This window comes from Artemia franciscana, chromosome 6, assembly GCF_032884065.1.
Source record: "Artemia franciscana chromosome 6, ASM3288406v1, whole genome shotgun sequence".
Taxonomy (NCBI): Eukaryota; Metazoa; Arthropoda; class Branchiopoda; order Anostraca; family Artemiidae; genus Artemia; species Artemia franciscana.
The window spans coordinates 38,318,141-38,423,696 of record NC_088868.1 but is presented as its reverse complement, the minus strand read 5'-3'; the positions used below and the strand labels follow the sequence as shown (position 1 = coordinate 38,423,696).

General features: G+C 34.4%; 2 protein-coding genes across 3 annotated transcripts; both read left to right on the top strand.

Annotated features, from left to right (window-relative positions):
- The first annotated feature begins 28,349 nt into the window (after positions 1 to 28,349).
- On the top strand, positions 28,350 to 81,830 carry LOC136028396 (galactosylceramide sulfotransferase-like). Of its 2 annotated transcripts, XM_065706211.1 has the most exons (4): positions 28,350 to 28,548; positions 41,666 to 41,779; positions 63,400 to 64,195; positions 75,687 to 81,830. In XM_065706211.1, exons 3-4 carry the CDS (start codon positions 63,690 to 63,692, stop codon positions 75,817 to 75,819), a joined length of 639 nt encoding a protein of 212 aa, XP_065562283.1. In that variant the 5' UTR covers positions 28,350 to 28,548; positions 41,666 to 41,779; positions 63,400 to 63,689; the 3' UTR covers positions 75,820 to 81,830. The 2 variants fall into 2 exon arrangements, with proteins under 2 accessions (XP_065562283.1, XP_065562284.1); XM_065706212.1 differs by lacking the exon at positions 63,400 to 64,195.
- Positions 81,831 to 88,140: 6,310 nt separating this feature from the next.
- On the top strand, positions 88,141 to 99,797 carry LOC136028395 (nucleolar protein 58-like). Its single transcript, XM_065706210.1, has 2 exons — positions 88,141 to 88,263; positions 99,055 to 99,797. Exons 1-2 carry the CDS (start codon positions 88,255 to 88,257, stop codon positions 99,703 to 99,705), a joined length of 660 nt encoding a protein of 219 aa, XP_065562282.1. The 5' UTR covers positions 88,141 to 88,254; the 3' UTR covers positions 99,706 to 99,797.
- The last annotated feature ends 5,759 nt before the right edge of the window (positions 99,798 to 105,556 follow it).

The following is a 105,556-nucleotide window of genomic DNA, read 5'->3' as shown; positions in this document are numbered from 1 at the left end:
GAGGGGGGGTTACGTGGTAGGATATTTCCATGGAGAAACTTGTCTTTGGGGAAGAGAATTTCAATGAAGGGGGTGCATGATTTTCTAGTGTTATTTGAAAAAACAATGAACAAATAAATATGAAAAGTTTTTTCTACTGAAAGTAAGGAGCAGCATTAAAACTTAAAACGAAAAAAATTATTATGCCTATGAGGGGCTTACCTCCTCGTTATACCTCACTCTTTACGCTAAAGTATTTTTAGTAATTTTAACTATTTATTCTACGGCCTTTGTGATTCAGAGCTCATTCTTAAGGAATTGGGACAAAATTTAAGCTTTAGGGTAAAGAGAAAGGTATCGACGAGGGTTGAATCCCCTCATACACGCAATAAAAGCATACGAATATAGAAGTTCGTTACGTAAATTAATTCGTAAATTACGTATATTTTTTACCAACGAAAACGTTTATAAAAAATTAAAAGTTCTAGTTGCTTTTTTAACTAATCAAAAAATTGGAGGGCAACTAGGTCTCCTCCCTCGCTCCTTTTTTCTCAAAATCTTCCGATTAAATGCAATTAATTAATATACAAATCTCGTTTTAGTTATTTATGTGCGGAGAACCAAGATCAAAACATGCATTAATTCAAAAACATCAAGAAATTAAATAAAAAAACAAGTTTTTTAAATGAAAGTAAAGAGCAACATTAAAACTTAAAACAAACAGAAATTACTCCGTATATGATAGGGGCTTTTCCTCCTCAACACCCCGCTCCTTACGCTAAAGTTTCTTACTGTTTTAAAAATAGAGTTAAGAGAAAGAGTCCAACTTTCAAACAGTTCGTGGTAACGAACTGTAGTAAGGAGCGACCCGGCTCAATAGTAAACGAAACTCTAAAAAATGGAACGAACTTAAAACGAACAAATTACTCCGTATATGAAATGGGTTGTCCCCTCCACAATCCCTCGCTCTTTACGCTAGAATATGACTCTTTGCCACAGTTCGACTTTTTAAAACAACTAAAAACTTTAGCGTAAAGAGCGAGGGATTTTTGAGGGGACAACCCATTTCATATACGGAGTAGTTTCTGTTCGTTTTAAGTTTTAATGTCGCTCCTTACTTTCAGTTAAAAAAACTTATTTTTTTATTTAATTTCTGAACGTTTTTGAATTAATGCATTTTTGATTTTGGCTCTCCGCACATAAATTATTAAAATGAAATTTTCATATTAATTCTTTTTTTGGCTAAATGGCTTTCTCTTAGTTTTGATCTGACGATTTTCAGAAATAAGGGGTGGGGAAGGAGGCCTAGTTGCCCTCCAATTTTTCGGTTACTTAAAAATGAAACTAGAACTTTAAATTTTTAACGAACGTTTTTATTAGTACTAGTTTTATTATTTATTAGTTTTATTAATTTTATTAGTTAAATAAAAAAAAACAAAGCGGCGTTTTCAAGCACTCCTTGGTGCAAAAAAATTCAAGCCAAAAAAGGCCAAAAGGATATTGTTTGATAATTCTGAGATGGTCAATTGATTTTGAATTACCGCAGAAATATACGTATTGAACCTCCTGTTTCAGAGGCAGTAATTGTGTACAGTGACTTATTGGTTCCTAAATGTGAAGGCAGTCCTACAATATAACAGTTAACATATACATTTAACTTAATGATTCATCTGAGTAGATGGTTAAAGCTTAAAAAATTGTGTACGATTATACGTAATAAAGCTTCTTCTATTATGGAGAAAGGCCGATTGCTCTTTGTGTGGGTTGAAGGAGGAGTTCACCCTATGCATTAAAAGAATGTTATGGGCTCGCTGGAATTGCTCGCTACTGGGTGGGTCAGCCCCATAATGTCACGGTTGGAATTGCTCGCTCTGGGGTAGGTCAGCTATCGAGTGTCACAGGCTGGGATTAGAGAGAAAAGAATACCAAGAAAAAATGTACAAAATATAGAATTAAGTCAAATGTCCTGTCCCCATTTTCCTATATTTTGAGCCAACTTAGATCGTTCTCTAAAAAACATCTCTAAGCATTCTCTAAGAAAAAGCATTTTCCAATGTTTTGAACAAGTTTATGTCATTCTCTAAGATAACATATCTAGAAAATCTTGGGAACTTTTATCTAAGAAGTGAAGAATCGCCTTTTCTTGGTTTTTAATACCCTTCTAAAGTATTATTTAGCAAGTAGATGCGCTTTAAGTGAAACCAAACTCTAGTGATCAATTTTTTTCTCTGCATATCATTTATTGTAGTCATAGAAATCATGTAATCAATAGTTCAATCATTCTAGTAAGCGAGACTTGGGGATTCTCTGAGTGTGAAATTTTTTATTTTAGTAGAATCTATTTTCTGAATCATAATATTCGAAACAGATCGCTGGTCCAGCTGTCCAGGGTACATTTCCATTGCATGGAAATGGCCCTTTTGAATCCTAATGGGGACAAAAATAATTATCAAATGAAGTTTCCCTGAGATAAAAACACCATGAAAGAATAGAAAACACGTAAAAAATATATATCTTAAAGTTTTATGTACAACGATGTTTGTACCTTGATTACGTAACATCCTAGTTTTGTATCCCTTTCCTCATTTACGACCAAGGGCTTTCACTTGACTAGCGTACTCTAACAAGTTCTATTACGTAGCAGTCATAAGTAAACAAAACCCATTATTTAATAAGTTCCTGCTGGGTAATATTGGTCATTAGCCCCCCCGTGGTTAAGTTAGGGTGTCGGGAAATTTGGCTTCCATGGCTCTCTGTTGGAATTGGATATTGGGACCCCCAGTAAAATTAGATGCTAGGGTCCCTTGTTGGAATTGGATGATACGGCCCCCTATTAAATCAGATGCTAGGGTCTCTGGTGGTTAGGTTAGGAGGCCTGATGAAATTGGATGCTAAGGCCCGGATGAAATTGTATGCTAGGGCCCCCAGTTGTCTTTTGGGAGAAAACTATGCCGACTTCCCAGTGCACTCAAAATCAGCTGGGACCGAGGAGACGTGGTGTCGTCTAGACTGCAGTTGAAGTCTCCACCTGTAACGCATTCTAGTCTGAAAAACATAGTAGCCTTGTGGCACTTTGCAAGAGCTCCCACTGCTTTCCAAAAACATTTATCAATTCTTTGTTGCTGTAGTTTGTAGGAAAGTAGATATTGACAATCATAAGGATTCTGACCCTTATAGCCATAGAGTTTTCAGCAGCATGAAAACTCTCGGATTCGACAACAGAATTAAATAAGATCGCTAGTCCACCAAAAATCCTCACGTAATGACGAAACTTAGCAGGTACAAAATTAAATGTATGAATGTCTGAAAAATTAAGTAGACTGACGCTATCATTTGTCAGCAAATTTTCTAGAATGCACAGAATATCATTACGCCGGCATAGTTTTTCAATTATGGGGATTCTGTGACAAAAATCTCCATTCATATTCCAAGACACAATCCTAGTATTCTGTTCATTCATCGGACCGCTTTTGTAATCCGATTTGCTTTTTTGTCTCAAGGCAATGGAATTACTGATAGGTATAATTTTTCGTTTTACATGCTCCACATCCAATTGGTTTCGTCCAAGGGGCAATAACATCCGACATAGGGCATTGGAGCAGAGCACACCACTAAAACGTGTCAAAATTTCTGGCAGTTATTGCATCGTTTTGCGAGGTACTCAATTTCTTCAATCGAAAAACGTTCAAAATCTAGGTATGGTGGGCTTTTCATAGCCAGATCTAGCTGATAAAGGGAGGAACAGTACAATTTATATGTTCGACTGGCGCCACACTACTTGCCCTTTTACAACCTGAAACGCAGGCTTTCACCGTTTCGGCATTATATGTGAATGGAATGTTTTGATTAGGCCTATAAGGATTGGGGATTACAACTTAGCTTCTACCCCATTTTTTATTTCTGTTTGATAAAATAAGCAATTCTGTCTGCCTTGTCCTTCTTTTTGGCAGCAAGCCGCCTTTCAGATCGGTTTCTTTCCAATTCAACGTAATCAACCGATAGGTCTTCTCTGTATATGCCCGTAAGAAGTTGTTATGGCTCTTCTGGCGTGTTTGTAAGGGGGAGGCAGGCTCTTCAGAATCACCGAATAGGGTTGTAGAGAATGTATATTTATTTATATTTTTATTTAACTTGGGTTTAATGCTCGAGAAAACCTGAGAACTGCCATTGCATTTCATTCACCGATGATATAAAAAATTCACTTATTTCTGCTACACTGGCTGGTACTTCTTGGGGATGAAATACAACTTGGAGGGAAATATTTTTTATTAAAAATTCCCTAACAAATAAATCTGCTGATTTATTCTAGTTCTTTGTTTTCAAAAATACGACTGAAAAACGAATGAGCTTTTCCTTTTTTGTTGTCTGAAAAAACCACAAACATAATCTATATATATATAAAAATAAGTTGTCTGTGTATGTGTGGGTCTATCTGTCGGGTGACGTCATGTTTGTGTGTCGACTGTCGTCATGTTTTCAACTGACGAAATTACAGACCGGGACATCGGGACACAAATGACGACCGGGACACCGGCAAATAGGGAATATAAATGACGACACTCAAAGAGAAAACGACCGGGACAAAAGGAATGTTCGATTAGCAATCACCATCAACAAAGCACCGGGACGCAAATGATGACCGGGACACAGGGAGTATAAATGACGACCAGGACACAAGTAAAAAAAACTAAAAAAACTAAAAAAAGGTAAAAAATACAAAAAAATTAAAAAGGAAAAAAAACTAAAAACTAATAAAAAAACTAAAAAAGCTAAAAAACTAAAAAAACTAAAAAAGAAAAAACTAATAAAGGAAAAAAAATGAAAAATAAAGGAGAAAAACAAAACTAAGAAAACGAATGTATATACAGACCGGGACACCGGGATACAAATGACGACCGGGACACAGGGAATATAAATGACGACCGGGACACAGGGACACAACCATAGCGGGGACGCCGGGGGGCACAGGGGGATATAAATGACGACCAGGACACAAGGAATATAAATGACGCCCGGGACACTCAAAGAGAAATCACAGACTGGGACACCGGGACACAAATGACGACCGGGACACAGGGAATATAAATGATGACCGGGACACAGGGACACAACTAAAAAGGGGGCGATGGGGGGCACAGGGGGATATATAAATGACGACGGCGACACAGGGAATGGTCGATTAGCAATCACCATCAACAAAGCTCAAGGGCAATCATTAGAATCATAAGGTATAGATCTGAATACGGATTGTTTTCCCATGGACCATTATATGTTGCATGTTCAAGAGTCGGTAAACCTGACAATCTTTTTATATGCACAGACAATGATACAGCAAAGAATGTTGTATATTCGCAAGTTTTACTTAGATAAAAACATATATATATATATATATATATATATATATATATATATATATATATATATATATATATATATATATATATATATATATATACATATCTATCTATATTCACAGGTGGGACATAGGGACACAACTACAATGGTGCGTAACTAATATGGCGCGTAACGACTTACGCGCGCAGGGGGGCTTGGGGGGCGCGAAGCACCCCCACCAACTAGGTGTTGGGGTGGCACGAAGCGCCACCCCAACAGCTAGTGTGATATATAAAGAAACATAGATATACATACGTTAATAAATGATCAAAGGAAAAACAAAATAATTTGAAGTTGGTAAGGGAGTTTTACACTAATAATGCGTTTTTACTAACCATCTGTGCATGGATAAAAAGGAAAACTTATGCTATTTTTATTTTGAGATTAAGTTTGAACGACCTATAAATGGACTCTAGTTTGATGATTCAGTAAATAAAGACTATTAATTAATTTTTATTAATTTTTGAATATCATTTTTTGAATATTTTTTAAATAATGAATATTAATTTTTTCTTTATTTTAATTTATTTTAAAATTTGAAAATTTTAAAATTTAATTTATTTTAAAAATTTATTTTAATTTTATTTATTATATTTACATGCTGTCTTCAATAGTTGTCAATAAAATTTTTGTATTATTACCTCTTTTTTCAGGTATGCTTTGACCAGTAACTTAAATTTAGTTCTCCCTTCAGAAAAACGGAAATACGTTGGAAGTCCAGAATTGTTCTCACAAGAATTAGTTGATAATACACCATGGCATCATTTAGGCTATGATATGATGGCCATTCATACGAGATGGGATCATAAGGCAATAAAAGAAGCCTTAGGTGGAGACCCTGCTTTTGTTACAATTGTCCGAGATCCAATAGAGCAGTTCAAATCCATCTATGGCTATTACAATTTTTTTAAATTTTTGGGAAATTTGTCTTTTTCTCAGTTTTTAGATAATTTAAAAGATTTTGGGTTAGTAAGAATAAAAAATGTAATAGGACGAAATCAGATGCTCTTCGATCTTGGATTTCCGGTATCAGATTTTGATAATGAAGATAAGGTAAAGCGTTTCGTTGAGAAAGCAAGAAAAATTTTTGATCTTGTAATGGTTATGGAAAAATTTGAAGAGTCTATTGTTCTTTTGAAACACTTATTATGCTGGGATTATGAAGATTTTGTGTTTTTGAAACTAAACTCTATGAAAGAAGGTACCAAGCTAAAATTGTCTGCCGACCAGGAAGACAAATTAAGTCTGTGGTTAAAAGCAGATAAATTTCTCTATGCAAGGTTAAAAGAGGTTTTTGAAAAAAAGATTGAGGAATTTGGACATAAAAGGATGGAAGAAGAAAAGTTGAAACTTTCATCGATTAGAAACCAAGTCATGGAGAGATGTTTGTCAGGGAAACAAAATATTACCGAGGATGCTCTTATTAAGGAAATGAGGTAGGTATGTTTTAATAAGTATGCTGACAAAAAAAATATAAAAACTTCACACAGAAATTATTGTTAGTCAGAAACAAATTTTATATTACGTATCATATTCGAATGTACGATTGCGATTTACAAGTTTTGTTAATACTTACAAAAAAAGTATTTTGGATTAAAAACCTAAAACATTCAGTTAACCTATAAAGGATATACAAAAAATATTATTTATCCTTTGGACTAATCTCATGCCCATCCATGGTTGAATTTTAAGATTATAAAAAAATCATTCGTTTTTATTCGAAATATTGAAGTTTGTTACTTTTGACAATTGCAAGAGACCTTTTGTCACTTATGGCCTTTTGTCCATAAAATTCAAACATTACAAAAGAGTTAACTCCCAAGGATAATTATCTCCTTCAAAAGAGTTGTTTTAGTTTTTTCGTCTTTATCAGTTTTTTTATGGTTTTTCATCCATATTTCTTTTTTTTAAATGGTCATGTGCTACCATCAAAAACTGCACATCTGCATATTAGGGTCTCTATCTATAAAATTGAATTTCTAAATTTTTCTGACTTATCAAAATTTGACTAATAAATAATGATTCGACTTATAAATAATTGTCACCAAGATTAAAAATTTCATTTTATTGGGCAATTGAATAAAAAAAACAAGTTTTTTTAAATGAAAATAAGGACTAACATTAAAACTTAAAACGAACAGAAATTAATCCGTATATGAAAGGGGCTTTTCCTCCTCAGCGCCCCGCTCTTTACGCTAAAGTTTGACTCTTTCTCTTAACACTATTTTGAAAACAGTAAGAAACTTTAGCGTAAATAGCAGGGCGTTGAGGAGGAAAAGCCCCTTTCATATACGGATTAATTTCTGTTCGTTTTAAGTTTTAATGTTGCTCCTTACTTTCATTTAAAAAAACTTGTTTTTTTATTTAATTTCTGGACGTTTTTGAATTAATGCATGTTTTGATCTTGGCTCTCCGCACATATATAACTAAAACGAAATTTGCATATTAATCAATTGCAATTAATCGGAAGATTTTGAGAAAAAAGGAGCGAGGGAGGAAGCATAGTCACCCTCCAAGTTTTTGATTACTTAAAAAAGCAACTAGAACTTTTAATTTTTTACACACTTTTTCATTGGTAAAAAATATACGTAACTTACGAATTAATCTACGTAACGAACTTCTATATTTGTATGTTTTTATTGCGTGTATGAGGGGGTACAACCCTCGACGATAGCTCGCTCTTTAGCTTAAAGCTTAAATTTTGTCCCAATTCCTTAAGAATGAGCTCTGAATCACAAAGGCCGTAGAATAAATAGTTGAAATTACTAAAAATACTTTAGCGTAAAGAGTGATGTATAACGAGGAGGTAAGCCCCTCATATGCGTAATAATGTTTGTTCGTTTTAAGTTTTAATGCTACTCCTTACTTTCAGTAGAAAGAACTTTTCATATTTATTTTTCATTGTTTTTTTCAAATAATGCTAGAAAATCGTGCGCCCTCTTCATTGAAATTCTCTTCCGCCATGACAAGTTTATCCATGGAAATATCCTCCCACGTAAACCCCCTCAAATCTCCCCCTAAACAAAAAAAATCCCCCTGAAAATGTCTTTACCCTTCCCAGTAACCATTACTATATGTAATTAGATAAAAAAAACAATTTTTTTTAGCTGAAAGTAAGAAGCGACATTAAAACGTAAAACGAACAGAAATTACTTCGTATATGAAAGGGGCTGCTTCCTCATCAACTCCCCGCTCTTTACACTAAAGTTCGACTCTATCTCTCAACTCTGCTTTTTAAAATAGTAAAGCTGCTTTCTCATCAACACCCCGCTCTTTACGCTGAAGTTTGACTCTTTCTCTCAACTCTTCTTTTTAAAAAAGGAAAAAAATTAGCGTAAAGAGCGGGGCGTTGATGAGGAAGCAGTCCCTTTCGTATACGAAGTAATTTCTGTTCGTTTTAAGTTTTAATGTCGCTCCTCACTTTTAGCTAAAAAACTTGTTTCTTTTATCTAATTTCTAAACGTTTTTGGATCAATGCATGTTTTGATTTTGGCTCTCCCCAGAGCAATAATTAACACGAAATTTGCAAGTTTCTTTTTTTGGCTAAATGGCTTTCCCGTATTTTTGATCGAATGATTTTAAGAATAAAAGGAATGGTGGAGGAAGCCTAGTTGCCCTGTGACTTTTTGGTTACTTAAAAAGGCAACTAGAACTTTCAATTTTTTGCGAATGTTTTTATTAGTAAAAGATAAACGTAACTTATAAATTAGCTTACGTAACGAGATTTTGTAATCTCATGTTTTTATTACATATATGAGGGGATCACCCCCACGTCAGTACTCGCTCTTTACACTAAAGATTAAATTTTGTCCCAAATCATTAAGAATGACCCCTGAATCACAAAAGCCGTAGAATAAATAGTTGAAATCACTAAAAATACTTTAGCATAAAGAGCGAGGTATTAGGAGGAGGTGAGCCCCTCATATGCGTAATAATTTCTGTTCGTTTTAAGTTTTAATGCTGCTCCTTACTTGCAGTTGAAAAAAACTTTTCATATTCATTTTTTGATTTTTTTTTTTTTAAATAATGCGAGAAAATCCTGCGCTACCTTCATGAAAATTTTCTTCCCTTATGACAAATTCCTCGATGGAAAGTTCCCCCAACAATTTCCCCTCTTGTCAAACCTCCCCCCCCCCCAACCAAAAATCCCCCTGAAAACGTCTGTACACTTCCCAATAAGCATTACTAAATTTAAGCACTGGTCAAAGTTTGTAACTTGTAGCCCCTCCCACGGGGACTGTGGGGGAGTAAGTCGTCCCCAAAGACATAGTTATAAGGTTTTTCTACTACGCTGAATAAAATGGCTATCTCAGAATTTGATCCGTTGACCTCTCACGGGGACTGCGGGGGAGTAAGTTGTCCCCAAAGACATAGATATTAGGTTTTTTGACTATGGTGAATAAAATGACTATCTCAGAATCCAGTGATCCGGTGACTTTTGGGAAAAAATGAGCGTGGGAGGGGGCCTAGGTGCCCTCCAGTTTTTTTGGTCACTTAGAAAGGGAACTAGAACTTTTGATTTCCGTTAGAATGAGTCCTCTCGCGACACTCTAGGACCACTCAGTCGATACGATCACCCCTGGGGAAAAAAAAAACAAATAAAAACAAATAAACACGCATCCGTGATTCGTCTTCGGGCAAAAAATTCAAAATACCACATTTTTGTAGATAGGAACTTGAAACTTCTACAATAAGGTTCTCTGATATGCTGAATCTAATGGTGTGATTTTCGTTAAGATTGTATGACTTTTAGGGGGTGTTTCCCCCTATTTTCTAAAATTAAGCAAATATTCTCAGACTCGTAACTTTTGATGGGTAAGACTAAACTTGATGAAACTTATATATTTAAATCATTAAAATGCGATTCTTTTGATGTAACTATTGGTATCAAAATTCTATTACTTGGGATACAAAATTTGACTGTGAATTCTCTTGTTAAGGAAATATGGTAGGTGCGTCTGACTATCTATTTTGGAAAAAAATAATAGTTCAAAAGGAAATACTTGCTATTCGGAAACAAATGTTAAAATGTGTATTATATTCAAACGTGACATTTGAATGTATAGCGTTTTAGTATACTTATCATGAAAATTGTCAACTTAAGAATAGTTGCAAAACAGTGTTTAGGACCAGAAACATAAAATATTCAATTTAACAGAAGAACATACAAAAATTAAGCTTTTCGGCCCTCAGAACCCGTCACTTGGCTGTCCGTGGCCTTATAACTAATATTAAAAATGAATGGTTGTATCAAATTTATGAAGTTTGATACATTTGACAAACTTTTCATCGATAAAACTTAATTTTTTTGTCGATAAAATGATAATGAATTTTTGGATCCCAGAGGCAACTACTCTGTCAAAGATGAGCGTTTTTAAACTGTTTTTTGCCATGTGTTCCTTGCTTAGCTATTTTTATAGCTTTATTTTGTTTGATTTTTCATCCACCTACCTTTGCTTTTAGTTTGGTGTCTGCTACTACTAAAGCTGCACATCGAGTTTTTTTTCAAAAAATTGAATTGTTTTGAACGGAATGAAATTTAATTGCGTCGAAATTTAAGTCTAAATTAGGTTGACGGACATTTTCTTTTGAAAACATGGCTAAAAATATCATATTTTGTCGTTGAAAACATAACTTTGAAATCTTCAAAGACGAGTTACACGTTCTTAAACTATTTGTGCTTTGTGTTTCAACCCTTTTCGCTGATTTTTTCATCAATGTTTTTTTTTTCTTTATCTTTGACTGCTACGATTAGAAACTACTCAGCTAATTTTAGGGGTTTTTTTTCATAAAAGAAAAATCGAATTTTCCCTCTAATTTTCTTAAGTCTCATTCAGGGTCGGTACTTTCATGTGTTTGTGGACCGTACACCAACAAAAAATGACAAAACTAAACAATGAAAATATTTAAGAACTTGACTAATTGCCATCGTACCAAAAACTAAATCTATTTCTATTATGTACTATATGTTCAATTCTGTTTATGTCAAAAGGACATAAGAAAAGTATTGTTCACTCCCTGGACCCATCTTTACCTATTCATGCCTAATATCTATTTCTTTCTTAAATCCCTTGTCGGCTGTCTTAAAAAGGTGACGTCAAAATCGTTTGATGCTTTGTTATAGCTTACATTTGCTGATTAAAAACTTTTTCCTAATTTTTTAATTTAATGCCCGCTGCTACTCAAAACAGCATATGGGGTCTTTTTCAATATGACCTTAATTCCTGATCCTTTCTAATATGTCAAGACATAAGTGGCTGTGAAAGTTTTCACAAGAAATTCAAACTAGATTGAATTTAGGTGTCCTCGGTACTTTTAAGTCCCACTGATCAACAAATTTTGGCTGTATTTGTACAATTTAAGCTAAAAAAACGAAAGCAGGAAGAAAACAAAGGCTAAAAAACTAAATATTACAGAACACCATTTATCCCCAAGCTTTCCCTTATTTTTATAATCATAAATATGCTACAAGGGCAGAAAATGCTACAGACAAGAAAATGATTTGAAAACCCTGCTTCAGCTTAAATTTGGTCCCGAGGATTGTATCCTCTGTTGCTTCAGGAAGTCAGTCATATAGAGCCCGTTTTTATAATGAAGATCCGAGATGCACATTTTGTGGAAATGAGGAAACCGTAGAACATCTTTTATTCGATTGTGAAGGAACAGAAGACAGGAGGAAGGATATTAGACAATTTATTAGGGAAAACAGAATTCGACAGAATAGAGACATACTAAGCGGAGCAGGCTTGAACAGTGATTGTGCTGATGGACTTAAGTTGATATGCAAGTTTTTAAAGGATATTAATCGGATAAATCTTATATGAACCAAGTGGTATAGTGATCATAGTATAAGAAGTCTCCTGAGTCCTTGCAGGAAGAGAGGAGGAATCATCCAATTCAATTCCTCTGTTGCTTTATTTTCTGTCGGATCCATCATACGGATTGGAACCAATCTATCCAAAGCCCTTACCTTTTCTAATAAAAAAAAAGTAATTAAATATGTGTTCTGTCGATCAGTAGCGTGTGTTAAACATGAAAGTTTAACAGGGCTAAACTAGCCGAATAACGAATAAGATAGGCTTGTCTTGTTGTCTTGTGTAAATTTGGCCTTATCCAAAAGTGTGAGATTATAGTGGCTTGGTAATAATTCATATAAAAAAAATTATAAATAATTTCATACAGGCCCTGACAGGGGATGATAAATACCCATACATAAGATTACTATGACTGAACAAATGGAACCTAAAATCAACATCAATCAGAATTCATTATCTCATTAAGTATAAGATAAGTACCTCCACTATTTTTGGTCACTTGAAAGGGAACAAGAACTGTTGATTTCCAACAAAATGAACCCTCTTCGGATGCTTGATGATAATTGATTTGACATGATTGTCCCCGGGAAGAAACAACAACAAATAAACACGCATCCATGCCTCTGGCAAAAATTCCAAAATTCCACATTTTTGTAAATGAGACCTTGAAACATCTACAGTAGCTTATAAGGTATTGCGCCAAAAATTCAACAGTAGGGTTCTCTGATATGCCTAGTCCAATGGTCTGATTTTCATTAGGATCACTCGATATTTTGGGGGTATTTTCGCCTTTTTCAAAAGCTGGGTAAATTTTCTGAGGCTCTTAACTTTTAAGGAGTAACATTGAACTTGACGAATTCTATCAATTTTTTATAAGCATCAAAATTTGATTGTTTTTATGTATCCATTGTTATCAAGACGTTTTTTTAAAGTTTCGTTTAATATTTAGCTGTACCGCTCCTTAAGTGCAGTTTTGTTATCCCAAAATGTTTGATTTCATCAATATTTTCCCTTGTTTCTTCAGATTTCAACAGAGTAGATATTGAAATAAGTAACTAAATAGCACAATTCAAGCGGTGGAATGCATTGAAGAGCTTAAACATTTGTATTTCCAGAATTAATCTCTGTTTAAACAAGCCTAAAAGAGATAAAAAAAAAGGTTCTTGGGACCAGTCCTTCCAATAGAATCTTGATATTTCCACGGTGCTCTCATTTCCTTATTTACCTTGCTTTTACCTTTTTTCTTACTCAAAATCCGCCCTATCTAGCCCCTTGTGAAATTCAGTGAAGGAGTCATATCTTTTTACTTCTTGGAATGTATCTGGATGCCAGCTGAAAAACACTTTACCATTTCAATATTAGAATTTTATTTGATAAGTGAAAGAATCTCAAATGTTAAATAAAAAAGAAACCAATTTTTACCACAATTCTCTTTCACAGGAAGCATGCCGGTTGCAGACTTTACGCATTAGGGGAATACCAGTTTTTAGACGTTGTCAAATCAGCCCAGTCGAAGCGAGCTGACATTGCTGCATTAAAGTTACTTGGACTAGCAGATTGATTTAGCTTCATGTGCTGTTTCAAGCTTGAAATTACTTCTCTCAGTGAAAAGAACTGTAGTGGCAATGGGCCTTATGCGTTATTACGAGCATTTGTGCTACCGCATTTAAAAGATGGCTTAAGAAAAGAAGTTTATGTTTTATTTCCTCACTAGACAGCTAGGATTGCTTGGAATATCGTGGTGATCCATACATCCTAAGGAACTAGTAAATTCCTTATTACCAGAATTCTGTATATTAATAAAATAGTTTGTGAATCATAATCTAAGGATTTGAGTGTAGCTGTTGATACTCTCAAAGGCTAGGGTGCAACCAATGAGTGAAGACTAGCATAAAGACGAATCTGCCAACCCAAAAATAAATCAGAAACGAATAAAAATCCTGAAGAAACCCTTACGATTTAATCTTACGATTAACCTTACAATTACTTACAATAAACTTACAATTACCTTTCGATTACCTACAGATTACTCTTACAAAATACTTAAAAATTACTTACAAACTACTTATAAATTACTAAGACAAATTACTGTGATAAAAACGAACAACAACTTTGGCTGTAAACTTTCTGGTAGCTGGAAGCACTGTCACAACAAATTGTAAGTAAACCTAGCTTGTAGAACTTTGATGTGGAGGAAAACGCAAACACTTTAATGCGAGAATTAAATAAGGCTAAGAAATGGTAAATGCCTCTTAAAAACCTTCTGCTCTGTTCGCTTCGTCCAAAACATTTGTGCTAAAAGTCTCAATCAGATTTGGGACCATACATGGGAAAATTCTCCTGGAACAATCGCTTTTCTCATGTCAGATTGGCCCATAGTTCTTCTTTTGTGAATGCAAGCCAACCTGTCAAAAGAGAAAAAATCCGTCTACATCTGCGAAGAAACTAATGATTGGAATTGGTCTTGAAGAATCCAAGGGTCAATTGGTGCTTCCTATTATATAGGTGACAGTTCTTGCAGTGAAAAGGGAGGTGTCTTCGTGAACCTATAGACACCTTTTATGCCTTAAATCCTATAAATTGAAATTCTTTGTGTGATTGCCTTTCAAAATGGTCTGCATGTCTAACCTTCTGCTAAGAAGTATGCGTTAAACGGTGGATCGGGATTATTGAAGGGCGTTGTCTTTGAATCCCTCGATATGAAATGGGAACTATCTTGTGATTTTTCGTAAAACAATGCGCAACCGACTCATCGCTGGAGATGCACTGGCTTGTTCTTCTCTTTAACTTTGTCTATCTAATGGACTTTATTAAAAATGTCTCTTTCTTCCTTGATTATAGAGCGTACTTCTGTTACATAAAAACTGGCCAGAAGAGTCTATTGAGGAGGAGGGGGCTGTTCCACCACTTTAGACAAAAAGGAACATTTTTTTTAAGTTTTTTTTTAAGTTTGAACATTGAAAATCATTGCGAATTTTAGTTTTAAACAAAAACAATGAGAGAGAAAAATCTTGAGATGGGAAAAAAACGGAACTATGGCCAGTAGAAGAAAAAAAAAACTAAAACGACACGAATATTTTGCATGCATAAGATAAGGCGTCTTCAATCGCTAATAAACGAGATAAAATCTAAAGCCACCTAAAATTAAATAATATATGTAACCAAAAAGTAGAAAGATACCTATATATGTAATCATTGCTAGTGTAATTGAGTACCATAGAAGTCAAATAGATTTCCTTCAATGAGAATACTGTAGTGACTTTAGTGTCAACTTATGCTCGTATCAAAAAAATACTTGTGCACCATTACCAATATTTTGTCTTCATTGTACTTCACACTGAAAAGAAGAAAAAAATGTTCAAAATGAGCTTAGACCTGATTTTCTGTTTCTTTTGCAAAATCAAGCTGGAGGCGTGAGAGAGTTACACTCTCCATCACAGATTCTCTAGGACTCTCCCGTCCTAATATTCTGGTAAAATTTCAGTATACCATTTTTTTTATAACCCAGATCTTGCAGTCACTTTTTATGACAAGAGAGCCTAAGTGGGTCAGTAACGCCATTCTCACGACTCCTATCTTACTGCTGACACTATAACATAAATGCAAGCATGTTACAACTTGTTTAAAGTGGAGCTTTGCAAAGATTTCGGTCTTAAAAATTAAGTTATTCCCCTTATCGCCCAGACGTATTTTTAGGGGAGGCACAGAAGGGGCACTTCCCCCGATAATAGAAATTTTAGAGGCGTATAATGTCAAATAAGTATTCTAACAGTTATAATAATTCTGTATTCTTATAAATTTTAGGGTGCGCTTGATAGATGAAAATTATTGATAAATTAAAAAAATGATAAGAAAAACTTATCATTTTTTTTTTAATTTAACTGCTTAACTGCATATAGTTAAAAACTTAACATGCACAATCTTCTGGTAAAAAGTTAGCAGTAGGATTTGAGTTAAGTGGAAGAGGGTGTTGTTGGCCAACTTTGGTTCTTTAATTATACAATCTGAAAGTCCTTACTTGATTCAGGATCGAATAAAGTAATGTACTAAACTTTCATCATTACAAATTATGTTGCAAAAATTTTCTTTTGTACTTATTGTCACATTAAGAATAAAAATAAAAATTACAGTAAAATAAAATCTTGAACTGATGAGCTTTCAGGTTTTAAAATCATTGTGTATCAAATGTTGTTCAATTTTATTAGTTCTTTCCAAGACTGTTTAAGACGAGTATAGTTTTCAGTAAGGCGCCAATGATACAGTAGGCTCTAGACTTTACAGTTTTGAAAGGAAGCGGTATCCAACTCTTGGTGGTAATGCTTTTGTTCGTGTTAAGCTTGATTCGCATATTAGATCAAATTTTCAATCAGAATTTCCTAATTGCCATTTCTTCAAAATAGGCCAGCCCCCCCCCCCCGCCGTGAGCCATGGGACAAGGGTTATTGCTTACGGTCCGGGGGCGTATAAGATTTTTATAGAAGAGGTGATCATTAAAACTTCGGAAGACGTTCATATGACTGAAATTTTGAAGTTTTGTTCTCTTTCTAAGAGTCAAAGGGGATCAGAGGGCAGCTAACTCTCCCCAACGTCTTCGTTCTCCCAAATGCATCCATTCGATATTTTGAGATTGATATTTTTTCAAAATAGTTCCAAGATCATATAAAAACACCTCTGGGTTGATGCTGCTCCCTGAGCTCCCACGCAAGTATTGTAAGCTATGCCCCGGGAGTATAAAATATTTTATGGAAGGGGTGTGAATATAAAATTTGGAGAAAGCTCATTTGATTTATAATATAAATTTCTAACTCCCTTTTTAAGAGTCAGATGTAACAGTCAGTTACAAGAAGACCCAGTGACTTCTTCTGACTCTTAAAAAGGGAGCCACCTCCTCTATAAGAATCTTATACGCATACGAACAACGAGTTATAATCCTTGTCCCCAGGCTCACGAGAGGGGGGATGGGCTTTGCCCGACCCGGAGCCTTTATTAAATTGTTGTTGTAATATTTTGAACAAATGGCAACTTGAAAATTTTGATCTGATGTATTTAGAGAAACAAGGATATGGGAGTGGGCTAATTGTACTCCAATCGCTTCTAACTATTAAAAAAAGAACTAGAACTTTCAATTTTCAATAAAACACTTGCCCCCGGACTCTGGAGGATTTTATGAACCCCAGAGTTTTATTTTATCTGATAGTCGAATTATTTGGAACAAAATCGCTATCTAAAAATTTCGATCGGATGCACGTACGAAAAAGACGAAATGGGATGACTATTGGTCCTCCGATCACTATTTACCTTTAAAAAAAGTACTAGAACTTCAGATTTCCAATCGAATTATCCCCTTCCCAAACGTATATAACTACACCTTTTTTATCAATTACCTCTGAAGAAAAAAAAGAATAAATAATAATGAAAGGCAAAAGTCGTATGGCCTTTAATATAGTCAACTCTATAGCGTAGCCTCTGAACTCAGTTAATTGAAGGATTTTATTTTTAATTTTTGTCTAAAATAAAACTTACAACCAAAAATGAAGATATTTTTTAGTAAAGTGTGAATAAAGTTTTGATCCATAGCCACAAAGCATAGGGAATTCAATGTACATCTTTACTTTTCTTTGGAAAACTAATTTTGGGTGGAAAGTTTAATAAAATCAAATACCATTTCTTTATAATTGGCATAGTTCTTTCACTGGTTAATAAAAAAAAAAGTTCAACCTTTAATTTATCTTCCTCGTTAAGAATCGAGATTTTGATTCGCTCTCTATTTTAGACCTAAAACTGCAACAAATTTTTTTTTAACATTCGTATTATGCAACCTTGCATGGATGGGGAGGTTGAATATTACTTAAATACATTACATAAAAATATACATAATCGTTGGGATTATAATGTGTTGAGGCCATTTCGACGGCCATCTTGTCATAACTCTAGATATAGACAAATGTTAATCGACTATCCTAATCAGGTAGTCCTAAAAGTTTCAACATCATTATTCTTGCTTTTCTGAAATGTTCTAAATTCTTCTTTCTAACCATCTAAATGACAATACTGTCTTTTGATTCAGCTCAACATCCCCCTCAGCTTGCCCTGAAAGTTTCAACTAAGTACAATTAGTTATTCCTAAGATATGGAACACACCCTTCAACTTGCCCTGAAAGTTTCAAGTATTTTTAACAGAAAGACTATCCCAAAATTTGTAATGAATATTTTTGGAGGAAGGACATAAAAGGGAAGTGGGAGACGGTCTGGTTCTCCTCAATTCACTTTTGTCCTCAAGTCATTGGCAGAGCCATAGCACTGCCATAGTGAAGAGTGAAGTGGACAAAATGTTTTATTTATTTTGTTTTTTCCTGTCTTTTTTTTTGGATCAAGGCACTTCGTATGGAAGAAGGTATCGTAAAAATTATCAAAGAAGCTCATTCAACAGGGAATTGAAAGTTCTAGGAAACTTTTTAAGAGCCCGTTATTCTAGTTTCCCATTGTTAACAGATAAGGTTGTTATGGAAGGGGTGCTCGTGTGAACTTTGAAGGGGCTAATTCGTTTGGAAATTAAAAGTTTTAGTGTCCTTTTTAAGACTGAAACGTGACTAGAGGGCAACCAGTCCCTTTTTCACCCTTTCCCCCCAAATGTATACAATGAAAATTTTGAATGGGGATAGGCTAACTATTTCTCCTCCCCATGCCATCTTTTTCCCAAATGTAACTGAGTGAAATTTAGAGATAACTATTTTGTTCAAAATAGTACAAAAATCATATAGCAGTGTCTCCATGGTTGGATGCATCTTATGATCGAAAGTTTGAGATAGCTATTTTGTTCTAAATATTTTAAAGATCATGTAGCAATGTCTCCAGGGGTGATACGACCCCCAGAGTCTAGGAACAAAGGCTTTTATGCCCCTGGAATGTCTAACGGTTTTATGGAAGGTGTGGTTGTATAAACATTGGAAGAGGCTCATTTGATTGGAAATAGGAAATTTTAGAAAGATAAGTGACAAAAGTATTTATAGGGTCACTAGCCCCTTCCACACCCTCTTTTTTCTCAAATGCATCCTATCGAAATTTTGAGATAGGCATTTTGTTAAAACAAACTCAAAATATCATATAACAAACGGTTTCTTTAGCATATTTGAACAGCCCAGTAACCAGTAATTAATATCTCTTGGGATATTCGGTACGTCAACCGCTCACAATTATACAAGGGGCTTATTACTTTTTAACACTAATAAAACAATGCTATTTTAAAAATAAAACAAAAAGAACTTCGTGGATGCCTCTAAATAACCGAGTCAAGCTCGAAACTAGAAGAAATTAATATGAGCGGTACTGACAATCCCCATTAATTCTGAACACCAGAATATAACTTGCACCTTACTGAACAAAAAGCAAATGAATGTTGATTGACAGTTTTATATACATGTGCCAAAATTTATTCCTTGTAATTGTTTTGATATATCAAATTTTAAAAAGTGAAAATATTTAAAATTTTTCATGTCGACACAAAACAAACAAAATATGTTGCAAATCATTTCATTCGTTCTTGCCATCTATATTTTTAAGAATGTGTGCTTTAATACACACACAAGAATTTATATTTGCATATAAATATGCAATGTGCACACGTAAAATCGTACCAGGTGCTAAGAAAACACTTGTCGTTCCAAAAATGTCAGTCTTGCAGTATTTCGCCACTTTTGATGATAGGAGAAGAAAATAGATTATGATCGAGGTGAAAATAATTAGTTTTTCTATTCTTACCAGACGTATTTTCCAAATTAACATTTCAATTCATATATAAATATTCATTTTCGCATATAATATGCAGAACAACATTGCTGCCTTGATAAAAAGCACTAAAGCTTCAATATATTATTTTTGTTTATTCCCAGGCCGAGACTTGTTGTAGAGATGTTTGTGAGGGCTCATTTGAATGTAAATTTAAAGTTCTAGGTTCGTTCTAAAATTCCTTCAGAGTTTCACCTTGATATCATTAATCTTAGAAGTAGTACTCATATTTGCATTAGTAGTAGCGGTAGTGATAGTTGTTACATACACATAGCGTCTTTTAGTTCATTCAAAATTCTTTTCAAATTGACCTAACAGCTTCATTTTATTGTAAAAAATCTTCTTGAAAACCAAGGATTACCCTATAATATAAATATTCTAAAAATCTTTTACCATAAAAAAAGTTTTTCGAACAAAACGTTTTATTAAACAAAATGACCAGAAAAAAAGTAAAAATTTTTTCCAAACGCAAAACTACCACATATCACAATAAATAATTATATGAAACCAAGAACGAACTGAAATTACAGTAAATAATTGAATATAGCTTAAAACTAGCAGAAACTAACATGAGTAGGTCAGAAAACTCCCATGCTTTTTGAGGAGTAGAAGGAATTTGGCACTTTACTGAGAACACAACAAAGCGTAAATGTTTTCACTTTTTAAACTTTAATATATCAATATTCTTAAGACTTAAAGGAATAAATTTCAGTGTATGTATATTAAACTGTCAATCAACATTCATTTGTTTTATTTTCAGTAAAGTGCAAGTTATATTCTGGTCTTCAGAAGGAATTTGGATTTTCAGTTCCCACTTATGTTAATTTCTGCTCGTTTTGAGTTTGACTCGGTCACATAGAGGCATCCAAGCAGTTCTTTTGGTTTTTATCAAAGCAGCATTGTTTTATTAGTCTTAAAGCATAATGAACAAACTGCATAATTGTGGGGGGTTGACATGGTCAATATCCCTGGAGATACAGTTACTGGGTCGTTCAAATATGCTAAAGAAACTACTTATCTCCAAATTTTGATGGGATTTGTTTTGAAAATTCAATGGGTTTGGAAGGAGGGATGCTTAGCCTACCTTCCAATCTTTTTGTTACTCTTAAAAAGGTACAAAAAATTTTAATTTCCGATCGAATTAGCTCCTTTAAAAGTTTTTACAACATTACTATCTATGATAGGCATTACACTACCTCTAATATTGCTTATATTTCCTTTTGAAAACCTGGATGTATATGTTTTTTTTCGTTTAATTGAACCTCCCCGTAAACGTTTCTAGAAGTTTCATTTCAATACCCTTAGTGTCATTAGTTACAACAGTTGTATAATTAGTATTAATAGTATACTCACAGTGCCTCCTGGCTAATTGAAAAATTCATCAAAACTTATTCTGAAAGGTCCAACTTAATAATGCAAGTAGTTCTTGAGGTGTTGCTGTGTCGCCTTTTTCACAATCAACATGCTCATGGTTTGTTTTGATTTAGTTCAATGTCCATCTAAGTATTTCTTAAAAGGTTTTTTAATACTCTTAGCTTGCGTAGTAGCATTAGTTGTAGTAGCAGCACGGATTTAGCACCTCTGGTTTTGTTCAAAATTCCCCTTAGCACACTCTAAAAGTTTTAACTTAACACCATAAGCCATTCCTGAACCATTGTTTATAGGTCCTCTAGACCAGGGCTTCTTAAACTTTTTTATATAGCGACCCCCTTCAAGGCTAGGAAATTTTAAACGACCCCCTCCTCCATGTAATGAAAAATATATTAATAGTAAATGTAGATGTAATATCGCACTATTTTACAATGTAAATAAAATAAGGATTAAAGAATACGTACCCATTCATTTCACATATATATATACATAATTGGAAACGTTGACGGGATATCGGTCGTAATAAAACATAAATAGAATGACATAAAACTATATATTATACATATTTATTCAATAGAAAAAATAAACTTTTGTAACAATTTTTTATAAGAAAACATAAAACTATGTCTGTATATTCAATAGAAAAAATAAACTTTTGTAACAATTTTTTAATAAAAACACATTATTAACATCAAACAATATTAATATGACGAATGTGATTGTTTATTTTTACACAAATAATTAAATCTAGACTCAATTTGAGTTAGTGCAGATCGTAATAAATTTTCAGCGTTTATTAAAGTTGAACGGTATTTTGATTTTATGTAAGTTAATGTGGAAAAGGCTGATTCACATAAATATGTTGTACAAAATGGCAGTAATTTGTTCATTGCCATTTCCGATAGTAGGGGATATTCTGATTTGATTTCTATCCAAAATTCACGCACAGGCACTTGAGAAAATCTGAGTCGCAAGGTAGTATCACTTGTTAATTCGGCAAATTCTTCTTGTGCTTTTAAGTTTAAAAAATTAGTTTCTTCCATTTCAATTAAAAATGGATTGCAAATCCATTGTTGTGCATCGATATCATTGGGAAAATACCTATTCATGTAAACTTCCATATCCTTCAAATGATTAACTATAATTTTTGTTATAGGAGTATCTTTTTTTGAAATATTGTTACTAATTATATACTCGTCAGTAAATGGAAACATTTCGAGCGATCCACTTTCCACTCTGTTCTTCCATATAAGAATTTTTATAACAAAGCCCTCAAGTTTATTTTTTAACATAAACATATTAACGCAGACTCCCTACATTGATAAATTCATATCATTGATTTTATCAAAAATATCTGCCAAATAGCATAGCTTGAGAAGCCATAAATTATCGTGAAAATAATCGGCCAAATTAGAATTCTGCTTTGTTAGAAATATAAGACCTCTTCAACCTCTTGATACCCACCTAACTTCAGCATGTAGCACTAAGCTTGTATAATCCGAATCCATATCAATGCACAAATTTTTAAACAATCGACTATTAAGTGCTCGACTTTTAATAAAGTTAACGATTTTGGCTGCATCAAAAAACACAGTGTTTATTTCTGGTGCAATTTTTTTTAACAACAAGTGCCTCTCGGTGAATCATACAATGTGTAAATGTAATATGATCATTTCCAGCTTTAACAAATGCTGTAAAACCAAGATCTTGTCCGGTCATTGCTGCAGCACCGTCCGTGCACACACCAACAGAATTTCTCCAATTTAATCCTTCTTTTTAAAAAAAAACTCATTTACTTTTTTATATATATCTTTTCCACGAGTATGACCTTCCAGAGGACGACAAAACAGTATATCTTCATGATATCCCTCATAAATATATCTTACAAAAAGTAACAACTGTGCCATTTTTGAAATGTCTCTCGACTCGTCCAGTTGTATTGAAATTCTTTTGTCTGAAATTCTTTTGGACACAGTGTCATTTGATAATGGAATTTTACTAATTTCAGCAGCATACAGTTTTCCATGAATAATATCAGACATTCTTATAGCTGCAGGTAGTAAAAGTTGCTCTCCAGTAGTAAAAGGCTTTTTCGTTTTTGCTATCAAATACGAAACTTCATACGATGCCAATAGATATTTATCATTCAAGGTTACATGCTTCTCCAAAGTGTTCTTTTCTTTATTTGATGTTTGCAAAAGACGCTGAAAATATTCTATTGGCTTTTTTGACACCGTTGCATGTTTAGTATTCAAATGTCGTTGCAGTTTTGACGGTTTCTGCAGCCAAAACTTCTTTGCAAATTAAGCACACTGGTTGTTGTTCATTGTTGTGAGAAGAGCATGTGAAGCCATACTGCACATATGATTCGTCATATTTTCTTTTTTTTTGTTTTGCTAGAAGTCGGATTTGAAGCACTGCAACTTCGTTGTGACGGCGTGGCAGACTTATTAGTTGGAATTTTAATTAGCCATTTATTCATGATGGTTAAATAATAATAAATAATTAAACAAAATGTAGTTGAACTTTAACGTAATAATTAAAAACACCAACTAAAAATTACACAGTAAATACACACATGTCACTACGAAGACAAAGCTGAGTCCAAACTGAAGTACAAACAGTATGTGTAAGCTGTAAGGCGACGCGGCGTCTGGGTACTTATAATCACTAAGTTATCTTGCAAACACTGACGCCGGCGGCCAGATATCAATGTCGAACGTTCAGTTGAAAATCGAGGAGCGCGTTGTATTTATTATTTTAAATGCTACTTCCATATTTTCATTTATAGCCCCTACATGACAGTTTTGCATTGCCACTTTAAAAAAAAAGAGTTATAATAAAACTACAATAGTATTTTGTATGATTTTATTGGTATTTATATTTGTACGTAGTGTGTATACTAATTTTAAAATTTAATTTGTAATGGTTGAAAAGTATAAGATCTTTGCGACCCCCTTTCAGTAGTCTCGCGACCCTCCTGGGGGTTGCGACCAACAGTTTAAGAAGCCCTGCTCTAGACAACCTCAATGCGTATATCATATTTCAATTTTTTCAATACCGTTTCAGCATTACCCGAGAGTTCTGCCTTACTAATACCCTTAGGTTTAGTACCAATGGTAAAAATACCGGTAGCAGTAATAGTTGTAGTATAGCCTTAGCTTTATTAGCACTAGTAGTACCAGTAGTAGAAGTGGAATCAGTAGTAGTAATAGTAGTAGTAATATAGATAGAAGCAGTAATATTAGGATACATATTGTCTTTTTAGTTCAAAAATCCCCCCCCCCAATAAGCCCTATAAGATCCAATATAAGACTCAAACCATTCCTAAGATATTACTGATGCGTCCTTACGACAACCTGCATACCGTCAGTGTATTATGATTCAGTACTCTTCTCCTCTACAATATTTAAAAAAAAAAATCACCTTTTTACCCTAAGGTGTAATTGTAATAGCAGTCACAGTAGTAGTATTTGTACTAGTAGTACTAGTTGTAAGACTTTTAATAGCATTAAAAGTAATAGCACTAGTTTTGGCAGCGGCAGTAATAATAACATATTGTCGTTTAGTCAGTTGAACATCCCCTTTTCCTGTCCTGTAAGTTTTAACTTAATTCAATTGACCGTTGCTATGACACTACCAATATGCCATTTGGACAACCTCTATATTCATTTACATATTGAAATTTTTAGCTTAATGATCTTAACCTTACAAGTAGCTGCAGTAAAAGTAGTATTTGGAGTAGTAGAAGCAATAGCAGTAGTAGCATTTGTAGTAGTAGTGGGAAAAGTAGGAGAGGTAGTAGTATTAGTAGCAGTGTGCACTTATTCCATTTTTCACAAATGTATCTTCCCCCTTAAAGCTTTCTCCGAAAGATCCAATTTAATACCCAAAATTCCCTCTTGAGGTACGCCCTTTTGAAAATATGCATACATATAGTGTGTTTTATTTTAGTTCAAATTTACCTTCATTATTCTCTCAAATTTTCACCTTAGCAGTTCTAGTACCACAGTAAAAGTGGTAGTAGTAGGAGGAAAATTTAAGGGAATGGGAACTTTATGTGAGGGTGAAAAAAAGGAGGCTTTGAATAGATTAGAATAGAGGAGGAGTGTGTGTAGCTGTTTTGGCCTCAGGCGGTCTGGTGCTACGGTAAATCGTTCATAGTAGTAGTATACCTAAAACAGACAGAAAGTTCTGCAAAAAGGGCTCTAGCTAATTACTCCTATGCCTTGTAACGACCAAATTTCATTTATACTGAAAACACACCACATTTGACAGGTTCTTATGGCACTTGGTGTTTACCAAGTACAAATAGCGATCGCAATTCCTGTCTGTTTGTCTGTATGTCTGTAGGTCCCAGCTTTGCTAGTTTGGGCACTTCCAGATAAGCTAGAACTATGAAATTTGGCAGGCGTATCAGAGAATAGACTAGATTAAATGAGAAATAGTTGTTTCCACGATTCGACCATCTGGGGAGGAGTAGAAGACCGTTAATTCGGAAAAATTAGAAAAAACGAGGTATTTTTAACTTACCAGCGGGTGATCAAACTTAAATGAAATTTTATATTTAGAAGGGTATTTTATCTCAGAACTTTTATTTTGAATCCTGACCGGATCTGTGACATTTGATGGAGCTGGAAGGCGAAACCTAAAATCTTTGAAAACGCTTAGAGTGGAGATATCCGGATTTTACTAGGTGGAATAACTAGCAAAAGTCCTAGATACATGATTAACATAACTGGAACGGATCGGTTCTCTTCGGGGGGAGTTGGGTGGAGGTGTTAATTTGGTTAATTCGAAAAATTAGAAAAAATGAGGTGTTTTTAACTTACAAACGAAACAACGGATCCTAACGAAATTTGATATTTCAGAGAACCTCGTAACTCTGACCTCTTATTTAAAATCCCGACCAGATTTGGTGTTATTGAGGGGAGTTGGGGGGACCGGAAATCTTGGAAAACGCTTGAGCGGAGAGATCGGGATGAAAATTATTGGCAAGAATGAGCACAAGTGCTAGATACGTGATTGACAGAACGGAATGCATCTGCTCTCTTTGGGGAGGTGGGGGGATATAACACGGTAATTCGAAAAAAATTAGAAAAAAGAGGTATTTTTAACTTACGAACTGGTGATTGGATCCTAAGGAAATGTGATGTTTTGAAGGACCTTGTGTCTCAAAGCTCTTATTTTAAGGCCTGACAGGATCTGGTGACACCAGGGGGAGCTGGAGGAGGAAACCGGAAATCTTTGAAAACACTTAAAGTGGAGAGATCGTGATGGCACTCAGTGGGAAAAATAAACACAAGTGCTAGATACGTTATTGACCTAATCAGACCAGATTCGCTTTCTTTGGGAAGTTGGGGAGGGGGTAGGGGATAATACAGAAAACTTAGTAAAAATGAGGTATTTTTAACTTACGAACGGATGATCAGGTCTTAATGAAATTTAATAATTATAAGGACGTCGTGTTATGGAGCTCTTATTTTAAATTCCGACCGGATTCAGCGACATTGGAGGGAGCTCGAGGGGAAAATCGGAAATCTTGGAAAACGCTTAGAGTGTGGAGATCGGATGAAACTGTGTGGGAAGAATAAACATATGTTCTGGATACGCTATTGACATAAATTTAACAAATCCACTCTCTTTGGGGGAGCTGGGATGAGATAATTTGGAAAAGTTAGAAAAAATTATATATTTTTAACTTACGGACTGGTGATCGGATCTTAATGAAATTTGTTATTTAGAATGAACTCCTGTCTCAGAGCTCTTATTTTAAATCCCAAGCAGATACGGTTAGATTGGGGGGGAGGGCAAGTCTTAGATACGTGATTGACATATCCGGACTGGATTTAATCTCAATGGGGGATTTTGAAGGGGGTGGGGTTAATTGGGAAAATTAGAAAAATAAGGTATTTTTAACTTACCAACGGGTCATTGGATGTTAATGAAGTTTGATATTTAGAAGAACATCATGTCTCAAAACTTATATTTTGAATCCCGTTCAAATCCAGTGACATTGAGGGAGTTGGAAACTGGAAAACTTGGAAAACGCTTAGAGTAGAGGGATTACGATTAAACTTCGTGGGAAGGATAAGCACAAGTCCTAGATAAGTAATTGACACAACTCTGGACGTGCTAGGACTATGAAATTGGTAGGCGTGTCAGGATCCTGCACAGATTGAATGGTAACATTCGTTTCCCCGATTCCATTTGGGGGCCTGGATGGAGGGGATACCATAAATGGTGGTATGTTTATCTTACGAATGGGTGATCGGATCTTAAAGAAACTTGATATATAGAAAGATATCAAATCTCAGACGCTCCATTCTCAAACCGGGCATAGGGATTGGAGGAAAGAAACGGAAATTCTTGGAAATAAAAAATCTTGGAAAACCCTTGGTGTGGAGAGATTGCGGGGAGCTGGAGGGGGAAACTTGAAATCTTGGAAAACACTTAGAGTGAAGAGATCGGGATGAAACTTGATATGAAGAATAAGCACAAGTTCTTGATACGTGATTAACAAAAGCTGACCGGATTCACTCTCTTTGGGGGAGTTGAGGGGATTTCTAATACTATGGCGAGTTCGAGAATAAATACAAGTTATGGATACGTGATTGACATAAGCGGACCGGATCTGATCTTTTCGGGGGTTTAGAGGGATTTCTAGTGATTTAGCGAGTTTGGTGCTTCTTGATGTGCTAAGACAATGAAATCGATAGCTTTAGTACCAAATCTAATTGTAAGTTCCAATCTCGTCACATGTGCTATATGAGCTCTTGGCTCTTGTTTTCTTTTATAATTTATATAAATATGAAATTGTTAAGACTACCAAGATTAAGTAAAATATATATTAAAACTATTCAAAGAATTACTTAATTACATCATTTGTTTTTTTTTTGATATTATGACATGTAAGAGCTCATGGCTAAAATTAAAAATTACGCAATAATGATGAAGTTATAGTACGGGAGCGCTTTTCTTCATATATTTCAGGTTTTTAAAGCCGTGACCATTGAATAGTTTAGCTGTATCATGTTCTTCCAAATTATAAAAATGTTGCACGAATACAGAGGAATGTTAGTTTGAAGATTCTGTGAATCATGGAAAGGAAAATAAATTATTTTATTTTACTTTCAACAGGTGCTATAGGCCTCTTTGCTGTAATTCAATGGAAAACTAATGCTTCCATATATGATACTGGAAGGTTAGATTCTTTTAATTTGTTTTAGCAAAAACTTGGAAAACCCTATTTAACTCGAGTCTCAGCAAGATAATTGGTAAAAATCTAGATTAGAGGCTATTCAAAAGGAAACATGAAACAAAAAATTCTATCTTCATAATACATTGAATAATTATAGCTAATAGGCTACCTTTGCAAGCAGCTCTACTCTACTTTACCCTCAATTATCATATTGTTCAAATCTTAAACCCACATTCAGGGTGGTCACCAGACCAAATAATCTTGTAATGTCCAAACTCTTACAAACGTATCTCTTCGGTAACTTTTGTCAAGAAAATCTCTTTTCAAGGCAGGGTTAATAGGGAATTCCTTTAATTCCCTATTAAGAGTGGCGCTTAGAAGAGGGGTAGCTGTTGCCTGTATATTTTGAAAAATATCTTTTGATGTAATCTTAATAAAAAAATCCCTCTGTCAAATTTTAAGAGAACACCCTTTTGCATCTTGATTAAAAAATTTGACACCCCCCCCTTGTTTCTAAATTTTAATGAATTGAAATCCTTTTTTGTTATTGCAGCTTAAACAGCCATGCACTTAGAAAAATCGAGTCGATCCGAGTACAATTTGGACTTTTATCTCATTTTATTATTATCTTATTTTATTATTTTATTTTATAAGATAAGATTTTTATCTTATTTTATTATTTTAATGTCGAATGACACTTGGTTCTCACGGAGTAAAAATAAAAATACGCCAATAAATAGATCTTAAATCTCGATAGATTTAAAATATTTTTTTGTTTAATGACCCATTCGAATGGAAATTATATTCGTCAGAGACATTTTTGTTTTACATTTTCTTTTATCATTTCGGAAAAAATTCAATCAAGTTATTTGAATTCGTAAGTTCATTGTTTCTTTTGGTTCCCATAGTCTTCAAAGCAAGGGTTTCATATATAACCTAGTATTTGTTATTGGGAAATATTCGCACATTTTATCGGTAGGGATTTTTGAAGGGGGAATTTTCCACGAGAAGAGGTTTCCATGGGAGAGAAAGTTTCTGTGCGAGTTTTTCAGGAGAACATTTACCAGGGGAGGGGTGGGGGGGTGGGGATTCCCTAGCATTAGTTGAAAGCCGTTACAAATTAAACACAAAAATAAAGTGAACTGTAAGTAAGGAATATCATTGAAACTTAGTAGGAACAGATATCATTTTGTATATGAAGGGGGGGGGCTTCTTCCCAGTAAAAAAATGTCATGACAGTGATTGTTCTACATTAAATTTAAATTGAAGACGGGCGAAGATTAATTTATAAAAACAAAGTTTTCTAATGGAAGTAAAAAGTGAAGTTGAAACTTAAAACAAACAAAAATTATTGCATTACAGTCTATTTAAGATACATCGGTAAAACCAGTGTAAACAAACCAACTGATAATATTTCCATTTGCTTGTATGATTACAGAAAAATAGCGCTTTTTGTTTAACGTAGTTGAAAGGTGAAGGAATTATGTCTCTAGGGATGACAACCTACCAAAGCCCTCGGGGAAAGGGCTGTAACTAATTCAACGAACCCATTGTTTATCTGTATTATTTGTTATTGGGAAAGAGGCCATGTTTGGCGTATAGTCAAACAGTTATATTATGCTGATTCCATTATTATGCTGATTCCAAATATATTAGTGTCATTAAGTTTAGTCTAATCAATCAAAGACTACAAGCCTGGAAAAATTTGCCCAATTCTCGACAAAAGGGGATAACAACCCCTAGAAGTAAAAGAATCTTAATGCATATCACATCATCAACTTAAGAGTATCAGAGAACCCTATTGCAGAGGTTTTTAATGCCTATTTGCAAAAATATAGAATTTTCTTTGTTTTTTTTTGCCAGAATAAAGATCAGGGATTTGTCTTTTTTCTCTAAGGGCAATCGTAGCAACCCAGTAGTCTTAGAATATTGGGAAGGCTATTTGAACAGAAAATAAAAGTTTTAGTACCCTTCTTAAATGATCAAAAGATTGTAGGGCAACTAGACCTCCTCCTACCCCCATTATTTCTCAAAATCGTCGGATCAAAATTTTGAGATAGCCATTTTATTAAGAATAGTTGAGATTTTGCACACCTATGCCTTTGGTCCCTGTAGCCCTAGGGGAAAAGTTATTAAGTTTGAAATTTGCCCATTGTTTAAGTATAGTATTTTTAATTGGGAATTATCCATATATTTTCAGGGTGAGGGGCGAATTCTTTTGTGGGGGATTGTCCAGAGGAAGAACTTTTTATGAGGAGGGAAGTTTCCGGGGGTGAATTTTTCACGGGAAAGTTTGGACTTGGGAAATGAATTTGTTCAATTTTGCGCGTTGAGATCTTAAAAGCAATTTTCTGGGGTAAAACTTCACCAGGGTTGAACTGTCCAGTGGGTGTATCCGTGTGGAAGGGGAATTTTTAAGTGGAAGCGGAGCCAGATTTCGTGAGACTATGTGAAAAACGATCAAAAATTAAATAAAACATTTTTTTTCAAATGAAAATAAGAAGCAACATTTAAACTTAAAACTAACATAAATTATTACAAATATGAGGGAGTTGCCATCTCCTCAACACATCACTTTTCATGCTAAAGCTTGAATTTTTTCCAAATTCCTTAAGAATGACTCCTGAAGTAAATATTAGGTTTAAATGGAACAATGTAAAGCTTTTTCAAAAATACTAAGAACTTTAGCGTGACGCGCAAGTTGTTAAGAAGGGAACAACCCCGTCATATACTTAATAATTTATGCTAGTTTTCAGTTTTCATGTTACTTCTTACTTTCAGTAGATTTAGATAACTTCGTAGACCACACTGCATTTCCATGAAGAAAGTATAACAGTTCAAAATAGGGATGAAATCTTTTAATCGAAAGTAAGCAGATATACAGTTTTTACCTGGGTATTTCGAATACATATACAGTGTTCATCATCAGCAGTAAAACTAAAAAATATCAATAAAAACAAAAAAAAAATTATACCCAATAAACTAATTACATATAACTTATTGCTCACATTTTTTTCAATGCAACAGTAGCAACAAGTCTCCTTGACCTTTTTGGTTCCGTTTCATTGGATTTATCTGACATATCAGGTGGACAGAGGCCATAGCTCAATCCAAATTCACCTGTATCTCTGTTTATGGGCGATAAATAAAATTACAATAGATGAGTTAATTGTAAATCAAAATAGGATAAAAAGAGTAAATTTATTTCATTACCTTGGGATTATTCTCGATGAGCTTTCATCTTTCGGTAAGTATTCTGATTATTTGAGATTGAAGCTTGCCCATCGCTTAGGTTGTCCTTATAGATTGAAACAGATGTTTTCTTTTTCCATCCTTGAAATTTTATACAATTCTCTAATTGAATCATATCTTAATTATTGACCCATGGTTTATCTCAACACATTCATGGTCCATTTGCAACCTCTTCAGATAATTCAAAATAAAGCAATTATAATTCCGTGTACTTTTGTTCATCGCCCTACGAGACTTAAAAATCTGTCAGAAACCCAAACTTTATATATTTTTCTCAATATACTTAATCTCAAACAACTGAAGGACGTGCAAACAGTAAAGTGGTATTATGATATCCAATCCTCAGAAATTATTTCCATGATTTGGGTATAATTTGGACTTCCACTTCTCCTGCCCACTGCATCCGCTCCGCTCCAAGAAGTATCGCCTTCCGGCAATCAAATCAGAAAGAGCTAGATTCTCAATCAGATACTAGATTCCTCATATTGTAAATAAACCTAACTTAGTAGAAATGTCCCGAAGTTTCACGAGTAGATTTTCTTTGAAAAACATATTTCAAAAATAGTTCTTTGTCTGGATGTCAGGATTGATTAAAAATAGATTATACCATGTAGTTTGTTGTGGCGTTCTTACGCTGGGGTGGCCTCATCTGTTATCTCCGACCTTGTATGTTGTTTTTTTTTTGGTGTTATTTTTTTCCTTCTTGGAATTATTAGTATGACAAAACGTTTTTTTCTATGCATTTGTACTGCCTCAGTCTTACGAACTCTTCTCTCTGTTGGGGCATAATATTGTTTTTGTAGTTTTTATTTGAATTAGTAAATATTGATTGATATGGAATTATTCTTGAATATATATTTTTCTTTATTTCGATTGTTTTCCTAAAAATTTGCTTTAAACTTCGGACCCTAGAAATCAAAGAAACATGTTCAAACAAAATAAAATGATTTGGACAATTATAAATATGTTCCGATAGAGCCAATGTGAAATATTCGCATTTGGAATTTTGCTTTAAAGACGATGAAATAGAATTATGATGTTGTAGTAATCTCATTTTTAAATTCTGGTTAGTACGTCCCATATAAGAGCTTCCACAAGTACATGGGATTTAATAAAACCACAAATTCATGCTCTACGGCAGTTCAATCCTTTCCAGAATAAAAAAATAGCCAAAATATTACTACCTCTTAAAGCTACCTTTATACCATTTTGTAAAATTCTTTTGTAAAATTCTTTCAAGTTTTCCGCTCAGCCCTGGAACATATGGTAAAGAACAAAAAACATCTTTCTTGTCTTTTGCTTCCAGAGTATCGTTAGAACATTCAAGCAATTTTTTCCTTCTTTTTGAAAAAGTCTGGTCAATTAACCAACCATGATAATGGTTACTTATTAAAATTTCTTTTGACAACAATAATTCCTCCTCAGTGAATTTAGGAGAACAAATTATAAAAATGCGGTCAGTAAAGGATACGATTAAACCAATTTTACATGGTGAGCATGACTGGAGAAGAACGGCAAAAATCTATTATTGTTAGTAGGTTTTCTATTACGACGTTAAAAAATAACTATCGCATCGACATTTTGACTACCAAATTTAGACGGTTTGAACTGGATTTATTAGGAGTTTCAGAAACTCATATCCCAGGGGTAGGAAGCATGAAATTAGGTGACATAGGATTTGTTTACTCAGGCAGGAAGGATAGGGTACGTAGTCAGGTAGTAGGGCTCATGATGAATCAGGAAGCTGCTAAGTCTTGCTTAGGCTGGGAAGGTATTCATAATAGAATACTAATTGCTCATTTTATGACTAAAAAGTTCAGGGTTTCAGTTATAGTAGTGTATACCCCTGTTGAACCAACTGGTGGAGATACTAGTGACTCAGATGAATTTTACTTACAGTTACAGGAGCAAATATACAGGGTACCAGGTAGAAATATGGTGCTTTTGCTAGGACAGTTTAATGCCCGGGTTTGTAGAAATAGGGATAGATTGAATCCTAGCCTAGGTGAATTGGGTGTAGGAAAATAAAACAGTAATGGCTATAGACCTTTGCGATTTTGTAGGTATAACAACCTAGTTATAACCAATGCAGTGTTCGGTCACAAAATGGCCCATAAGTTTACATGGAATTCACGTGACGGTAAGACAACAAACTTTATTGTTTATGTTATTGTAAACAGAAGACAAACAGGATCAATACAAGATACTAGGGTGTATAGGAGTGCTGTTATTGATGTTAAAAGTAAAGATCACCATCTAGTAGTGTCTAAGGTTAATTTAAAGCTGAAACTTTGGAAGGGTAACTACCTCCCGGAAAGTTATGATGTTGGTAGGCTCCAGGATGAAAATTTGAGAAAAAACTTCCAGGAACAGTTGAATACTAAACTTGAGAGTTTAAAATTTGACAATTTGGAAGATGGATGGAATAATTTCAGAAAAACAATTTGTGAAGTTGCAGATGGTGTCTTAGGAAAGCGTGCTAATACTGCAACTAGGAATATTAGTGAAAAAGCTTTAAGTTTAATAGTAGTAGTAGTAGTAGAGCAATTTTATTAGAAAAAAACATTTCTTAATCAATAGCACAACATAAGCGAAGCTTGCGAGGCTGTGCTAAATTCAAAGAAAAACAGGAGACAATATGGAGAATAAGAAGTTATGGAGAATGAGACCATATACCGAGATCAACAAAAAACAAAAAAACACAAACAATACACTCCCTTGCGTGACCCCAAGACAACAGAAAAAAAACAAAAAAAAAATACATAAATATTACAAATGAATAAGCTATGTAAAATTTATATTAGTTAATCAGTTTCAAAAGCATACCTACCGAGCAACTCCACACGTAAATCAGACTTAAACTGGTCAAGGCTACCTATTTCCTTGATATCTATACTCAGTTTATTCCAAAGTTTGCAAGCTCTGTAAATAAGTGAAAAAGAAGACCTACTTGAAACTAATCGAGGAACCTCAGTATTACCTCGTATCCGAGTATTGTGGTGGTGAACATCAGACCTCTCACAAAATATTCCTGTAAACAATCGGGAAGGCTACCTCTGTAATACCTAAATATAAAAATCAACGTATAAAAATCACGTAATCCAGCTGCAGGCATTATATTTAAATCACTATACACAGACCGCAAAGACTCCTGATTCCCAACACCACAAAAAACTCGGACAGCATTATTCTGGATCACATGGATTGGATGAACTATCGAAGGGAAAGTACCAAGCCAAATCGACGAGCAATACAAAATGTACGGGTGAATCAGGGAAAAATATAACAATCGTAGAACATTTGGGGGGAAAATATGTTTTAATTTGCACATCATACCTAAGTTACGTGACAATATTTTCGAAACTGACTTCACATGATCTTTAAATGATAGGGTTTCATCAACATTGATTCCGAGGTATTTGGTGAATCTTGTTCGTTTAATAATTCCCCGCTCCGAAATTATTTCCGTAAGCCAAGGGTAAAAATTCGGAGATCGAGAGAAAATAACAAAATCTGACTTATCTATATTCAGGTCAAGGTGGTTTATTTTAAGCCATGTACATATCCTGCTCATTGCTGCATTTATCGTTAACATGAGCAGTTCTTCTGTAGGGGCAACACACACCAAGGTTGTATCATCAGCAAATAAGGGCATAGTAAGCTGGGTCTTACTCGTACCATTGTCAACAAAGTCGTCAATTCTGGGCAGAGCTTTCACAACATGCGGTAGATCATTAATAAAAATTAAAAACAGAGTCGGACCGAGTTCGGATCCTTGGGGAACCCCCCAATTAACAACATTTTTACTAGACAAAAATCCTTGTAAATTGACATACTGCTGTCTATTTTGAAGATAACTCCACAGCAAACCCAATGTAGCACCCCTTAATCCATAAAATTCACATTTTTTTAATAATATTCGATGGTCAACTGTGTCAAACGCTTTAATTAAGTCCAAAGAAACACCAGCTACCCTAAGCTTTTTATCAAGAGCATCATTAATTATAGTAGTAATAAATGAAATCGCCATTTCTGTTGTTCTGCCCTGAAACCAAATTGATTGGTATGTAGAAGTTTATGACGCTCCAAATGCTCATAAATTCTAATATTAATACATTTTTCTAAAACCCGTGAAACAACAGGTAATAATGAAATTGGTCTATAATTCCCCAGATCATTCTTATTACCACCCTTAAACACAGGCGTTATTCTTGAAATTTTAAGACAATTGGGTAACTTCCCTTGCTTAAAGCAAGCATTAATAAGGGACGTTAATATATGTGAAATGCTTGGAAACACGGCTTTTAAAACAAGAAGGTTAATGGAATCACTCCCAGCCGAAGAACTTTTCATCTCAAAGATAATTTTACGAACTTCATCATGAGTGACAGGTCTCAGATACATTGATACATCGACAGAAGTACCCATAAAAGTCTCAAGCGGAGGATCATTGTCAGAAGCTACTGTAGCACGAGAAAATCGAGCCCCAACAGTTGCAAAATGTTCCGAAAGGGCATTAAAGATTACAGCAGGCTCATTCGATTTTAACCCATCACTTGCAGTAACTTCGTCAGGCAGAACCGGACCTATTGAAGATTAACAATTTTAATAATTTTCCAAGTTTTAGCTGGGTTACCACTAGCATCTTTAAATTTACACTCAAAATATTTTTTCTTCGCGTTTCTCAAAAGTTTATTAAGAGCATTTCTATAATCTTTATAAATTCTTGTGCAAACTGGATCATTTTCATTCCTTATTGAATCCCTATATAACTGGTCTTTCTTATTTATAAACCGCAGAAGACTAGGTGACACCCACGGCTTTTTGGGCATCTTTTTCCTTGACCTTGTCCGATTCACTACACAAGTTTTACTCAAAATAGAGATAAATGTATCATAAAATCTTTGAAAACTTATATTTATATCATCTAGATTTTCAACTTTATTATTCCAATCAACATTAGAAATCTCTTGTTTAAACTTTTCTAAGTTACCCCGGTTGAGCACAGGTAACATACTCATTTTCAGTCTAGAACCTTGCAGCCTCGGAAAACAAACTTTAAAACTTGCCGAAATCCCAAAATGGTCAGAAACATCAGTAACAATAACCCCTGGATCTAAAAATTTAGAATTAGAAAGAATATTATCAAGTAGCTTTGCCGTTAAAGTGGTAACACGCGTACAAATATTGATAGTGGGAAATAAACTATATGACATGCAAAGCTGTAGGAAATCTATAGGAGTATTCGAATTCATATCATTAAAGTCAATATTAAAGTCCCCAAGCATGAAGAATGGGTGCGAACCAGTAGGTAGTTTATCCAACTGTTCCTCCAAAATATCAAAAAAGGCCGGTATAGACCCAGATGGTGGTCTATATAGTACAACAACATAAACATCTTTTGGCTTAAGCCTGAGCTGAAGGATAAGTGGCTCAAATAACATCTCGTGAAACAGCACTAGATCACTTCTTACCAAAACCTCGATTTCGCTCCGTATATAAGCTCCAATACCTCCATGTTGACGAAATTGACGATTCCTATGATAAAATCTATACCCTGGAATATCCAAGAGAGCAGAGGTATGCTCATTTAGCCATGTTTCTGTGAGACCAATAACCTGAAAAATGGAAAGTTCACATATCTCGCTTATAAAATTAAAAGATGAGTTCAAACCCTGGCAGTTAAGATGGAAAACTCTGAGATCTTCAGAATCACCACCACCATTCACGGACCTCAAACCATCCTTAAATAAGTACTTTGAATTACAAGAAACATATTGACCAGCAATCCCAATATCATAATTCCGGTGGAGCTGCTCCGTAAACATACTACCAAAATCCACAAATGAAGCTTCCAAAATTTTAAGACGGCTGTTGCCCGGGGTGCCACAATCATCATCAACCATATTTATACAGTTTTACAACAAAGAAATTTGGCCTCATCTCCACAACAAAACAAAAAAGAAAAGAAAAAGAACAACAATAGAAAGTAGAAAGGGTTTGTACAAGAATTATCTGAGTGATAGGTCGTATGAAAACAAAAGGAATGTAAAGAAAGTGGAGAAAGCATTGAAATATGAACTAAGGAGATGTGAAGTGGAGGATACGGATAAAATTGCTGAGGATCTAGAAGATGCGGCTAGACGGCATAATAGTAAAACATTATACTGGCATGTTAATAAATTGAAAGGGAGTAGCCAATCCGGACTAGTCCCAGTTAAAGATAGGAATGGGGCCACAATTAGTGATAAGGAAAAAGTTTAAGAAAGATGGGTGGATTATTTTGAGAATGTGCTAAACCGAGATACAGTTGCAGGAAAAGATATAGATGAAAATGAAGAAGTTTGTGATGCCTTGGATGTGAAGGAAGATTTGTTTAGTGAGGAAGACCTAGCGACAGTACTAAAAGGATTAAAAAATAATAAGGCTCCAGGTGCTGATAGTGTGATTAATGAGTTTCTTAAATATGGTGGTTCTGAGGTTAGGAATAAGCTACTGAAGATTATGAGTATGATTTTTGAAAAAGGGGAAGTACCCAATGATTTTAGGAAAACCTTTATTAAACCACTGTACAAGAAAGGTGAAAAGAGTGAGTGTCGTAATTATCGAGGCATTAGTCTGGTCTCTGTAGTTAGAAAATTACAGAGTAATATGATAGATACTGAGAGATACTGTAGACTGAGAGAGACTGAGAGATACTGTAGAAAAAGCGTTAAGGGAAGAACAACGCGGTTTTAGAAAAGGTTGAGGATGTGTAGACCAGGTTTTCACTCTTAGGTTAATAAGTGAGAAGTCCCTTCGTTGTCAAACACCTTTGGTTTTCAGTTTTATCGATTATGAGCAAGCTTTCGATTCTGTTGATAGAAGAGCGTTAGCAAAGGTCTTATCCTTATATGGTATACCAGAAAAATACATTAAAGTGATATGTACTATGTACGAGAATAATACTGCTGCGGTTAAGGTAGGAAATGAGTGTGAGCAAAATGAATGAATTTTTAAAGGTTCTGGGTGATAAAATGGGCGAGTTCAGGGTGATAAAATAGGCTTGAAAATTAATGTTAAGACGACTAAGTTACTAAGGCTAGGAATAAGTGAAGATGAAAAGGTGATATTGGGTAACGAAACGATTGATCAGGCTGGGAGCTTCACTTACCTTGGTAGTATTATTAGTAAAGATGGTGGGAGCAGTGAAGATGTTAAAAGCAGAATAGCTAAGGCTCAGGGTGTTTTTTCACAGTTAAAAAAGTTTGGAAGAATAGAAAAATAAGTCTGCAAACCAAGATTAGAATAGTGGAAGCTACAGTGGTCAAATATGGCTCTGAAGCATGGGTGCTCCGAAAAGCAGATGAAAATTTACTAGACGTTTTCCAGAGAAATTACCTACAGATTGTTCTGGGTACCCGGCTGACTGACCGGATTTCAAACATTACGTTGTACGAAAAATGTCGTTCAATCTCGATTTCTAGGGCTATAATGAAAGAAAGGTTGAGATGGCTAGGCCACGTTCTGCGGATGAAGGATGAAAAATTGCCGAAGATTGTCCTTTTTGGCCAACCGTCTGGGGCTACACGAAATGCAGGTCATCCTTGTCTGGGTTGGGAGGATGTCATAAATAAAGATTTAAAGGAAAGGGGAACTTCCTGGGAGGGTGTAAAGAGGGAGGCCGTGAATAGATTAGGTTGAAAGAGGAGCGTGCGTAGCTGTGTTGGCCTCAGGCGGCTTAGTGTTGAAGTGAGTTATTAGTAGTAGTAGTAGTAGTACTATTTTATATTGTTGCTGTGCGAAAAGTAGAAGTGCGTGAAGTTAGTAGTGAGGGCTAGGACAGCTAGGATTGCTTGGAATATCGAGGTGATCCATACATCCTAAGGAACTAGTAGATTCCTTATTACCAGAATTCTGTATATTGATAAAATAGTTTGTGAATCATAACCTAAGGATTTGAGTGTTGCTGTTGATACTCTCAAAGGCTGGGGTGCAACTGATGAGTGAAGACTAGCATCAAGACGAATCTGCCAACCCAAAAATAAATCAGAAACAAATAAAAATCCTGAAGAAACCTTTACGATTTAACCTTACGATTAACCTTACAATTACTTACAATAAACTTACAATTACCTTTCGATTACATAAAGATTACTCTTACAAAATACTTAAAAATTACTTACAAACTACTTATAAATTACTAAGACAAATTATTGTGATAAAAACGAACAAAAACTTTGGCTGTAAACTTTCTGATAGCTGGAAGCACTGTCACAACAAATTGTAAGTAAACCTAGCTAGTAGAACTTTGATGTGGAGGAAAATGCAAACACTTTAATGCGAGAATTAAATAAGGCTAAGAAATGGTAAATGCCTCTTAAAATCTTCTGCTCTGTTCGCTTCGTCCAAAACGTTTGTGCTATAAGTCTCAATCAGAATTTTCAGTAAACCACATATTTTCTTTGTTTTGGTCAAAATTGTACTCCGGTGCCATAATAGCGGAGAAAATGTCGCTTTTCTGTGGTTCAATCTTCTTGGCTAGTTGCCAAGGACACTAGAACTTCTAATCTCTGTTTTAAGTACCTGTCTCTTAATTCTCTAGGAGAATTGGTTCGATACGGTAACATGTAGAACAAACAAGAAATAAATAAACACATATCCTTGATCTTGCTTCTCTAAAGAAAAATACAAATTCCAAATCTTTGTAAATGAAAGCTTGAAACTGCTTCAACAGGAGCTCTGATTTACTGAATTGATGGTGCACTTTTTTTTTTTATCAAGATCACTCCCCTATTTAGGGCTTTCGTCCCCTTTCATAAAACCAGAAACATTTCCTTGGGCTTGTTCTTTTTGTTGAAAAACTTCACTGCTGAGTAGGTTCGTTGAGTAAGTATTTGATTGATATTGTTATCAAAACTTCCTTTTTTAAGATTTCAGTTACTTTTAGCCAAGGTCATTCATTACCTACAGTCTATGATCACGAACTTTTAGATTCTTGTAGGGCCAAATTTTTGCCTGTATTAGGTTTCATACGACGCTTTACTTTTTTTTAATCGTTTCTTTTTTGGTTTTTATGTAATTAATCCTATTCAGACATAATCTTCATTTTAGTATCTATTGTAGCTATATATGTAGGATTTTGTATAATCAAACAAATCATTTTGATTGATTTGATAAATTTGATATTTTATTTGAGGCCACATTTGGGATTAAAAAAAGCAAAACAAAACGAAGAGTGTAAAACGATTATTGATACATTGTTATTTTGCTTCCTTATGGCATGTTTCAAAAGGAAAGTTTTACATTTTTATCGTTTAATTTATCCCTTTTTCTTTTTAATGGTTTAAAGATGACTTAAAGAAAAATCAGAACCGAAAAATCTACTCTGTTTCTTTTTTTTTTTGCGAAATATCATGACTCTTTGATCAGCTTTTGAAAAAAAATACTATACTTGTTTGGTTTTGTCTTTTTCTTGCCATTTTGCTTTTTTCTTCTTGATTTTTTTTTGTTTTTAACATTCTATGTAGTCTGTTTAATCAAAGAATACATTCGGATCAAAAAATATCCTTCGTGACTTACTTTGCTGAGGTATAAGACCCTTGTGTTTAGAAATAGCGAAGCATCTTCAAACAGCAAGAAAAAAGTTTGGTTGAGTATATTCTTCGTCAAACTAACAATTTCACACGGTTAAAAAACCCAAATTAGTAGCTTTTTAGACCTTTTTTATATTTCTTATTAGTCCTTTGGACAAGTTTTAAAAACCTTGGACCAAAGTGTAAATGTATTCGGAAGAGCAATTTGAGATTCACAAAAAGAAAAAAACAAAAAAGAACAAGTTGGTCTCCAAATTAAGAGGCTTAATTAATTGGTTTATTTTTATTTCTAGAAAAGCTAAAGATAATTATTATTCTTCTGTGAAAACCTGTGAGGCAAGAAGAAAAATAGGATTTTTAAAAATGCACAAATGCGCAAGTATGACTCTTCAAAACATTTTTCTAAGGTAAGTTTGAATTAATTGTATTTAATTTTCTCAATTAATCAATTGACCAGTTTAGTTAATAGAATTACAAAATAGTAGGTTTTCTCGCCCGATTGGCAGTCTCATTATCATATTACAGGTTTGTATTATTAGAAGTTGAACCGAGCCATAGATACACACATTATTATTATTAGCAGTCTTATTATCTTATTATAGGTTTTTATTATTAGAAGGACAGACGAGCCTTAGAAAAATATATATTACTAACACAACCCTATGACGATTGCCTTTGCTAGTTCATGGGCAAGCAAGGAAATTTAGTTGAACGACATTTGATTTTCGTTGAAACTAAACTCAAACTTGTATAAGGATTACCTATTTCGATTAGCATTCTTATTGTATTAATGTAGGTTTTTGTTATTAGAAAAACAGCAAAAACAATAGATAAATATATATTACCAGCACAACCCCATGACAACTTGTCTTTGCAAGTTCATGGGATGACTAGGAAATTTAGTTGAACGATTGTTGTTTTTCGTTCAAACTAAACTCAAATCTAATCAGTTTAGTAAAAAGAATTGTATGAGGATTATCTCTTCCGATTAGCAATATTATTGTCTTATTATAGATTTTTATTATTAGAAGAACAGCCCAGCCGTAGATAAATATATATTACTAGCACAATCCCATGACAACTTGTCTTTGCAAGTTCATGGGATGACTAGAAAATTTAGTTGAACGACTGTTGTTTTTCGTTCAAATTAAACTCAAATCTAATCAGTTTAGTTAAGAGAATTGTATGAGGATTATCTCTTCCGATTAGCAATATTATTGTCTTATTATAGATTTTTATTATTAGAAGAACAGCCCAGCCGTAGATAAATATATATTACTAGCAAAACCCCATGACAACTTGTCTTTGCAAGTTCATGGGATGACTAGGAAATTTAGTTGAACGACTGTTGTTTTTCGTTCAAACTAAACTCAAATCTAATCAGTTTAGTTAAGAGAATTGTATGAGGATTATCTCTTCCGATTAGCAATATTATTGTCTTATTATAGATTTTTATTATTAGAAGAACAGCCCAGCCATAGATAAATATATATTACCAGCACAACCCCATGACAACTTGTCTTTGCAAGTTCATGGGATGACTAGGAAATTTAGATGAACGACTGTTGTTTTTCGTTCAAACTAAACTCAAATCTAATCAGTTTTGTAAAAAGAATTGTATGAGGATTATCTCTTCCGATTAGCAATATTATTGTCTTATTATAGATTTTTATTATTAGAAGAACAGCCCAGCCGTAGATAAATATATATTACTAGCACAATCCCATGACAACTTGTCTTTGCAAGTTCATGGGATGACTAGGAAATTTAGTTGAACGACTTTTGTTTTTCATTTAAACTATACTTAAACTTAATCAGTTTAGTTAATAGAATTATGAAAGGATTATCTTTTGCGATTAGCAGTCTGATTTTCACATCGTAGGTTTTCATTATTAGAAGAACCGAGGAGCCGTAGATAAATATATTTTGCTAGCACAACCCCATGACAACTTGCCTTTGCAAGTTCATGGGCAGACTAGGAAATTTAGTTGAACGACTTTTTTTTCGTTCAAACTAAACTCAAATTTGATCAATTTAGCTAATAGAATTGTATAAGGACAATCTCTTCCGATTAGCATTCTTATTGTCTTATGATAGGTTTTTATTACTAGAAAAACAGCCGAGCCGTAGATAAATGTATATTCCTAGCACAACCCCATGAAAACTTGTCTTTGTAAGTTCATGGGAAGACTAGGAAATTTAGTTGAACGACTTTTGTTTTTCGTTCAAACTAAACTCAAATATAATCAGTTTAGTTAATATAATTATGAAAGGATTATCTTGTGCGATAAGCAATCTGATTATCATATCGTAGGTTTTCATTATTAGAAGAACAGAGGAGCTGTAGATAAATATACATTACTAATGCAACCCATGACAACTTGACGTTGCAGGTTCATGGGCAGACTAAGAAATTTAGTTGAATGGGTTTTGTTTTTGGTTCAAACTAAACTCAAATTCAATCAGTTCAGTTAAAGGAATTGTATAAGTATTATCTCTTCGATTAGTATTCTTATTGTCTTATTATAGGTTTTTTTTTATTTGAAGAACAGACAAGCCGAAGATAAATATATATTACTAGCACAACCCCATCACAACCTGCCTTTGCAAGTTCATGAGCAGACTAGGAAATTTAGTTGAACGACTTTTGTTTTTCATCCAAACTAAACTTAAACTTAATCAGTTTAGTTAATAGAATTACGAAAGGATTATCTGTCCGATTAGTAGTCTCATTATCATATCGTCGGTTTTCATTATTAGAAGAACAGAGGAGCCATAGATAGATATATATTACTAGCACAACCCCATGACAACTTGCCGTTGAAAGTTCATGGGCAGACTTGGCAATTTAGTTGAACGACTTTTGCTTTTCATTGAAACTAAACTGAAACTTAATCAGTTCAGTTAATAGAACTATGAAAGGATTATATCGTCTGATTAGAAGTCTGATTATGATATTGTAGGTTTTCATTATTAGAAGAACAGAGGAGCCATAGATAAATATATATTACTAGCACAACTCCATGTCAACTTGCCGTTGCAAGTTCGTGGGCAGACTAGGAAATTTAGGTGAACGAATTTTGCTTTTCATTCAAACTAAACTGAAATTTAATCGGTTTAGTTAATAGAATTATATAACTATTATCTCTTCCGATTAGCATTCTTAGTGTCCTGTTATAAGTTTTTATTATTAGAAGAACAGCCGAGCCGTAGATAAATAAATGCTACTAGCAGAACCCATGACAACTTGCCATTACAAGTTCATGGGCAGGCTAGGATATTTAGTTGAACAACTTTTGTTTTCTTTTCAAACTAAACTTAAATTTAATAAGTTTGTTTAATAGAATAATAAAAGGCTTATCTTTTCGGATTAGCATTCTGATGTTTCCTCTTTCAAACTAAACATTTATTTTTCTTTCAAACTAAACTTAAACTCAATCAGTTTAATTACTAGAATCATACAATAGTAAGTTTTCTCTTTTGATGAATAGCCTCATCTCAAATTATAAGTTTTTCCTTATTAGAAGTGCTAGACATGTGTTTCTGACACGCCCTTAGGACAATTTGCCTTTGCAAGTTCATGGGAAGGCTATGATATTTAGTTGATAGACATTTATTTTTCTCTCAAGTTAAACTTAAACTTAATAATTTTAATTAATATAATTACAAAATAGTAGGTTTTCTCTTCTGATATACAATTTACTTACCACATTTCCCATAAAGATAGACCGACATTTTTCATGTAACTTCTCATTACCTTTCTTAAAAAGAGGCGATGCTACCAAAGTGTCCCAAGAGCGACACCAACTACAAACGAAGAGATTGCGGCCAAAATAAGTTTTAAAGTTATCCTTCCTAGCCTCAGGGCCTTTGTAGATGTAGCATCTGTTCCTGGACATGAACTGCCATTCATTTTTTTCAAGTGATCCCAAATTTCTTGGTGAGATACAGGCCTAACTAAAACGTAATCGTTCTGTCTTAGAAGATATGTTACCGTCACTGGCCCTAACTTTCTATCCTCTGAATCATTTGACTCATTTGCCCTGACATGATCTGACTCCTTATTTTCAAAATTCTCTCGTCACGTCTCAACAAGCGATCTTTTCTTATTCCAAGGCCCTGGATTGAACATTTAACTACCGACCAAACTTTTTAGTCGGAAAACTTTCTAGGGTTATTCATACCATAAGCTCTCTTTAGTTCCTCGTTAGTCTTCATCTTCCTATCTCTCTTTTTAACTCTTTTAACCATATTAAAACCTGACCTTAATTTCCTTATTCAGCTAGCCTACACCAATTTTTTTCTTGATCTAATGGATCTATTGCTTTAAGTAGCCTGAAAACCCTAATAAACTCTTCATTTTCTGCCTACGTTCCTCATCGAACAAACCCTTATCTTTAATGGCTGGATGATTCCTATCCTGAGGTAAAGGCTCGAAGATAAATTCTATCTAAAAATACCGAAACGGCTTGATCCAATTCAGCTGGTTCTGAAAAAGTCAAAATCGAATTACAATCATTCTAAAATTTCCCACTTCCTAGTTCCATCTTAACCAATTCTTCTTTCTCCTTTGCTATCCAAAGAGGTTTACGGATTCTTTCCTCACACGTAGATCTTTCATCTACCCAATAAATATGCTGACCTGTTTCATTTACATGGGGCTCACCAATCTTCAACTCATTCTCTGCAATACTATATGCATTGAAGTCCCCTTGAAAAACAAATTTGCGACAACAGTATATTCTTTATACATGTGTGCTTCTTGTGCTATTTATTTTCATGTATATGTTCGAAGGCAAATATATAACACACACCACAAGGTGAACATTTTTGACTGACAATAATAACCAAAATAAATTTTTAGACTCACTTTTTAGCCTACGAAATAAATTAAATACACCCTTCCTTACAAGCATAAAAACTCTTACATAATATCTACCGTTTCCAGAAACTTTTCCCCTACACTCAAAAAAACATTAAAATCTTCGCATGACGAAAAATAATCTAGAGAATTATACATTGCAACAAGGCAAAAAACATCCCTACTTTCACAACTGGCTCATTTACTTCACTCTGATAGTTTTTCTAACTTTTCCCTAATATAACCTTGCAAATTCCAAACAACAGAACATAAACGCGGTTCATTATGACCCTGTATTCCCTATCCTGGGAATTTTAACTGGTTCTCAGAGTCTAATTTGAACCCCCCCCCCCAAATAGTATTCTCCTGAGAAAAAAACTGGGGCTTTCACTATCTGGTGAGGGGCAAATGATTTGTAATCTTGATTTGCCTCTCTTGCTTGAGCATTTTTTTCGCGCCTTTATCCTGCTCTAAAAGGCTAATATTTTTACTATTTCTTTTGCCCCTTCTCACGCCCTGCTGAGCTAAATACACCTCAGGCTATTTTCTAACGAGGGTATTATACTGCACACCAGCAAGAGAAGTCAGGCTTCCATCTTTCAAACTAAATACAGAAGCAGCTCTTCCGAAACTCTGACCACTAGCAGCAGAATTTACCGATCAGCTTCTCTCTCGTGAAATAATCTGATCACTGATTTGCACAATTGTGAGGTGTCCCAGGTCTACTATGGGGACTAGCCATTTCATCACACGTTCGTTTTACTGTCTGATCTTCAGTAACTGTCCCATGGGTGACTTATCTTAATCCTTATTTACTGAGTAAACTTGCATTGTCCATTACTTCATTGTCCCTGTAAATATCAAGATTTAAGTTTACACTCTAGTGAGTATGGGTTCTCATTTTCTATCCTTATGTAATCTTTCGTTGCTCTCGATCAATTTTTTTTTAATGTTACCCAATTCACTTATAAAGTTGGAGACCCCTCGGACCACTGACATTAGTGACCAATTTCGATTTTACCTTTCCCAGACACCAAAAACAAGAAGAACAATAGGGAATTTCTCGAGACAGTGGGAAACAAATTAGTATGACTATTTCGGCCCTATGTCCAAGGGCTGTCCTCAGCAATACCATGATATATAATATAAAATAACTTACAAGAGGATAAAATCAATAAAACTAAAATGAACAGTTTTTCAAAACAGTCCCAGCATCTTTGCCTCAGTGAAATTCAACCAGGACTGTGAACTTGGACTGAAAAAGAGTTTTATGATCGAAAAATATTTAGAAGGATTGACATTACTCGATAATATATAATATGTCAAGTTTAAGCCATCTGACAGAGGATACGGGACTAAGAAAACTTGCTCCACTTACTAAAAAAGTCTAAACACTTCTACAACTATTTTCTTTAATTCTGGAATTGAAATCAGTTTCTATTTTGTCTTACCTAACAATCCGCCACTCTTTTCCTATGCATTCAATCCCTTTAGTTACTTTGTTGCTTTAAATCTCTTAGAAAAAAAATGTCAGAGAAAGTTTGTTAATTCTGAAGAAAATTCCGTATTTCCTTCGTCAGCTGTTAAGCATGGAAAATTTTCTTTCTGAAGTGGCAGTGGTATAGTCAATTCTGCAAGAATAGCAAACAAAAAAGAAATAAAAAAGAGAGCTCAGCCACAGTCATGATTGTGAGTTCAATATGGCTCCAAAATTTAAATAAAGTCGCATTCCCTGCTAACCAAAAAGAGAAGCTGTTCATGATACAAATTCAACAATTACCCTCAAGTTCTGGCAATTTTTTATACCTTAACTTTCCTTTTGTGTCTAACTGATTCATGATGCCATCCTGCTTTTTCTCCGAAACAGAATTATGACGTATGCGGATAATTACAAACATTGTGGAACTGTATTTTTGGTGACTTTTGTAACATTCAGTTGGGACCCTTACACTGTCTGAAGTGTAAAGGTTGCCTAGTTAACCAGGCAACTAGGGAACGATGTCTAGCTGCTTCAATGCAAAAAGAGAAAATCTGCAAAAAGTGTCGTCAATTGATGAAGACAGCCATCTGAAATTAGACAGTGAATCCAAATGCCAACTTTCTTTGATCAGATGATTGAAAAGTTTAGGACATATCTTGAGTCTAAGGTTTGGCAGCAGATGAAGCCTTGACACTGCAACAAGTGAGGATGATTAGTTTTAAAAGTGACTGATATTCCTGAAAAAATAGACTTTGAGGGAGTGTGCTTTGAAGTTACTGTTCGAGAACAGAGTGGACGTATTAGACTCAAAAGCGTTTGCAACCCTTGTAGTATCTTGCAACTCCAAAGAGGTAGATGACTCGCTAATGTTGGAATTGGGAAATCCCATCCTTGTTTGCTTAATGCAAAAAAAAATCACAATTGCCCTTATTTTTTAAATAGCTGAATATTTCACAAAGTAATAAAATAAACTCAGTGAACTGCCAATCCAATCGTGTACCTTTTTGCTACTGAGAATGAACTTGAAGCTGAACCTCAGTATTAGTTCTATAGCACATAAACTATATAATGCAATTGTCTTTTTTACATGCTTTTTTAAGACAAATTTTCTGGTTGAAGAAATATCTTGAGGGTTAAGGGCCTACACCAGCTAACCTGTCGCCCCCTAATTACCAGTAACACAAATGAATTAGCCAGATAATAGCTAAACTGTAGGACTCTTGTGCAGCTCCGAATTTTCTATATCTTGTGCCTCTTTAGCCTACTTTCTCGGCAATGGAAACAAAACAACGCCGGTAAAACTATTGCTGGAATGAAAAATATCGGTTCGCTCTCCTAACATGGGAATGTAATCCTTGGGCAACTAAAGGATACGTCATAACTTACCCAAAAATTTCATGTGTGAAATTTTTGCACTTATCTTATTATTTTATTTTATTATTTAATTATTTAATTTTATTGTTTTTGATTCATTGGTCATTTTCTCTATTATGAGAATAATGCCGGGGGATCAAGCTTTGGTGTGTGACGCGAGCTTAGGCAAAAAGTGTCTGGCGTAATTAACTCCATTGAAAATTTACCCCTCCATCTGTGGGACTTCAATTCCCCCATACCCTGATTTTCACAAGAAAAAGCCTTTACTTTTTTTTATTATTTTTTTTGTCAATACTTTTTTTAATATTTAATTGTGTAGCATTCATGAAAAGTTCAGTGGCCAAAAGACCTTATTCTATTTCTGCGTTATTTACAAAAAAAACAACACAAAAATAGAATAAAAACCAAACAAGAATTCCTATACCAAACAGTTCGTGGTAACGAACTGTAGTAAGGAGCGACCCGGCTCAATAGTAACCGAAATTCTACAAAACAGAAATTTGATACCAGTAATATTACATCAAAACAACCGCACTTTAATGTTGATTTTAAATATATAAGTTTCAGCAATTTTAGTCTTACCCATCAAAAGTTACGAGCCTGAGAAAATTTATATTATTTCAGAAAATAGGGGAAATTGCTCCCTAAGAGTCATAGAATCTTAACGAAAATCACACTATCAGATTCAACGTATCAGAAAACCCAACTGTAGAAGTTTCAAGCTCCTATCTACAAAAATGTGACTTTTGTATTTTTTGCCAGAAGACATGTCATGCATGCGTGTCTATTTGTTTGTTTGTTGTTTTTTTCCCAGGGTTGATCGTATCGACCCAGTGGTCTTAGAATGTCAAGAGAGGGCTCATTCTAATGGAAATTATAAGTTCTATGGATCAAAATTTTGAGACGGCCATTTTGTTCAATATTGTAAAAAAACCTAACAAATATGTCTTTGGAGACGACTTAATCCCCCACAGTCCCCGGGGGAGGGGCTGTACGTTACAAACTTTGACCATTATTTACATATAGTAATTGTTATTGGGAAGTGTACAGACGTTTTCAGGGATAGTTTTTTGGTATGGGGGGATTTGTTGGGGGAGGGGGTTGCATGGGAGGGTCTTTCCATGGAGGAATTTACCATGAGGGAAGATAATTTCTATGAAAGGGTGCAGGAGTTTCTAGTATTATTTAAAACAAAAAACAATATGAAAATAAATAAAAAAGTTGGAGTAAGTAAGGATCGGCAATAAAATTTAAAAACAAATAGCAAAAATTACGTATATAAGGGGGTTTGTCTCCTCAAAAATACTTTTCTCTTTACGCTAAAGTATTTTTAGTAATTTCAACTATTTATTCTATGTTCTTTGGGATTCGGGAGTCATTCTTAAAAAAAATGGGACGAAATTTCAAGCTTCAGTGTAAAGAGCGAGGTATTGACGAGGGGGCGAACCCCTCCCTCTCCATATACTTGAAAAAAAATACACAAATACAGAACTTCGCTAAGTAAGTTAATTCGTAAATTACTTATTTTATCAAACAGTTCGTGGTAACGAACTGTAGTAAGGAGCAACCCGGCTCAATAGTAACCGAAACTCTAAAAAATGGAATTTTGATATCAATAGTTACATCAAAAGAATTGCATTTTAATGCTGATTTTAAATATATAAGTTTCATTAAGATCAGTTATACCTATCAAAAGTTACGAGCCTGAGAAAATTTGCCTCATTTTAGAAAATAGGGAAAACACCCTCTAAAAGTCATACAATCTAGTCTTAATGAAAATCAAACCATCAGATTCAGCGTATCAGAGAACCTTATTGTAGAAGTTTCAAACTCCTATCTACAAAAACGTGGAATTTCGCGTTTTTTGCCTGAAGACAGATCACGGATGCGTGTTTATTTGTTTTTTTGTTTGTTTTTTTTTCCCAGGGGTGATCGTATCGACTGAGTAGTCCTAGAATGTCAAAAGAGGGCTCATTCTAACAGAAATTAAAAGTTTTATTGCCCTTTTTAAGTGACCAAAAAATTGGAGGGCACCTAGGCCCCCTCTTACGCTCATTTTTTGCCAAAAGTCAGCGGATCAAAATTCTGAGATAGCCATGTTATTCACGATAGTCAAAAAACCTAATAACTATATCTTTGGGGATGACTTACTTCCCCACAGTCCCTGGGGGAGGGGCTGCAAGTTACAAACTTTGTTACAAATCATTGTTTACATACAGTAATGGTTACTGGGAAGTGTACAGACGTTTTCAGGGGAATTTTTTTTGGGGAAAAAAAGTTTTTTTTCCATTGAAGGTAAGGAGCATTAAAAATTAAAACGAAAACAGATTATTACGCATATGAGGGGTTTACCTCCTCGTTATACTTCACTCTTTACGCTAAAGTATTTTTAGTAATTTCAACTATTTATTTTACGGCCTTTGTGATTCAGAGGTCATTCTTAAGGAATTGGGACAACATCTAGGCTTTAGTGCAAAGAGCTAGGCATCGACGAGGGTTGAGCCCTCGTTACGTAAGTTAATTCGTAAGTTACGTATATTTTATACCAGTGAAAACGTTTGTAAAAAATTAAAAGTTCTAGTTGCTTTTTTAAGTAATCAAAAACTTGGAGGGCAACTACGCCTCTTCCCTCGCTCTTTTTTTCTCAAAATCTTCCGATTAATTGCAATTAATTAATATGCAAATTTTGTTTTAATTATTATGTGCGGAGAGCCAAGATCAAAACATGCATTAATTCAAAAACGTCCAGAATTAAATAAAAAAAACAAGTTTTTTTTAAATGAAAGTAAGGAGCAACATTAAAACTTAAAACGAACAGAAATTACTCCGTTTATGAAAGGGGCTTTGCCTTCTCAACGCCCCGCTTTTTACGCTAAAATTTCTTACTGTTTTAAAAATAAAGTTAAGAGAAAGAGTCAAACTTTAGCGTAAAGAGCGAGGCGTTGAGGAGGAAAAGCCCCTTTCATATAGGGAGTAATTTCTATTCGTATTAAGTTTTAATGTTGCTCCTTACTTTCATTGAAGAAAACTTGTTTTTTTTTATTTAATTTACTTATAAAAACGTTCGTAAAAAAATAAAAAGTTCTAGTTGCATTTTAAAGTAACCAAAAATTGGAGGGTGACTAGGCTCCCTCCCCCACCTCTTTGTTTTATCGATTATGAGCAAGCTTTCGATTCTGTTGATAGAACAGCGTTAACAAAGGTCTTATCGTTATATGGTATACCAGAAAAATACATTAAAGTGATTTGCGCTATGTACGAGAATAATACTGCTGCGGTTAAGGTAGGAAATGAGGTTAGCAACTGGTTTTGTAATAAATCAGGAGTTAAGCAGGGTTGTGTTCTATCCCCCTTTATATGGATCATTTTGATGGACTTCGTCTTAAGGAGCACAGGAAAGGCAATTGGAGACCATGGAATCAAATGGGGAGGAAGAACGCTCCTGGACTTAGATTATGCTGATGATTTAAGCATATTAGATGAAAGTGTGAGCAAAATGAATGAATTTTTAGAGGTTTTACGAGTTCAGGGTGCTAAAATAGGCTTGAAAATTAATGTTAAGAAGACTAAGTCACTAAGGTTAGGAATAAGTGAAGATGAACAGGTGACCTTAGGTAACGAAAAGATTGATCAGGTTGGGAGCTTCAGTTACCTTGGTAGTATTATTAGTAAAGATGGTGGGAGCAGTGAAGATGTTAAAAGTAGAATAGCTAAAGCTCAGGGTGTTTTTTCACAGTTAAAAAAAGTTTGGAAGAATAGAAAGATAAGCCTACAAACCAAGATTAGAATATTGGAAGCTACAGTGATGACAGTGGTCAAATAAGGCTCTGAAGCGTGGACACTCCGAAAAGCAGATGAAAATTTACTAGATGTTTTCCAGAGAAATTGCCTACGGATTGTTCTGGGTACCCGGCTGACTGACCGTATTTCAAACAGTAGGTTGTACGAAAAGTGTGGTTCAATCCCGCTTTCTGGGGCTATAATGAAAGAAAGGTTGAGATGGCTAGGCCACGTTCTACGGATGAAGGATGACAGATTACCGAAGATTGTCCTTTTTGGCCAACCGTCTGGGGCTACACGGAAAGCAGGTCGTCCTTGTCTGGGTTGGGAGGATGTCATAAATAAGGATTTAAAGGAAATGGGAACTTCCTGGGAGGGTGTAAAGAGGGAGGCTTTAAATAGATTAGGTTGGAGGAGGAGCGTGCGTAGCTGTGTTGGCCTCAGGCGGCTTGGTGCTGCAGTGAGTTATTAGTAGTAGTAGTAGTAGTTTTCCCATTTCCTAAAAAAACTACGAGAAAGCCATTTAGCCAAAAAAATTAATATATTTATTTCGTTTTAATTATTTATGTGCGGTGAGCCAAAATCAAAACAGATATTAACTCAAAAACGGTCAGAAATTGAATAAAACAAAAGTTTTTATTAACTGAAAATAAGGAGCGACATTAAAACTTAAAACGAACAGAAATTATTCCGGATATGAATGGGGTTGTCCCCTCCACAACGCCTCGGTCTTTACGCTAAAGTTTTTTTAATTGTTTTAAAAAGTAGAGTAGTGACAAAGAGTCACAACGGGGAGTTGAGGAGGAGACAACCCCTCTCATATATGGAATAATTTCTGTTTGTTTCAAGTTTTAAAGTCACTCCTTATTTTCAAAAACTTTTTAAAAAACTTTTTTTTATTTATTCTGTAGAAAGACCAATGCTAGAATAAAAAATTCAAAGATATGTTATACAATAGATTATTTTCGATACAAAAACGTAATTTAAGCATTAACCACTTATATTCTGCTTTGCTAGGTTTGTCAGTAAAAAAATGACTTATCAATCGTTTATCGAGCACCGTTTTATGTTTGAATTAAATAAAAAAACAAGTTTTTTAACGGAAAGTAAGAAATGACATTAAAACTTAAAACGAACAGAAATTAATTCGTAAATGAAAGGATATGCTTCCTCATCAACCTGACTCTAGTTCGGTATTACATAAAAAAACTAGTTTTTTTAACGGAAAGTAAGGAGCGACATTAAAACTTAAAACGAACAGAAATTACTTCGTATATGAAAGGAGATACTTCCTCATCAACCTGACTCTAGTTCGGTATTACATAAAAAAACTAGTTTTTTTAACGGAAAGTAAGGAGCGACATTAAAACTTAAAACGAACAGAAACTACTTCGTATATGAAAGGAGATGCTTCCTCATCAACCTGACTCTAGTTCGGTATTGTGGAGTGACATGCATGCGCGGAGAGGTGTAGCATAAATGGGAGACAACGTAACAACGGCAATCAAAGGGGTAAAATTAACCTTGACTTGATGCCCACTTAATTGGACAATCTGTCTTGGCTTTTTCTACAATTGGCCATGACTCTGACTTTTTCCCACAACTATTCCCTTTTTTTAATTCAAAAATCAACGGACTCGGTCGAGGCCTTCGGCCTCTTTACGCTAAAGCTTGACTCTTTTTCTTAACTCTACTTTTTAAAACAGTAAAAAACTTTAGCGTAAAGAGCGGGGCGTTGATGAGGAAGCGTCTCCTTTCATATACGAAGTAATTTCTGTTCGTTTTAAGTTTTAATGTCGCTCCTTACTTTCCGTTAAAAAAAACTTGTTTTTTTTATATTTAATTTCTGAACGTTTTTTCAATCAATGCATGTTTTGATTTTGGCTCTCCGCAGATGAATAATTAAAACGAAATTTGCATATTTTTTTTTTTAGCTAAATGGCTATCTCATAGTTTTGATTGAAAGATTTTGGGAAAAAACGAGTGGAGGAGGAGGCCTAGTTGCCCTCAGATTTTTGGTTACTTAAAAAGGCAACTAGAACTTTTAATTTTTTTACGAATGTTTTTATTAGTAAAAGATATACGTAACTTAAAAATTAGCTTACGTAGCGAACTTCTGTATTCTCATGTTTTTATTACGTATACGAAGGGGTTCAACCCCCGTCAAAACCTCGCTCTTTTCACTAAAGCTTAAATTTTGTTCCAATTTCTTTAGAATGACCCATGAATCACAAAAGCCGTAGAATAAATAGTTGAAATTACTAAAAATACTTTAGCTTTAAAAAAAGCGAGGTATTAGGAGGAGGTGAGCCCATCATATGCGTGATAATTTCTGTTCGTTTTAAATTTTAATGCTTCTCCTTACTTTCAGTTGAAGAAACTTTTTCATATCTATTTTTTCATTGTATTTTTTAAATAATGCTAGATAGTCCTGCCGTCCCTTCATGAAAATTTTCTTCCCCCATGACAGATTCCTCCAAGGAAAGTTCAACCAACATATCCCCCTCTTCTCAAACCCCCCAAACTAAAAATCCCCCTGAAAACGTCTGTACACTTCCAAATAACCATTACTATATGTAAGCACTGGTCAAAGTTTGTAACTTGAGGCCCCTCCCACGGGGACTACGGGGGAGTAAGTCGAAAATAGCGACGAATACCACACTGCCTTTCCATAACAAACAAACACAAAGTAGAGACAATAGGGAAAATCTTTTCAAGACAGTGGAAATCAGTTCTGTGGATATTTCGGCCCTATGTCCAAGGGCCGTGTTCAGCACAATACAAGAACAAGAGAGAAACTATATATCTATATAAATATATAAAAATAAGTTGTCTGTGTGTCAAGTGACGTCATGTTTGTGTGTCGAATGACGTCATGTTTGTCGACTGACGAAATTACAGACCGGGAAATCGGGACATAAATGACGATCGGGACACCGAGACATCTATATATATAAAAATAAGTTGTCTGTGTGTCTGTCGAGTGGCGTCATGTTTGTGTGTCGACTGACGTCATATTTGTCGACTGACGAAATTACAGACCGGGACATCGGGACAAAAATGACGACCGGGACACCGAGACATAGGGAATATAAATGACGACCGGGACACTCAAAGAGAAAGCGACCGGGACACAAGGAATGTTCGATTAGCAATCACCATCAACAAAGCATCGGGACACAAATGACGACCGGGACACAGGGAATATAAATGACGACCAGGATACTCAAAGAGAAAATACAGACCGGGACACCGGAACACAAATGACGACCGGGACAAAAATGACGGCTGGGACACCGGTACACAGGGAATATAAATGACGACCGCGACACTCAAAGAGTAATTACAGACTGGGACACCGGGACACAAATGACGACCGGGACACAGGGAAACAACAACAACGGGGACGCCAGGGGACACAGGGGGATATATAAATGACGACGGGGACACAGGGAATGTTCGATTAGTAATCACCATCAACAAAGCTCAAGGGCAATCATTAAAATAATGAGGTATAGATCTGAATACAGATTGTTTTTCCCATGGACAATTATATGTTGCATGTTCAAGAGTCGGTAAACCTGACAATCTATTTATATGCACAAACAATGGGACAGCCAAGAATGTTGTATATTCGCAAGTTTTACGTAGTTAAAAATAAATATATATATATATATCTATATATATTCACAGGTGGGACACAGGGACACAACTACAATGGCGTGTAACGACTTACGCGCGCGGGGGGGCTTGGGGGGCGTGAAGCGCCACCCCAACAGCTAGTATATATATATATATATATATATATATATATATATATATATATATATATATATATATATATATATTTTTATATATATATATATATATATATATATATATATATATATATATATATATATATATATATATATATATATATATATATATATATATATATATATATATATAAATGAACTTATATCAAATTGTGAGAATTAAACTAAATAATAATTATTTAGTTTATTTTTAAACTTTTAATTTTTTTAAACAGCCCTAGCATCCTTACTTCAACAAAGTTCAACCATGACTGGCGAAAATAATGAAATCAGAACATAAACTCATTCAAACTAAAGAGAACAAAATGATTAGATGCAATTACTTATAGCCAAACTTGCTTGTTTAGCAGCCTGTCTCAAAGGCCTTTTCGTAGTTGGTTCAGTACTATTATAAATCGGTTTAGTAAAATATTTTGTTAGATCATTTTTAATTAAATTTGAGTATAAAGAATTTAGTGAGTATTCTTCTAAGTCCTTGTTCAAAGAAATATTATTATTTATTTTGAGATTAATTTCGATTGATTCTCGAACCACCTGTTTTATCCCAAAATCATTACTGGTGAGTGAAGAGTTTTTAAAAGTATCGTGCGGGACGGATTATTAAATATATGCCAACCTAAAGCAGAATCAAAGGAGTTGCTGGAACTATTTGAAATTAAGGCCTTGTCTATGTCATTTTGATGCTGTTGTGACCGTTTTTCTAGATTCTGATGGGTCCTGCCGACATAGTAATTTCCGCAATCACAGGGTATTTGATAGACTCCTCTTTGGCGGGTAACTAGGGTCATATCTTTACCGGAATTTAAAAAATTCATGATTTTAAAATTATTAGTAAAAACTACGTACAGATTATTTTTTGTGCATATATTTTTTAATTTTGTTGTGATCTTTGGGATATACGGAAGATAGACAATATTTGAAAGCTTATCAGTAGTCTCACATTGTGAAGTATCTTCTTCGATTTTACAAGAATGTCTTTTTATTCTACGGTTAATTATTTTATTGACAAAAGGAATGGGGTATCCATTGCCTAAAAGAATATCTCTGATAATGGTTATTTCTGCATTTATATACGAATCGGAGCAAATATTCAGGGCACGATCAATGAGGGAAGTTACAACTGCTCTTTTAACTTGTGGGAGGGGGGGGTGATTTTAATTAAAGTGAAGATATCTATTGTTTTGTGTTGGCTTTCGATAGATAGTAAAATCCAGTTTATCAGCATTACGAATAATTAATACGAAGCATTACGAATAAGCAGCATTACTCTTTATCAGCATAAAGAATAATAATTAATTAAAAAAAAAAAACATCTAAAAACGGTAGTTTATTTTCAAATTCTAGGGTGAACTGCAAATTTCGGTCATAAGTGTTAAGATGATCCAAGTAGCCCCGAAGTTCAGCTTCCCCATAATTCCAAAGTGAAATTACGTCATCCATACAACGACCCCAATAGACGTTTTTAAAAAAATAATAATTCAATGCCCAATTCTAAAGATTCTTGACATAAATATTTGCTAGTAGCCCGGATAAATTTGCCCCCATGGGTAAATCATTTTTTTTGTTGATAAAAACAATTGCGAAATTGAAAATACATAGAAAACTTATTACAAATTTTAACAAGAGTCATTAAAACTTCACAATCAATTCCTGTCGCTGAAGCCTCGATTAAGTGGTAAGTTTCTTCTATTTTATTTTGAATAATTCCTCAGAAATAGTCACATCTATATTTGTATACATGGAAACAATGTCAAAACTACTAACTATTGTGTTTTCTGAAATACGTGTGTTGCTAAGTTTTTTTAACCAAATCTGCCGAATTACGAATATATAAATTTTGAGAATACAGTAAAGGTTTGAAAGCTGTGCAAAGCCATTTCCCAATATTGGCAGCGGGGGCTTTAGTACAAGCTACGATAGGTCTTAAGGGAATACCCTGTTTATGTATTTTTGGTAAACCGTAGAGTTTAGGACAGACACTACCACGGGGGAAAACCTTATTGTATAGGTGTGGGGTGATTTTACCATTTTGTTTCAGCTATTTTAATTCATTTATAATATTATTAGCAAACTGATCAGTAGGATCATGAGCAATTGTTTTATATGTAATTATGTAATTTAAATGTGAAAGAATTTTGTTGTCATAGTCTTGTCGTATTCATGACAACAAGTGAATTGCTTTTGTCTGCTATGGTTATTATAAAAGAAGGATTTTTTCGGAGATTAGATAGTATTTTTATGTCATGCAAATTTTTCGGTGTGGAATTGGTAGGAGGCTTAAACTTTTTTTGGCTGTTATAAAGGATATTTATAAGACCAGATCTAACTTCATCCGGGTTAGAGACAGAAGGATAGTGTTTATGCAAAGCGGACTCTAGAGAGGAAACTATATCTGCCATAGGAACCTGTTTCGGTAGAAAAGACAATTTTGAACCTTTTTCTAGTGTTTCGATTTCCTGGGGTTCCAATGTTTTAGAAGAGAGGTTAAAGATTGGGGGAAAAATGAGCGTGGGAGGGGGCCTAGGTGCCCTCCAATTTTTTTTTGGTCTTTTAAAAAGGGCACTAGAACTTTTCCTTTCCGTTAGAATGAGCCCTCTTGCCAGATTCTAGGACCACTGGACCGATACGATCACCCCTGGAAAAAAAACAAAACAAACAAAAACAAATAAACAAATAAACAAGCATCCGTGATCTGCCTTCTGGCAAAAAATACAAAATTCCACATTTTTAGATAGGAGCTTGAAACTTCTAATTCTCTGATACGCTGAATCTGATGGTGTGATTTTCGTTAAGATTCTATGACTTTCAGGGGTTGTTTTCCCCTATTTTCTAAAATAAGGCAAATTTTCTCAGGCTCGTAACTTTTGATGGGTAAGACTAAACTTAATTAAACTTATATATTTAAAATCAGTATTAAAATGCAATTCTTTTGATGTAGCTATTGATATCAAAATTCAACTTTTTAGAGTATTGGTTACTATTGAGCCGGGTCGCTCCTTACTACAGTTCGTTACCACGAACTGTTTGATCTGATTTTATCATGTTTTATTTCTGCTCGTCTTAGCTTTTAATATGACTGTTTAGTCAAACAGTTCGTGGTAATGTGGCAAGGAGTGACCCGGCTCAATAGTAACCGAAACTCTAAAAAATAGAGTTTTGATACCAATAGTTACATCAAAAGAATTGTATTTTAATGCTGATTTTAAATATATAAGTTTCATCAAGATTAATCTTAACCATCAAAAGCCCCTATCTACAAAATGTGGAATTTCGCATTTTTTTGCCAGAAGACAAATCACGGATGCTTCTTTATTTGTGTTTTTGTTTGTTTTTTTTCGTTTTTTTCCAGGGGTGATTGTATCGACTCAGTGGTCCTAGAATGTCGCGAAAGGCTCATTCTAAAGGAAATTAAAAGTTCTAGTGCCCTTTTTAAGTAACCAAAAAGATGGGAGGGCACCTAGGCCCCCTCCCACGCTCATTTTTCCCCAAAGTCACCAGACCAAAATTCTGATATAGCCGTTTTATTCACCATAGTCAAAGAACCTAATAACTATGTCTTTGGGGACAACTTACTCCCCCGCAATCCCCGTGAGAGGGGCTGTAAGTTACAAACTTTGACCTGTGTTTACATATAGTAATGGTTACTGGGAAGTGTGGAGACGTTTTCAGGGAGATTTTTTTGGTTTGGAAGGAGGAGAGTTGAGGGGAAGGGGGTTACGTGGGGGGATCTTTCCATGGGGGAATGAACTTTGAATGGAGGGGGTGTAGGATTTTGCGAGTTTTTCAAAAAACAATGAAAAAAATAAATATGAAAAATTTTTTCTACTGAAAGTGAAGAGCAGCATTAAAACTTAAAACGAACAGAAATTATTACGCATATGAGGGGTTTACCTCCTCGTAATACCTCGCTCTTTATGCTAAAGTATTTTTACTAATCTCAACTATTTATTCCACGCCCTTTGCGATTCAGGGGTCATTCTTAAGGAATTGGACAAAATTTAAGCTTTAGTGTAAAGAGCGATGTATCGACGGGGAATGAGCCCCCTCATATACGCAATAAAAGTTCACTACGTAAAATATAGAATAGAATATAATAAAATATAGAAATATAGAAGTTCGCTACGTAAGTTAATTCGCAAGTTATGTATATTTTTTACTCATAAAAACGTTCGTAAAAAATCAAAAGTTCTAGTTGCATTTTTAAGTAATCAAACAATCGGAGGGCAACTTAGGCCTCCTCCCTCGCTCCTTTTTTCTCAAAATATTCCGATTAATTGCAATTAATTAATATGTAAATTTCATTTTAATTATTTATGTGCCGAGAGCCAAGATAAAAACATGCATTAATTCAAAAACGTCCAGAAATTAAATAAAAAAAACAAGCTTTTTTTAAAATGAAAGTAAAGGTCAACATTTAAACTTAAAACGAGCAAAAATTACTCGGTATATGAAAGGGGCTTTTCCTCCTCAACGCTCCGCTATTTACGCTAAAGTTTCTTACTCTTTTAAAAAGTAGAGTTAAGAGAAAGAGTCAAACTGTAGCGTAAAGAGCGGGGCATTGAGGAGGAATAGCCCCTTTCATATACTGAGTAATTTCTATTCATTTTAAGATTTAATGTTGCTCCTTACTTTCATTTAAAAAACTTGTTTTTTTGTTTTATTTTCTTTAAGAATCATAAGTTTGGTAAGTTGTTTTAATATTGATATTGTAAAAAGACAGGGTATACCGTTTTTTTCTCACAATTGTAGTTGTGGCATTCAAGGATAAAATATAATTTTTTATAGATTTGAAAAGTCACTTCAATGTGAAACGAAAAGAATAAAAAACTCACCTCAAACACAAAAACAGGGTAAACAAAAAAAATAACACCATACGTTCTCTTTTCCCCAAATGCATAAGATAGATATTTTAAAATAGCTATTTTATTCAAAATAGTCCGAAAATTTTGTAATCAGGCTTTCAGGTTGACACCATCCCCCCACAGCCTGGAGGTGAATACTGTATGTTGTGCGCCGGGTATATAAATTGTTTTTATAGACGTGGTGGTCGCATGAACTTCAGAGGAGGCTCAGTTGATTGGAAATTAAAGGTTTTAGTTCTCTTTTAAGAGTCAAAAGTGATTGGAGAGCACACAGCTCCCCTTCCCCCGTCACCTTCATTTCCCTAAACGTATCTGATCAAAATTCTGATAATGCCATTTAGTAAAAAGCAGTCCAAAGAACATATAATAATGCCTTCAGGATTGTCCCATCTCCCAGAGCTGAAAAAAAGGTAAGAAGCCCTTATACCTTCTTAAGACCAGAACATTATTTGTACGTTAAAGAAAACAGATACAATCTCAATTTTTTCAGTTTTTTACTTTAACAAATCAAAACTATTGATTTAAAGACTTTAAGACTAAAAGACTTTAAGCAATAAGTATCGGTTGTTTCATATATATATATATATATATATATATATATATATATATATATATATATATATATATATATATATATATATATATATATATATATATATATATATATATATATATATATATATATATATATATATATATATATATATATATATATATATATATATATATATATATATATATATATATATATGAAATTTGTAATTAAGTACAAATTAGGTCCTGATTTTGAGAAGGTATGGGGGTTGTCAGCCTTACTCATGTTTGTTTCTGCTCGTTTTGAGTTTGACTCAGTTATTTATTGTAATTTCTGTTCGTTTCGGGTTTTATTTATTCATTGATGGTGAATTGAGATATTTCCACTCTTGGAAGATAATTTTACTTTACTTATGCTCAGTCTTGGTTCCTTGCATCTATTTACTTTTCTTTGAAAAACTTGTCTCGTGGAAAAAGTTTTTTTTTAATTTATAAAATAAAGCGTCTATGATACAGTATGAAATAGCTTATCTTATTTAGAAAAATAATAATTTCTGGAACGATTGCTTAGTCCCATATTAACATGGCTTGGCAATGAGAAATATCAGCTTTTTAAACGTAATCTAAGTTTCAATCACTGTAAGATCTAATTTCATCTTGTTTAAAGTTTCAATATGTTACTTTATTGTTTTTTGAAAATTGTGTTTTCAATCGTTTTTACTAATGTCGTCAAAGACGATAGATAGGATATTTTGTTCGGTATAGTTGCACAGTTGATACAAAAAAGAGCTTATTGCCTATTCAATTCATAAATTGATTAACCAACCTAATTGTCTGTTCAATTCAGAAACTGGTGTCCCACAATTGTACAAAAGAAGAACCAACTTAGATATTTCTTTAGAAATATAAGTTGTGCCTTTATCATAATATCAATTTCCTTATCCTTCTCTCTGTTTCCTTTTCTCTTTTCCTATCCCTCTTTCTTTTTTTTCCTTCTCTCTCTTTCTCTATAAGCAAATAAATTCATTACAATTCAAAATACAAAAAAATTATAAATCCAAATAAAACTGTTTTTGGGTTGGCAATTTATGCCTAAAAAAATAAAATGTAGACTAAAAATGATATTACAATATTCTCCCCGCTCCTCAAATTCTTATAAAAATCTATCTTTTTTCTGGTAATTGAAAGAATTTTGAGCTACTGAAGATAAAATTTAATTGTTTAGAAGAGAAAGCCATTTCCAGAATGGTACGCTAAACTTCACTTTCGTAATTAAACTTCGTTTTCCGTGAATGTACTTCAAAAACTTTTGTTGTAGGTATGCATACATAAATGACTTAAATGTCATTCTTCCATTAAAGTGGCGGAACTACAATGGTCGCTATAATGGTACTCTAGAGTTTTTCTCAACAAAGTGGTTTGAAGACGCACCATGGCACCATCTAGGGTATGATGTAATGACCATTCACACAAGATGGAAATCATACAGCAATAAAACAAGCCCTAGGTGGGAACCCGACTTGTATTACCATTATTCGAGAGCCAGCAGATCACTTTGAATCTATTTATGGCTATTATGATTTTTTTAATTTTTTTGGAAATTTGACAATGCCCGAGTTTTTAGATAATCTGAAAGATTTGGAATTAGTGAGAATAAACAATGTAGCTGGACGAAATCAAATGCTCTTCGATCTTGGATTTCTGGTACCAGATTTTGATAATGAGGATAAGGTAAAAAAATTTACAGACGAAGTCGAAAAGAACTTTGACCTTGTAATGGTTGTTGAAAAATTCGAAGAGTCAATGGTCTTGCTAAAACACTTATTATGCTGGGATTATAAAGATTTTGTGTTTTTCAAACTAAACGCCAGGAAAGAAGAAAGTAAACTGAAATTGTCTGCTGATCAGGCTGACAAGTTAAGGAGGTGGCTAAAAGCAGATAATTTTCTCTATACAAGGTTAAGAAAGGTTTTTGAAAAAAAAGTTAAGGAATTTGGATATGAGAGGATGGAAAAAGAAAAGAAGAAATTATCATCGGCAAGAAATCAGGTCATTGAGCGATGTTTGTCAGGGAAAAAGAACCTGACTGGCGACAGTCTTATTGAGGAAATGAGGTACGTTTATTTTACTATTTGAGTTAAAAAAAAATTGTAGCTATTCATGTACAAGCAGTTTTTACTTTAGTAAGAAATCGTGAGAATATTTCTGTGTCTATTTACTAAAAGGCGATGAACAGCGAGGGCCTTATAATACGTTTTTCCGATAATGACTATTTCAGCCTCTTCTAAGCCAAAACAGGTCATTGTATTATCAATTACAAAAATAAAAGTCATTAAAATAAGAAAATCACCCATTTTAAGGGCAACGTTAGAATATGCCGCTGGATTTGCCCCTCTTAAAGCATGTACAATTTTATATACAGCCTATTTGTCTGTATGGCAACAGCGTAATTGACTCTCAAATCTCTAAGCGGTATTCTGGCGAGTCCTAATGGTTTTTTTCATGACTTCTGGGCTAGAGAGAGTGAGATTAAGGAGCTTCTGTCAAGAACTCAATCCATGTAAGAAAAGATATAAGCTTTTTTGTAAAAATCAGCTGAGAAACATTTGAAACCAAAATACGCTTGAAATACCACTTAGTCACGGGATCTGTGCACGAGCGCGTCGTTGATGCTTTAATAGAATTCAAGTCACTGAAAATTTGGAATTGGAAAATTTCTATTAAACTGGCCAACCAATGGGATTCCTGCTTTTTGTTGTTACTTGTAGTTTTCGCCTTAAGTACATCTTACCAAACTTTTCTAGCTGAATAAAATTTGAAGATGAAAAGGAAGGGGCTGTATTCTACTATTGAATTTTCTTCAAAATTCAGTTTTTTAATAAGTTTCACACGTAAAACTTAACATGAGTAAATATATTTCTTGCCTAAGGCTCAATTTAATTAGCACCAGATCACCCATAAACATTAATAATAATAATAATAATAATAATAATAATAATAATAATAATAATAATAATAATAATAATAATAATATTAATAATAAATAATAATAAAAAATTTATTACCCGTATTTTTCACATGGAACAAAACGGAGTACAATCAAAAAAAAAAAATAAAAGAAAAAAAGAGAAGAAAAACGGAGAGAAATTTAAAACACAGCATGGAAAAATACACAATCAAGAACTATAGAAGCCAGGGGTAGTTCCATTTTGCCTGAAAATTAGAAATCAACCGGTTTACCGCGATACTGGGCTGCAATCCTGTGTTTATCAATCATATAAGTATTTCTGAAATAAAGGGACCGGAGCTTATGTTTTTGGGTGTCAGTTAATAAATTCAAAAATGGCGCAACATATAGAATATGCGGCAGTGCGACAGCGTTGTACATATTCGCGAGATACTTTCGGCATAAGAGGAGTCTGCTGGCGACTATAGACCCATACGCGGTGCGGAGTTTTTCTCGATGTGTTTGACGAGCAGTAGACGAGTTTCGTTAAGGTTACGGCCTATGGGTAGACCCGAATACACGACGTGAGATGAAACGGTAATTGACTCGCTACCCAGCAGGAGGTGTTCAGGCTGAGAAGAGCTATCGTTGAAAAAAAAGAACTGCAGATTTAGAAGCATTGAAAGCCAGGCCGATTTTTCGGTATTCATCACGTAGAATCAAGAAATTCGATTGCAGACCCCTAATAGACCGACTTAGATTTAACAGATCGTCTGCGTATGTAAGTAGCGACACATTTATATTCCTGGAGATAAAAAAAAACATTGACACATGCCTGGGCATTTAAAACACTGTTATTGTACAAACTTGGGGATAATAATGAGCCCTGGCGTAATCCCCATTGCACTTCCCGGCTGAAGGGCCAAGAAACGGAGATCAGCACCGCCGGTACGGACTTTAAAAGTCTAATGCCGTATCCTTTACCTTTTTTTTACCTGGCGGACACCTTTCTTTACTGGAAGAACCACTGATGTGATGCGGTTACCTATCTTTATGCACGCTTTTAAACGGCAATGCATATCGTACAGTATGCTAGTGACACGAAGATTTACACCTTGCTGGTAAGCGGCTAAAAGGGCCTGAGCGTGAATCAATGAATCAAACGCTCTACTCACATCAAAAGCAACAATCACTATAAGGTCACCAGATTCGTGAGAATCTGCTAGAATAGCGGCAGGACTGAAGAGAGCGTGAGCACAACCCAGACCGGGTCGGAAACCGAACTGGTGGTCAGGCATTCGGCACGAATATTGAATTTCTTTTGAGACTAAGATCTCTAGAACTTAACAGAGCACTGGAGCAACAGTGATTGGCCTGTACGAAGAGCATTGGTCTTGTGGTTTCCTTTTTTTAAGGATTGGCGAGAGCAAACCGATATAAAAAGAGTCAGGTACAATACCAGTGGTGAAAATAATCTGGAATAGCAGCGTCAGATATTCAATAAGCATAGTGGTACCGTGTAGCAGATTTAGTGCGCACAGTTCGTCTACACCACGGGAATGTTTCTTCTTCAGCTTTAAAATAGCTTCATGTACGCTCCCGTAAGTAATGACAAAATCAGGGACACATTGGTTGGATAATACCGATTCTAGCCGGTTTGCGAAGGGATTAAACGTATTTGGGTCGGGGGCACTGAATTCGTTGGAAAAGTACGATTCCTATTTTTTTTCGCTAATCGAATCATGTGGTTTTCCGGCGGCTGGTTCGCTCAACCGGGCTTTCCAGATTAGTTTTGGGTCACTTACGATTCTGGAGGAGTACTCTTCTTTTAATTTGGTACGATGAGCTTTCAGTTGCTTGTCAAATTTTCATTTCGTCCATAAACGGACCGAGTTAACAGGACCGGATTTGGTCCTATCATAATCTTGCCAGATTCTAAACCCAAAACTTAGAATCGTTGCAACACTTAACTAGGGACGGATTTTGCAAGAATTTGTGAATTTCTGTTTTCATTCTAACCTTTCTAGTAGGAACGGCTATTTTCTCAGCTAAGAGGATCGAGTGAGTAATTTCGGCACAGAATATATTGATGAGTACTCTCACATCTGCGGGATCAAAATTCGAATTCACTTGGAGTAAATGGAAGAGGATTCGTATCTTTACAAGAAGTGAGTTCAGCACCTGATGACACAAAGTAGTATTAATTTTATCCCATTCACTTACTACTTTCCACTTGTCATTTTTGGGTTGACGCAGAGCTGGTTTTATGCTTAGAGATGCTAGTAGGGGTAAGTGATCAGTGAAGACAGCGTCTTTTAGAACAGTTAAACTTCCATTAATATTCTTAGAGCAGGCCGTGTGGTCAATGTTTGAAACGGACCCAGAATTATGAACGAAGGAGTAATCACTGTATTTTGGGAGGATAATAAGTTTGTCATCAAAGATGCCGTTTAGAAGCTGACTACGGGCACACGTGCTGTAAAGCAGGTTGCAGTTGAAGTCCCCCGTGATTGCGCATTGCAAATCTCTCTGGGTCACTGACTTCAGGCACCTCGCTAGTTCACGAACTGCGTTCATAAACTTTCGCTCCAATATATCATCATGGTAGTTTGTAGGAAGATATACGTTGAAGAATGCGATACTGCCGGAAAATATATCCAAGAAATGATCATGCGTAAATAACACCTTACTTTCAATATATGGGTGGCAAACAATCGCCAAGCCACCGGAGGGGCGTACGAAAGACCGAATTTTTGCCAACTCGAAGTAAAAAGTAAATTCGTGCGAGAACTTTAGGAGAGAAATATTGTGAGGAGAGACCGTATGTTCTTGTATAAACATAATGTCACAGTCTGTACAATATTTTTGAATTATGGCAAGTTTGTCGGGGACTCCTCCGTTCATGTTCCATGACGTAATTTTGACACAGGCAGGACTATTAGACATTGGGCTGCTTCAGTTCACTGATGATTTTTATTATTGTGGGGCAGTTGAAGGAATGTCAAGTGTGGCGTTTTGATTTGCAGAGGGTGCATGCTATAAGGTTTCCACAGAACTGGTTGGGGCTAGAGACATGACCTCCTTCTCCGCGTCGAGAGCAAATTTGCTGGCTAGAACAGGTAGCAGAAATATGACCAAAATTCTGGCAGTTACAGCAGCGCTTTGGAAGAAAGATAAATTCCTCGAAGGGGTACCACTCCAAGTCAATCTTAGGAGGGTTTTTCATGGCGTGGTTCAGATGCTGGCGGGATTAGAATTATAATTTGAAGGATCTGGTTTTGCCACATTCATCAGCTTTTTCACAATTCGGTATAATTCTCTTAAGCGCGTCACCATTAATATGAGCTGGGACAAACGTGACCATACCAATGAAAGTGGGAGTTTTAACGCTTGCCAGTGTTTCAAGCGATTTTTTGTTAATAGATGGTGCTAGTACCGCTGCTTTAGATTTGTTCTTAGTTACGAGGCGGCATTCGTACTTCTCTCGATGGAGTTCAAAATCATCATCATTCAAAGCATCACCACAAATATTCGACAAGAAGTTTTTCCTTTCTTCTGCGGTAACAACGGTAGGAGGAGGCTTTTTCAAGACTACTGAGTAAGACGGAGGAGAAGGAGTAGACTCATTAGCTTGAGCAGCTACAGAGTTGCCTTCAGACCACTGTAATGATTTCTGGTTCAAAAGGTCAAGCAGGACATTGAACTTGCGATTCATCTCGTTGACAGTGGACACTACACAAGCAGCGATCCCTTCATTGCAGGCGGGAACTTCTTGGGGCTCAAAAATAACGAATTCAGGAAGCTGTCTCTTTTCTTTGGCACAGCGAGCGAACATCTTCGCAATGTCCATCAAGTTGCTCTCGTCCTTACGTGTTTTATTACACGTTCCCCTAATTCCGACTTGCGATAGATAATTTCTTTTGCTTCTAAAATCGCTTCACGGCTGAAAAACTCGAGTCCTCACCTAGTAAAAACATTTGTTTTCACACCTACTATCATAGCTCTTGAGATAAAATTAAGTACTGCATTTTGTACTAGGTTATCACCCATTTTACTGGTGGTTTCCTTACGAGAAAAGTAAGGGAAGTATAGAGGGTTGGCTACCTTGTCCCCGCAATTTAAGGGGCACGCCCGGTGGGTACCACGGCTTTTGCTACCAACTCACTCAACTCACTCACCCCCTTCTGCTTACTTTTCTCTCGCCACCTTTATCGCAGCGTGATTGCCTATAACTATCGGAATTCCTAATTATATTCACTGCTTGATGGCTAAATGAAGTGTCTAATTTTTTGCTACTAACTAGTCAAACAGGTTTCGTAAGAGATCTTCGTTTGTCGAGAGATTGCAAATAAAAACTTGCCAGACAGCTTTGTTTAAAACCCAGAAAAAGGTTATTATTTAGTTGTTCACGAAAAGAAATCTATTTAAAGATTTGACAGAGTTTTTACATTTAGCTAAGTCTTGGAGATTTGCCAGGACTGGTGCATTCGTGCTTGAAAAATGTCTTTTGCTGTCCGAGCTAAACAATGGGTTCTTCCGTTTCTTCAGTCAAAATCCAAGAATTAAAAAGGGCCAGACAATTTCTAGATCACTAATTTTGTAGAACATTCAACTTTCTACCTAGTCCATCCAAATTTAAATACACCTTATGTAAGTATATTTTTAAGAGAGATCTCGATTCTCCCCATAATCCTACGTTACCTTTTTTGTCCATTTTTGACGATAAAAATAGAACTCTTAAAGATACAACCGTTTGGTAAAAAGAATATTGAATTCTATTTAAATTTTTTCAATGTGACCTAGAGCACTGAGCAACAAAAAAATCTTTTGAAAACTGTCCAGGGTCTTCCAGATGAAATAGACTAATTTTGATGCTCTGAGTCTAAAAATGATCTTGGTTTTGCGAAATCAGGTCACGATTTCTAGAAAATCTGTTTTGCGTAAAAACCAACAAGCTGCGGATCCTCAGTTGAGAAACCTCTGACGATTTCTTCCATTTTCCTAAAGAAATAGCAGTCAACGTATCCAAATTCAATTTTTATTTACTTCATTAAATTTGATAAGCATAAGTCATAATATTTGCAAAAGAGGAAGGCGAACTGGCTCCTGTTGTGGAGTACACACTTAAAAGTGTGCTTGTTGTTGTCAATGAATAGTCACCAATCTCACAGATTGTAATGCGAAGTTTCAAGTTTACCCAAAAGACCGGCGACATATAGGCACCATATGAGGCTTTTTCCTGGTGGAAGTAGCCAATTTTGTCCTCATACCTTCTACAAAAGAAAGTGATACGCACTTCTTCACCAAGTAGTTTTTTCTCTTTAACTCTGGGGGCCAATAGCTTGGAGGTAGTCTTCGACAGGCTGATATACAGAACCAGATCATTAAGCTTGCTTTGCGAAAAGAGCCTCAGACCATTGTGTGCTTTACACTCCTCTTCTGTATGTCCTCCCTCGTCTGTATTGGTGGCCTTGTCTCGGTGTCGGGAAGCTCTATGAACACTGGTGCAGGATTTTCTTCGCAGCGAGCAGCTAGACAGCAGGCAGAAGGAAGTTCGGGTACTTGAGGCTGAGTCGATTCATCCAGTTGATGCCAGTAGCGTTTATGCCACAGAAGTAAAAATACGACGAAAGGTCCAACGGCTCCCTCCAAACCATCGAAGTCCCAGCCTTCAGTGAAGTTTTTGCATCCTTTGTCAACAGTCCGAGGTATCACACGTACATCTTGTGCACTGTCTGCGGTGCGCAAGACTAATCTTGGTTTACCGAGTTTGACTTCAAAGTAAGCCTTGTAGACGTGCTTTACAAATCCTATGATGATCCTACTGTTCACTGAGAGCGTGTAATCTCTAAAGGTATAAAACATCACAATTGCAGAAAACGTAATCATTGCATTACATGATCATTCCATGATCCTAGCAGAAAACATCATGATCATTGCTGCATCACCTTCGTGCCAAAGACATATTAATCAAGTGAAATAAATAGAAGAATGCAGGTTAATATCAGACAATGAAATTTAGAATCGATTCGATTGACTAAGGGTTATTGAAATAAACTACCAATCATTCATACACATATGCAGCCATTTTAACGAAATAACATAATGTTTTCGTTCATCATTTCCTCAAAGAATAATATAATTTAACTCAAAACCTCTGATTTTAGCATATGTACAGCTCGTCAGGTAGGCCTATGGCTGTATTTCAAAATATTGACCTGATAGAGCAAAATTAATGCGATATTCAGACTCCAAAATGAGTCTAAATCGCTTGAGAAACCCCTGGCGAGTTTGGCTGTTACCTAGTGTGATTAAGCAATTTTAGGGGAGTTTGAAATTCTTTTTATTTGCAAAAAATTTGGTCGGTTAGGATAGAAATTGGGGAATTTGAATCAGTAGATGTGTGGCATTTAATTTGTCTATTTTATTTGTATGGATCATAAAAAAATATTTTTGATATTAGATAATCCTTTGATCCGAGCTTGGCACTCTCTTGGCTTTACTTGAAGACTCTTTCTTTGTCTATATTTCGTTTCAAATAAAAAATCTTGAATCTTATATAATTAGAATCAGTAAAATAAGCCATTTTGTCACGTGTCTGTTAATATCACAATTATGTTTTTAAAAGTTCTGGTTAATATTCAGTCGCTGGCTTAATGCATATTTGGTACCACGAACTGTTTGAAAAAGTAACTTGCCTGCTGAAATGGTTCTGTCTTGCTTGCTAAATTGAGGATACGCTACGGAAATTTTCTAGGTTAGTTCTCTTCATTTTTCACTGTCACAAACCAACTACAAAACAATGATTCTAGGTGGTGTAACCAAATAGTTACCCGGCTCAATTCGTGGTAAGTTACCAGTTCGTGGTAACAAAATTTAAGCAAAGAGTGACCCGGCTCAATTTTAACCGAAACGCTAAAAAAAGGAATTTTGATATCAATAGATACATCGAAAGAATTTGATTTTTATGCTGATTTTAAATATGGAAGTTCCATCAAGTTTAGCCTTAATAGTCAACAATTATGAGCCGGAGAAAATTTACCTTATTTTTGAAAAAAGTGGAAAAAACCCTGAAAATCATATAATCTAAAAAATCACACCCTCAATTTTCAAATCAACGAACCCTATTGTAGAGGCTTCAAGCTCCAATCTGCAAAATGTGGAATTCTGAACTTTTTGCTAGAGAAAGATCCAAGATGCGCATTTATTTGTTTTTTTTTCCCATGGGTGATCGTATCGACCCAGTGGTCCTAGAATGTTGCAAAAGGGTTCATTGGGAAAGAAAATTAAAAAGTCTAGTGCCTTTTGTAATAGACCAAAAAATGGAGAGTAAATAAGCCCCCTCCGGCCCTTTGTTTTCCCAATGTCACCGGATCCTTATTTGAAATAGCCATTTTGTTCAGCATAGTAAAAAATCTAATAAATAACTCTTTGAGGACGACTTAATCCCCAACAGTCCCCGGGGGAAGGGCTGTTATTTATAAACTGGGCCCATTGTTTATATATAATTTTGGTTATTAAGAGTTTACAGACGTTTCAGGGTTTTTTTATGGTGGGTTGAGGGGGGGGGGGGCTTAGGGGGAGGTGGTTATGTAAGAGGACCTTACCGTGGAGGAAATTTCAATGGGAGAAGAGGATTTTCATGGCGGGGCACCAGTTTTCCCAGCATTATTTAAAAACCGATCTGAAATTAAATAAAAAAGCATGTTTTTACAACTGCAAGTAAGGCGCAACACTAAAACGTAAAATATTACGTATATGAGGGGTTCGCCCGTCAAAAGAGTTTTTTATTCTAACCAAATTGTATTTGTGATTCAGAGATTATTGTTGTAGAATTGGAATAAAATTCGAATTTAAAGCGTGATGATCGAGATATTGACGAGGTGGCAAACTCCCTCATATGCTTAATAATTTCTGTTTGTTTTGACTTTTAATGTTACACTATACTTTCAGTTAAAAAAATTGTTTTTATTTATGTAATATCAGTTAGGGGCATAGAGAAGTTTTATTAGCAACACAAGAAAGCTGGCGAAATAATGTTTCTAAGACTAACAATTATAAATGAGGTACACGAAATGGTTTTTCATGGCTGTAAGACTGTAATTATAATTAAAAAAAATATACAGGAAATAATGATATACTCTTGTTGTTGTTGTCAATAGTAAACAAGTTTTTCAAATGATCTTACGGGTGTTAAATATTTCAGAAAACGTCGTTACGGCAAATTACAGAACTGGGAAATGATTTTATTTAACAATTTTGTAAATAAATCCACTGCTCAAGGTAAAATCGAAAATATTAGAATATTAGATAGCTGTGTTTGAGAATGTAAAAAAATGTATTATTCAGGATACACTTGAACAGCTCCTAAGACCACACTGGCTATGTATTAGAAATTAAAAACAACGGGGGAGAAGAAAGTGTTTGGATAGTCAGATACTGAGAAACGCAATCTGCAAAAACAGACAATGCAACAAACCTGGATGACTAGTAGGCTATGCTAAAGAAATATATTGATCGCGTAATCTCCCCCTTCCCCTATTCTCTGCTTTATGAGCTGAAACGCACAGTGGCGATAATAGAGGTGGTGGACTTTTTGCTACCCTAATTTGTTTTGCTCACCCCATAAATCTTTGCAAATACCTTAAATGGACCTTGTTTGAACTGTTTTTTTATATGCCGAGTCCCCCTCCCCAGTTCCTGGATAAAAAATAGTATCTCCTTCAAATTTTCGTGAACTTTTACAGTTCATCAGTTTAAATATAGCTTTATTTTCAAAATACACTCTGTAAGAAAACTCCGATTAACACTATTAGGGAGCAACAGCTTTAGGGAATAAAATGTCATCGAACATCATATATAAATGGAAAAATGCAAATATTAAGCTCTCAAGGTCCGAAGAAATCTCTTAGTATTATTTAGTTCACGTTCAACCTATCTAAGTTTCCTGGTAACATAGTTAACCCTATCCAACCTCTCCAAATTGGGTTCTGGTCGGAAAATGAAAGTGCTATTTTTGTTAAACAGAATTTGCACTAAGAAGGCTATTATAACTGAGCAGTATTTATATTCAGGCTTAATCCAAATGTAGGGAGCCCAGGGATTAATTTGTACTTCTTACCTTCCCAGGCCATCTTTTATATTTACCTGAACGTTAACAAAAAGAACTATAGTTTTTTGTTGAACTAATGAACTATGTTTGCCACAACCTCAATGTAAAACATGGTTTCTGGTATATTAGGCACTTATTCCCTTGCCACTATGTAGCAAATCGCTGATGCTTCGCCATAACTGTGATGCAGAATCTACCCCAAATATTTCCATTTTTGCTGAAAATCCTTCCCCCTGAGAATTCTGTCTGAAAATCTTCCTCTTAACATAGTTTCATTAGAAAGAGACTTGTTTTTTATTTTCATTATTTGATCTCTGATCATTTTTCAGTTCATGGTGGATATTTTTTCTATGGAGAAAATCATTCCTAGAGCTTCGCGACCCAAAAAAGATATTTGCTTCCCTACAAAAATTTAGCATGGAAAATTTCTCCAGTGGGTAGTCACCCCCTCACAAAAAAATTCCCCAAATAATTCCTGCCTCACTGAAAACTTTTCCCAGACAACATATAAAATGTAGTAGCTAGGGAGAAAGTAAGACATTTGAGATGAATTTTGAATATTAATTCTGAGATATATATATATATATATATATATATATATATATATATATATAATATATATATAATATATATACATATATATATATATATATATATATATATATATATATATATATATATATATATATATATATATATATATAATATATATAATCCCAAAAATTACATGAATTCCCTTAATGACACCGAAAAAAAATTTTATTAGTAAAAATTAATCGTGATGGAAAATCTTTCCAAACTAATTATGGTTATTTATCAGTCTAGCTTAAACTTCACTAAAGCAATTCCTATGTTTTACCAAAGTTGATTATTTACAAAACTGATTCCTACCCGTGAAGTAAATCAAATTGTTATCTTATTTAAATGAGAAAAAAGTATTTACCAAATAAATAATGAAATCCCAAATTATAAATCAAATTCAAATAATGAAACAATAAAGAAAAATTATAAATTCTATTCGATTAGAATAATTGATAAGGGACATCTTAATTCTGTTTAATAATTAGTACAATTTTGATAATTCTACTTTTGTAACAAAGATTTAGTCGAAGACGAACTTTAGATCTATGGTCTTTAAGTATGAAGAGGAGTGGGTCTGAGATTGCAATTTATTATTGAAAAAAAAAGAGATACCCCCCCCACCCCTACCTCCTACTTGTAATACTCTGAGAACATTTTTTTAAGACACTGAAGCGTAAGACACTAAAAGTTAAATTAAGGGATTTAAGAAGAAAACCCAAGTAAATCACCCACCAGTCGGATTTCAGACCAAAGTTTAATAGTGGCCTTACTTCTTGATGGTCTGTTATAAAGGGTAAAGTTCCAAAAATATATTTAACTTAAAGTAAGTTTAGAAAAGTTGGACTTGTGAATGAATTAGTAAAAGGGAAGTTTCCAAGTAGCTGTTGAAAAGTAAGTCCCAAATTAGTTTTTAAATGGAAAAGACATTTGTCTTAAGCACATTTTTTTCTTTTTTTTTTTACAGGAAGCGCCCAGGATGTCGACTCTATACAATTGGTGGATACACTTTTATGGATTCTGTTAAATTGGATCAATGGAAAAAAGCTGACACGGCAGCCTTAAAGTCTCTGACGAAAAAATGTAATAGCCTAAAATGAACTATGTGCACCGTTTGAATATTTAAATTAGTTTCTCCTAGTGGCTAAGGTTGTAGCCTTGTGGAAAGGGGGCATTATGAAGAAGAATAAAATATTCAATGCAAAAACGTATAAAAAGCTATGGTTTGACTCTGAGTTTCTTGCTGGATAGTCAGGATTGTTGGAACCTCTTTAAATTATATAGATTTTTAATCATTATTGATATCGCAATAGTGCTGGCTAAGTAAATAACAATGTTGGCACATTGTATTATTTATTTATTTATTGTTTCTTTGGTTATAGACAAGTCTGCTTGTTATAGTAGGAAATTTCATAAAACGGCTCTTTGAGTTGGAAACTGAGATGGCCATAGTTTGTTTAGATCATGGAAAGTGATTGGAGAGATCCTTCCTTACGACCATCATTTCCCCAAACACATCCAATAAAAATTTTGAGATAGTCATTTTGTTCAGCAGAGTTAAAAAGTATTTAAATTATGTCTTTGAGGATGATAAACCTCCCCCCCCCCAAAAAAAAAACTCAGAACAAGGGCTTTAAGTTATGCCCTTGGAGCAAATAAGGTTCTTATAGAGAGGATGGTCATAAGAACATAGGAGGGGATCTCATTGGATTGGTAATTTTCGGTTAGTTCTGCTTCCCTTTTTTAGAGCCTAAATTTTGAGATTACTATTTTGTTCAAAATAGTCCAAAAATCCTATAACACTGCTTCTGGGGTTAATACAAATCACCAGAGCATGGGGGCAAAGGTTGTAAGTTATGCTCAGGGGGCATTTAAGGCTTTTATGAAAGGGATGGTTGTATAATACAACTACAGAAGAGATAATAATGAGGACTTTTTTCCCAAGACATTGAACCAACAAAACCTATTTTAATATTTCGGCCCTATATCTAAGGGCCGTCTTCAGCAAAGAAAATAATATACAATTAAACACTTACAATAAAAGTTTTCGGTTAAAAATCCATTCTTTTTTTATAAATAGCCTTGGCATCATTACTTCTTAACGAAAAGTTCAGCCAAGACTGTGTGATAAAAGGTAACATCTTACAAGCTAAAAAGGTTCATTCATTTCACTAACTGTATTTATTAAAAATTGGAATAATTTCTTATTGCGATATTAGCCTTCTCTACAGCTAATCTTGTAGTTCTTTTGGGATTGGGCTTGTTTTTATTCGTTCCTATTTTTGTTTTATTTTGAATTAGATTATTGTCTGTAATTAATTTTGTGTGCATAGGGTTGAGTGTGTATTCACCCAAGTCTCTAATTAGGGAGGTATTACTATTTAAGTTTCGTTTGATTTCGATTGCCTCGCGGACAGTTTGTTTGATTGCTAGGTCATTGCTAATTAGAATTGTTTCGTCAAACAGAACATAATGGTGTTATAAACTTTAGAGAGAGTATTTTTAACCATAATTCGGTTAAAAATGGAATGTTTAGTTCCCTTTTAAGAGTCAAAAGTGATTGAGATCAACTAGCTCCCCTCCCCCTCCAACTACATCTGTTTTTCATCAATTATATCTTATTGATTTTGTAAGATAGGCATTTTGTTCAGAACAGTCCAAAAAACAACGCTTTTAGGGTTGACTCAAGCCCCCAGAGCCCTGGGGTAAGGGTTTTAAGCTATACTCTTAGAGTATATAAAGTAATTATGGAATGAATGTTTATATAAACTTCGGGTGCTGCCCATTTGATTTAAAATCAGAAACTATAGTCCCTTTTTTCAATGGTCAAAATTGATTTAAGAGGAACGTCACTTCTTCTGTGCTGGGGGGGGGGGGGGGTCAGCACATACGTCAATTTGTAAAAATGGCGTATCCGGTACTGTTTCTGGATGATCAGGTCTGGGTCTATTTAAGAATCCCCCCTCCCGTACGCCCATCATTTCCCAAAACAAACATGCAAACAAAGTTTTAGACACTTTTTTTCAGCATTGTTGAAAGGTTCAGCATATACGTGTTTGAGGATGTCAACTCCACCTACTGAGCCCTCAGGGCAAGGGCCGTAAGTTAGGCAATTTGTTCATTGTTTATATATAGTATATGATACTGAAAAAAGGCACGCATGTTTGACTTCTACTTTCCCATAATATTAAGGGTATTAAAGATGAGTCTTTCAGGGAATGTTTAGGGGAGTATTGAACTGGATTAAAACATGTTATGTGTAAAAGATTTGTCAAAAAGGCATAACTCAGGAATGAATGAGTATATTAATTTGAAACTTTCATAAAATGATAAAGGAGATGATCAATTCACCAGAAAGGCAATATTTGCACTCTACTAAAAGAAAAGAGAAGGTAAAGAATATGACACAAGATTTTGCGGTCCCTACCGGTGGTGCTGATCTCTGTTTCTTGGCCCCTCAGTCAGGAAGTGCAATGAGGGGGGGGGGGGGGTTGCACGCTACCACTACTACAACTACCCTTGATTATACTACTAACACTACTACTATTAAAACTCCTAATTCTGTAGCGAGTATTACTATGGCCGAGGACATCCCAATGAACAGCTGAGGAAATATTGAGGGGAAAGTGGAAGTATATCATAACATACTCTGTGCATAAAAATTGCTGGATATGACTACTATCATAAGAAATAACTAATTTTGTAGTGAGTACCAGTAAGACTGAGGATATTGAAGTAAACATCTTGAATTAATCAAAGTTGAGTTAAATCAAAACGTACTATATACATACAGATTACTGATAAGGGCATATCAGTAATATTTTGGAATAGATAATAGTATCAAGAGGAAACTTAGGGGGCATCATGAGTAGGAAGTTTTAACTAAAACGCAAAACGTACGTGGTACTATTGCATTTTATACTGATGTTACTACTATTACTACTAATAACAATAATGATGTATTACTGCTACAACGGTTCCTACTACTACCACTACTACTATGAAACCAGTACAGTTGAGGCTGCATGTGTGAAGGTGACAATTTGACGGGAAATTAAGGGAGAGTTGGAACTAAATTGAAACACACTATGTGGATGTATTTACTGTGATGCTGGATACGTGATACTGTGATACTATTACTATTAAGGCTAAGTCTATAAAGGTAAAATTTGAGAGAATATCATGATAAATTTTAACTAACAAAAGACACTATGTGTATTTAGATTGTCCAGAGAGCTTATCTTAAGAACTGATTTGTATTTTAAGTTCGAGCTCCCAGAGAATACTTAAAAGGGATTATCAATTGGCCAAAACAGAACCCCCGATTATTATTATGTTATTATGATTATGATTATGTGGAGAAAGACTATCAAGAGCGGTACCTGAGAGATTTCTGCAGGCACGTACGCAGGGATTTTTTTTGGGGGGGGGCCAAAACTTTTGAAACAGCAGATATAAAGTAACACTTTTTTAATTTAGTAACTAAATACATGCAAAAAGCACGTATATCGGAAAATACAGATTAATTTTAATCTGTGGCATTGTAGCGGATTGGGGGAAGAAGACTGAGCCTCTAAAGTACGTTTTAGGCTCAGGTTATGTTCATAGCGATTTGGAACCAGTGATTAATCTACTATATCCCACTGAAAGGGATATTTTAGGGTTAACAGTGCAATATGGGTGCTGTGGGGGGTAATTCTTCTATTGCGAAAACGTCAATTGTAATGAAAAATGATAGTTTTTAAAATTGATCCATTAAAAGATGTACTTTATCCTGAAAAGGGGGGATAGACGCCCTAACATCAAGGATAATTCTATTTTGTTGTGGAAAGCAAACTCTCTTTACGAAAAAAAACAGTACAACCGCTAACTAGTTCAAAGAGGGTAAAAAGTTAGACAGAAAATAGGTTAATAATTGGGCAGTGACTTGACCGGATAATTACATGCTGTAAAATCCCAAAAATAGGCTTCACAGATGTATCTAGATTCTTAATAAATGTCCTACTTTTGCCAGAAATCCGAAGAAATCATGGAGAAATTAAACATATCGCAAAATTTAGGGGGGTGGGGGCCCGAATCCCCCCCCCCCTGCGTACATGCCAGGCTTTATGTGTAGCTTTTCCAACTTTAATGTTATATCAGGTATACCATCTTTACCAATTGGAATCCAGCTACGTGTCTAAGGAGAAATGAAAAGGAGAAACTTACAGTACCTGAAATGACTACTCCGGATTCTTTTTTAAATAAATTTTTCCCAGGAAATCAGACTGTGGATGATTTAACCTTGAAAAAAGATTATTACATCCATAAATGGACCCGACACCTTTTTGATCATCTAGGACTTGTAATACTCATCACCACAAGGTGAAGTGTATTACCGAAGGTGCTTTACCGAAAGGTGTAAAGCTCGAGCTTTAACTAAGGCACAGCACATCAAAACACATATTGGTCTATAAATTGCACTGATATAAATTGCACTTTATGGTTTCGATTAGCTCCTGGACAAACGGTTACCAAATTCTTAGTAGTTCAAGTTGCAAAAGGTTTTTGAAAAGTATTCTCTGGCGATATGGCATAAACAAACAAATAAGAAGCATCTCACAGACTTTGAATCATTTGAGGGACTTGACTGTTAATCAAAAATTTCACAGCCTATAAGTCTCGGATGTTCATTAGTCACAAAACATACAGTTTTTTTCTTTGTCGTGGTCAGGGATCAGCTTGAATTGGGTCTGGGAAATATATATATATATATATATATATATATATATATATATATATATATATACATATATATATATATATATATATATATATATATATATATATATATATATAAATAAATTGTCTGTCTGTGTGTGGGTCTGTCGGATGACGTCATATTTCTGTGTCGACTAACGTCATGTTTTCGACTGACGAAATTACAGACCGGAACATCGGGACACAAATGACGACCGGGACACCGGCACATAAGGAATATAAATGACGACCGGGACACTCAAAGAGAAAGCGACCGGGACACAAGGAATGTTCGATTAGCAATCACCATCAACAAAGCACCGGGACACAAATGACGACCGGGACACAGGGAGTATAAATGACGACCAGGACATAATTAAAAAAAAAATAAAAAACTAAAAAAAAGGTAAAAACTACAAAAAAAACTAAAAAGAAAAAAAAACTAAAAACTAATAAAAAACTAAAAAAGCTAAAAAGCTAAAAAAACTAAAAAAGAAAATGAAATGAAAAAGGAAAAAAAATGAAAAATAAAGGAGAAAAACAAAACTAAAAAAAAGAAAAAAAACTAAAAAGAAAAAAGAAAAAAAAACTAAAAAAACTAAAAAAAGTGAAAACCAAAAAAAAACTAAAAGAAGAAAGGGGAAAAATACAAAAATTTATTTCATCATATACCATTTCAAAAACGAATGTATATACAGACCGGGACACCGGGATACAAATGACGACCAGGACACAGGGAATATAAATGACGACCGGGACACAGGGACACAACTACAACATGGACGCTTGGGGGCACAGGGGGATATATAAATGACGATGGGGACAAAGGGAATGTTCGATTAGCAATCACCATCAACAAAGCTCAAGGGCAATCATTAGAATCATGAGGTATAACTAAAAAAACTAAAAAAAAGGTAAAAAACTAAAACCTAATAAAGACCATTTCAAAAACGAATGTATATACAGACCGGGACACAAATGACGACCGGGACACAAGGAATATAAATGACGCCTGGGACCCTCAAAGAGAAATCACAGATTGGGACACCGGGACACAAATGACGACCGGGACATATGAAATATAAATGACGAGCGGGACACAGGGACACAACTACAACAGGGACGCCGGGGGGCTCAAAGGGATATATAAATGACGATGGCGACACAGGGAATCGTCGATTAGCAATCACCATCAACAAAGCTCAAGGGCAATCATTAGAATGATGAGGTATAGATCTGAATACGGATTGTTTTCCCATGGACCATTATATGTTGCATGTTCAAGAGTCAATAAAGCTGACAATCTATTTATATGCACAGACAATGGGACAGCAAAGAATGTTGTATATTCGCAAGTTTTACGTAGTTAAAAACACACATATATATATATATATATATATATATATATATATATATATATATATATATATATATATATATATATATATATATATATATATATATATATATATATATATATATCTATATCTATATTCACAGGTGGGACATAGGGACACAACTACGATGGCGCGGAACTAATATGGCACGTAACGAATTACGCGCGCGGGGGGGCTTGGGGGGCGCGAAGCGCCCCCAACAACTAGGCGTTGGGGTGGCGCGAAGCGCCACCCCAACAGCTATATATATATATATATATATATATATATATATATATATATATATATATATATATATATATATATATTATATATATATATTCGGAAATGAATTGTTGGGAAAATTATTGGGGATGTTTAACAGGAAATTCTTGGGAAAGGAAAACTGTGAATATAGAAATACACAACCAAGAAAAATCTAGGAGTGTTAACTGTTATTTACTTTTAACTCAACATTAGTTAAAAGTTCATAGCCCTGTTTCTAAAACCAAGAAACTGAAAGCATTGTTATATTTCAATTTTTATCCCATTCCCATTGGTAGTATTAGATGGTTTACTGATTGAAATTCTTGGGAATTCCTTAGGATTCTCTATGTTATTTATTGACAATTTTGTGTTTTGTAATGCACACATTTTGTTTTGTGTATATTATCAATTTTGAGGGCTCTGACAATACCCCGAATAGCAAATTACAGATTTTCACTATTTTTTGCAGTAAATTGTTGACATAGTTTGGTGACTAGTCAGTCATTGTTTAAAGAGATGTAGAACAATTTTTCATACAACTCACCTGTTTCGGACTGCCTTTGTGTTGAGATTCGTATTTAATGCAAATATTGTTTTACGTTCTGTGTTTGTTCAAATGTTACTATCCTATATTTTATTTTGTTTAGTGAACTCGTGTAGACGAACCTGCTTTTATTCGCTGTTAGGAGCTTTTCTTTCGAGCATATAGGAAAGGTATTATCTTGGTTTGTTGTGTTTTAAATTTTCTTGAGAAATGTCAGATCTTAGCTTTTTAATCTCGGAAGTAGCTCACCAGTGTTCTTAGGTCTGTTTTTGTTATTTCTATGAATTGTACAGCTGAATTGAACAATAGCTATTTACAATTAAATTTATGTGCTTGTAACTATTCTTTTTGCTCTTGAGGCATTTTCGTTCTCTTTTTTTTTAACTTATTTAAAAAAGATAGAAAAATAAGGTTATATGAGATAATTAGCTTGTGTTTAATTTCCTTGTTATACTTAGGCGTTTTAGGGGTTATCCTGCTTACACCCTATATCAAAATTTTGTTATATGCTTGTTTGTATCCTACATCCGGGTGATCATACTTATTCCCTATGTAAGATATTCCAAGTGAGTATAAGTCCAAATGAGTGGAATATCTTGCACAGGGAATAAGGGGGTTGAATCTTGCACAGGGGGTTGAAGTCACCCCCTTCAGTTGGAATTTCCAACGTTTATCGTACTTTTCAGCTATATTGGACAAAACGGCTATGATGAAATTTTCATGGGATATTTTTGGAGGGATGGCAGTGAAAAGGGGCCTAGGAGGGGCAGGGTTGCCTTATAATCACATCTTATCAGGTTACCCCAAATGACTACCATAAAAATCCCTATTGGTGAAAAAATAAGATAAGTTAAAGCTGCAGTAATTAGAATTTATCAAGAATGTAACTCTAAACCTACTCATGGCTCTCTGTTTAAGTCTTAACTAAAGAAAAACAACTAGAAAAAAATGAGGCTTTAATGATGTTTGTATTGCAATCTCTTCTAGACACATTTCATCTGGAAGGGGTATTCGCTTAGACTTTGAAGAGGGCTTTGTCGATTGCAAATTGAAAGTTCTAGTGATGTTTTTTAAGAGTCGAAAGTGAGAATTGGGCCGACAGTATCCCCATACTTTTTTTCTCCGAATGCATACGATCAACATTTTGACATAACAATTTGCCCAGTATAACACTAAAAAAAAAAAAAAAAAAAAAAAAAAAAAAAAAAAAAAAAAAAAAAAAAAAAAAAAAAAAATACCTTCGTGATTGACAACCCCCGCACCAAGCCCCCAGGGTCCAAACTGTAAGCTATGTGAGTTACCATTGTTAAAATATATGGTTCTTATGGAAGAGATGGTCGTATAAGTTTGGAAGGAGCATCATTCAATTATAAATCGAAAGTTATAGTTCAATTTGTATGAATCAAAATCCTTGAAGGGCGAACAGCCTCTCCCTCCCAACCACCATTTATTCCTCTAATGCGTCCGTTCAAAATTCTGAGATGAGGATTATATTTTATCCATGGTTAAGTAACTATGCCTCCATGGTTCACAACAAGGTTTTATATACCATCAATATATAAAGAACAGTTGATTGTGTTAACCGTCACATTACTTGGGAAATATTTAACGGTATTTTCAAAAAAAAAAAATTATGTGCATCGAGTTTTACGAAAAGAAGTAAAAGCATTAAATCCGGCTTTAATGGTTTTGACCTACGACTTTTTTTTTGCACCAACAAAACGGAGTTCTTTTCTTGTGAATTATATTGACAGGTATTTATATCATGAATTTAAAAATAAATAATTCCAACAAGGTTCGACTTGTAAAGACTCTAGCTTGTGGTTTACCCCATGATATTATCTCATGTTTGTAATTTACTTAAAAATCGATTACTGGAATTAAGTTGCACAAGAGTTTAGAAAAACGAGGACAAATTTGACACCCTCTACATGCTGTTTCTGGATTTTCATCTTAATACGGTAGCATTTCCTAAGATTTTAATTTAAAATCCTCAACTTGGTTTTACTCACTACAGAAAAAAGTAGTTTTAGAGGTAACAGTGACAGTAGTAGTTCTATTAATAGCAGTGGTTTTACTAGCAGTAGTAGTGGTCGTTGTAGCAATAGTAATGGTAGCGTGTAAATACTGACTTTTTGGTCAACTGATCATCTCCCTTATTATTTTCTGCAAGTTTCAAATTATTATAGGCTGCTCAAACATCCCTGAACCACACCCTCTTGGCAACCCGTTTGTAAATAGCACGCTATGATTTCGTTCGTCACTTCACTCAACATTCCCATAAGGAACCACCTGAATGCCTTTAGTGTTTCTAAGCAGTAGAGGTTAAACAAATCCCCTTTTTTCAATATTTCGAAGAAAATGAATTTCTTAACATTTTAATCAGATATATTTGTGGTAAAGGGGACGAGGGAAAGAATCAGGGCTTGTCGCCCTCCGATAGTTTTTGACTTGTAAGAACCACACTATAAACTTTAATGTCTAATGGCAAGAGCTCCTTTTGAAGTTTTTACGGCAGCCGTTTCAATTTGAAGTTCCCTGGTGAAAAAAAAATCAAACGTTATGCTCAAATCACTCTTTACGTGGGCAGTGCTATTACACTGCCTCTGAATAATCAAGCGAACCTAAAGTGAATGCAAGCATTAATTTTTTTTATGAAAAGAAAATCACAATTTTTTACTTTTATTGGTTCACTTATAAAATGGCAAGCTTATAGCTGGACTAGTGACTTGCATCACATTTTTTTTTTACTTAACTATTTATACTAATATTGATGTCTAGATACATAAATTCAAAGTGAGCCTATTAAAACAATTACCGTAAGTCTATTTTTGTCAAGTGAGAAGAAAATAATTTTCAGAACAGTAAATTTATTTAAACTTTAAAGTATAGCATACTAATATAAATTTAAGCTTGCTTTAAATTTAACTATTAGAACAATGATGTGTAATTAGAAAAGAAGAACATATTATACCTTTAAAGGTGTAAATTTAATATGTAACGGAAATATTCGATTTGAAAGGTCAAAGTTTTGCTTCTCTCCGAATTCTGTCGAGTTTTAATTGCCAATTTTGACAAATAATCCATGAAATGAAAGGTTTAGGTGCTGAATAAGTTGTGTCACAAAGACTGTGGAAATCAATAGTTAATAAATACTTACGTATTTCATTGTGAACTCTCAGCATGTAAATGATTCCTGCAAAAATTAAAACCCAACTAAAGCATCCTATAAAAATCAGCTTTATATATAAGTAAAACATCTTAAAAATTACATAGCTAAATCCGGGAAGATCAGCCGATAGATGTGGTTTGGACGAAAAAAAAACCACTCAGTGTGTAAATTATTCAATTTGAGACGATAAAAAATCCCCTACATAGTAAAATAGAAGTTTTTACTGACTTAACGAAGAATTTAGGCATTCATTAGCCTGACATTAGTATATCTCTTTGGTAAAATCACAGACTCTTACAGCGAGAAAGGAAAAAACAAAAGAGAAAAAATCGAAAGTAAGAAAAAGAAAGAAAGAAAAGGCTTAAGGAAGAAAAACTGGTTTAAGAAAAATATAACTTAAAAAAATAAAAGCTTAAAAAAAAATTTAATTATAACGTAGAATACAGAATTTTATATAGAATATAATAATTTTCTATAATGTAGAACATTTGCGAAAAATAAAAGATCGGTTAAGAAAATAGTAAGAAAAAAGAGCGGAATTAGAGGTTATATATAAAACGATTACCAGCTTTATTGATTACCTGATTACCTGCATTTATTTTTATTTATTTTTTTTAGTTTCAAAAATTTTTCCTGTCAAATTCACTTATTCATTTTCACAAACCGTCTCTTACCTAGACTATTCTAACAGACATAAATAATGGAACTTAGCTAATAAAAAAATACCCCTCCTATTACCAATTATAGTTCTTTGGGATAGGAGAAAAAAGATAACTGCCTCGCACAAAATAACATAAACATCTAGTTTATTTGTACACGACATAGCCACTAGTGTAGAAACTCGCAAGGTTTATTATTTGGCACACAATGATACAACAAATAAACCTCAAACACAGGTGAGTGACCCAGCAGTAAATCAGCACTTTCAATTTAAGAATGAAGCTAGTTATATTAGTACAATCCAACAGCCGGATCTCCATTTACTTTCAGAAAAACGCTTTTGACATTAGCAAGACCGTTACCTTTACCTCCGTGTTTATACAACTGACTTAACATTTGATGGAAAAAATAAAAACCGTAAAACTAATATTGTTAAAACTTTTGTCAGAGATTAAATCTATAGAGAGTATATATTTTGGCCGCTCCCCTTATTTAAGGGGATCTCAATATTGACCTTTTTAAACCTAGCATAGATGGCGTTTTACTATCTAAAATTATCTCGATTTTGCCTTCAATATGAGATTATTAACTTTTTTCAACAATAGATATTCTAATTAATATGTGCTTACAAGCAAAGAGGAGGCCTAGACCATACTGACCTGTAACAAAGATAATACTATTATTAGTACTAACAACTCTCCACAACACCAACCCATTTGAGGCCAAAACAGCAACGTTCGCTCTTCCTCCATACCAATCTATTTAAACTTTTTAGGTCTCAATCATTGTTGTTTTGCGGTTTTGTATTTTTACCATTAAATACTAAATAAGTGTTCTAAATATTGAGGGAAAGCTGGTTGTCCTTCTAACATTAAAAGTGTATCGCAGAAGTAAATAGAAATTTAGTTGTTGGATCTTACTAATAGAACTTGTTTTATTCGTAAATTGAAAGAACTGATTTATTCTTGGGTCACTAACCTTTACTTGAGGTTTATTTGCCCATTACCATGGGCCGTATAGGCCAATTACAAGGAAACCCTCTTGGGCTTAATAACTGTTTCACGTTTGTAATAGTTTTTCTTTTAGTATTAATTTGATTGATTAATTTATTTATGTTTTATATCATTTTGTGCCAAATAATAAAATATGAAGTTTCTACAGTATTAACCTTGTTGTGCACAAATAAATGAAATATTTATACTATTTTAGAGGAGTTGGATATCTTTCTGTCTCCTGTCCCAAAGAATTCTAAATAGTAATGTAATTCTTGTATGGTAATGTCACTATTGATGTCTGTTAGAATCATCTCAGTAAGAGACGATTTGTGAGAGTGTTTAAGTGAAAGTGACAGGGAGAGCTTTTTGAAGTTAAGATAACTAAAAGTAGGTAATTGTTTTATCTGGACCATTTCTGTTTCCTTTCTTTTTTTTACCTTTCTTGCCAGTTTTCTTTTCCTTTAGCCCATTACCTTTCTCACTGTCTTAGTTAGTGACTGTTGCAAAGAGAGATACTAGTATTAGCCTGATATATGCCTAAATATTTGCCAAGTCACTGACATCGCTTTTATTTTCATGTAGTGATTTATCGTTATTTCAAGTTGATTAATTAATCCACTGACTAGGGTTTTTCTTTTGTCAAAAACCCCACCCATAAACTCATCTACCAATATTAGTAATGTAATTCTAAGATGTTGTACATGTATTTAAAGCTGAATTTTTATAGGATGCATCAGTGGGTTTTAATCTTTGCAGCGATAACTTCATACTGAGAGTCAACAATGAAATATGTAAGCAATTAATACCTATTGTCTTCTATTTTCTTTGTGAGACCATCTTTTTATCAATTAAATATTTTATGATATGGATCGAGATTCAAAATTAAAATGTAAAAATCAATCAAATTCGTGTAGAATCAAAATTTTGACCTTTCAGATCAAAAATTTTCGTTACCTATTAAATTGACGCCAAAAATGATAATACGTTCGTTTTTATTCAAATTACCCTTGATTTTTCTACAAAATGTTTAAGTTTATATCAATGTGCTTTATTTTGAAGTTTTATAGAAGTCTAACATTCTGAGGAAAATGTTTCTCCTCACTTGACAAAAATAGACAAATGATGATTCTTGCTTATACTTTTGGTCTAGGCACATTACGCATTTAAATAAAAAAAACAAGTTTTTTTTACTGAAAGTAAGGAGCGACATTGAAACTTTAAACGAACAGAAATTACTCCGTATTTGAAAAGGACTGTTCCCTCCTCAACTTTACGCTAAAATATGACTTTTTCTCTCAGATCTACTTTTTAAAACAGTAAAAAATTTAGCGTAAAGAGCGGGGCGTATAGGAGGGAACAGCCAAACTTTCTTAAACTTTCTTTCTCTTCTTACTTTCAGTAAAAGAAAACTTTTTTTTTTATTTAATTTCTGAACAATTTTTAATTAATGCATGTTTTGATTTTGGCTCTCCCCGAATGAATAATTAAAAACGAAATTTGCATATTAATTTTTTTTGGCTAAATGGCTTTCTCATAGTTGTTATCGGACGGTTTTTAGAAAAACAGGAGCAGGGGAGGAAGAACATCTATATTCGTATATTTTTTATTAAGTATATGAGGAAGTTTGCCACCTCTTCAATACATCAGTCTTTACACTAAAGCCAAATTCTTTAAGAATGACCCCTGAATCACAAAGGCCGTAGAATAAATAGTTGAAATTACTATAAATACTTTAGCGTAAAGAGTGAAGTACTAGAAGGAGGTGAGCCCCTCATATGTGTTATAATTTCTGTTTGTTTTAGGTTTTAATGCTGCTCCTTACTTTCAGTTGAAATTTTTTCATATTTATTTTTTTAATTGTTTTTTCATGCTAGAAAATCCTGAGCCATCTTCATGGAAATTCTCTTCCCCCATGACAAATTCTTCAATGGTCTGTTCCCTCCGCATAACCTCCTCTCCCTGAAAACGTCTTTACACTTCCCAATAACCATTACTTTATGTAAACACTGGTCACAGTTTGTAACTTGCAGCCCCTCTTATAGGGACTGAGGAGGGAGTAAGTCGTCCCTGAAGACATAGTTATTAGCTTTTTCACTACAAAATTGCTATCTAAGAATTTGGACCCGGTGACCTTGGGAAAAAAATGAGCGTGGGAGAAGGCCTAGGTACCCTCCAATTTATTTGGTCAAACAGTTCGTGGTAACGAACTGTAGTAAGGAGCGACCCGGCTCAATAGTAAACAAAACTCTAAAAAAGAATCGCATTTTAATGCTGATTTTAAATATATAAGTTTCATCAAATTTAGTCTTTGTCATCAAAAGTTACGAGCCTGGAAAAATTTGCCTTATTTTAGAAAATATGGGAAAACACCCCCTAAAAGTCAAATATTCTTAACGAAAATCACACCATCGCATTCAGCGTATCAGAGAACCCTATAGCAAAATTTTCAAGCTCCTATCGACAAAAATGTCGAATCGTATTTTTTGCCAGAAGACAAATCACGGGTGCGTGTTTATTTGTTTGTTTTTTTTTTTTTTCCCAGGGGTCATCGTATCGACCAAGTGGTCCTAGAATGTCGCAAGAGGGCTCATTCTAACGGAAATGAAAAGTTCTAGTGCCCTTTTTAAGTGACCAAAAAAATTTGAGGGCACCTATGCCCCCTCCCACGCTCATTTTTCTCCAAAGTCAACAGATAAAAATTTTGAGATAGCCATTTTGTTCCGCATAGTCAAAAACCATAATAATTATGTCTTTGGGAATGACTTACTCCCCCACAGTCCCTGGGGGAGGGGCTTCAAGTTACAAACTTCGACCAGTGTTTACATATAATAATGGTTATTGGCAAGTATACAGTCGTTTTCAGGGGATTTTTTTTTTGGTTTTGGGGGTGGGGTTGATGGGAGGGGGCTATTTGGGAAGATCTTTCCTTGGAGAAATATGTCATGAGGAACAGAAATTCAATGAAAAAGGCGCAGAATTTTCTAAAATTACTATAAAAAAAAACAATGAAAAAAGAAACATGGAAAAGTTTTTTCAATTGAAAGTAAAGAGTAGCATTGAAACTTAAAACGAACAGAGATATTACACATATGAGGGGTTCCAAAAATACTTTAGAATAAAGAGTGAGGTATTTAGGAGGAGATAAATACCTCGCTCTTTATGCTATAGTATTTTTAGTAATTTCAACTATTTATTCTACGGCCTTTCTGATTCAGGGGTTATTCTTAAAGAATTGGGACAAAACTTACGATTTAGTGTAAAGAACGAGGTATTAATGAAGGTAAAAACCCCCTCATATACATAATAAAAATTAAAGAATATAAAAGTTTGTTACGTAAGTTAATTCTTAAGTTACGTATATTTTTTACTAATAAAAAAAATCGTTAAAAATTAAAATTTATAGTTGCCTTTTTATGTAACCGAAAAAATTGCATGGCAACTAGGCCTCCTTCCCCATTCCCTATTTCTCAAAATCGTCAGATCAAAACTAAGAGAAAGCCATATAGCCGAAAAAGGAATTAATATGCAAATTTTATTTTAATAATTTATGTGTGGAGAGCCAAAATCAAACATGCATTAATTCAAAAACGTTCAGAAATTATATAAAAAAACTAGTTTTTTTTAACTGAAAGTAAGGAGCGACATTAAAACTTAAAACGAACAGAAATTACTCCGTATATGAAATGGGTTGTCCCCTCCGCAATCCCTCGCTCTTTACGCTAAAGTTTGACTCTTTGCCACAATTCTGCTTTTTAAAACAATTAAAAGCTTTAGCGTAAAGAGCGAGGGATCGTGGAGGGGACAACCCATTTCATATACGGAGTAATTTCTGTTCATTTTAAGTTTTAATGTCGCTCCTTACTTTCAGTTAAAAAAACTAGTTTTTTTCATATAATCACTTGAAAAGGACAGTAGAAAATTTAATTTTCGTTAGAATGATTCCTCTTGCGACACTTTAAGACCACTGGGTCGATACGATCACCCCTGGGGAAAAAACAAACAATTGTTGCGAAAATTGGTAATCAAACGGTAAAGGCTAAAAGTCGTTTTCATCCCTTCCACAGATGTTTTTAAATGTGTTTTACCCATCGCATCCACTGTTAGACTTATATCAAGTCTGACCGAGTGCTGCTAGGGTTGTAGATTCTAAAGTGGCCATAAGCGACCGGGCAAACGCTTTGAATAGAATATTTCCAAAAGTCTTTTGATAATGTCGTTTTCCACCAGATTTAGAGATAGTGAAGGAGCAGGTGGCGTAACTATAGATATGCTCGATGTGGATAGGCCCAAAAAACATGCACATGGGCCACCTGTTGGAACAAGACAGCTGGTCAAATGTCTCATCACCACCTTTGGTGTTTTTTTGTATTCAAAGTCCTCAGGCTTCTGGTTTGGATACGTAAAACGTATCCAAACCAAACATATTCAAACGGTTTGGAATGTGTTGTCAATCGTGACATTTCTATTTGTTCCCCGGATAGGAGAAAAAGCAGATAAATCAGAAAAATGGCATATTTGGCATTTTCATTGGCTATACCTGACGAAAATTAGGACTATTCAAGATAAAGTCCAATTCCAAAGATATTCCGTTAAAATATAATTTCTAGACACCAAACTCATTAACAGTAACCTCAGAATTCCTTAATTTACAGCTTTGATACATATACAACGGCCCATATTTGACTGCTGTTGTTACTCTTTTTCTGAGGTTCTAATCATTATTCAAGTTCGTTCAATCAAGTTCACTATTTTTATTATTCAAATATACATGTATATATGTGACACAGGCCCATGCTGAGAAAATCTTGAAAAACTAGGCCTAGACAACAATAACATAACAAATACTACTATGGTACAAAGATAAAACCGACAGCAAAGATAAAATACCATAACAGTAATATGAAAATAGCAGCTAGCCCAAAATTCATAAAAAAATCAAACTTCAACGTTATTAAGTGTATAATAACAGTAGAAGATAGCCGAGAGCCCTACGATTGACCAGAGCAACAAAGCATGCTAATAATATTATCTTATTAAACAGACGCTAAATCAAAGATAATGTTGAACTAAGTTAAATTTAAGATCCTTTTTTTTTAATTGGATAGAAGTAATTTTATCAATAAGATCCTCGGGAGCATCCCAGTTCTGCGCTATCGACACAAACAGAGCAAATTTAGAATTCTCAGCACAATACTTGTCAATATAGACAGTCAAGTGCTATAATTATGTAAATCTTGTGATTGGAAGAACAAACATTGATTAAGGTATTATGGTGGTAATTTCTTAATGTCGTGATTAAGTCTGAAAAGAATTGACCACAAAAGTAAATTATGGAGAAACTGAAAGTATATAATAATAATAATATTTATAACCCAAAACATACAAAAGTATAAACAGTGGAGTACAGAGAAAAATTAATAAACAAAGCAAAACAAAAGTACACGTAACTCTACAATAGCAAGCACAAATAAGCGAATATAACAAAGAAAAAGGGCTAAGAGCTCATAAGGCACCTGTGACGAGATCGGAAGAGCCAAGAGTCAAGAGCGAATATAGTATGAACTCTAGCAAAATTCTGAGAATCAATAGAATGATTTAAAAGGAAAATCAGTGGCTTACTGCTGGTTGGGATTAAAAATAAGAGCTCTGAGACAGGAGGTCCTTCTAAATATCAAAATTTACTCGGGAGTAAAAATGCCTAATTTTTTATAATTTTTCTTCTCCCTTCAGCCCCCTTGATGGTTGAATCGGGGAAAAGGGCTTTATCAAGTAACTCTTTGCAGGTCCCTGACATGCCTACCAATTTTCGTCCTCCTAGCACGTCCAGAAGCACCGAACTCGCCAAAGCACTGGACCCCCTAACTTCCCCAAAGAGAGCTGATCCAGTCCAGTTACATCAATCATGTATCTACAACATTTGCTTATTCTACCCACCAAATTTCATCCAGATCTCTCCGCTCTAAGCGTTTCCAAGATTTCTAGTTTCCCCCTCCAATTCCCCCCAATGTTACCAGATCTGGTCGGGATTTAAAATAAGAGCTCTGAGAAATGGATTCCTTCTAAACATAAAATTTCATTAATATATATTTACCCATTCTGAAGTTAAAAATACCCCAACTTTTCTAATTATTTTGAATCAATGCCCCCCCCCACTCCCCCAGAAAGAGTGGGTTCAGTCCAGTTATGTCAATCACTTATCTAGGACTTGCACTTATTCTTCCCTACAAGTTTCATCTCAATTTCTTCTCTCAAAGTGCTTTCCAAGATTTTCCGTTTCTTCCTCAAACTCTTCCTATATCACCGGATACGGTCGGGATTTAGAATAAGAGCTCTGAGACACAAGGTTCTTCTAAATATCAAATTTCATTAAGATACGATCACCCGTTCGTAAGTCAAAAATACCTCATTTCTTTAAATTTTTTTTCTCCCTCTAGGCCCCCAGATGGTCGAATCGGGAGAAGGACTGTTATCAAGCCAATTTGTGAAGGTACCTGGCACGCCTACCAATTCTCATCATCCTAGCACGTCCAAAAACACCGAACTCGCCAAAGCACTGGAAATCTTCCCAACTCCCCCAAAGAAAGCGGATCTGTTCCTATTATGTCAATCGCGTATCTCAAACCTGTGCTTGTTGTTCCCATCAAGTTTTATCCCGATCTCTCCACTCTAAGCGTTTTCCAAGATTTCTAGCTTCCAAGATTTCAGTTTTCCCCCTCCAGCCCCCTTTGTCCCCAGATTCGATTCGAATTGAGAATGGAGCATCTAAGACATAAGATTTGCTTCTCGTCCTTCCCCAGTTCGTTTTTCTGATAATAAGCTCCCTAAATTTTTTGATCGGGTTGATTGGAATCTAAATTTTAAACCGCTTTACCAAGAAGGAGTTGGGACTTTAATTGATAAAGTTTTTATTCCTGATTGTTTGAATTCAATGGACAGTAACCCTTCTTTGACTATTAATTGTCTTTATTTTGAATTAATCCATTGCTTAAAGTATGGTGCTGCAGCAGTTTTTCCTACTAATATGATAAGACTGTGCGCACAGAAACCTTTTTGGAGCCTCAATCCTTTTTTGGTAAATTCTAATAAGGCGGCAAAACAAGCGTATTGGGAATGGCGGGCGCTTGGTAAGCCTAAAGACTCGCATTCAGCTTTTTTGCTAATGAAAAAGAGAAAGGCCAAATTCCAAGCGGAGCTCCGTCGTCATAATAACCTGGTCATAGAAGAAACTTCTTCCAACATTGATATCGACAAGGACAAGAATCTCCTTTGAAACGTTCTCCGAGGCACTAGGCGGACTAACATGCCTGGTACTAATTCCACACCATCGTTAAAAGAGTGGGAAAATTACTTTTCTAAGTTGTCGACTTCGCACGATTCTAACACTGTTGTGTTGCAATTAGACAAAAGGTTGAAGAATTTTTCAACTGATTCCAAGATTTCTTAGGATATGTTACGTGGAGCAATCAAAACGTTAAAGGCGCAGTCGGCTAAGGATCATGATGGCGTATTTGCTAATCACCTCAAACTTTCTTCTTCTCGTTTTCTAATTACTCTACTGGCATTTTTCAACCTTTTACTTATTACTGGTTTAGTACCATCGTCATTCTATATTGGCATAGTAACGCCTATTCCTAAGAGCGGGAAAAAAGACTTGTCATCTTGTAGTTCCTGGAGGCCAATTACTAGGGGTTCTATGATTGGGAAAGTGTTTGAGTTGTGTTTGAAGGATCTTCTTGAAATTCTTGACACTGGTTCTAATCAAATTGTTTTGAAGAGAAGTTTGGGATGTGACCACGTCCATGCATCTTTCAGCAAAGTTATTGAAGAAGCGAGAATCTATGGTCAACCGCTATACGCCCTTTTAATTGATATCAAAGAGGCATTTGATAACATTTCTCATGCATCGGCACTGCTCGCTTTAATCCATGCTCGATTGCCCCTTAGCTGTCATTCGAGTCCTTTGCTCTTGGTATTCTGGATTAAAGATCCGCATTTGTCTGAGTTCCTCTTCATCTCAGTCCAAATTTATTCAAGTGGGTAGAGGAATTAGACAAGGAGGAATTATTTCTCCTTATATATTCAATTCATGTTTAGCTACTGCCCTTAATTTTCTTTCCTGCTCTTTTGTTTCATTATCTCGAAATCTGTCTTACATTGCATATGCTGATGACATTATCCCTCTAAGCCGGTTCAAGTCTAGTCTTGTTTCTAATTTTAATATTTTAATTAATTGTTTAAGTCAATTTTTTGTTGTAAATTGTTGGCGACTCTCGATTGCGGCAATGGTGTTATTTTTCAGTCGTCGCCAGTAGTCACTTATTTGGGATTACCTTATGCTGCTTCGACAAGAGATTTTAAACCAGTCATGGTTCAGCATTTTCAGATGAAAGTACGCAAGGCATTTGGTCTTTTAATTCGATTTTGGGGTCTTTACCGTCGTTACGTCCTTGGTCGTATGTATAGCGCCGTTGCTCTGCCTCACGTATTGTTCCCATCCCTCCTCTTCCGTAATTTCAGACCTTCTGATCTTTCGCCCAACAAAGTTTCTTATTTTAAATTTTGTAAATTTTAACTTGGTTTCCCCCTTTCTTTTAGTAACACTGAGATTGTTTTAAGGCTTAAAGTGAAGGATCCTGTAGTCTGTATAAAGAAAAAATATAAAATATTTGAAGATAAGGCGAAAATTAACCTTTTAGGCCACAATTTATTTCCGTTTTTTTGTAACAGTTCTGGCTCTTGATAATTTATAGGCTAAACTATTTAGCAAGTGTTTTTGTATCTTTTTTCCTTGTCTTTTTAAGTGTTTGATCAATATTTGATAGGTTTTGATTGTAAGTGTTATCATTTGTCTTTTCTTTATATTATATTGTGGCGTACTCCTCATTTTTTTGAGGGAATAATGAAAATAAATAAATAAATATATCAAGTTTAATTAAGATCCGATCACCCATTTGTAAGATAAAGATCCTCAATTTTCATGTTTTCCAAGATTTCCAGTTTCCCCCTACAACTCCCCCTAATGTCATCAGATCTGGTTGGGATTTAAAATAAGAGCTCTGAAGCACAAGATCCTTCTAAATATCCAATTCCATTAAGATGTGATCACCCATTCGTAAGTTACAAATTCCTCATTTTTCTAATTTTTCCAAATTATCCCCCCCCCCCCAACTCCCCCAAAGAGAGTTGATCTGGTCCGGTTATGTCAGTCACGTTCTTGAACTCGTGATTATTCTTCCCATCAAGTTCCATCCTGATTTCTCCACTCTAAGTGTTTTCTAAGATTTCCAGCCCCCCACTCCCCCCAATGACACTGGATCTGGTCGGAATTTAAAATAAGACGTCTGAGCTACGAGTCCTTCTAAATAGGAAATTTCATTAAGATCCATCACTTCTTAGCAAGTTAAAAATACCTCGTTTTTCTAATTTTTCATAATTAACCCTCCCCTCAACTCTCCCAAAAAGAGGGATTCGTTCCATTTATGTCAATCTCGTATCTAGGACTCGTGTTTATTTTTTCTACCAAGTTTCATCCTGGTCCCTCCACTCTAAGCGTTTTCCAAGATTTTAGGTTCCCCCCTCCAACTCTTCCCAATGTCATCGGATCTTTTTGGGATTTAAAATGACAGCTCTGACACTCGATATCCATTTAACTGTCAAATTTCATTAAAATCTGATCCCCTGTTCGTAAGTTAAAAACACCTCATTTTTTCTAATTTTTCCAAAATAACCGACACCCCCCCCCCCCCAGATGGAAGAATCGGGGAAAACGACTATTTATAATTGAATTGCGTCTGGTCCCTGATACGCATGCCATATTTCATCGTCCTAGATTATCTGGAAGTGCCTATACAAACAAAAGCGGAACAGACAGACCGACAGAATTTGCAATCGCTATATGTCACTTGATTAATACCAAGTGCCATAAAATTAGTATAATAAAATAGACTAACAGATCAGTAGAATAGATGAAGTAAAACTACATTGATAGCTATAAATATTTACAAACACAGTACAGACCACCGCTCATGTTTTGCATTCATCATGTTCATCGTTTATTTTTAACCCAAAAAATACTATTGAGAAAAGAAAAAGCACACGAAATTAATTTATATTATATTAAATTAGAGTAGGGCAAATAATGTTTCAAACTTCGTGTTAAACCATAACACCCAGATTGGGAATTTGTGAAGAAATTAGACGATTTATGAAAATCACATAACCTTTTATTAATCGCTTTCTCAAATATTTTTGAAGAAACTGATAAAATCAAAATAGAGTTGTAGTTGGATGATTTTTCACGAGAGTTACCTTTGTTAAGTCTAATTATTTTCGCTTTTTTAAAATCAGATGGAAAAACTCGTTTCAATGAAAAATTATTTATATGCTGTAAGCCTAATTAAAAACTAATGCAGACAACATTTCCTTAACAATTATAGAAGTAAACCCATCTGTTCCTGCTGAATTACAAGGATTTACATCAAAAACTGTTTTCGTTATTTCATACTGAGAGATAGGCGCAAGAGAAATTAAATTTATTTGAAAAGATTGAAGGTACGAAGAAAAATGTTTATCAACGCGTGAATAAAACTGGTTCATTACAGAGGAAACAATTTTCTCTCTTATAATTACAAAATAAGTATTGAAAATATCAGCCACTTCTTCAGATTTATTAGTAGTTGATCCATCCTCCAATCTATTAACTTCTTCCAAAAATTTTTCATCAACTTTTATTTTTATGCATCCATAATGAAGTTACTAATAGGGGAAGATTAGAGACCCTGGAAATATCTAATTCACCGGTTAAATAACAAAATAACCTTAAATATTTTTCTTGTTTTTGAAATCCAATCATCATTGAATGCCTTATTTTTTTTTTGTTAAGGATGAAATTATTATAAAATAAGTATTATCATACCCCAAAGAAAGTTTTAAACAACACAAAACAATTCCTGCAACACTTATATTACCAGTTCTCAGCAATTCACTAGTCAAATAATAAAATTTTCTTAAATTTTTTTCTTTATTAAAAACACTAACAAAAGTGTAAAACACTCTATACTTTTTGGTCAGGAAGAAAATATATTGAAAATAATATTTACATGTTCATCAAGAACGTTATTGTTGACAATGGCTTGCAAATTTTTTTTAGAAAACAAATCAACCTCCAGAGTAATAAATTGAGCTTTATCCTTTCGATATGCTCAAACCCCACAAAACACATAAAATTCACCCACCCCACGATCTTACTTACTGTTTTTTGCTATAGTTTTCTCATGCTCTGTTAAATTCAAAAACTGGTTAATTTCAAAACAAAATCAAGAAAAAGAGACGCTCTATAATATTTGCATAACAAAGTACTATTTAGCCAGAATCTTAAATGATGTCCACTAAAAGATAACATCGTTTATATAAAATGATGTTACATTATTAATATGATTTGATAATATCATTAATATAGCTTGATAACATCATCATTAATATAATGAAAACATAATTATATGTTTTATCGAAAATATAAATTATTATCTCACAAAAAAGCCATATTAAAGAATTCTACTAGAATAATGTTAGCTTTTTCTTAGATCTTTCTTTTTGCTGTTGGCGTTGCTGTCATAGTGACCGAAGTAGTACTACTAGATGCTGAAACAAAGTACCACCAATTTTATGGCTATTCTAGCCAACAGCCTTCATTTAAATATGGCAAACCATCATACAACCCTTATAGCAATGGTTACAGGTGGAAAAGAGAAGCTTCGAAACTAGAACCACCAGTCAAATATAATTCTGAAGTGGAACTATCAGCAAGAGAAGGATCAGAGGGTGCAGATCCAAAAGAAGAGAGAAGGGGAAAGAAACAAGAAAAGGAAATCAAAAAAATGAAAGGAGAAAGTTCTGAAGTAGAATCATTAGAAGAGGAAGAGTTGGAGGGTGAAGAAGCATATAAAGGGAGGACAGAAAGAAAACAAAAAAAGAAAAATAGGAAGCAAAAAAAAGGTCATGGAGATAGTTCTGAAGAGGAAGAAGAAGAAGTAGAAGAAGAATATGAGGGCGCAGATTCGAAAGAAGGAAAAAGAGAAAAAAAACAAAAAAAGAAACAAAAGAAAAATAAACAAAAGAAACAACAAAAAGAAAAAACAGGGAAAGGAGATAGTTCAGAAGTGGAATCACCTGTAGAAGAAGGATTGGATTTGAACTGTTATTTGTGCGGATGTAATAATAGAAATAAAGAATAATGACAGAAAAGAATCGTTTTTGAAATGAGGTGCTTTATACCAATTTAATATTGCAATTATTATTGTTGATATTAAAGTCTTTCTCTATTAAACCTTAGTTTTTCAAAGACCAATCCAGAAAAGGGACTCTAGGACCATTACTTTTTTTATGCCATAATATTTTCAATAACCTGAATTAACATTGCTTAGAATGTTACAACGTTAGAAACAACTATTTTATTGACATTATAACTGACGAATTCAAAAGCTGAAGACTTGACTTTTACACTTCAAACTTAAAAGATTTTTCATTATCAAGAAATATATTCATATCAAAAGGAAGAAATATATCATATCAAATATTTCAGCCAATATATTATCATTTTCTTGGAACTAAACAAAGCGAAGGAAAATTCTATTTGTAGTTTTAGAAAGTTGTATCTAAGAAATAGGATACATGAAAGAAGGTGGAAATAATGAGTGGCATCGTTAAGGAATTGGGTCGTGATGAATATGGAAGCTGCTAAGTTATGTTTAGGTTTGGAAGATATTAATAATAGAGTTTTAGCTCCTCATTTAAAAAAAGTGCTGGGGATCGATCGTAGTAATATATGCCTCGGTAGAACCAAATGATGGAGATAATTGTGACGTAAACACTAAAACTACACTATTCGTCTGAACGAATTTTAATTGCAGCCACATGAGCAAATAGACAGCGCCCCAATTAGAAATATGGTATTTTCGATGGAGAACACTAAATCCCAGGTCAAAAGAAATCTAGTCGTTTATCAATATGACTGAGCAAAGTGATAAATGAATTTGGACTTAAAGAAAGTATCAAAGAATAAATTACATCTAAATCAAAATTGCAACTGGAAATCAAGTCAAATTTAAACCTAGCAGAAATAACGCCAACAGAAGTTGATTTAACGTCCCTTAAGCCTTCTCAATTCAAGAGTGTTGTTTTTGCTTTATTAAAAATATATGAGTGTTTTTAATTGTCAAAACGTCATCAACAAAACGTCAACAAAATATTACTTTCTCGAATGCGGGGTAGAACCATATTGTTCATGCAACCTGCTGTTTGAAACACTGTAAGTAAAACAGGTAATCAAAAGAATCCTTAGAATATTCCTCTGGAAAATGTCTAACACATCTTAAATTGTCTTTGGAAGCATCCATATATCTTAATCATACTTTACCACTGTCGTCATTGTTGCTTTCAATATTCTAATCTTATTTCTAACCCTTTTTATTTGCTGGAAACACCTTGGGCAAATCCTTGGGCAACTAAGGGATACGTCATAACTTACCCTAATACTTCCATTAGCAGATGATTAGTGCAATGCAATAAACAAATTAAGAGACCCTATGGCGTATGATTTTAAAGCAGCAATTGTTTCATGTTACGTGTGAAATTTTTGTACTTATTTTATTATTTTATTTTATTATTTAATTATTTGATTTTGTTGTTTTTGATTCATTTGTCTTTTTGTCTATTATGCGAATAATGCCGGGGGATCAAGCTTTGGTGTGTGACGCGAGTTTAGGCAAAAAGTGTCTGGCGTAATTAACTCCATTGAAAGTCTATCCCTCCCCCTGTGGGACTTCAATTCCCCCATACCCTGATTTTCACAAGAAAAAACCTTTACTTTTTTCATTATTTTTTTGTCAATACTTTTTTAATATTTAATTGGGCAGTATTCATGAAAAGTTCAGTGGCTAAAAGACCTTATTCTATTTCTGCGTTATGTACAAAAAAAAACACAAAAATAGAATAAAACCTTAAATAAGAATTCCTATACCAAACAGTTCGTGGTAACGAACTGTAGTAAGGAGCTATGCGGCTCAATAGTAACCGAAATTCTACAAAACAGAAATTGATACCAGTAATATTACATCAAAACAATCGCACTTTAATGTTGATTTTAAATATATAAGTTTCATCAATTTTAGTCTTACCCATCAAAAGTCACGAGCATAAGAAAATTTATATTGTTTCAGAAAATAGGAGAAATTGCCCCCTAAGAGTCATAAAATCTTTACGAAAATCACACCATCAGATTCAACGTATCAGAAAATAATACTGTAGAAGTTTAAAGCTCCTAGCTACAAAAATGTGGACTTTTGTATTTTTTTTTTGCCAGAAGACATATCATGCATGCGTTTTTATTTGCTTGTTTGTTTTTTCCCCAGGGTTGATCGTTTCGACCCATTGGTCTTAGAATATCAAGAGAGGGCTCATTCTAATGGAAATTATAAGTTCTATGGATCAAAATTTTGGGATAGCCATTTTGTTCAATATAGTAAAAAAATCTAATAACTATGTCTTTGGAGATAACTTAATCCCCCACAGTCCCCGGGGGAGGGGCTATGCGTTACAAACTTTGACCATTGTTTACATATAGTAATGGTTATTGGGAAGTGTACAGACATTTTCAGGGGGACTTTTTTGGTATGGGGGGACTGGTTAGGGGAAGGAATTACATGGGAGGGTCTTTCCATGGAGGAATTTACAATGAGTGAAGATAATGTCTATGAAAGGGGTGCAGGATTTTCTAGTATTATTTAAAACAAAAACAATAAGAAAATAAATAAAAAAGTTGGAGTAAGTAAGGAGCAGCATTAAAACTTAAAACAAACAGCAACAATTACGTATATAAGAGGCTTTGTCTCCACGAAAAAACTCTGCTCTTTACGCTAAAGTATTCTTAGTAATTTCAACTATTTATTCTGTGTTCTTTGTGATTCGGGAGTCAATTCTTAAAAAAATTGGGACGAAATTTCAAGCTACAGTGTAAAGAGCGAGGTATTGACGAGGGGGCGAACCCCCTCCCTCTCCATACACTTGAAAAAAAAATCCAGAAATACAGAACTTCGCTACGTAAGTTAATTCGTAAATTACTTATTTTTATCAAACAGTTCGTGGAAACGAACTGTAGTAAGGAGCGACCCGGCTCAATAGTAACCGAAACTCTAAAACATGGAATTTTGCTATCAATAGTTACATCAAAAGAATTGGAATTTAATGCTGATTTTAAATATATAAGTTTCATTAAGATCGGTTTTACTTATCAAAATTTACGAGCCTGAGAAAATTTGCCTCATTTTAGAAAATAGGGGAAAACACCCCCTAAAAGTCATATAATCTTAACAAAAATCACACCATCAGATTCAACGTATCAGAGAACCTTATTGTAGAAGTTTTGCATTTCTTGCCTGAAGACAGATCACGGATGCGTATTTATTTGTTTATTTGTTTGTTTTGTTTTTTTTGTTTTTTTCCCCAGGGGTGATTGTATCGACTGATTAGTCCTAGAATGTCTCAAGAGGGCTCATTCTAACGTAAATTCAAAGTTCTAGTGCTCTTTTTAAGTGACAAAAAAAAATTGGAGGGCACCTAGGCCCCCTCTCACGCTCTTTTTTTCCCAAAAGTCAGCGGATCAAAATTCTGAGATAACCATGTTATTCACCATAGACGAAAAACCTAATAACTATGTCTTTAAGGATGACATACTCCCCCACAGTCCCCGGGGGAGGGGCTGCAAGTTACAAACCCTGTTACAAATCATTGTTTACATACAGTAATGGTTACTGGGAAGTGTACAGACGTTTTCGGGGGGATTTTTTTCGTTGTTTTTTTTTGGGGGGGGGTTAAGGGGAGGGGGCTATGTGAGTGGATCTTTCCTTGAAGGAATATGCCATGAGGGAAGAGAAATTCAATTAAAAGGGCGCAAAATTTTCTAGCATTAGTATAAAAAAAAACAATGAAAAAATAAACATGAAATTCTTTTTCCATTGAAAGCAAGGAGAATTGAAAATTAAAACGAAAAGCGATTATTACGCATATGAGGGGTTTACCTCCTCGTTATACTTCACTCTTTACGCTAAAGTATTTTTAGTAATTTCAACTATTTATTTTACGGCCTTTGTGACCCAAAGGTCATTCTTAAGGAATTGGGACAAAATCTAGGCTTTAGTGTAAAGAGCGAGGCATCGACGAGGGTTGAGCCCCCTCATATATGCAATAAAAATATACGAATATAGAAGTTCGTTATGTAAGTTAATTCGTAAATTACGTATATTTTTTACCAATGAAAACGTTTGTAAAAAATTAAAAGTTCTAGTTGCTTTTTTAAGTAATCAAAAACTTAAGAGTGACTACGCCTCCTCCCTCGCTCCTTTTTTCTCAAAATCTTCCGATTAATTGCAATTAATTAATATACAAATTTTGTTTTAATTATTTATGTGCGGAGAACCAAGATCAAAACATGCATTAATTCAAAAACGTCCAGAAATTAAATAAAAAACAAGTTTTTTTAAATGAAAGTAAGGAGCAACATTAAAACTTAAAACGAACAGAAATTACTCCGTATATGAAAGGGGCTTTTCCTCTTCATCGCCCCGCTCTTTACGCTAAAGTTTCTTACTCTTTTAAAAATAAAGTTAAGAGAAAGAGTCAAACTTTAGCGTAAAGAGCGAGGCGTTGAGGAGGAAAAGCCCCTTTCATATACGAAGTAATTTCTGTTCGTTTGAAGTTTTAATGTTGCTCCTTACTTTCATTTAAAAAAAAATTGTTTTTTTTTATTTAATTTACTAAAAAAACGTTCGTAAAAAAATAAAAAGTTCTAATTGCATTTTGAAGTAACCAAAAATTGGAGGGTGACTAGGCTTCCTCCCCCACCTTTTTCTTATCAAAGTTTTCGTATTTCCTAAAAAAAAGCTATGAGAAAGCCATTTAGCAAAAAAAGAATATTATACTTATTTCGTTTTAATTATTTATGTGCGGTGAGCCAAAATCAAAACAGATATTAACTCAAAAACGGTCTGAAATTAAATAAAAAAAAAAATTATTAACTGAAAATAAGGAGCGACATTAAAACTTAAAATGAACAGAAATTATTCCGTATATGAAAGGGATTGTCCCCTTCACAACACCTCGGTCTTTACGCTAAAGTTTTTTTTAGTTGTTTTAAAAAGTAGAGTAGTGACAAAGAGTCACAACGGGAAGTTGAGGAGGAGACAACCCCTCTCATATACGGAATAATTTCTGTTTGTTTCAAGTTTTAAAGTCGCTCCTTATTTTCAAATAACATTCAAAAAAATTTTTTTATTTAATCTGTAGAAAGGCCAATGCTAGAATAAAAAATTCAAAGATATGTTATTCAATAAATTATTTTCGATAAAAAAACGTAATTTAAGCATTAACCACTTATATTCTGCTTTGCTAGGTTTGTCAGTAAAAAAAAAGACTTATCAATTGTTTATCGAGCACCGTTTTATGTTTGAATTAAATAAAAAAAAGTTTTTTTAACGGAAACTAAGGAGCGACGTTAAAACTTAAAACGAACAGAAATTACTTCGTATATGAAAGGAGATGCTTCCTCATCAACCTGACTCTAGTTCGGTATTGTGGAGTGACATGCATGCGCGGAGAGGTGTAGCATAAATGGGAGACAACGTAACAACGGCAATCAAAGGGGCAAAATTAACCTTGACTAGATACCCACTTAATTGGACAATCTGTCTTGGCTTTTTCTACAATTGGCCATGACTTTGACTTTTTCCCACAACTATTCCCTTTTTTTGATTCAAAAATCAACGGACTCGGTCGAGGCCTTCGGCCTCTTTACGCTAAAGTTTGTGTCTTTTTCTTAACTCTACTTTTTAAATCAGTAAAAAACTTTAGCGTAAAGAGTGGGGCGTTGATGAGGAAGCTTCTCCTTTCATATACGAAGTAATTTCTGTTCGTTTTAGGTTTTAATGTCGCTCCTTACTTTCCGTTAAAAAAACTTGTTTTTTTTAATTTCTGAACGTTTTTGAATCAATGCATGTTTTGATTTTGGCTCTCCGCTGATGAATAATTAAAACG

Coding starts and splice junctions, on each gene's coding strand:
- LOC136028396 (XM_065706211.1), top strand. CDS start 63,690: ATGCCCGAGTTTTTAGATAATCTGAAAGATTTGGAATTAGTGAGAATA. Junction 64,196..75,686: donor AGTCTTATTGAGGAAATGAG/GTACGTTTATTT, acceptor TTTTTTTTACAG/GAAGCGCCCAGGATGTCGAC.